This window comes from Pogoniulus pusillus, chromosome 31 (genome assembly GCF_015220805.1).
Source record: "Pogoniulus pusillus isolate bPogPus1 chromosome 31, bPogPus1.pri, whole genome shotgun sequence".
Classification (NCBI taxonomy): Eukaryota; Metazoa; Chordata; class Aves; order Piciformes; family Lybiidae; genus Pogoniulus; species Pogoniulus pusillus.
The window spans coordinates 10,609,913-10,752,786 of NC_087294.1; the positions used below are offsets into that span (position 1 = coordinate 10,609,913).

Genomic DNA, 142,874 nt, shown 5'->3' on the forward strand with positions numbered 1-142,874 from the left:
ATATTAGAATTAGAACCACGGTAAGTAATCTCTGTCAAATCCTATTAGCTCCCTTACTCTCCTCCAGAGTATCTGCTGAATGATACAAAGCTCGTGGAAATATTAATCCTTGTATACCTTATGAGTGCAGCCAAAGTATTTTGTTTGTCAAGTTAAAAGAGACCTCCAGGCTTCCACACCATAAGAAGAGCTCACCGTTCTCCCATGTCACCCTTGGCAGTCAGGGACAGCAAACTGGAGAGACTAACCTCTGCTGCCGTCATAATTTTCACAGTTGTTCATGAGTCAGCTTGAGAATCTAAACGCAAAAACCCACCAAAATGCAAAGCTACAGTTCCCACAGCAGCTATAACTCAGTCATCGGTATTTGGAGATACATTGTGGAGCGCAGACACAGTAATGTAAAACACTAAAGCTGCCCCTGGTTATGGTTCACTGGGGGAATCATAACTCTGAGTTTCCTGACTTTTGTGTTAAGATCTCAACCATAAATATTGCTTTAATGTAGCTTTGTGCAGTGGGTTTACATTGGCATTGGGAGGTGCTCATACAGAATCAGTAGAGAATTAGTGTGGTGTGCTTATTAAATGAGTAATGCTTTTAGAATAATTCCTGGGGTGAAACCGTGGCCCCACTGAAGTCAACTGAGCCAGGGGGGTCAGCTCAGAAAGCTCTTATTTATTTAGGGAGGAAAGCAGCAAATAGCCTGCTGGTTTTGATCTCTCTTACAAAGGAAAGAATTTCAGATCAGCTCTCTCCCTCCAAATCAGGGCTCTAAAGGCACAATCGTCATCCTCTGCAGAGCAGATCAACCATCTCCTGGTGAGAGGCAGAGGCTGCTTGCACAGAAAAGCTTAGAGGTTTGTCTTGTTTTGCTTGGTTGCATTCCCCATTAAATCACAGAATCACAGAATTAACCAGGTAAGAAAAGACCTTCGAGATCATCGAGTCCAACCTATCACCCAACACCTTCTAATTAACCAAACCATGGCACTAAGTGCCTCATCTCCAAGTGCGTACCTCAAAGTGTCTATTTTTTTCACAGGGAATTATTTACCAACAACAACAACAAAAAAAAGCAGATGAGCAGATGACAGTAGAGTTAATGACCTTGTAGATTATCAAGCAAATGAAAATGGGTCTCCAGAAAAAGGTGGTGGAGGCACCGTCCCTGGGGGTCTTCAAGAAAAGACTGGATGAGGCACTTAGTGCCATGGTCTAGTTGATTGGTTAGGGCTGGGTGATAGGTTGGACTGGATGATCTTGGAGGTCTCTTCCAACCTGGTTGATTCTATGATTCTATGATTCTATGATTTCAATTTACTTCTGCTGCTTACTTTGAAGGAGCAAGTGACATACCACTATTTTGCCTGGCAGGATGGTAGAGAGTATTTCTCCTAGACAATGGGTTTTTAGCTTATCATGACTTAGCTTGCACAAAGCAGCCTACTTCATCATGCAAATAAATAAACTAGAGGCAAGTTGTAAGAGGGAAAAAAGTCACGGATCCTGCAGCCTGTGACCAGTCAGAGGAATGCTCCATTTGTGTCAATCTCCTTTATGTTTTCAACTGGGAAAGATGCTGTGCAAACTGGTAGCAAATGGTAGGGCAAAAAATAGGTCCTTTACATGCTTGATTGAGAGCCAGCATCTTGTAATTTAGCTGTCCCATGTCATTGCATAGCATTATGTTGTTCAACTCAGAGAATCACAGAACATTAGAGGTTGGAAGGGACCTCCAGAGATCATTGAGTCCAACCTCCCTGCCAAGGAAGGATCACTTAGGGTAGTCTGCACAGGAATGGATCCAAGTGAGTTTTGAAAGTCTTTAGAGAAGACTTACTGAAGTCAGATATTAGAATACTAATGTCTCCAGAGAAGAAATATTGTGTATGACATGCAGAAATCAGCCTTACCAACACAGTATTTTCTCAAACAGAATTCTTGCCCTGATGCAGTGGGCAAGAAGTTGGTGTCTGTACTGTTTACTGTTCTTGGAAAGGCTTTCTCTGTTGGAAGCCACTCTCCAATTAACATTTCTGCCCAGCTTATCCAGATGGGAAGAGCCAGTCGTAGCACTTGGAGGAAGCTCTCTTCAAAAACTCTCAGGGGAAGAAATCTGGAGCCCTTGCCAAAGGCTTCCATGAAGAGAGAGTCTTCAGAGAGAGAGAGAGACACATCCCTACAGACTGATTGTGAGCTGCATAAATCCAGTGCTTGCCTTGCAAAATTAAAACGTTCCAGCTCCCTGCCAAAAGTGTCACTTGGCAGCACAGTGGCATCCCCTATTTTTAGCTGCAAAGGCACTTAGGAGTTCACTTCTTTGCTGAAGCATGGCTCTTAGCTTGCTCTGCAACGAGCATGAAGCAATGCATGTTAGTGAAGAGTCATAGAATCATAGAATCATCGAATCAACCAGGTTGGAAGAGACCTCCAAGCTCATCCAGTCCAACCTAGCACCCAGCCCTATCCAATCAACTAGACCATGGCACTGAGTGCCTCAGCCAGTCTTTTCTTGAACACCTCCAGGGATGGCAACTCCACCACCTACCCAGGCAGCCCATTCCAATGCCAATCACTCTCTCTGGGAAGAACTTCTTCCTAACATCCTGTTTCAGCTTGAGACTGTGTCCCCTTGTTCTATTGCTGGTTGCCTGGGAGAAGAGACCAACCCCCACCTGACTACAACCTCCTTTCAGGTAGTTGTAGACAGCAATGAGATCACCCTTGAGCCTTCTCTTCTCCATGCTGAACACCCTCATCTCCCTCAGCCTTTCCTCATAGGGCTGTGCTTCAGCCCTCTCACCAGCCTTGGTGCCCATCTCTGGACATGTTCAAGCACCTCAACATCTTTCTTAAATTGAGAGACCTAGAACTGCACACAGTACTCAAGGTGTGGTCTGTCCAGTGCTCAGTACAGGGGCAGAAGGACTTCTCTGGTACTGCTGGCCACACTATTCCTGTTATAGGCCAGGATGAACCTTCTTTGTCAATACATTGTCCAATAGTTGTCACTCCCATGGGACAAAGAGCTTCTTTATCAATGCACTGTCCAATAGTTTTCACTCCCATGGGACAAAGAACTTCTTTATCAATATGTTGTCCAAGAGTTGTAACTTCCATGGGACAAAGAACTGGTACAGGTCTGTGGAAAGTGCTGAAATCAACAGAGCTACTTCAATCCTGGACAGGTTTATAGGTAAAAGTAGTTCTTGCCCATACTCCATACAAGGGATCTTTGTTGCTGAAATCTGTGACATAATTGCAGGTTTGTTTGAGTTTTTTCAGCTTTCTTATTGGCAAGTGCACTACCCTGACCTCTCCTTTTCTTTCCTTTGGAGCCTTTTGCATAAGAGAGAGGTATTTGGCAGAGGTCTGCTTGCTCGCTCTGTTTTTTTTCTCTGGCAGAACAATGATCTTTCCCTGGGGTACCTTTGGATACTGAAGCAAATATTAATCCAAAAATTAACCTTTTTTTTTTTAAAAAAAAGATATTTACAAGCTTGATTAAAGATGGGTTTTTTAACCTTAGAAGAGAATCCTTTCAATGCTGAGCAGCAAAGGCCAATGCATGATCTCATGGGAGATACCTTATTCTGTGCAGAACAGTGAATTTGCTCTCTCTAAACCTGCACCACAGTAAACCATGTTGGTTAGAGCAAAAGAAAATCAGTATCATAGATCTGATGAAGGAAAAATTGCCAGAGCAGTAATTTTATCTCAGCACAGTGCTGCTGGTATTCAGAGACCTGTTTCTTCTCCTGTTTTCTTTAGCCTTAACAAATGGGATATTTCAAATAATATCTGAAAGATCATCCACAATTTCGAGGTCAAACTACTGCTGAAAACTGATTTGAACTATGCTATTGCCTTGGTGGTGTGGTGGTTGAGCTACAGTTGGCGCTTGCTGCTCAGCTACACTGTGCACTAAAAAAAACCTTCGACTCGTATTTCTCTGACACACATGCAGCATGCAAGCTTGCAAGACAGTGTCTGAGGAAAAGATGAAGAGTGAAATTCAGATCACTTCCTACAGTGCACAAATTGTGACCAATCTGTCCAAGCCATGAGCTGCCAGCTTGGCTAGGAGCTTCTCGTGGCAGACTGGAAGGCCACTCCAAGGTCTCCTCGAAGCCTTCTCTTCTCCAGGCTGCAGAGCCCTAACTCCTGTAGCCTGTCCTCATAGCAGAGCTGCTGCAGCCCTCTGAGCATCTTTGTGGCCCTACTCTGAATTCACTCTAACAGTTTAATGCCCTTCTTGTGTTGGGGACTCCAGAAGTGTACTCAGTACTCCAGGTGGGGTCTGGCAAGAACAGAGTAAAAGGGGAGAATCCTTTCTCTTGCCCTGCTGGCCACACTTCTCTTGATGCAGCCCAGCACACGGTTGCTCCAAGTACTGCATATGAAGGAGATGAGAATGCAAAGGCATCAATCAGATTAACATCTAATTTTTGACTCATGCAACAGGAGAAAATTGAACATCCCATTCTCCTGATGCTCCCTGTCATATCACATCATCATAACACAATGGCAAAGTCTGTCAATGGCATGTAGTCAAGCACTCGTCATGCACCAGTTTCTGTTCACAGTAAGATAAGAAACTGGCAAAGTAGCAAACCAGAGCTATAATGAGGTCTGGTTTGCAACACTCAAACTGGTGTTGGGTATTTTGGAAAAATGGCAAACTTAAATCAGCCCTGCTAGTTTTGTCTGAGAGTTGGCCTGGAGTTACTCAGATAATTTCATCCAAGGTCTGTTGGTTGGCCAAGGAGACCTTTGAGTTAAAAACCAGATAATCTAGTAAAATAAAAGAAAAGGCTTAATTAGTGATGGTAGCTCTGGCCTCATAAGAAAATAATGTGATGGATTTGCAACACAGATCAGAGCACTAGCTCCACAGAAGTGTTATTCCAGCCACAGAAGGTCTTAAATACACCTTTTAAAATGCATAATATAATGCCAGATGGTTGAGCCACATCTGAGTATTTCAGGGCATTCACTGTGGGATCAAAGTTAGGTAATGGCTGAAAGAGAGTAAAGTTGGTAAGGACCTGCCACTACAGCTAATGTGAGTGCTGATAAATTGATTCTTGATCTTGCTCAGAAAAACTCTTGGTGGGTGGCATTTCTGTGAGAGAGGTGTTAACTGGAATAGCCCAGTTTTAGGTCATGTTTTTCAGTTGAAAATGTAGTTCTTTCAAGTACTTTCATAAAATAAAATCAATATAAAGCCCAACTAAGAGCCAAACTTGTGAGTTCTCTTGTTATAGCCAGAGTGACATCCTTCTCTGAATCACAGCCTGGGCAGTTTCACTCTCAAACCAAATCAGTTGCTGGCTAGATAGTTTGGTTGCATCTACACCTTCACTTGAAATCCTTGTGTGGTTGCTTCTCTAGCACCTATCAACATTGCTGTCTTCAATCAACCTGCTGTTTACGGAGTGAAATTGAACTTTGCAATAAGACAGAACTTCAGATAGGTGCATGCAGGTGAATCCAGGCAACAGTTCCTGATGGAGATCTACTCAATGCTATCACCAATGTCTGAATGGTAATTCACCTCAACCCAAACTAGATGCTTAGGGCATGATTGTCTTTAAGTGTCCCATGCTATTTGAGATGCTCTAGGATACCTGAAACATACCCATAGGGAAGGTAAAGGTGATACATGACCCACAGTAGACCTGTGATTTCCTAGATTGGCAGCTAAGAGGTCAAGCAGGACACCCTGGAGAGGCAAATGGAGTCAGGGTCCAGTATAGTCCCCCTGTATTCTGGTATAAAATAAATGTAAAACCAGGAAACAATACCTGCACTTTGCAAGTAAGAGTGAAAGTTGCAAGGTAATACTAACTCACAGGGATGCAGGTATGGACATACCCTTCATAACAGTAGTAAAGTCACAGAATCACAGAAATAGCCAGGTTGGAAAAGACCTTTGAGAGATCATCAAGGCCAACCTATCACTTGACTCTTCCAATTAACTAAACCATGGCACTAAGTGCCTCATCCAGTCTCCTTTCAAACACCTCCCGGGATGGTGACTCCACCACCTCCCCGGGCAGCCCATTCCAATGCCAATTACTCTTTCTATGAAGAACTTCTTCCTAACATCCAACCTAAATCTGCCCTGGTGTATCCTCTTGTTCTGTCACTGGGTGCCTGGGAGAAGAGACCAACTGCTACCTGACTACAACCTCCCATCAGGTAGTTTGTAGAGAGCATTGAGGTCACCCCTGAGCCTACTTTTCTCCAGGCTGCACACCCCCAGCTCCCTCAGCCTCTCCTCACAGGGCTGTGCTCCAGCCTCCTCAAAGCCTTGCTGCCCTTCTCTCGACATAGTCAAACACTTCAACAGCCTTCTTAAATTGGGTGGCCCAGAACTGGAAACAATATTCCAAGTCACCAGTTTGAAACAGCAGAGCAACAGAACGAACTATTTCGTCTTCAGGCTTTTATCCTTCCTTGATCCTGGGTCAGGAAGGAACTAATGAGAAACCATTGGTGGGCAAGGAAATAACTTGATGGTCTGTTATTAATTTAGCCCTCTCCCCCCTGCTGTTTAGCTTGTAAACAACTGCAGTCACAGCCTGATCAGCAGAGCAGGCACTGAATGTCAGCTCCACAGCCCAGAGGCTGAGCATAAATCCGTTTAAAAGACATGGCTGAGTAGATCCTCAGCAGGTGTCCTTTGCAGCAGCTCCATTAAGGGCTTTGCTAGTGCCTAATGAAGCCTCTCTATAAGCCTAATCCCAATGTGGACTTGACTGATTGAGGATTTTTCTAGGTTTATCTTGTGAAGTCATGACTTGATGCAGTTCTTTTCTACAGCCCTAATGATTTGGTGCTTCATTACTACTAAACACAGTTGTTATAAAATTATAGAAGTAATAGCTTAGGCCATGAAAAGCAATTTGGGAAGATTATCTGTTTGGGTTGTTTTGCTCTGTTGTTTATGAGATGTTTATGCAAGCCTTTAATAATAATTTTCCCCATGACTTTCAAAGTTTTAAGGCATGCAAATGAGTCAAATAGGTGGCATGGGCTTGTTTATTTCCTTCTTTCCTTAAGAGAACACTTATTTTTTCAATAAATAGCAATGTAAAAGTGTTCCTAGATTCTGCTTCTTCCCCTAAAAGGCATTTCAACCTTTCACTGGAAAATGAACATCTCAAAACCAAACTATGCCTTTAACATTCACATCTTTAGTACATAGGGAGGGGAAATGGATTTCCTTCCACTTCAGCAAATAAAGATAAGTTGTTTTAATAAAGGCTTGAAGTAGGTATACCTCCCTGCCCCAGTAAGATTCCTTAAGTGTCTGGATGAGTTGCTCTGGACATGCCTAGAATGTGTTAGTCTCAGCAATTCTGAGCAGCTTGGTACCTGTGCCAGTGACATCAGGGCCAGAGTTGAGTCCTTCATGCTGATCCTTCATCCTGAAGGATCTGACCAACTGCATGATCTCAGAGCACACCTGGGACTGGTCCACACAAAGCACAAAGGACTTGGTACACCTCTTTTCACTTAAAACCCCACTTACCTGTGGTATGGAAAAGTCCTTCCAGCACTGTTTCTCTCAGGCTCTACAGTATCCAGAGTTATGGTACTTACTATCCTCCTCAAGCTGTTGGACTTTGCATTGACTAAGAAATCAACTGGCTATTGAAGCAGGGAGCAGCAATGCCTGAGCTTCAAGCTCTGAGTTAAGACAAACACTTGAGAGAAAGGAGAACTATAATAATTTATCGTGTTGAGGTACTGGAATGTGTACAGAGAAGGGTGACAAAGCTGGTGAGAGGCCCAGAATACAGCCCTGTGAGGAGAGGCTGAGGGAGCTGGGGGTGTGCAGCCTGGAGAAGAGGAGGCTCAGGGGGGACCTCATTGCTTCAACATCCAGTCCCTGAAACTGTAATAAACACAGATAAGGAATCTGAATCACAACTCCACAGTAAATTCTGGGAGTGATCTAGAGCTGATTCTATCTTATCAAACTGAATATTTCCACCAGTTCCAAGGAATCCAGCAATACTCTTCAAGTCATCTCCATCCCAGCCTTTCCAGGACTTCAAGCATCTGCTACTAAGCTGCTGTTATGCCTGATGGCTTTTCCCAATAGCATTTTAAGATCAAACAAAACAGTAGTCCGTGAGGGGAAAAAAAAAGAACCAATAACCACAATCAAAACCAAACCAAACCAAACCACCCAAAAAACCCCAGCAAAAGCAAACCAAATGAGCCAACATTTCTCAAACCTGTAAGAAATAAAACTAAAAGCATCTTGAGAGGATGAATCTCAGAACTTCATTTTACATCTGCCTTCACCCTTTTGCACCTTCACATCAATGATGAAATCAGCAGGTACTGCACGATGGCTTTTCCCACATTATACTGGGGGGTGAAGAAATAGAATCACAACCAAATTTAGATAGACAGATAGATAGACAGATAGATTAATGGAAAGATTGATAGGTAGGTAGATAGATAGATAGATTAACAGATAGATTGATAAGTAGGCAGGTAGATAGATAGACAGATTGATAGATAGATTGATACGTAAGTAGGTAGGTAGGTAGATAGATAAATAGACTGATAGATAGATTGATTGATAGATAGGTAGGCAGATAGATAGATAAATAGACAGAGAGATAGATAGATAGATAGATAGATAGATAGATAGATAGATAGATAGATAGATAGATAGATAGGTGGGCAGATAGACAGATTGATAGGTAGGTAGGTAGGTAGATAGATATATGAATAGATAGATTGATAAGTAGGTAGATAGATAGATAGACAGACAGACAGACTGATTGATAGATAGATAGATAGGTAGATAGGTAGTTAAATAGACTGATAGATAGATAGATAGATAGATAGATAGATAGATAGATAGATAGATAGATAGACAGACAGACTGACAGATAGATAGGTAGGCAGGTAGGCAGATAGGCAGATAGATAGATAGATAGATAGATAGATAGATAGATAGATAGATAGATAGGCAGATAGATAGATAGATAGATAGATAGATAGACTGGCAGATAGATAGATAGATAGATAGATAGATAGATAGATAGATAGATAGATAGATAGGCAGATAGATAGATAGGTAGGTAGATAGATAGATAGATGGATAGATAGATAGATAGATAGATAGATAGATAGATAGGCAGATAGATAGATAGGTAGATAAATAGACAGACAGAAACTGTAGAATATCTAACACTTGATAGTGAACCACCAGACAAAGCATTTGGTTATGCAACAATACTTATTTTTTCTCTTCTCTGCAGCACCTCCTGCAAAGGAAGGATTATAGCAACAGCAATTTGTTTCAGATTTACTCTGTCAGATCAGATGCTGATAGCTCCAGACCACCCTAATCTGAGAGAGAAAATGAAGCTATTTGTTGACAGAAGAGCCGCCGGTGATTTTCCTGAGGCACTTCATTGTTCATGTAAAGCCATTAAGGAAGCTGAGGGTGATAGGAGTTCAAATTCTTTTTTGTTTTTAAAGAGTTATGATTTTTGTCTCTATTCTCCTCATGAGATGTTGCAGTCTTCTTGGCTAGGGTGAAATGCAAGTCTAAATGGCAGTATTGACTACAGTGTCTGCTACTACAAAACATTGGGTTTCTTTTCACAGAGCACTAAACAGTGGATTAGCTTTGGGAGCTGTAAACAAATGAACTGCATTTTGAAACAAACTCCAGAGTTTAAATCATCTTAGCTAGAAACTGTGAGTTAGGTGCAGTGCCAGGGGAGGTATAGGCTGGATGTTAGGAGGAAGTTCTTCCCAGAGAGAGTGATTGGCATTGGAATGGGCTGCCCAGGGAGGTGGTGGAGTCACCATCCCTGGAGGTGTTCAAGAAAAGCCTGGATGAGGCACTTAGTGCCATGGTCTAGTTGACTGGATAGGGCTGGGTGCTAGGTTGCACTGGATGATCTTGGAGCTCTCTTCCAACCTGCTTGATTCTATGATTCTATGACTGTGAGCCCCACACAAGACCAAAAGGGTCTAAAGCTCAGGCTCAGCTTGGCAGGCTAAGTATTTTACAATAAGATTTTTTTTCTTTCACTTCTGCAACATTGATTGATTCTATGATTCTATGGTTCTTTTATCTTCCCAGTCCAGGGATCTCCACCTTGGACATCAGGATCTGCAGCACAGCAGCAGGGCCCCAGGTGCCTTTCTAAGTGCAATCCCTTAACTTGTCACTGCAACTTTCTCTAATTTCTCCAAGAAAAGAGGACTGCAGTGTACAACCTTACCTAGGAAGAGCACATATGGCTCTTGTACCCACCTAAAGAGTTTGTAACTTTGCACTGTCCTGATCCACATGGAAACAGTGATGGCCCATTAGAATGGGCTGCCCGGGAGGTGGAGGAGTCACCATCCCTGAAGGCGTTTAAGAGGAGGCTGGATGAGGCACTTAGTGCCATGGTTTTGTTGATTAGAAGGGTTAGGTGATAGGTTGGGCTCAATGATGGATGGCCTTTTCCAACCTGGTTAATTCTGTGATTCTGTGACTGAGAAAGCTGTCAGCTGCTGTATCTTCTTGAAGCCCCTGGAGAGAGCAAACCAGTTGTGCTTGTTTGAGCTAACACAGTACTAGTTGTGTTCAGTGATTTTACTTTTCAGCTCAGTCTCTTCTAAGTAGCTGCACTTTCTGCACTAACAACATGTTTTTGCAGACAGTGTCTACTTCTAGAAGGTTTGTAGCTACCACCAAGGAAAGATTCTTGCTTATTCTTGCTTCTAAATCTTTTGTACCATGTTTGGGGGTGCAGTAAAGCAAAAGGTCACACCTGCAGGGAGAAGAGGACAGGACAGCTGACCCTAAACTGACCAGCAAGGCATTCCATTCCACATACATCATAGTCAGCAAAAAGCTAAGGGATCACCGGTGTCAGTCACTCTTCATCAATGGCTGGCAGCCAGGGAAGATTCTGTCTTCTAGCTTCAGTCCCAATCTGTGTGTTCTTGAATCTAGCTTCTGAATTTAGTTCCTGTCTGCCACTGAGTCCAGTCTGGGAGTTCCTCTGTGCCTGCCTACAGCATCAGTGGCGCTGGTGCTGTGTGTCATGGAGGAAGCAGGGGTGTGTGGCGTTGGGTTTGATCCTGCCTTTGTGTGTATTTCTAGATATTTCATTATTTTCATTACTTACTAAAGCTGGTTTAATTCACTTTTTCAATCTATAAGTCTCACTCCATTTTTCACTTGCTCTTCCCCTTTGGGAAAGGGAGAAAGGTTAATAGAGTCCATTTGTCTAGGGGCCTTAATGTTAGGTGAGAGACCCAGGGGAGGGTAATATTTTTTACCAAGGTTGGTGAGGCTGTCAAATGGTTTATATGAACAACAAAACTCACTGCCTGCAGTGACACTGGATGCTCCCTGTCTGGAATGCTGTATGAACTGCAAACTCCCAGGCACCACAGGCTCCCTCATGGCTCAAGCTCCATCTCTGCATCTTCTTACCATAAACTGTGACGAGCACAGGAAAGGCACAACCTCAGGGCTGAGCAGTGCTGACAACACAGATATATCACCTCAGGGTCACAACCCTAGGACCAAGCCATGGATGAACAGTGTGTCCATTACCTGTGGCATCATTAGAAGGACCTAGTTCATCCTCCATCTTTGCAGGAGCAGTGTATTTTCCCAGGGGAAGGATAAGTTAAATTGAAGATTAGTTCAAATGTAGCATTTAAGTTTGTTTTTTTCATTCTAGGAATGATGCTGTTTGAGACTCCAGATGACATAATGCTGAATATCAAAAAAAAAAAAAAAAAAAAAAGAAAAGAGAAAATAACCACAGGTAATTTAAAACCAAATACAAAATTATATTAGTTGCACTTGAATTTAAAGCCAAATTTTGGATTAGGCCTTCATTTATTGGCAATTCTGGGAAAAGGTTTCAGTATAATCCCCAGTTAATGAAACCTTTGCTAGTGAATTTCCTTTGTCAACACTGCATTTAATGTGAGAAGTGCTTATACCTGCTAGATCATCAAAACCTGCAAAGCCAATGGACTCAGCTGGAATGTGAAAAACAGGGAGGATTTTCATAAAGCTTTAATAAAAGATTTTGGTCTAGAATGGTGTAGGGTGATTCCTTTAACAACAACTCTACTCTTTCCATTCTCCACTTTTTTTTTTTTCCCCATGAAAATTGACAGACAGCTATGTTAAAAATAAATAAATAAATGCATATATATATATATATATATATATATATATATATAGTGAAGTCTTTCTTGGAAATGTTGTAGAAATGAAAGAAAAAAGTCTTACTGTAAAATATTTAGCCAGCCAAGCTGAGACTGAGCTTTAGACCCTTTTAGTCTTGTGTGGGGCTCAGTCATAGAATCATGGAATCATAGAATCAAGCAGGTTGGAAGAGACCTCCAAGATCATCCAGTCCAACCTAGCACCCAGCCCTATCCCGTCAACTAGACCATGGCACTAAGTGCCTCATCCAGGCTTTGCTTGAACACCTCCAGGGATGGTGACTCCACCACCTACCCAGGCAGCTCATTCTGATGGCAAATCACTCTCTCTGGGAAGAACTTCTTCCTAACATCCTGTTTCAGCTTGGGACTGTGCCCCCTTGATCTATTGCTGGTTGTCTGGGAGAAGAGACCAACCCCCACCTGGCTACAACCTCCCTCAGGTAGTTGTAGACAGCAATGAGGTCTGCCCTGAGCCTCCTCTTCTGCAGGCTGCACACCCCCAGCTCCCTCAGCCTCTCCTCATAGGGTTTGTGCTCCAGGCCTCTCACCAGCTTTGTTGCCCTTCTCTGGACACATTCCAGTATCTCAATATCTCTTTGGAATTGAGGGGCCCAGAACTGGACACAGTGCTCAAGGTGTGGCCTGACCAGTGTTGAGTACAAGGGAAGAATAACCTCAAACTGGTTAGAGAGAAGCATACAACCATAGAATGATCTGGGTTGGAAAGGACCTCTGAAGGTCATCTAGTCCAACCCCCTCTGCAGTCAGCAGGGGCAAACTCAACTAAATCAGGTTGACCAGAACTTTATTGAGCCTCACTTTGAATATGCCCCGACCATTGCCCTGGGTAACCTGTTCCAGTGTTCCACCACCCTCATGGTAAAGAACCTGTTCCTAACATCCAGTCTAAATTTGCTCTTCTGTAGTCTGAAGCCAGTGCCTTCGTCCTGTCATTGCAGACCTTTGTAAACAGTCTCTCTCCACCCTTCTTGTAGGTCTCCTTCAGGTACTGGAAGGCTGCTGTTAGGTCTCACCAGATCCTTTTCTTCTCCAGGCTGAACAACTCCAGCTCCCTCCACCTCTCCTCATAGCAAAAGTGCTCCAACCCCCTGATCATTTTCACAGCCCTCCTCTGGACCCGCTCCACCAGGTCCATGTCCTTCCTTGCAATCTTGACCACTGTTCTCAAGCAGCAAGAGGAGAGGCTGTTTTAGTTCAGTGAAATGTTGAGCTCCCCTGCTGCCCTGCTGGGTTTCCCTCAGTGTCAGGGCACACAGTGACTGACAGCCACATGACAGAGGAGATCTAATGCAATCTCAGTCCAGCACATCCATCCCACCTTGCCGCAGGGGCAGTCTAGGTGTGGCTGGGTAGGAACATCTGCACTGGAGGCATTTATAAAAGCCACCTTTGATGAAAGAGCTGTAGGGTGGTGCTTCCTGCACATTTTTGTGAGAGCTCCGTGCCAAAGGTGAAGTTGCTGATCTAATGGGCACGTCACTCAGAAATATTCAGGGGCTACCTCTTGCTGGCAGCATTACTTATGGCATAGGAAAAGTGTTTCCTCTTTTAGGAATTCAAAGCAAAAAGCTCTGGAGCAAACTATATGACTCTTTCCCCCCTAACTGCCACTTTGTAGTCAGCATCAACATGACTTTTGTTTCCCTTTATCTGATGAAATACCTTTTGTGTTAGGGCTACCCCAAGCACAGATACAGGCAGGGCAGAGAATAGATGGAGAGCAACCCTGCAGAGATGGACTTGGGGGTACTCATGGGTGCAAAGCTGCGCATGAGCCAAAGCCATGCATTCCCAGCCCAGAGCCATCTGTGTCCTGAGCTGAGCCCCAGCAGCATGGGCAGCAGGTGGAGGGAGAGGATTCTGCCCCGCTGCTCCACTCTGCCGAGACCCCACCTGCAGTGCTGAAACCAGCTCTGAAGTCCTCAGCACAGGAGAGACATGGACCTGTTGGAGCAGGGCTAGAAGAGCCCACAGTAGTGATGGGAGAGTGGAAGCCCTCTGCTGTGAAGCCAGGCTGAGAGTTGGGGTTCAGCTTGGGGAAGCAAAGGCTTCAGGCAGAGATTAGAGCAGCCTTCCAGTATTATATAGAGGTGCTACAGGGGAAAGGGAGAGAGACTTCTTCTTAAGGCATGCTGGACCAGGAGTGATAGCTTCAAACTGGAACAAGCTCAATTTTGATTAGACATTAGGAGGAAAATCTTCCCCATGAGGGCGGTAAGACACTGGAACATGTTGCTCAGAGAAGCTGTGGAGGCTCTAAGCCTCCTGTTCAAGGGTAGGTTGCATGGGGCCTTGAGCCACCTGTTGTAGTAGATGTCTCTGCCCACACTTGGACCTAGATGACCTTTAAGGTCCCTTCCAATCCAGACCATTCAGTGATTCTGTGATAATGTCACTGCCATAACTGCTTATCCACCTTAACTTTGGCACTCCCTTTTCCCCTCTATGAAGCCATATGCCACAAGGAACCTGGGATCCAACAGCGAGGGAGACTTCTAAAGAATCCTTCCTGCTGCATGTAACATGTGCTGAGATAGGGCTTTGGAAATTCAATTAATGCTTCCATGAACACCAGTAACGTGTGAACGTGCCTGTGGCTGTGTACTTCCCCATGAAACCTTAGAACTAGGATTAAAGTGACTTTCAGGTCAAGCAGGATGACTGCACTAAAAAAGAAACACTTTATTTTTCCTTCTGAATTTTAAACTCTTCCTTTCAACCATGTTGACTTTGTGTTCACACACACACAAAAAAGCCAGGAATGCTCACAGAAACAGTATGAAAAATATTTTGCAATACTTGGGAAAAGCAAATTTTGAAGTCCTAGGGAAAAAGAAAAACCCAAACATTTTGCAGTGGAAATCTTATTCCACTCATCCAGTCAGGAAACAGAAATACACCATATACACGGGACAGCCATTACAGCTGTTTGAAGTGTGCCAAGGACTAGTCATAAATTAACTACAGAAGTAGAGTTTTGTAAATAAGTTTGATGAATAACTAACCAAATCTTCTCGATGGCAGCTAAAGTGAAAAAAAAAAGAGAGTGGAAAAATTTGCTGGGAAATAAAGTGTTACAGAGCTCATCTCTAGCCTGGCTGCTGAGTTAGCTGAACAACTGTGGTACAACTGCCAGGTGTAGCACAGAATCACAGAGTGTTAGGGGCTGGAAGGGATCTTGAAAGATCATCCTGTCCAACCCCCCTGCCAGAGCAGGAGCACCTCCACAGGATCACACAGGAATGCATCCAGGCAGGTTTTGGCTATCTCTAGAGAGGGAGACTCCACAACCCCCCTGGGAAGCCTCTTCCAGTGTTCTGTCAAACTCACAGGGAACAAAAACTTTTCCTCATGTTTCCATGGAACTTCCTATGCCTCAGCTTCCACCTGCCTTGTCCTCTCCATCTGCTCCTTGTCCTGTCATTGGGCATCACCCAGCAGAGCCTGGCTCCATTCTCTTGGCACTCACTCTGCACGTCTTTATAATCATTCATGAGGTCACCCCTCAGTCTCCTCCTCTCCAAGCTAAAGAGCCCCAGCTCCCTCAGGTTCTTCTCGTAAGGAAGATGTTCCACTCCTTTAACCTTTCTTGTGGCTCTGCACTGGACTCTTTCAAGCAGCTCCCTGAGGTTCTCCTTGAATTGAGGGATCCAGAACTGGACACAGTATTTCAGATGCAGTCTCACCAGGGCAGAGTAGAGGGACAGGAGAACCTATCTCATCCTACAACCCACAGCCCTTCTAATCCACCCCAGAATGGCATTGACCCCCTGGCCACCAGAGCACATTGCTGGCTCATGGTCAACCTTCCATCCATTAGGACCCCCAGGTCCTTTTCCCCTTCACTGCTCTCCAACAAGTCAGTCCCAACCTATACAGATCCCTGGAGTTGTTCTTTCCCAAGTGCAAGTCTCTACACTTCCTCATGCTGAATTTCATTGAATCTCTCCCTGTCCAACCCTCCAGCCTGTCTGATTCTCACTGAATGGCAGCACAACCCTCTGGTGTGTCAGCCACTCAAAGCAATGCCAGCTGACAGGTAAGAAAAACTTTTGCTTTACTTTTCTCTTTTTTGCTTGCCTTGTTGCTAGATGAGTATCTCATGACAGTGCTCCTAAGTGGGATCCATAGGACTGCAGTGAAAATCCTGGGAAAACAGGGGAACTGCCCTTCACCAAAGACATATCACTGGGTACAATCCTACACAGAATCACAAAATTGTCAGGGTTGGAAGGCACCTCAAAGATCATCCAATTCCAACCTCCCTGCAATGGGCAGGGACAGCTCACACTAGATCAGGCTGCTCAGAGACACATCCAGCTTTGCCTGAAAAACATCCAGGGTTGGAGCTTCCACCACCTTCCTGGGTAACCTGTTCCAGTGTCTTACCACCCTTACGGTGAAGAATTTCTTCCTTACATCCAACCTGAATCTACCCACTCCTAGCTTTACTCCATTCCCCCTAGTCCTATCACTACCTGACATCCTAAAAAGTCCCTCACCAGTTCTCCTCTAGGCCCTCTTCAGATACTGGAAGGCCACAATAAGGTCTCCCCAGAGCCTTCTCCTCTCCAGACTGAACAGCCCCAAGGCTCTCAGACTGTCTCCATAGGAGAGGTGCTCCAGCCCTCTGATCATCCTCGTGGTCCTTCTCTGGACAGAACGCCCATATCTTTCCTGTAACAGGGGCTCCAGAACAGGATGCAGTACTCCTAGCAAAAGGGGTGGATATGGGGGTGCAGTATGACAGGGTAAATGAAAAAGGCAAAGGAAAGTGTGAAGCCACCAAAGCAGGAGGTACAAAGGGGATAGGGAGTAGGAGGAGAAAATCCCAACCTCTCTCCAAAGGTAATCATGAGCCACCAGAATGATGAGTTAACATGGGGCCCTCCACCCCTCCATCTCCTGCTTGCTGAGGACAGAACTTCACAGCAGGACAGAGGACACTGGGGCTAGGGAGTACCCTACTAGGTTCAGTACCAGTTTGCAATAAAGACAGGTTGCCTCTTGCATGAAGGACATGATCCAAGTACTATCATAGAATCATAGAGTCATAGAATCAACCAGGTTGGAAGAGACCTCCAAGATGATGCAGTCCAACCTAGCACCCAGCCCTATCCAATCCTTTTATTCACTTCTATGTAGACTTGTAAATAAGACTGACATACAAAAGGTGAAGCTTTGAACTACAGCACTGGAGCAAACTATCTAGAGGAACTAAAACTAGGATCCTGATATTTCTTTTAAATACTTACCAGCTATCCACCATATCCACATCCATCTTATTGCCTTTCAGGAGCTTGTGAATCCACCTGTATGCTAGGAGGCATGCCTGGGCACCCAAGCCCTGCTCTGCTCACAGATTTCCTCTGCTTCTCCAAAACAGGCTCCTCAGCTTCAGTGCCTTTTTGGCTGAGGGGGCAGAACCCTTTGATTTCCTTTCTGAATGCTGGAATTCACTGTGAATTGAAATGATTTAGCCCACAGCACTTGAAATGTTTATGACATTTTAAAATATTAAGAAATATAATAGTAGCAACTATAACATAAATAAATTTCAATGTAATAAACTCCTCCTGCTTCCAGCCAATGCAAACCATGAAACAAGAAACTCGGGGACTATCTGCCTGAGGAAAAAGAGACTAAATACACTCAGACACACATGGAAGCCACAGGATTTCTCCAATCTGGGAAATGTCATGAGGCTTAACCCCATACACCAAGACAAGTGTTTTGCTGTTGGTTTAAAGCACTCTTCCTTAGGCTTGTTATCCAGAAGCTCATCATAGATGACCTGACTGAAGGAAAGCACACCTTATCATAGAATCATAGAATCAACCAGGTTGGAAGAGACCTCCAAGATCATCCAGGCCAACCTAGCATCCAGCCCTATCCAGTCAACTAGACCATGGCACTAAGTGCCTCATTCAATCTTTTCTTCAACACCTCCAGGGACAGCGACTCCACCACCTCCCTGGGCAGCCCATTCCAGTGCCAATCACTCTCTCTGTGAGGAACTTCATCCTAACATCCAGCCTATACTTCCCCTGGCACAACTTGAGACTGTGTCCCCTCATTCTGTTGCTGGTTGTCTGGGACAAGAGACCAACCCCCACCTGCCTACAACCTCCCTTCAGGTAGTTGTAGACAGCAATGAGGTCACTCCTCAGCCTCCTCTTTTTCAAACTAAAGATACTCCTTAACCCTCAACACAGCTGAATTATTAAGATCTGGTTAAAAATCCTAGTTTAGATGTTTGATGTGAACGATTAAACAGGGTTAAACTTATCTGTGGGCACAGGACTAGTGCATACCCTAAATCCTTTGCCAGCCTCTGAAATGCAGCCCTGAAAAGGGCTAGATTTCAGAATTACATTGTATTTGAGTGTTTTTAATTTTGGTGGCTTGAAAAAAAAACCACCACAAAGGACAACTTTGGAAAATGAAAGCTTTTATTAGTTCCAATACCTTCTTGCAGTGCTCACGCCCTTGAGTTTAAGTTCAACAACCTGAACGAAATGCTCAGTGCTGAGAATGTTCTCACAAACACCCAAAGAAATGGTTTGTGTCTCTGGTTGAAAAGAACCCATTTAGTAGAGTGAAAGCTGAGCCAAATGAATTTTCCTCTCTAGCAAGTAGTAGAGAAAAACTAATTCTTTTATCCCTTTCTGCCAGTGCATGGAAGTGTGTAAAAAAAAGTGCTCATAATTTTGTTTTTTGGAAGTACAAATAATTTTTCACAGGCAAATTCCCTACTTACATTCAGAAATGTATAGCAGCCCCATTCTGTTTCATGCAGCTGTTACAAGACTGAATCAAGGCATTGTCCACTATTTAGCATTTCAGAAAGAGCATGAAGTATTGTCCAGTTATTCTAAATCAGGCTATTTGGCAGAAGTCACTTAATAGAAGAAACAGAAACAAACCCTGGGAACCATCACTGTAAAACCTGTTGAATTTCAAGGAGTCTTCAGAGCAAAATTATTTTCTTCCTCCCATTGCAGAGATGTTGTTAGAATCAAAACCTGAGTTTCTAATCTAGAAACACTTGAGCTCACATTACAACAATCAATACACTGAAATATTGATTAAAATGGCAGAGTATTTTAAGAACTGCTACACACAATTTCATCTTTGTGAGGAGGAAGGGATTGTCAAAAGAAAACAGCTTGCTTAGGAAGTATTTTTACCCAGCTAAAAAAGAAGGTAAAAAATGAATGTATGTTGTATTACAGCTGCTATGTTTATTAGGGGTCAGCCTCTGCCCCTTTGTTCCCATCAGGTAGTACTCAAATTCCTTAAGTAATCCCACTGAATCCGATGGGAAAGCTCACAGAGTAAGGTACAACTGCTGTGATTAACAGTGGCAGAATCTGACCTTAGGGTCATTTTAATAAGCATTCTAGTGACTTGTTATTTCCTAAAGACCCCTTTTCATAATACATTCCATAAAAATAAGATCTAGAAAGATTTAGTTTCTCCAACTCCAATATTCCAGACATTTGGAAAACCTGGTGAGAACAAAATATTGCCTGCTTGTCACAATGATGGAAATGCCCAACAGAACATCTGTACACCAAGGGCCATGTAAATGACAGTATTAAACTGTCCCTTGTGAGTCTGTTCTGAAGCTGCTCTGGGTTTTTACTGCTGAAAAACCAAGACCACAGGTCTGACATACAGGCTTGATATTAGGAGGAAGTTCTTCACAGAGAGTTATTTGCCATTGGAAAGGGCTCCATCCCTGGAGCTGTTCAAGAAAAGAGTGGATGAGGCACTTAGTGCCATGGTCTAGTTGATTGGACATGGCTCGTTAATAGGCTGGACTGGATGATCTTGGAGGTCTCTTCCAACCTGGTTGGTGCTATGATTCTGTGACACTGTCTTCCAGGTCTGCATGTCACTACATTCCCTACCTGGTCAGAAGGTACTTGCTTTAGTGAAAAGGGAATGATAAAAAGTATAGGTGAGGAGGCTTTATTAAATCATTTTATTCACCATCATCCCATGCCAAGATTATTTCCTCTAGGATACTCTTTGCTTTTTTTTCTAGTCTGGTTTAAAGCCTCAGTGGCAGAAGGAATATAGGTCAAGACTGAGCGAGATTGGCAAAACTGTAGAGAAACTTACATGGTCTCAGCTGCAAAGCCAAAGAACACCAGTCCATTGCTTTTAAGAGCACAAATCCTACTGATATTTTAAGCACTAGATTCACTTCAGCTAACATCAGCCCTCAGCAGGGCCACAAATACCACACATACCTTCAGGACCAGAGCTGTGCTGGGGAGCGGCCACACAGACTGCAGAGTGAGATTTGCCTTTTTGTGTGCACTGGCATGAAAGAGTTAGGTAAAGCCTTTAGAAAAACACAAAAGAGTGTTTAATATCAGGAAGTAAAGAGAACATTAAAATACACAGTAGCTGCAGAACAAGCTGCATGGTTGCATTACCAACGTACTACCTACGCTGGCAGCCAGAGAAGTGATGCAGCTGACGTGCTGCGAGGCTCTTCTAAAGCAAGCAAAGGCTTGTAATGCAGATGCCTATTTCCAGCTCACTGTTACCTTAATGGTGGAAAGACATGGCTAATGATATTGTTGGCTTTGCATGGCAAAAAATTCTCAAGTCACAGGCCTAGGGACTGCTGCAGGGGAAAGAATCTCAGAATCACTCATTAGGGGTTTGAAAAGGACCTTGAAAGATCATCTAGTACAGCCCCATTGCCAGCACAGGATTGCTTAGAGTGGCTCATATGAGAACACACCCAGGCAGGTTTTGAATGTCTCCAGAGAAGGAGACTCCACGACCTCTCTGGGCAGCCCACTCCAGTGTTCTGTCACCTTCACCATGAAAAAGTTTTTCCTTATGTGTATGTGGAACCTCCTAACAGCACAATATCAGAGTGATTTATGCTCTTGCAGCTTCCCATCATCAATGGATGGCTCCTGCAGCTACCAGGCTCTGCTCAGTCAAGTACCAACAGTGGAAGAGGCCCACAAGGAATTAAATATCCCTGGCTCATCTGCCAGGCAACCAGCAATAGAACAAGGGGACACAGTCTTAAATTGTGCTGGGGGAAGTATAGGCTGGATGTTAGGATGAAATTGTTGGCAGAGAGAGTGACTGGCATTGGAATGGGCTGCCCAGGGAGGTGGTGGAGTCACCATCCCTGGAGGTGTTCAAGAAAAGCCTGGCTGAGGCACTTAGTGCCATGGTCTAGTTGATTGGATAGGGCTGGGTGCTAGGTTGTAGTGGATGATCTTGGAGGTCTCTTCCAACGTGGTTGGCTCTATGATTCTATGATTCTAAATATTAGTCCTAAACAGAATGATTCCCTTGAGTAAGTTTATACTTGGAGGCAAAAGTAACACACAAAAATGTCAAACTACCCTGTAGGTCTCAAATTAAAGCTCTGGCATAGCAACAAAAAGGTGCAGAAAAATCTTATCTAAAGAGAACCTTTTGATAGTATTTCAAGAGTAGAACATATAATTGTCATCTGTTCTCTCTTTGCATAATTTTCTAGCTGGTGTTTGTGTACAATAAGAAAACAGCACATGGTTTATGCACTGACCTGTCTAGCACAGACAAAATGGAAAGGGTACAAATCAGGGGTGCTGTTGCTGAAAAAATACTTCATGTCTCGAATGCAAGCTGTAATATCCTACAAAGATTAATATAAGCACATCAGGTTTATGGTTATGAATTTTTAAGCTTCTGGGGAAATAAAACAATATATCCTGATAGGTTTGAATACGTATTAGATCCTCTGAGTCACTGCTAATTGTGTAGCCCATATTTCTGTCACTATATTTCAAAATTATCTGAGAGAGAGAACTCTGAATTTGTAAAGCTACAAGAGAAGTTGGCAAAGAAGAACTTCTTTACCCTTAGAAAGGGCACTTAAATGCTGACTGCACCAAATTCTCATCAAGAGACTGGCCAGAAACTGGAAGGCAAGAGCAGGAGACAGCTAACAATAACTTTGAGCTGACCCTTAAACATCAGCTACCAAACAACACTCTCAGGATCACATAGATTGTATTTCCCATAATGGGAAATAAAAGCCCATCGTGTTCTGCTCAAGTGAACAATTTGCTTTGGCCACAGGAATAAGAAGCTAAATATTTCCAGCAAACATAGGTACTTACTAAGGCCTGTTTTAAAGTCTGCTCTTAGCTTGGCCTTGGGAGGGCAAGAGTAACCTGCCCTGCCCCATTTAAAATGTAAATAGATCTCTGTGTAGGTAGAGAGGAAAGGCTAAATTAATTAGCTAGCTTTTATTTTGTCTTACAAAGCTATTTGTTGAGACGGGGAAGAGAAGGGGGGTGGGAAAACAAAACAGCATCTAACACGGGAGGCTGAAAGGAGTGGACCTCACTGGACAGAATTTCCCCAGGAGCATGCCTGGAATCCTTGGTAGCTCCCAGGGAGAGCTCTGTGCTCATAACCTCCAACAACAAACATTCAGATCTTCTGAATAAATAGTTTGTGGGACTTTTTTGATAACTCTTGATGTGCCAGTTTCCAAAGAGAACATGAGGAAGACAACAAAGATAAAGCCACAGCAGTAACAGCAGCAGAAACAGCAGTAACAGCAGCAGAAACAGCAGCAAAAAAGGGGGAAGGTGAAGGAGAAAGAGAAATGTTAGGGAGAAAGAGAAGGAGAAGATGCAAGAAGGGAAAAGGAGGAGAAAGGAGAAAGAGAAGGAAAAGGGAGAAAGGGAAGGAGAAACAAAAAGAGAAGGAAAAGGGAGAAAGAAGTAAGGAGAAAGGAGAAAAGAGAAAAGGGAAAGGAGAAACAAAAAGGAGAAGGAAAAGAGAGAAAGAAGAAAGGAGAAAAGAGAAAAGGGAAAGGAGAAACAAAATGAGAAAGATAAGGGAGAAAGGAGAAAGGAGAAAAGATAAAGAGAAAGGAGAAACAGAAAGGAGAAACAAAAACGAGAAGGAAAAGAGAGAAGGAAAAAGGAGAAGAATGAGGGTAGGAAGAAGAAGGGGGTTTAAAGTATCTGAAATTTCAGGCTGGAAATTGCACAGAGGCTGAGTCAGCCTGGGCCCCCCTTCATTCTCAGCCAGATCTGCATCCAGCATTCCTCCCTATGTTTACAGTCGGGAAGAAATTGAATTACCTACATAGTATTATTTTAGCATGAATGAACAAGAAGACTGCACCAAAATTGATGACCCAAAGGGTGTTGCCCCTCCCTGACTGCTCTGTATATGCAGAGGTTTCTAGACTCCAATTTATTGGTTTGTCAGAAACTTCAGTTATTTTCATCAAGTTGAGCTTTACATTAAACATTCCTCCACTTAATTGGAACCATGCGGATACATTTGGGCAGCGTCCACATCCCTGCTCAAATAAAAGGGTTACTTTGTTACAAATTCAGCATACTTTGCTGTTAAGTTATATTTTGCTAGCAATTACAATTAAATATGAAGTTCGCACTTAATAGCAGACCTTGTAATCACGTGGGAGTAGTTCTCCTCCCGTGAACATCTCGAGGGGGTGGGAGAAGGGAGAGCCCTGCAGCCTCATTTTAATAATGAAATAAACAGTTCTGCTGCTGAGTAATTCAAGGCTTTTAAAAGAGGGCAGTGGTAGGATGGAAATAGCTTAAGAAGCTTATTTAACTCCCTCACCTGCTACTTCTAGCTCATTCAAGAGTTAGCAACCACCCAACAGCAGGCAGACAGGAGCAGGACCGAGAGATTTGGGAAGGGAGCAGGGAGTGAGGCAGGGGCTGTGTCATGCCTGGTTTTATGCTTGCTCTTAATCCCCTTGTGAAAATTGTTGAGGATAGCAAAGTCCTATTTGCAGAAAGCTTTTGAAGTTCTCCTTTCCCCTCCCCCACTAATTGAATGCTGAATTATAACAAAAACATTTCCCTAAAAATGCTCTGGGTTTCTGGCATTTGTCTTGGCAAAATGTATTATTGTTCTGCAAACTGAAATTTCATTTCAAATGTCATTTAGAGTTTTATTTTTTTATACTAATTCCCGTTAGCCATACGTGTGCCTGCCATGGAAAGGTATCAAATGGTTTCATTAGAAGATGAAGCCTGTTTTGTAGGGAAAATCAGATTTGATATCTTAGTCAGTACAAAGCTGGCTCTTTCCAGTTTAAAAAACCGAATGTGAAATACTACAACTAGTTTAAGAGGGACAGGGATCTGCTGGAGAGGGTCCAGCGGAGGGCTATGAGGATGATCAGGGGACTGGAGGGCATGGCTTAAGAGGAGAGGCTGAAGGACCTGGGGCTGTTTAATCTGGAGAAGACTTAGAGGGGATCTGATAAATGTTTATAATTTGCTAAATGTTTATAAGTTTCTAAAGGCTGGCCAGGAGAGGGGGGGCAGGCTCTGCTCACTTGCTCCTGTGATAGGAAAAGGAGCAATGGGTGTAAATTGCAGTAAAAGAGGTTCCACCTCAACACAAGGGGGAAATTCTTTACTCTAAGGGTCACAGAGCACTGGAATAGGCTCTCCAGGGAGGTTGTGGGGTCTCCTTCTCTGGAGGCTTTCAAGGCCTGTCTGGATGTGTTCCTCTGTGATCTGTGTTAGACAGTATTACATTGTCCTGCTCTGGCAGGGGGGTTGGACTTGATGATCTCCTTGGGTCCCTTCCAACCCCTAACATCCTGTGATCCCGTGATCCTGTGAACTGTTAAATGTTATGGTGCTATTTCTACTATCCTAAAACACATTTCTAATGACATGTCATGGGATTTCAGAATACAAACTCCAATGGAAAACACAAAATGCAAACCTTAGAGGAAACCTTTTTCATTCTAAATTCCATTTTACTTTTGTTTTATGAAAACAAAGCTTCGAATTTGGATTTGTACAATAGGAAGCTTGTGAAAGAACCTAGGAGGCAAGCTCTGAAGAGATGCAGGGATGAAATAAGCTTTACTAAAACAAATAAAACCCAAGATTAATGTGGTGAAAAGATTTCTGCTCAACTCAGCTAATTTCCTGGTCTTTGCCATTATAATCTCTTGCTGTTTTTCAGAAGAACCTGATTTCCATGCTGTCCACTTAGAAGCAACTGGAGATTGTTCTCCTTGTTGATACTGCATCAAGAGAAGCATGGGGCAAGGGAGGGGATTTTCCCCCTTTGCTCTCATCAGACCCCACCTGGAGTACTGTGTACAGTTCTGGAGCCCCCAACACAAGAAGAGCATTGAACTGTTAGAGTGAGTCCAGAGGAGGCCACAAAGATGCTGCTATGAGGACAGGCTACAGGAGCTGGGGTTCTGCAGCCTGGAGAAGAGCTTTGAGCCCTTCTGGACAGTTTTTCTTTGTCTGGGAGGGAGTTTGGATTTCTGTGTTGTTTCAAGTTGGTATATAATTGCAAATCTTTGTAAATATATTGTGTACACATGCTTATAAATTTAGCTGTGCTGTAAATATAGCTCCATCTTACTTCCAAGCCCTCTCAGTTGGTCTGGTAAATTTCAATAGTTGGGGGGGGGGGGGGGAGGAAGTTGCTAACCCACCACAATTTGTTTGAATGACTACTCCATGGGTGCCCACTCTGAAGAAAGGCAAAGGAAGAAACTGATGATGTGTCAGCAATTCAAAGAAACAGCAGCTGAGAGCAGCTGCTCACACCTGTGGTCACGTTAGTGGCCTGTTGGAGAGGCATAGGCATCATGAAGGTGTGTGAGGACAGGTATGATGGTTTGGGTGTTCCCCACCCCCCACACACTTTAGAAATCACCCAGACTAGACTCAGCCAGCTCTGGAAATATGAATGAAGCTTATATTTACAGCTAGCACAACATACAAGCAGTTATTTACAGTATATACAGTTATAGATAGAAATATACAAGGTAAAAGGTAATACAGAAACACAACTCCCCTCCCAGAAACCTGAGTCCCCAGGAGGGGCTCTCAACCACCCCTGCACCTTCCCCCTACCCCTCTCAACCTTACCCCAGTCCCAAGGAAGAATGGAGGTTTGGCCAGAGGTTAGGAAGCAAAGTGGATTAGCCCAAAACGGAGGGTGAGGTTAGAGAGATGCAGCTCAGCCAGCAGCCCCAGCGAGAGCAGTGCTGAGTGAGAGTGGTTATCTAATGTTTTTATTTCTTGTTCCTATACTTCTCAGCAAGACTGTGAGCGAAGTAGGCATCACCACTGTTTTCTTTGCACAGCCTGTAATCTAGTTCTTCTCACCAAAACATTCTAGCCTGCTTCAAACTAGCACAAAGGCTTTAGGTCCTCAGATGCATGACTTCCACACAGAGACTTGCAATGCAAACTACAGAAATCTGCACTGAGTGTCTCCTCGCTCTTGCATGGAATTCAAAGACATGTTTTCCTTCTTTAGCCTGCATGTATATCATGTTTGCTTCCACCGTTGCTTTTGCTACATAAAGCACACCTGAGAGAAGCCAGATCCATGCAGGTGTAAGCCTTGCAGCTCTCTAGGACAGAGGAATTAACTAACTGTGAGAGCTAGTATCCTATAGTACTATCACCTTATTTCTGATACCACACCTGGGAAGGAAACTCACGACAGCACACTGTTCTCACTGTAAAGCAGTCCTATGGGTTCCCTGGAGTCAACTGCTAAACTCTTCCCATCATTCCAAGAGTTAAAGTTTCTCTTGGAAGTTGATCATCTGTGGAGCTACGACCTCCCCTGAGGGGTCCTGAGGGATAGGAAACAGCTTTCCCAGGTTCACCCTTTTTCTGCTTTTAGCTCTTCTCCCAGCCCTACAGGCATTTTACCTGCCAATACTGGACACTCCAGCTATTTCAATAACAGCTGGGTGAACCTGTGCTAGTTTGAAGCAGGGTAGAATGTTTTGGTGAGAAAAAGTAGATCATAGGCTGTGAAAGGAAAACAATGGTGTATCCTTTGAAATACTTCGGCAGTTCCCAAAACAGTTCCAACTCAAAACGTGCTTTTGCTAGTATCAGTTTAGCTCCATGTTGCTCTCAACACATTGCTTTCCACAATTTCATTTTAAGCTGGGAAAAAGACTTTTGTTTTTTTAACACCAGGGTTTTGCCAAAAAGGTGACAAACACAATTGCACAGAACTTTGGAATCTGTGCTGTCTGACTTGTTTTAAATGTTCCAAAATAATAATTTTTTTAAAAGATCCTGCTCTGTTACAAATTCCTGATCAGTTCTGAAGGACTTCCCTAGTCAGCACCTTGTGGTTTATGTCCCAAAGGTTCTTAGTGCTGTTCTCCAGCTCATGCTTTCTCTAGAGGAGGCCTTATTTCCCCAAAGGCAGACTACACAAGAAAATAGGAGATCAAGAGAAAAAATTACCTATATACATACATATACACATGGGACTTGGAATCAAGCTCTGAAACTAATATGGTGCTTCAGACCCAGTAGAATGTTTATATATGTACAGAATCATAGAATGATTTAGATTGAAGAGAACCTCAAAGATTGTCTGGTTCCAACCCCCCTGTCATAGGCAGGGACACCTCCTATTAGAACAGGTGACTCAAGGCCTATGTTCATCTAACCTGGTTCCAAGCAACAAGAGATGTGAGCTGCATTAACATTATAGCCTGCTTCATTTTTATCACATCTCAATATAAGACATTTATCAAGTCAATTATATGAAGCTTACCTGAGCAGGTGGATGCTAAAATCTCATCATACCCATCTTTTCCGACACAGCCAGCCTGGATTGATGCAATGCTCTCTGATAAGGCTTTCAAATAAATACATTCAATAATCTATGATTCTATGATTTTATATATATCATAGAATTATAGAATCAACCAGGGTGGAAGAGACCTCTAAGATCATCCAGTCCAACCTATCACCCAGCCCTATCCAGTCAACTAGACCATAACCCTATGATTCTATGATTTTATATATATATATGTAAACCCCTATGATTCTGTGATTATATATATATAATCTATGATTCTATGATTTTATATATATATATATATATATATATAAACTCTACTGAGCCTGAAGCACCATATTAGTTTGAGAGCTTGATTCCAAATCCTCATTATCCTGCAAATATGCCTGAAAAGGTCCTGCACTCAACATAACTCTGCTTTGCAGGGATAGATGCCTTCTGCTCTTTAAACAAGTCCCCTTCAACAACACATATTCTCATCTGTGCATTTTTAATAGAAGCACAATTTTTGTCCAATGTTATAATGAATAGCATACAAGTAAATCATGTGTGTAAGACTGTAATTCCATCTGGGAGCTTGCTGACATCGATAAACCACTTGGGTTTTGCTTTTGTGGTTCGTGCTGTTACAGCAGCTCAACAAGATTACAGTCCTGTTAGGTGCAGCTGGTTATAGGCATTATACCACAGGATAATGACTGTATGTTTTATTAAAGAACAGATTTACATTTAAATAGGTTACCTGAAAAGTCTCATGAATGGTCTGCTCTGTGGTAAAGGGTTTGACTTGATGATCTATGAGGTCTCTTCCAACCTTGATGATACTGTGATACTGTGATAATATGGTGCTAAAAGTTACTTTGATGTTATTACCCAAGCATTTACTTTATTTAGGATTCCTCATCTCAGGCAATGAAATACTTTAGTTGATTTGATTGTATCTATACAGGGCGACTGAAGTATTTCCCTGGCAATTTTGTGGTATCACCACTTTTATAGGATATGAAAACCATAACATTGCACTGCCTGTAAAGGAAAATGAACCAGACAAGTCCAGTAATTTCATAGTCTAAACTGAGTTAACCAGACACACACAAAAGCAGATAAAGAGTGAAAACTGTGGGTTTACTTTCCCCTTCCTCCTCCTTTAAATTCCAAGACTTTAGAGTGAAGAGCAGTGGCACTGCTAAGGATTGTTTAAAATATATAATAACATTCTCCTTTAATTTGATTATCCTGAATAATCAGTCAATCCATGTGTGCATTTCCCTGAAAATGAAGCTTATGTTAAGATACATTTGCCTCTTGTCTGCAAGTAAGCTATGAAACCTGTGTGAACAGGAGCTTTCATTCCTCTGCACTTCACTCTTGGTTTGCCTGCATCACCATGGGCTTAAAAAATCTCAGTCATGCATCCTGTTTCTAGTGTGGCCTCGCTCTGCTAATTGCCATTTAGTTCACAGTGAAATAACTGCACTAATGACTCCAGCAAAGTCCAGATGGAGTCATGCAGAAGGGAAACATTTCTGAGTGGATTTTTTCTACTTAGACAAGCCACTGGAAAAGGCCACCACTGCCTGACAGAAGACTGGGGGCACTAAGTCTAGTGTCCTTCTATCTCCTTCTGCACAGTGTGCTCTGTGGAAAAGTTATTATCTGTAACACTTCCTGTACTGGATTCACAGATTTCACTTTTAGCACCAAGCAGCACTGTCAGGAACATCACTGAGATGAGTCATGGTAGCCCTCGGACACAGGGTACACAGGACAGACTGCAGTGACACTTCTTCCTCTGCCCACTGGTGCCTTTACTGAACTGTTCCTCTCCCAACACCCACACACCAGCCATGCATGCCTGCCAAGGTGTTTGCTTTGTTCAGCCACAGGAACTCTCATATACTAGTGAAGAGCAGAGGTGTTCACATCATCTCCAATTAGCAAAATTGAGGAAGAAACAAGAGGGTAAGACTGGATGTGTTTTAGAGTCATTTGGATGTGGTGTATGGGGATATGATTTAGGGTGCACCTTGTAGAGTAAGGATTCTGGTTGGACTTAGTGATACTGAGGGTCTTTTCCAACCTGAATGTTTCTGCGATTCTGTGACTACCCAAGGAGTTGGTCTGCAGCCTGAATGCTCTGCATCATCATCTGGAGACTTTGCAGGTGATGAGCAGCTTCCAGGCAAAGGCAACATTCCCAACGCATTCATTCTAAAGGTCAAGCTACTGCCTAAAGCGTTAGGAGAAACTGGAGTACCTTTGCCAATTCATCCCCATTTCATGCAGCTTCAGACTCCACTCTAAACTAAATATGAAACTTCACTTTCAGTATAATGGCACTACCACCCAGTGGAAAGCCTTTGGGTCCTCTCTGTAGTACAAGATCTTCTCAGAGGCAGCTTTCACAACAAACTCTCCAAGTGGAGATGTGATGTACACTGGCAAGAGATTTTTGCTAGCAGTGTTTATACCAGCTACCCAAATGACATAAATTATACTTCTCAATAGAGCTTTTTGCTGATGTAAGAACATTTACCAGAACTGACTAATTAGTGATGTGTTTCTTTTCTTCCCTTCCCATGCTCTTAGCTGACAAAGCTGTATATGCAAAATTTTTGAATGCAGACAGACCTATTCCTTCTGGGGAAGCTTCACAAAGGCCAGCAAGTGATTCCAGCATGAGGGAGTAGAGGGGCCTGAAGCAACACAGCCATGACATGCAGGGAAACAGCCTTCTCCTGGACACTGGGAAATGTCCAAGAGTAACACACAAAAATCTAGGAGTGGGATACAGGGCTGCACAATGCTCACACAGAAGCTCTCCAGAGGCAAGGTGGAAGGAAACAGAAGACAACTGCCAACGAAGCTAGTTTCTCAGTGATTGAAGATGCTTAAATCTTTTCACTCAACATATATACTTAAATCCTCATTAGCCTTAAAATATCACAATGAGCAGAAAATCTTCAGTGTGGTACCTTCCCACTGAATGCAGTCTTGATCATCCAGATATATCTCCTCACTCAACTAAGCAATGCAAATTGTTCCTCTGTTCATTCTCCACAATTAGAGTGACTACTGGGAGGGCGAGATGGAAAGGGAGAAAGGCTTGGTGTGCCTTTCCTATTCTCCCTTGTTCATCATTAATAATGCTGGCAGCTAAATAATTGCATCATCCTCATTACAAATGCAACACAGGAAGAACACATTTGATTCCAGGTGGGATCCACAACACTGTCAATCTTTAAAACCACTGTTTAAAGTAGGCAAATTTGATCTGGAGCCATTGAAAGAGCAGATTTGGAAGCTCACCAGGTCATTTTTAGAGAATTCTTTTTGTAAATAGCACTTTAATGGAAGTTACATTATATACACATATAAACAAGAGAAAGTTAGTGTGCATCAGTTATGATAATGTTTTCTGCTGAGAACTGAAAAATTACTGGAAAGCCACTTAATAACTATGTAATGGTTTTAATACTATTGATTGAGTGATTTCCTGCTCTAAGGGCAGACATGGCCCTGCAGTTGATTTCGCTGGGTTGCGCTGAGGAACTGGTCCTATGCACACAAGGGCTCTTAGTAGTTACCTTGCATGTGATAAAATCATAGAATCATAGAACCAACCACGTTCGAAAAGACCTCCAAAATCATCCAGGCCAACTATCCCCCAGCCCTATCCAGTCAACTAGACCATGGCACTAAGTGACTCATCCAGTCTTTTCTTGAAGACCTCCAGGGATGGTGACTCCACCACCTTCCTGGGCAGCCCATTCCAATGCCAATCACTCTCTCTGTGAAGAGCTTCCTCCTGACATCCAGCCTATACTTTCCCTGGCACACAATGACATAAATGTGGGTACAGAACCTACCTTCTGTTCTGTTAAAACCTAGAGACATTAGATATTTTTTTATATAATAAGAAGTGATAGAAAAGGATATAAGAAGATTACTGGTTCTGAATTATCCAGTCTTAATTTTCTGTTTCTTCATTAATTAATTTAATCAGTAAATCAGTTCTCCTCCCACTCTGATCTGCCCTGGTGAGGCTGCATCTCAAATACTGTGTACAGTTCTGGGCTCCTGAGTTCAAGAAGAACCTCAGGGAACTCTTTGAAAGATCCAGCACAGAGCCACAAAAATGATGAAGGGAATGGAGTACCTTCCTTATGAGGAGAGACTGAGAGATCTGGGGCTCTGTAGCTTGGAGAGGGGTGACCTTGTTCATGTTTATAAAGATGTAAAGGGTGAGTGCCAAGTGGCAGGAGCCAGGCTCTACTGGGTGATGCCCAGTGACAGGACAAGGAGCAATGGGTAGAAGCTGAGGCATACAAAGTTCCATGGAAACATGAAGAAAAATGGTTTCCCTGCAGGGGTGACAGAACATTGGAACAGGCTGCCCAGGGTTGATTGTGGAGTTTCCCTCCTTGGATATATTCAAGACCTGCCTGGATGCATTCCTCTGTGATCTTGTAGAGGTTGTCCTGCTCTGGCAGGGGGGTTGGACTGGATGATCTTGCAAGGTCCCTTCCAGCCCCTAACATTCTGTGGTTAAAAATAAGCAAACAAACAATAACAACAAAACTCTCAACAAACAAATGAAAAAATCTAGAAGAAATTAATGAAGAAACAGAAGATGAAGACTGGGTAATTCAGACACTAAAGCAGGCATGGTACACCCTACCAGAATTGTTTCACGATTTGCAGTTGCCAAAACTAGAAGACGGTATCACCTGAAAGAGATACACTTATTCAGCAAATCCCCTTTAACTTTTTCCTCCTGCTTCCCTCTATGGAGAGTGTCCAGCAGATCAAGGGAGGTTCTCCTCCCCCCTCTACTCTGCCCTGGGGAGACCTCATCTTTAATACTGTGTTTTGTATGTTCTATTATGGTGAATATTATCAGAATTATTATTATTTCTTGCTTTTCTGTCCTACTAAGCTGCCTTTGTCTCAACTCGTGAATTTTATTTCCCTCCCCCTCAAAAATTCTCTCTCTGATCCCACCATAGGGTGGCAGAAGGGAGCAAGCACCTCTGTAGTATTTAATTGCCAGCTGGGGTTAAACATGCATACAATAAATTTGCTCACATTTAAAGCTGTAAGGATTTGTTTGGACTTCTCATAGACTTTCTGTTTGCCTTAATATTATCCTACCATACTATCTTCTAAGTACAGGAAGTTTACTTGGAAAGGTTTATTTATGTTTTTTCATTTGACCACAACTCCTTGAGATAATTGTTTTAACATTGCTTTTATGGCTGGGCTGCTGCAAGTCTGTGTAATGTTATCTTGCGAGAACCTGTTGAATGTCTTCTGTGAGATTTCTGCTCTTTTCTTCCCTGAGATAGTTTTCTGGCAGCTAAGACCTAGTGGATTTCTAAGGCTCTTTGCTCAAAGCATCTTCAAGGCATTTCCTTCCTCGTTTCATGAGTTTTCTCAGGGGTACTCAAGTAATTTTCACCAAAGTTCAGCAAAAAGTTTCACAAATGACTGCTCAACAACTACCAGTGAGCAGACTCTCAAGTTTTCCAGTTCATTCCCCTTCCAGGCTGCAAACTGCCTGCAGCCAGAAATAGCCAGTCCCTCAGAGACCAAGAACATGAGAGATCACCAAGACTCCCTAAGCAGCTGACCACCTACTTAAATCTGTTTCAGGAAAAACAGGGTTGGTACACTATTGACACTCTCCCAGGTGCAGACATGACAGTTACAGAATCACAAAATTACCCAAGCTGGAAAAGACTTAATCAATATTCTGTAGATTAAACTTCTGTTCTGTTATTACCAGTAGATTGTGACTTTGTGTACAAAGTCTGGGATCCATGATACCTGCACCTAACACAGTGCAGTCTATGTCCTAAAGAGTATCCAGTGTAAGTAGATAAAATACAGAGCAGAACCAAAAAGCTACACTACCCTCACCCTTTGTAATTGGTAAGCAGAGGGACAGATTTGCTCTAGGTTCACAGCAATCACTAGCAAAGCTGGGAAAGAATTCAAGGTCTGCATCCTAAACATAAAACCCATGCTTGATCTCCTGGCATAGAAAGAAATAGGAACATGCCAGAGATGCAAAGCAAACACCAAGCTGTAGAATGGGCCCCTAAAGTATTTTGTTCCCTGGAGAGAGATTAAAGTCTTGCAGTATATATAAACACCTGCCTAATGATGACAGAGTTGAATTTACTGCCTCATGAAGCAAAAATGCCTCAGAAATAGGATACTAGGCATGCTCTTGAGATCATCCAAAATGTAACAGGTGTTGTAGTTATCACAAACTTCAGGTGATCAGCCTAAAACATCTGCAGCACATGTACTACTATCCGGTAAACACCAAAGCACAGCTTGTAGCAACTCTTCTGGGACCCTCCAGAGATTGTGAAGTAGCTGAGATGTGATAGACTTGAAAGAACACCTCACTTCATGAACCTCTGCTACTATCCCGGTACAGCAGCTCTCATGGAAGCACTGCCAAATGCCTAAGCTGTGCACCCTTTCCTTCAGCTTATCACACTCATAAGTTAGTAAAAACACATTTCTGAAGCTGGGATAATAGGTTTGTACAGAGCCTTTAACATAGAACTGTTGCACCTTTCCCCTTTGGGAATCAACTATCATCTACCAGCACTTAAGCCACAAAGTATTTCTAAAAGATGAAAATATGGCTTTAAAAATGTTAATTAGATGCAATATTTTAATCAAAAAATTTCTAATCCCTCTTGATAGATCCAAATAGTCAAAAAACAAAGCTGTATCATAACTAATATCTATTGGAACAAATAATATTATGCCCACATTGAAAAAGCTTCCCAGCTCTATTGGTTTAGTTAGTATAAGCAAAGGCATTTTCCATTGAACTAAATCTGATAGGATGTTAAAGGTGAGGTACTGTAATTTATATATTGGCTATAATAGGTTCAAAATCTGACACAAGAGGCAAATCATTCTGCACTGCAGTCATCGGATATTTGGTTTCTCTTCTTTCATGAAGAGAATAAAAAGTGTTCATGGCTTTTTATTGATAGAAGATGTAATCAAAATGGTCACTTAATGGAAAAGAGTTAATCATGCAGGTTGAGGAGGAACTGTTACTTGCAGGTCATAAATTAGGTGGAAAAGATCTATGTTTATTTATTTTCATGTCTTCTCCTCTGGATAAAATCCCCATTTTATTATCTGGACTAACTGGCAAATATTTTCAGATAGAGTCCATACAAATTACAAATTTAGCTCCATTCCTCGGATCTCAGGCCAACAACAGCTAAGAGTAAGAAAAAAACCAACAACCAAACCACAAATAAATCCTTACCCCACTCACCCTTTCACCACCTTCATGATTCTGTTCCTCTCAGAAAAAACTTAAGAGAAGTGGTAAACTACACAGCTTGCCAGAGAATTGGTGAATATGGCCTATTTTAGATCAAAGGGGAAAATGCCTTCTGAAGTGCCAAGGGCTCCCTCACCTAAAAAAGTGCCAGTTCACCTTTTCTGTTGGATGAAATATCACGGAGAGAGAAGCACCAGTGTCTAACATGGGTAGGGATGGGTCACTAAAGACTCTTTGTAATGGAAAAAAACAACATTCAACTCCTTTTGGAAACAGCCTGTCCTTGTGCACAAAGACAATAAACACAGAGGGCAACAGTGTGTGCCAGATTCAGTCCTGGACTGACTTCAGTTTCTGAGCTGGCTAGGTAAGTTGTTCCAAGTGAAGTGCTTCACAGGCATGCAATTCCCAAGATGACAAAGGCGTAGGCTGTTGTAAAAAGGAACAATGGCAGAAAGAAAAGAACTCAAGAGTCTTTTAAAGATTTCCTACAAGTATCTAGAAAGCTAATTGGATTCTGCATGTTTATAGTTCTGGTATTCTCAGTTGAAATGAAAATAAAAAAGTTTATTTTATATTCACTTCTATCATCTACCACCCTGAGCCATCTCAGGCTATAGGCTGGATGTCAGGAGGAAGTTCTTCCCAGAGAGAGTGATTGGCATTGGAATGGGCTGCCCAGAGAGGTGCTGGAGTCACCGTCCCTGGAGGTGTTCAAGAAAAGATTGGATGAGTCACTTAGTGTCATAGTCTAGTTGACTGGATAGGGCTGGGTGCTAGGTTGGACTGGATGATCTTGGAGGTCTCTTCCAACCTCGTTGATTCTATAATCTTCAGCCTCTGCTAGTCTTCTATTTTGAGATGCCTGCTAACCAAACAGATTCCTAAAAAGTCATTTCTTGACTTTTAATGGATTGAAGAAGCAGCTACCTCCTCTCGTCTTGCTTTCTCTGCAAATGCTAACAACTCCTTCTGTATATCTTTAAGTCTGTATTGAGGAAGCAAGAGGCTTTAGGCAGCTATTCGGGCTTTTTCAGCACTCCTGGGAGCATCCTCATCTTATCTTTTACCTATTAGAAATGGTCCACAGGGTGACATCAATGTCCATTGTCCAGTTTTCTGTCTCCCACCATGCCTGTTGCTGAAGTCATTTAGAGAGAGCCACTATTTGAGGTCCAATCCTCATGCTCCTTTTGCATCCTATTATTAGATTTCAGAGGTCAGAGAGAATTTTGCCATCTTTTCCTAACAGTATCTGGTTTGCACCTTTTATCCATTAATTTGTCTAATGGATTTTGAACCTCTGGATGCATTTTGACTTCACAATTTCTTACAACAGTAAGTTGTAGAAGTTTATCCTAGGCTTTAAGAAACTGATTTCAAAGTTCATCTGATCAGTTTCAGTTCATTTTCTCTGATCTAGTGTTGTAGAATTTGGGAAACAAATTTAGGACTCATCTTTTTGTGCTGCCTTCTTGATGTTGTAAACCAGCCTCACTCCTTAGCCTTCTCTCCAAACTGAAGCAAGACTATGAACTTGCTGTTACTTTCCTTGTGATGATTTTAAATGACCTTTTCCATAACTTTTCTTTTTTAAAGACAAGAAAAAAGAGCGAATAACAATTCTATTCAGTACTACAAACGTTAGAAGTATAAAGATTTTCTACAGTGGCATCTTTGGTCATGTTCTCAGTACCCTTCCTGACATGGGCAATTCTGCCTGCAGCTGAACAGTGATGACAAAGAACTGCTAACTCAGCATGGCTCGGATTATTCTAATGCACCACAGAGCTGTTTTGGAGACGCCCAAATTAACTCCAGACAAGAGACCAGAACACACAACAACACAAGATAATGCCATGCAGAGATACTTGCTTAAGCCCTGGAAGATTTATAACTACATTAAGGCAGTGGAGACTCCTCCTAGGTTTGGCAGCACCTTGCCTAGCTAGGGTGCCTACAACCACAATGCGTTGTGAAAACCGGGCAGGCCACCAGTCCCTCCTGTGCATCTGAAAGCTCTTCAGAACCTTGGCTCTTTTGAGGAGCCTTCTCCTCTTCCCGCAAAGCATTTGGAGCTCTGTTACCAAATGCGAACAACATCTAAAGCCCAGGTACCATAAAGTTAGCAATTATCAGTAAAAATCAGTGAGTAACAAGTTAAAACTTGCTTTCAGTGACTGAAGAAACTTACCAGCACCGCATCTGAGGGGCAAAGCATAGCTGTTACGTGACAGAGGATGAGGAGTACGGACTACATCCGTTTTACCCAGCGCCACACATCTTCTCCCTCCCTATGTAAACCGCTGATGCGCCTCAAAAACATATTTATGAGTTCTCCTTCAAATACTTCAGCTGATAAATTTAATATCACATTCCCTGGGGTAGGCAAAAAAATAAAACAAAATAAAATATTGCACTGGCCTTCGCACATGTGGAGATTATATTACTCTACAATGAAACCCAGCAAGCTGCACATTACAGTTTTTACCACAATCTCCTCGGTAGGAATGTTTCAAATCCATTGCATATGTGTGAATACAATGTAAGCATACTGAAACGCTTTGACTGCTGCCATACATCAGGCACTGGAGGCAGCAGGGGGAAAAAACTGCCTTCACCTATCATAGAATCAACCGGGTTGGAAGAGACCTCCAAGATCATCCAGTCCAACCTAGCACCCAGCCCTGTCCAATCAACCAGACCATGGCACAAAGTATCACAGTATCATCAGGGTTGGAAGAGACCTCACAGATCATCAAGTCCAACCCTTTACCACAGCGCTCAAGGCTAGACCATGGCACCAAGTGCCACGTCCAATCTTGCCTTGAACAGCTCCAGGGACGGCGACTCCACCACCTCCCCGGGCAGCCCATTCCAGTGTCCAATGACTCTCTCAGTGAAGAACTTTCTCCTCACCTCCAGCCTAAATTTCTCCTGGCGCAGCCTGAGGCTGTGTCCTCTTGTTCTGGTGCTGGCCACCTGAGAGAAGAGAGCAACCTCCTCCTGGCTACAATCTTCCCCTCAGGTAGTTGTAGACAGCAATAAGGTCACCCCTGAGCCTCCTCTTCTCCAGGCTAACCAATCCCAGCTCCCTCAGCCTCTCCTCGTAGGGCTGTGCTCAAGGCCTCTCCCCAGCCTCGTCGCCCTTCTCTGGACACGCTCAAGCATCTCAATGTCTCTTCTAAACTGGGGGGCCCAGAACCGAACACAGTACTCAAGGTGTGGTCTAACCAGTGCAGAGTACAGGGGCAGAATGACCTCCCTGCTCCTGCTGACCACACCATTCCTGATGCAGGCCAGGATGCCACTGGCTCTCTTGGCCACCTGGGCACACTGCTGGCTCATGTTCAGGTGGGTATCAATCAGCACCCCCAGATCCCTCTCTGTTTGGCTGCTCTCCAGCCACTCCGACCCCAGCCTGTATCTCTGCATGGGGTGCCTCATCCAGTCTTTTCTTGAACACCTCCAGGGACGGTGCCTCCACCACCTCCCCGGGCAGGAGGCTCTTGAATGCTGTATGTGATATCGGTGATCTCTAAGTCTCAGAGATGGTGCTACCTGTAACATACAAAGTGAAGTTCCCAACCACTAACTACTTAAACCGGTCCCTCGAATCTCTGTCAAGTTTGTACCCTCTTGTTTGTACCTTGCTCATTAAACATCTCTGTGAAAGGAAGCAGACTAAAGCGCCTGCTCCGTGTGGCAAAGCCTCTCAAGAAGAACAGATTAAAGGAGCCGCAGCTGTGCAACAAAGTCCTTTGGTTTATGCAAACGCATTTCTACACGCCGTAAAACTCCGAACATCTGACTGACTCGGGTTTTACAAGGCTACGATGCTGGAAAGTACGCATAGAAATCGACAGCATTCAAAGGCATTAAGGAGTTTCATTTCACATTCGTTTCCTATGTCGCCAGCTTGCTGGGATCGCCGCAACACCTGCTCCTATAACTCCGGGCCAGGCCGGGCCGGCACTCGGGGGCCTGCTCCCTTTTCCTGGCCGCGGCACTCTAGGTGCAGCGCGGGCGCCATCTGCTGCTGCCACAGGGAAACGCTGTCGGCCGACCGCGGCTGGCAGAGACCTGCGCCCCGTAGGCGCGGACCCAGACCCGTCCGTTGGGGTGGTGCAGAGCATGCGGCGCGGTAAGGCCGTGAGACCGCTTGTGTATGAGAGCCGCACAACCCCGAACCGCCCAACACGCCAGGCAAACGCCAGCATGGCTCTCCAGCAGAACGCGCAGAAACACAGAATCATTTAGGTCAGAAAACATGTATCACAGAGAGCAGTTATCACAGAACGTTAGGGGCTAGAAGGGACCTGGAAAGATCATCAGGTCCCACAGCCCTCACTTGCCTGAACTCCCTTTGTAGCCAGTGAAGCGAATCTCAGACCACACTCTTCTCCATTCCCCTCAGTCATGTTAATACCAAAATGAAAAGCTTTCAGCCAAAAAGCCTGCAAAACTTGCCTGCTGGCACAGGCTTAGAATCATAGAATCATAGAATCAACCAGGTTGGAAGAGACCTCCAAGATCATCCAGCCCAACCTAGCACCCAGCCCTGTCCAATCAACCAGACCATGGCACTAAGTGCCTCATCCAGGCTTTGCTTGAACACCTCCAGGGACGGTGACTCCACCACCTCCCTGGGCAGCCCATTCCAATGCCAATCACTCTCTCTGCCAACAACTTCCTCCTAACATCCAGCCTGTACTTCCCCTGGCACAACTTGAGACTGTGTCCCCTTGTTCTGTTGCTGGTTGCCTTTCAATTGTTTAGAAATCTACAGTAACTCAAAGAAGTAAGATCCCCAACTAGGGTTCCCATGTGGAATCAACTTCTGTAGTTTCAACTATATTCAGAAACATTCAAACTAAAAACATCAATGTATACATTTGTGTAAGCTTCCTTCTATTAAAAGGCCACCCAAGGTCTTCAGGCCCACCTGTTAACCCAGCATCCACCACTAAACCATGCTTGACAAGAACAGATTTGTCTTTTCCCCTTCTACACTTGGGGAAATGGTAGTTCAAACTACATGCACCCATGCACATAGACTAGCCAGTCTGAGATTCCTGTAAACTGTTTTTCCAGTGAAAAAACCCCACCCAACCAACCAAACAAAAAGCCTTTGATAGCTTTTGATGCTTAAACCAGAATGTCAATAGCCATGAATGTTTGTTGTACTTGCAGGAAAAGGTCACAGGCAAGTTGGTGCACCCAGAAAATGAAAGCAAATCATCAACCCCACTTTGTGAAAACTTCTAAGTTACTTAAACTCTGCATAGGAGCTCCGTGGCAAAGGCAAGTCAACAACACCAATTGTAACCACAAAACCGTAGTTGTGTCACGCTGGTTCTTTTTTATATATGCAACAGCCTTTGGCAGAGTCCTGAATGGTTTCTAGGGTCTGCAAGTCTGCTTTGCCTTCACATTACATAGACAGCTGTAGGAACAGCAGCATATGACTGCATGTTTACATGCCAAGAGGCTTGAGCAGTGTAACATGTGCAGCATCTTTCCCCTAGTATTATCCTGAACTTTGTAATCTGCCTTTAATATAGCACATGCATATGTATGTGTGCACGCAACTTCTCTCTTATATTAACTTCTGTCCCTGGACAGACATCCTCCCATATGACCAGTGCTAGAGGATTAGGGATGGGCCAGCTGCTGAATGAGGGACAGACATTCCCTCTAGACCCTGACCCCTTCCCAAAGTGAAAAAGGGAGAGACTTATGGATTGGAAAATTAAATATTATATTTCATTTTATTATTACATTCATTAAATAAGTAGACTAAAAATCCCCAGGTCCCTCAGCTGCTCCTCGTAAGGCAGTGCTCCAGTCCCCTGATCATCCTTGTGGCCCTCCCCTGGACCTTCTCCAGCAGATCCCTGTCCCTCTTAAACTAGGGAGCCCAAACACTACACAGTAATGATGGATTTTATCACAGGACAAGAGGCAGTTCAACAAAAGGCACTGCAATTGCATCAATGTTTCTTGATTGGGGCACTTGTCTAAAACTTTTTTTCCCCCCTCTTCTGAATATATGCAAAAATAACTCATGGCTCATGTCCAAACAGCTTTTTCAGTTTTCACACAACTGCAAGAAGAAACACAGGCATTCCAATTAACTTTCATTTGAAGAAGGCATGTAAATAAGATTAAAGATCAGACAGAATGATGCTGTTCACAACAATCAGCAAAAGATCAAGACATTCAGGTCTTAAAGGGAAACGTTAAAAGCTGCTATGCTCAGTTTAAAACAGATGGTTAGACAGCCATGAGGGAAAAGTCAGAACCAGATAAGAGTTTGATCTGGATGTAAAACATATGCACCGAAGGAATGGAAAGGTGAAAGTTTCTGCAGAAACAGGATTTGGATTTATAGCTTTTTAAAAGTACAGTAGCTTGCTAAACTACACGCACATAAAGCCATTTCTTGTAGATGTGCTGACAAATATTTGTGTTTGGCTCCCCTGAATAAAGCAAAGCTGAAGGGTGTTACTTGAATATTGTCCATTCAAATAAACAGACAGAAAAGCAAATATATACCATAGCTTGTATTGACATTCAAACACTTTTTTATGCATGGATATTTGTGGGTGTTTCATTTGTTTTGGTGGTTTCTACAAACCATGACCTCCATTCCCTTAAACATATACTCTAACAACTAGAAACATTTCTGGGGTTGGGGTTTCTTTTCCTTTAGTTTTTTTTTTTTTTTTCTTCCCTATTTGCCTTTCTAAACCTGTCTGCATTATATTATCCAGCACACTGTTTGCTAACAATACAATCAATACAAAAGGTTACTTGAGGGGCATGGCTATTTCATGTCCTCAAAATACAAAGCTTATTTAAACAGAGATTTGAAATCTTTCACTGGAAAAAGTCTCAGAACCATTTGGAGAGGGGAAAAAAAAATTTAAAAAAGGAGAAAACCTAAGCATACTGAAATTACCAATGTTTGGAGTATGGAAACAGGAAATTTGCTTTAATAAACATTTTTCTCCACATCAGCATAAAATATAGTTTAGCTTCATAACTTTATTATAAAATTTTACAGGGCTGGAACTTGGCATGCCAGCCAGTGACCTAAATGCCTGTTATTTCATTGCTTTGCTAAAAGAAAATCTGATTCCCTATGCAATGCTGAGTACTGACATAGAGTTACTACTGCTGTGCTTCAAAGGCCAAAATACCCTACAGACACTACCTTCAGTCATGAAGAGATTCCAGGCACTGACTGAGCTACAGGTGTACCTAAAGGTAACAAAATTGGTAATCTAAATAAAAGTGATTTTCAAATCAGTTTCCACTAGTCCATGTGACTCAGACTTCTGGAACTGAAAAGTGGAAGCACAGTTGTCAGTGGCTAGAAATTCAGGTCACTACAGTGGTTTACTTCCATTGAAGAACAGGTCTTCCATTTACTTCCACTTAGAACAGGTCAGCTACATGAAGCAGTTAATGAGGATTCATGGCTTCTTTTGTAGATGGACTTTAACTGAAAAAGACCAGTAAGAAAACTAATGATTGTACACACATTCTTATATGCAAGAGCATATCAACCATTCAACCTGTTAAAAAGCCTCAAAAATAAATGTTTGCTTGCTTACCAATGGCTGAAAAAATATGTTTTAACTATCTAAAACGACTGAGAAAACCTGCCATTACTTTCAATTCCTTCAGCCTATATAGATCAAATCACAACTGTGTTCAGCTGACATCCAGTACCTGGTTCAAAGGCTAAAAAAATTCATACTGAGGCTTCACATTCCAAATGTATTATCTTCAAACAGAAGGCTGATAGAGACCAAGAGGTGACCTCATGAATGTCTATAAATATGTAAAGGGTGAGTGTGAGGAGGATGGAGCTAGGCTCTTCTGGGTGATGCCCAATGACAGGACTAGGGGCAATGGGTGGAAGCTCTCCAAATGTAACAGCTAGAGCCTTCAGGAGTGCCTGTGCAGCATGATTTGCTGCTACCAAACCCTGATCCCCTGACAACTGTGCTACACTAAAAAATGAAAACAGCATTGGGATCAGTGGGAGATCCCAAAGTGAAGGAGCTGTCCCAATAAGACATGAGCTTAAGTAAGCAGTGAGACTTCCACTAGACATTACCAGCATTTATAGTTCCTTCTTGACCAGAATTAAGAGTGGAGTTGAGCATGGAGTAGCATTGCCATTATCTCAGACTCCAAGGAATTTAAACAGTAAAAGAGACCACGTCATGGGAGAGTGTGGAGGGCAAGAAGAGGTGGTGCTGTCCAGATGCTCAAGCTTTTATTACCCAAGGCAAAACACAGAAGACAGAAAAAAGCAGTACTAGCAAAGACTACCACACAGATGAGTCCAAAACAAAATGAGTTTAACTGTTCTCAGGATATTAATTTGAAATGTCACATATGATATTCTTCCAGTAGTGTCTGAAAAGCCTTCATACTGGCTTTTCAGCGTTTCTTTAAAGCACTTTGTTAAACAAAGTTTTTCACTTCACAAAGAAATTCAGGCCTGGAAAGAACTACCAATCCACACAAACCCACCAAAACCTGGTATTTTAGTCCACAGAAATAAATTTGTTCTGCTGCTTCTGCCAACCAAAAGCCACAAAACGTATCACTGAGCAAAGCATTCTGCATTATCCCTGTTTCACACAAAGGAAACACTGTAAGGGACATTAAGTATGATCAGTAAGAGGAAAAGCCAGGGCCAGTCCTGAAACTCCCAAGTCTCCAATTCCCAGTTCCATGTTTAATGCTGTCTAACCACATCCTTTCAAGGGACAGGTAATGGCTACCTTTAGGGTGATGTCTACAGATGGCTTTCATTTAAAGTAATCCCAAGTCTGCTCCTCTGAAACCTTATCTGAAATCCTGCAAGGAACAATCTGTCTTCTACAGCAAAACAAAAAGACTGCCTATGAAGAAAGTGTGAGGAAACTGGGGCTCTTTTGTATAGAGGTCTGAGAAGCATACACCACAATTTCCTCATCTCATTTGAATAAAGTAACTTTTGCAAAAGATGAAACAAAGATGTAATTTAGCTCAGGAAGTTTTTAAAAATAAATCAAGTATTAGGGCTAATCTATTAAACTGAGTCCTAATCACTTCTCCAGCACTGAGCCTGCATAGGTTCTAAGGACACTTCCAGGAAATAAAGTGTTACAGGAAGCTTAACAGTAATTAAGTGGAAATGTATAACCCAGCTACTGCTGAAGTAGCAATTCCAATATCCCACTATATAAATGAAACACAGAAACCATTGTTATTTTTCTCACACTGAAAATAAAGCTGAAATGTGTTGAAAGATATCCTGTGAAGTTGAATAGTCAGGAGTAAGCTTGACTCTTTAAATTGCTTACAGGCTTTAAGAACATAGAACTCCTTAGACCTATTTACACTACAACCAAGATGAATATCTTGACTAAACATAGAAATTGGCAAGAATAACTCAAGTCTTACACAATTATGAATTTAGTGTGCATGTTCCCCATATACAGCTTAAACCCCCACAAAACTAAAAGAATTGCTATGAGGAATTTCACTGCTTGTCAGAAGTGAAACAGTATACAAACTCAAAATTCATTGTACCAGGCTCCTCCACTAGATTGTGTGACTGAAATTGCTGTACTCCAGCCTAACCAAACGGATGTAATCTTACCATAACAATACTGTAGGCTGCAACCATTCACAGAACATCTTTCTTTACCCAGCAGTGTCTACTCCTCTAGTGTTGTATTTGAATAGAAAATTCAGTGTTATTACAGTACAGCATACTATTTTCAAACTGCTTTAAGTACTGATGGAAGTACAACGGGGAACAAACTCAAATACACACCAGGTGAAAAGCTTTCCACATCCTCTAGAAGGATGAAGTAGTAAAAGGCAGGTAAGCAATTATATTAAAGCATCAAGTTAACTTTATTTTTGCTCATCCTTTTCTGCAGTAGTTCCTTTTCCTTTCACTTTAGGACCATAGTCTCAGAATTACAATTCACCTGGGCACAAACATTTCTTCCTTTGACTGTTTCCTTCATGTCCCCCAAATAGCTAACAATAAAAAGTCTCCCCAAACTTCAGTATGTTTCACATCACAAGAAACCCACCATTAGGCTTATAAGAAAAGCTGTACCGTACCAGCAGTTTAAGCTAAGTTCTAAATTTAGGACAAATCCAGTTAAAAAATTCAAAGGTCTGTTTAGTTTTCCCATGCTAAAACAAGAGAGATTTTACCAAGTAGCCCTAAAACCTTAAGCAGGTTAACTTCCCATGACTACATACATCCAGAAAGCAAGCATTTATCACAGAATGTTAAGGGCTGGAAGGGACCTTGAAAGATCATCTAGTCCAAGAGCCATCACTTGCCTGAACTCCCTTTGTAGTCAGTGAAGTTTATCTCAGACCACACTCTTCTCCATTCCCCTCAGCCATGTTAATACCAAAATGAAAAGCTTTCAGCCAAAAAGCCTGCAAAACTTGCCTGCTGGCACAGGCTTAGCAGATTGAACTCAACATTTGAGAATGGAATTCTATGGATTCCATCTTTTTTAAAAAATCCTCACTCACTACTACTCTGGAGGTTTTTTCATCACATACTCGTTATGAGGCATAAGGAATTAAGAGAACTTTACTGCTCCTAGAGGGTAAAAAAAGTTGTGGTTCAGAATGATGTTCAATTAAATGTAACTTTTGATCCTAGCAACACAGAATCACACAGGTACCGAGCTTGTTTTGGATCCAAATTACCTTTGTGACCTTAACTATGCAGAACAAAAAAACATAGTGTTCTCTGGTTTGCTTCTGTAGGAGTGCATACCAAAAATCATTAGCCAAACTCAAAGGACAAAATTAAGTGTCCTTCACCTCAATTTAAAAAGGAGTGTACTACCAAATTATTCCAATTGTTTAGAAAAATCCACTAACTCAAAGAATTAAGATCTCCAACTAAGGTTCCCATGTGCAGGAGTGAACTTCTGTAATGTCAACTATATTCAGAAACTGAATTGAGACTAAAAGCATTAACCTGAGTACATTTGTGTATGTTTCCCTGTTTACAACAGCTCCACATTAACTGTTCAGTTTTGTATGTTAATTTATGTGCTGAACATATGCTCACCACAAGGGTACAATTGTTTGTAACCAGGCCTGGAACAGGTAACTCTGTTAAGTACACCTGAAAATATTGCAGGAACCTCCTAATAAACCATAACTCCATCCAGTTCTAGCTACTAAAAAGCTGTGGTGGGACCAAAACCAAGAGCCAATAATAACTTATTAAAAAATGCATGAGTCTAGCATCTGGAGTAGGATGCTGCTCTATACTACAGGAATGATTTGGCTTTAAGAGGTTACAGTGAAAATTCCAAGTACACAGGATACACATTCCAGTCTTCAGTCTACAGGTGTGCAGTTCCATATATTCACATTAATGTCCCATTATCATCAAACTGGAACAATTCTTTATGACTCCACTTTGAACAATTCTTTATGACTCCACTTCGAGCTGCTCAGATCTAAAAAAAACTTGGGAGAGAAAAAAGGTATTCCAGTCTGAATCCTACCTCATTTCCAAAAGGCAAAAATGTGATAAAAACACAAGTTATGTAAATCATCCAAATACCAGAGAAACAAAGCCAACAGGGCAAGCCAGAGTTCAACACTGCCTTCTTTGAGCAGCAAACTACTTGGCTAACTTTACTATTAAGACCCCCTACAGAATCACAGTATTGTCACGTACTTATAAGAAGCTAATTCCACCCACAATTGCTTCAGAACTGGGGGCAGGACAAACAAAACATCCATCTTGTGTCAAGTAAAGACCCTGGATAAAGAGCATTAAAAAAAATCCTGCAACATCTCAGAAGAGTTGGGTAACGGTTAAGGCTTTTCTCCTCACTTGGTTCAGTAGAGGGAGCCAAATTTTCATCACAGATGCAGCAGTACTTCAGACTTCCCTAACAGTTTACTCAGAATCCCTGCAGCAGTACAAGCATAAGCACTGCCAAAAAGGTAGTGATCAACTGTCAGCATTCTTGCAACTGAGAAACAGTGAAAAGTTCCCTATGCCATTAACTTCTGGAATAAGAATCAGAAAGAGAGGCACACTAGAAAAGGAGTATCAGGGACTCATTTATCTTTTTATCAAACTGTCAACATTAAAAACACTAATAAACTATACCAAGATCTGCAAAGTCCTTCAGTCTTCTGGTGTTAAATACTGCAACTCAAGAGAGTATGTCCACAGACACCCACCCATTAATCACACACACACACACCAGGTTCAAATTTTATTTTCCATTCATTTCTTGCACTTGAAGTACTCTTCGATGACATCTTTGGCCTGAGATTCCTTGCCATAGTCCTGTAACACAAGGAAACTCATTAATAACATACAGGTCCTTTCAAAATTTTACAACCTTCTTTTTAAAAGGAAAACAGATTGTAACACTTTTACCCCTGGAGCTACTTTCCCTTCGTTGACTAACAAAAGGCTATTCTAAGGACGGACTATTCTATTTCTTTCAAGTTTAACACCTACTGGTACAGATCCAAGCAAATGTTTCATTTCTGCTTAAAGCAAGACAAGTAATGTATGTGGAAAAATGAGCAAAGGTTTGAATAAATGCATGCAGAAGGCATTAGTCTTTTTCTGTCAAGATGTAGCCATCTCTTGGGACCTCAAAGACAACAGTGACTTCAAGGCTCGTACTGTGGCTTTACTTTACCAGCATCATTTTAAAATATGCTCTGCAAAACATTTTCAAGTTCAGCAGATACATTGAACTGGCATTTTTCTGTCACAAAGCAAGACTTCACCTTTCTAGTTAAAAGGTCCTTCCTTGCTAGCAAGCAGGCACAGATACTTAACAGACAACTGCTAACTCACAAAATTAATCTAAGTATTTTAAATAAACATGAAAGAGAATATAGAAGCTGTTTAATTTCACTGTCAATGGAAAGAAACTGTTTAAAGAGAGTAATCTAAGAGTTCTATTTAACAGTTCCTTATCTAAAGCAACCTTATCTTTGCTGCTTGTTTTCAGAAGTCAAGAAAAATCTGTAATTGCATCTTACTTTGACAACCACACAACTGCAGCCCACAACTTTGCGAGGTTTTCCTTCTCTGTCGATCTTGCAGAGACCCACCCATTCACCCAGCTTCTTGTTGTCATCAACCTGTGTAAAACATTAGATCTTGTTAGAACCAGCCACCCACAACACAACTAGGTTCAGCAAAAATTGCCGTACTCAGAAGATTTGGGTAACGGATGGCTGCTTTCCTCACAAGTATCAGAAGAGGGAGCCAAAGTTATCATCATTGTACAGCTTGAAGTATTTTCATTTCAAGTTACAGTGAGACACTCTCTGTGCTCCATCACTTGCAGCACTGATTCTAGTTCTTATTATACAAGATGTAAACGTTCATTTTAAGGTTAGGTTGATACATATAATAAGCCGTATACAGAATTACAATATTTCAATGGTTCACCTTTCTATATGCTAAAACAAGCAGCTTACATTGCAAGTAGGGCAACTGTTCCAAACTTATGTCTAAAGTTCCAACGCTTACCTTTATTAAGTTGATCTGATGTTCTGCACAAAGTGCTTCAACTAATTTTACATATGTGGGTTCGTCACAATTTGAAGCCAGAACACAAAGATGGGCTTGGCGTCTAAAGAAACATGAAAGTCAACAAGTATAACTTCAGGTCTTGCTGCTTAAACTGTTAATAACAAAATTCAGCACATGCATTTCTAGACAAATACTTTTCAAGCTCCATTTTTGGTTCTGAGATACCATATACTTTTTGCAATACTAAATATACTTTTCATATGACCTACTACTATGTTTTTCAATATACATAACAGACCATTCATATATTGTTAGCTTTATTGCCAGATTTAGAAGCTTCTAGAAATCACACTAAATTCTCAGCCATTTGGAAAAAAGTGCAATGACTGGATAAACACCAGATCCTATAAAGAACTGGTATTACTATTAGAAAGCAACCAAGTTACATGTTGCTTTTTACAACAATTTAACATTAGAATTGTAATTATTAGAAGCTTGAATTTCCATGTCAAGCCATTACAAGCTCTTCAGAACAGTGTTTTCTACTTACGTTCAAAGAAGCTGTTATGACAGGGTCCCAATTCTAATTAGGATCTTTGTATACTGTGGTACAATGTTAATACCAAAGGGATACCTGACAACAGAGAGAGCTGTATAGGTTTTCTATACTCAACCTAATGTAATTTGACCACTGCAAAGTCAGTTTTCCCTATGGCTTTCTTCATCACTAGTTTCACCCAAATGATCCAGAAATATTTCCAAGTAAGAAGCACCACATAAATGTATGTAAACCTTACACATACACCATCCTCTGTAACACACAACATGTGAAATTGCTTTAGTAAAAAAGAACCCTCACAAACTAGCCAGCAGTCACTCATGTTGTGTCTCTCCCATTCTTTGGTACCTCAAGCGTTTTTTTTTGCATACAGGTTTGTCAGACTGTTGTTTTCACTCATACGACGAGTGAAGGGGTATCCGACTAATTACTAGAAGTCATCACTCAAACACTGCAGCACTGCATTGAAGTACTGGCTGTCCTTAGATGCACATGCTTTTATCACACAACTTTTAGGTTGTAAAAGACCTTTATGATTAAGTCCATCACTGCCCTAGCACATGTGTATATGTACAGAAATACATGCACTGTATGTTAACATATACACACATAAATACAGTACTTCACTCTATCCAGAAACTCGTATTAGTTTGCACATGTATGACAAGCGTGATACTGATCTAGTACCAATGCAGCTCTTTAGCGCTGTGACATAAAAATTGACCCTTTCAATGAAAAGGGTTTTTAACTTCTTAAAATATAAAGGTTCACGAGTCTCAGATTTCCTAGCTAGATACCATAAGCACAGCTCCATTTTCTTCACAAAACCAGTGCCTGTGAAAATTGAGGGCAATAGGAGTCACAAAAGGACAGAACCTAATACACGAGGTATTGTCATTCTTAAATCAATGAGTTTAGCATCTGCATTTTAAGATCACAGCTTAGGGCCCCAAAATACAGATAGCAAATGACAAAAAAATCACTGGCAGAAAACTATGGTCTTGCAAACTTTCAAACAAACATGTGGGCAAAGTGACTACTGTATGTGTTCAGCTTACCTCATCACAACCTACCTCAACCAGTTTTTTGCTATTCACTATAGATAAAACAGGAAAGTAACACTTACTTGTCCAAGGCTTTGGCTGCTTCACGAATACCACGAGCAAGGCCATCATGGATAAGTGCGGTCTTCAGCACTTCTTGCAGGGCGGTGTTAACATCCATTACACCTCCAGCAGTAATGCTAAAGAAAGACAAATATTGCTACATATGCCAACACCTTGCAATAAGAATTGAAACTTCCCATGACCTGCAAATATCCAATTGTTTAGGAAATAACCCCCAAAAAAGCAAATAGGTGAAGAACGCAAGAAAGACGGATTTGAAGGACACTACGAAGTTAAATGCTGCAGGACGAACCAGCCAGCTATGCCTTTTCCGCGCTTTTTTACAGAGTGCACACAGCAGCCAGGCCCAACCACGCGGCAGCACCACGGCGGGGCCTGGCCCTGCGCAGGCAGAGCGCGGCCACAGCGGTAAAGCCCGACACAAAACGGCGCCGCTGAGACAGAGGCCCTCAGCCTGCCACCCCCAACGGCCCCAGACCCGCTCACCCTTCCTCGGCCATGGCGCTCTCGGTGGGTGCTGTCCCCGCCCGGCTTCCTGCTGCAAATACAGACACAAGCCGCCCCGGTGAGTGGTGCCGGCCGCCCCGGGGCCCCCGCCCGGCCCGCTCCTGCCGCGATGCCCCGCCAGCGACGGGGATTGAGCTCGGCAGGCCGCGGAGCCATGTCTGCTACTCACCCCGCACCACCGCGAGCCGCACAGGAAAGAGAAGGCGGAAGTTCCGTCTCACGTTCTTATAGCAGGCGAGGACCCCGTCCCGCGAGGGCTCGGAGGCTGTCCGCCGCGCTGCCTGAGCCGCCAGATACCGGCTTCCACGCGGGGAAACTGCCAGCGGTTGGGTCCTGTCGTGTTCCCTAGGGCTTGTTAATGCTAAAACGCCCTGGCTTCAAATGGCTCTGTTCCTGAGAGCCTGGAGCAAGGTGGGGAACAGACCTCAAGTCTCTGTCGGCTTTCAGCGGGAGTTGCAGCACTTGGCTGTAGCTCGGAAACTGAAGAAGTGAACTGCACGTTCCCGTTCCTGTCAGAAGCTCACGCATGCACAAGTGCTTGTGCTGACTGTGTGCCCCACAGCCACCACACTGCAAACGCGCTGCTTGCTCAGGAGCTGTCGATCCATCCTGTCTGAGATGCGATTATTCGATTACTGGACGGCCTGGGTATTGCCAGCTTTGTAAACAAGTGCATGGCGGCAATGTAAGAAAAGCAGGGCAGTACTGGGAGCCATTGCTTATGGCTCATCCTGACACCGACGCTGCCAGCCACCTTTTCCACAGTATGTCTTTTGAGCGCTCTGATACTGTACAGTGGCAGGCTGTAAGCTGAACGCAGGAGACACCCATACAGTGACATCTCAGGGCTAAGGAAGGCAGGGGAGGACAGAGGGGAACATAGACACCGCTCAGCTAGCTCAAAGACAGCCACAGACCACAAGCTCAAGCAGGATGACCTTTCTGAGTCTGCAGGGGGGAAGGTCTGGCTGGGGGGGGGCCTGTAGCTGCAGCACTCCCAGGCTCCATCTGTGTCTCCTGGCTAATGCCCACTGAGGCAGTCAGGAGAATTGTGGCCAGCAACTACTGCAAACCCAAGACAGGTATTCTTATTTAGCAGCTCCCATGCAACTCTTGTCTACGACTTCTCCCCTCCTTCCTCTACATGGAAGTGGGAATGTACAATTTCCTTCATATTGCTCAGACCCCAGAAAGCACACAAGCACACACAGATTCATAATGCTCATCTTCATTTCTTCTCTTCAGGGAGAATGATCTTCCCTATAGCTTCCTACCACTTAATCTTATGCCCTTTAAAGAAATCTCAAAGACACCTGATCTATAGTGATGGTTTTGTACTGAGTGGAACAACGCACCATTAGCTCCCTTAAGGTCACCACAGGATAAAATGAAGTTTGCATCTGGCCAGAATCCCAGGCAACACACAGTATAAAGGGGGGAGTTTGCTAAGGAGAGGGGAATTGCCTGGTAGAGTTTCCTGCTTGGGCTTCTATTCATCCCGTTTGTCTTCCAGCTCTTGAGGCCTGTCTTCTTGATTGTTGTGACTGCTGCACTTTTTTTTTGTGCTGAGTGTAACTTTATCTATCTTATATTTACATTTGTGTTAGTTTGGCTGTTTCATTAAATCAATTTTTCATTTTAACCTCCGTGTCTTTCTTTCTTTTCCTGATTTTCTCTGATGGAGAGAGGTCATGGGGCGATAGAGCAATTGCTGTAGTATATAGCCTCAGATACAGGCTAAACACAGGCACCACCACCACAGGGTGCATCAGTGTTGCTGAGTAAGTGCAGTATCTATTCTGTCCAGGAGATGGAAGTATGCACATCTGAATGATTTATATTGCAGCAAAAGTGTTCATGACATTCAGATTATAATTATCATTCTAGAGGTAGGTTATTGCAAGAAAACAAAGCTGCACTAAGATAAAAGTTATGTATGGGAGGTTTGTTTTGGCACTGTACTCTGTTGCAGTCTCAGGAGTTGGAGTACCTGTTTGTGTGTAATGGGAGCATGAGCTTCTGTTTCAAAGTCCACTCCAATGAAAAGTGTGAGCACGCTGCTGGCACTACTCCACCTACTCCACCTTTCTGCCTGGATTCCTAAAAGGAGTTGCTACTTTCTTAGCCTCTGTATTTTCTCATGGAGTTAAGCTGTCCATTCAGCACCTTGGAGTTTAAATGCTGGCATGCAGCCATGGGCCGTGACACATTTAAGCCAAGGATTACACTGCTGTGCTGAGAATACTGGTAGTATACTTGAGGGGGTGTGAGCGGGATAACAGACACAGTGGGAGGAAACTGGGAACCTGCCTGGGTTCTAGAGGGCTGAAGCAGAGACAGTCTAAACACTGGCCTGGTATTGAACTGAGTAGCCAGCCCCTGTAGAGGAACTTGGTCCTCTCAAGACTTCTTTATATTATAAACAGTATCACATGCTGTTCATAAACTTGTATTTGGGGAGAAGAGTAAGCACAAGATGATGTCCCATGACATTCTCACCAGCCTGCTGTTCTGGGTAATTCATCCAGACTCACCATCTTCTTGCATAAGTCTTTGGGTGGTTATAGCTTCTACCCTCTGTGCTTTCCATCAGTTTCTTAACTGCTGCTGTCTCACCTTTTTGTGCTGGCATTTTTTCTTTTCTTCCTTCTATGACTAAAATGTCAACTGAACATAGGTACTTCTTTAAAGGAGCAATACTGCAGTCAGAGGATTGTGCTTCGCTCTCTCTTAGCTATCAAACCTTTTCTTTCAGCCTATGCTCACCCTGGCAACCTATTCCTGTCTTGTCTTCAAACTGCTAGACTCCAGTTGTATCTTAAGTGCCATGTAAGCTATGGAGATTCAGGAATGACTAATTCAGATAGTGGCATGCTATGGTGAAATAGGAATTAGACAGACAGAAGTGTCAGATATTGCAAACTCCCAAGAGAGGTCTATGACAGTGCTAAATGATGAACAACTGGTTCTGAATTTCAGTTCTTTAAGGACTGTTCAGGACTGATTTCCCTCTGAAATTTGTCTCTAGAAATAGAAAAGCACAGACACGTGCTACACTTGGATTTCTAATGTCACAAGACAGAATCATCTCATTTTCATTCCAAACCAGACACAGTTTCTCAGCCCTGTGCAATGTTGAGTTGGAAGCCTTCTTGCAAGCAGCACTGCTTCGCATTTTGTCCTAAACAATTATCTGAGTAGTTTCCTGGTCACACAGTTCAGAAAAAGGTTCTGCAATGTAAAGATTTTTGTAGAGGGCAAACTTTTGCTTATTTTATTTTGCCCTTCCATATAAGTTTTGTTTGCCAGCTCAGAGGGGAGAGATGTGTATTTCCAAGTCCCTCCACGTAATGGTTTGGAACAGCCAAACCATGTGCTGCTGCCTAGGAGTGCAAGAGTTGTCTGTTTCAAGTGCCTAGAAAAAGTATGGTGAGACCATCCTGGTGGCTTAGAAGGAGGACAAATTATGGCACTGCAATACCAATATGAAAAGAAGAAAGCTTGTCACAGTAACTGAACAAAACATTTTTTGGGGGTTTTGTTGCCTTCAACAGATTCTACACTAGACTGAAAGGATGTGGTTATTGTGTGGTTTCATTAGAGCCGCTTTAACTCCACACCTCTGAGCATGCATAAGGGCAACTAGCAACCAGAGTGACGAAGAAGGTTGGTGCACCAGAGGGGGAGGAAGTTGGGGGATGTTTCTTGAAGACCCTTCCCTAAAATGCACATGTGGGAGATACATTTGCATATATTAGCATGAGCTCTTTAAAGTTGATGAATATGTTAATTCCTGGAAACGTAGTGAATATGAGTAGAATGCTGATAGATATTCTCTGTCAGATGCTCGATCAGGTGCTCAGGTGGGCAGAGTGATCTCCTGTGTGACTGGCCATAACGAAAATCAGTTTTGGGGAGTTTATGTGCTGGTTTTGGTAACACTGTGAGGAGCATCTGCAGGAGCTGGGGCTGTTCGGTCTGGAGGAGGCTGAGAGGAGACCTTATTGCTCTCAGCAGCTACCTGAAGGGAAGTTGGAGCAAGCTGTGGGACAGCCTGACAGCCTCTTCTCCATAGTGGCAAGCAGCAGGACTGGAGGAAATGGTTACAAGCTGCGCCAGGGGAGGTTTAGGCTGGATATTAGGAAATATTCTTCATTGAAAGGGTTATCAAACATTGGAATGTTCTGCCCAGGGCAGTACTGGAGCCACCATCCCTGGAACTGTGGCCCCAGCACTTGGGGACGTGGTTTAGTGTTGACTTTGAAGTGCTGGGTTGAAGACTGAACTAGATGATCTTCAAGATCTCTTCCAACAAAATGTATTCTGTGACTCTGTGGTTTTTGTTAGACTTAAAGCTGTAGTGACAGACTGGTAACAAGTCCTGGTTCACAAGTTAACAAATTTATAGCTCTTGAAGAACATATGAATAATTAACAAACATGCTCCGTCAATCAATTTCTTCTGATAATGAGGAGATGTGCATAAGTAATCTGTATGCTTGCAGAGGGAGTTCACACCTGTTTTGCTGTTGGGAGTTACAGTTAATGCTGATAGCAGTGCATTACTGCTACTTCTCACACTTCAACCTACTGCATGTGTGGACTGGAGGAGATCTGACTCATTATTCTGGCTCACTCATTACTGTCATGCAATTATTTATGAGGATGACTAGGTTTTTAAAGTAGTTGGAATCTCCTGAGTGAGAGTCTAGACTCAAAAGAGCAAATAGTTGGAGTGAAAACTGTTTCACCTCCTGAATATAACTATCTGTTGCCACAAAATGAAAGCGTTATTTTCTTTTCCTGATTTTAATCTTAAGTTTCTCTTAAGAAACACACTCTATTTGTGTGTTGTGAGTTGCATATATCACCTTTTTTCTTACTCTCCTGCAAACTCAGGACGACTTGCAAGTTTCCTAGTCTTGTGATAAAAGTACTTGTGCCTTTTCAAGTCATATGGAGTGTGGGGTTCTAAAATTAGGTACATGGTACCATTTGCTCTGAAATGTCCTAATTACGCATCTTGCTACAATAGCTGGTGACTAGATGGAACACTTGAGGACCTAAAGTTGTGCTTTGAAGAAAGATTTTACTGCCTTTCCCTTCAAACAATATGCAGTCTGTTGTGGTTTTTTGCAATTTTGAAGAGGTCCTCAGCTCACACCTCATCTTCTTTCTCACTATCCTCCTTTCCAGACAGGAATTTGTGCCAAGTGCATTCAATATATGACCTCTTCTTCATCTCCAGCCTAAACCTACTCCTGGTCAGTTTATAGCTATTGATTCTTGTGTACAATTCTGTTCAGTTCTGTTACTCCTTTATGATTTCTTGCTAGAGCTGTATATATGATCACTGATCACAACTGGTGTGCTAGTCCTGTGAAGCTATCCTGAATCTCCTTTATGCGTGGAAGACAGATGTTGCAGCACTTTTGCGAACGGATGACTGCATGGCACATCAGCAGTCCTGCAGTTCAGTGCTGGCCACCCCAGGGCAATTTGCGGAGTGAAGCTGGGCTAAGGGGGGGTGTTCCAGGAAGTGCAGTCGGGGTGGCCAGCTGTAGCATGGCAGTGTGTCTGGAGCAAATGCCTCCTTTACCATCCAAACTCCCTTTTAGCTGCTTGGAGTAGGATGTAGAGTTCCTGACCCCAGCCTCCCTAGTCACTAACAGCCACAGTAACATGCTCAGGCACACCGAGGAGCCGACTGAGCTCCTGTTTTAATACACTTCAGAGTTGCATTTTCATTGGGAAGCTCTTCTAGAATATGTGTTTTTCTGCTTGTCAGAAGTATTTCTAGTGCCCAGTCAGCTTCTCGGTGATCCTTGGCTGTACTTCTGCCGTACAGCGCAGGCTACACGCCATGTTCCAGCAGCCCCTGTGCGCGGCTCCCCTGAGCCAAGTGCGCAGCCTACCCCGGTAGGTGACTATCAGACTGTCCAAGCTCGGCGCCTGCCGCCGCCCGCACCGCCTTCCTCTCGGACTGGCAGCCCTGCAGGCCTCAGCATGCCAACCACACGCACCGCAGTTCTGCTGCCGGCAGTGGCGACAGAGCCACGGGGCGCGGCAGGCCACTCCTGCGGCCTGAGCATGCTCAGTGGCGGCGGCTGGTGTGGCGGCGGGCGCCGTACGGTGACAGCCGACAGCCAGCGGCAGGCGGGGCGGCGAGAAGCGTGGCGATTCTGAACTCTCCGCTTCTTCACCATGGGCAGCCGGACGACGGACAGCGCAGGGAGCGAGCAGTCCCTCGGTAGATGCCTGGGAGGGGCGTTCCACTTTTCTCCGCCGGCGACAAGGCGGCACAACCGGGGCTGGGGCCAGCTGCCGCGCCACAGTCTGCCAGCTGCGGCCGGGCCGGCGTCGAAGGGTCGCTCCGCAGCCTGCAAGCACGAAAGGGAGCGGGCGCGCCGGAAAGGAGAGCGGTTTCTCGCTGGGACCGCGTTCCGCATCACGGCGTACCGGGGCTGTCCCGGCTCCGAGCGCGGCGGGGAAGCCCCTGCGCTTTCAGGGGGGCTGCGTGCGGACACTCGCGGGGAAGGTGCTGCCTTCGAATCAAGTGTGTGCCCCTGCGTGAGGGAGTGGGGTAGCGTAGCAGGGCTTAGATCCTGAGAGCCGGGAGGATATAAGTTCCGTGCGGATTTGAATTTTTCGAACCTGATTTCAGCATTATTATTGCCCTCTCTCCGCTTATACTGCTACTTTTTCTCTCCTTATTTCTCTTTGAAGAAGATGGCGTGCCAGAAGCACCCAGCGAGGTGCAGTCAAGAGGGTTTACCAGAGAACAGCTATGTACAATGGCTTCAGCAGCTTCTATAAACTTCAGTTCAATGATATGCTATTCGATCCTGGGACCCTTTTTCCCTGCAGAGGTAAACAGTCTAGCCCAGCTGCTCTTTAAATTGCTTATTGCACCTTGAAACTTTGAAAAGGATCTTCAACACTGGGACCTTTATGGCTGGCTAAAAGCTCTGAGATACAGTGCTTAGTTGTGGACATGCATAGTCCTAGCCTGATGCTGACTGAAATAAAGTACATATAATGGTGACTTGGATCCCATCCATGGACTGATAATTTAATATTCCCCGTGTCTTCAGAGGAGGTGGTAAACTAGTGATATGACATAAAACAGATGCTTAATGAAGTGAAGTTTTTTTTTTTGCCCAGTGTTGCATAGCAGTTTGATATTAGAGCTAAGGTTAAAGTTCTGCTCATATCCTGACTTTGATTACAGTGCCCTAGCCACTCAATGATTTTTCATTTATAGCTACCTCTCTGTTAAATCATGTTGGGCTTTCTATTTACCCTTCACCTTCCTGACTTAGCAATTGGAGGGACAAAACCCCAAACAATCTGTTTACATTGAGTAAATACAATGTTATTAAATACACGATGAAGAAAGAAATTGGTCATGATGTCTATGCAGCAAAAGTCCATTTCTCTCATGATCAAATTGTTTTCAAGCATTAACAAAAGTTAAGATTTTTATTTTCTAAATATTCCTGTATACTGCTCATAGTAAGTGTATTTTGCCAGTTGGGTAAGTAAAAAAAATTGCCTGGTGCTTGTTACAGGGAGGTGTGATTTAGTAAAGGTAACATATCTGTTCACTGCCCTCTCATCGTATGAAAAATCAAAGCTTTGTAGCTGGCTCTTTTTGCACACCAGCTGAAGCCTCCTGTATAGTCTGATCATCTCTTCAGCAAGCACACCTGTTCAGCAAATATATTTCCATTTATTGAGGAATGAATGTTGCATTTCCCTCAATTCCATGTAGCTTAAGTAGAAGTGCTATATGTCATTGAATTGCCGTGCGGTTGCCTTATGAGGCCTTAACTGCCTTTGAGAAAGGATATTGCTTTGTAAGCGCACTAACAGAAAAAATATATGTACAACCCAAATGTTAATTGTCTCAAGAATTTCCCTTCATCTTTGTACTGATGTGATCTTTTTTGCAGGCAGAAAAAAAAGGTGCAAGTAACACCATTGTTGGCATGATTTTTGGATGTTTTGCCTTGGTCAATTTCTTGTCATCTTTAATCTTGGGAAATTATGTAAGTATAATTGAAGCTGTAACTTCTGTGATGACACAGGCTGGTACATGAAGATGGTTCTCTAAGGCTAAGAAAAGTCTATGCAACAGCAGTCTGTCAGCTTGTGTCTGCAGTAACTGGAGTTTGGCCAGTCAGTCTGAATATGATCTAAGTCTTGCCGGTACAAGAAGAGCAAGTCTGCTCTTCTACGAGTCTTGAGGGTAGCATAGGATAGTGGACACATAGCTGTTTTATTCCTCTGGTTAAGTGTTCTGTTTGCTTCAGTCTAATCTGCTTATCAGTTCTCCTTTCTTCTATTTCCTTCCCCCCTACCCGCCATTTCATTTGTTGCACTCACTTGTATAATGTTTGCCTTTGGTGCCATTCTTAAGATTTCTTTTTTTCCCCTGTAGTTAGCTGCACTCCTTATTTTCTGGTGAATTACCTTTTTCTTAAGATTTCCTTCTGTTATGACTTCCACTTAACATTTTCTCCTTCCACTTCATTATGTAGCAGTGGGAGACGTGTCTCCAGTTCTTGCAAATTCAGTTTGCCCACAGATTCAGAATTTTTTTCATGCTGGAGAAATTACTAATAAATTTGTTTGTATGTTGAAGCATCATTGCCTGTGCAGTTTTAGTAAGGGCTGCTTAGGATCATACCTGAAGATGGAGCTGCTGTAATTTCACCATGTTTTCTTTCTTTGGCCAAGCAGTTCCTTTGACTTCATGCTGAATGATTTTTTTTCTCTGGTAGTGTAGTAGCTTACCAAAGTGTTGTACAGCTGTTATTGGTAAATCCACTCTCAGTGCCTGTGATGACAACTGTGGCAAAGCCTTCAGCAAGTACTTTGCAGTGGAGAAGGAGAGGGTGAGCATGCTGTTGTTGCTGCAGGCAGGTTAAGTAAGCATCAACAGGACTGGACAGTCCAGGAATCAGAAATCTTGAGGGTTTCAGTGAAACTTGCTGAAATATGGCTTTAGTAGTAATAGCCAAAATGCGGGGGTGTTGTCCGGGCCTGAAAAAGGAAAGAGTCTGAAGTACCTTAGGGGAAGTTACAGTGTGGAATTAGAAGCTCAGAAGCTGTGTTATGGGATTGAGTTAGCTTTATGGCATGCCCTTCATTGTCCTTCACTCTGGTGCTGGGAGTCTGAAATGAAGTAAGATGGGGATCTTTCCCTGCTAATGAATAGGGAAACCTGGGGCTACAGTGCTTGTTAGAACAAAGTTTTGTGCTGTTAAAGGTTTAGATAAAGTTGCTTTAAAATCAGCTTCCATTGATCCATATGTGTGGCTGGTGTTGCTGACTTAGCATTGCCAATGGCGCTGGAGGCAGAATGTATTAGATTCTGTTTGTTTGTAATGAGTAATGCTGCTGTAAACTGCTTTGCAGAAGCTGCAACTGTGAAATGGTTAACTGAATTGCTGTCTTACTCTTCTGAAAACTGGGTTAAGTCACTTAACTGTTTGGAGTATTTTTAGGTTCAGTATTGCATGAAGGCACACTTGACATGAGCAATGTCTCCAGATCTTTTAGTTACGTACTTTATGAAGTGCCCATAATGTTTGATTTTTGAACAGTAACTTACTTTGAAAGATTTTTTGATCTGTGCATGAAATAATGACATATAAAAATGGTATCTAATTTACAGATCACGCAAATTGGAGCAAAATTCATGCTCGTGTCAGGGATGTTTGTTTCGGGGTGTGTGACCATCCTGTTTGGGTGAGTAATTTTTCTTGTTGCATTTGTCTTCTAACTGTTTGCATCCACATGTAAAGATAACTGCAAAACAGAACTGGGCATCATTTGACTGTTGGCTTATGTCACCTAACTTAGTGCATCACTAACACTTATCTATCCCCTGTAAAGCAAAATGAATGCCTTTCTCTTTCAGTAGATTTCAAGGCCTGGTTAGTACTTGGAAAGCAAAAAAGGGAGGTTCCACGTATTTAAATAGCTATCATAATTGCTGAGCAGCAAAGAGTCTGTCAAAGTGCAGCAATAATAAAGGATTTGTGCACAATATTTCTATCTTAAAAATATTGAGAGCAAATGAGAACCTTTGCTTGGCAGGTGGAGAGGCTAAGTCACTCATTTTAGGAAAATGCAAGTTTTATTAGCAGTGAAGGATCTCCTATTAGGTAGTTGTAACACGTGTCAGACTGCTTTCATGGTTGCCTGGAGAAGTTATAAAGTACAACAGAAGATGGCATTGCAGTTTCTCACAGGTTAGGCTTTTCATGCTCTGTTCACCACCAAAGAAAGGGGAAAAGGAGAAAGCTGCCAGAAATAGTTTGGTCGATTTTGAATGACTTCACCCGTATGATTCAAAAAGATGTGGTATAATAGAATACATTGAGTGGCTTGTAGCTGTGTCTTTTAAGGAATATGAAATGATGCTCTAGAACCTTTAGTAGCTTACTTATTGCATTCTGAGAGATCTCCATTTACTGTTTTTTTTTGGTTGTTGTTGGTTGATTTTTTGTTTGTTTGTTCGTTTGGTTTTTATTTAGAGTGCTGGACAAGGTGCCAAGTGGACCAGTGTTCATTAGTTTGTGCTTTTTAGTAAGAGCAATGGATGCAGTGGGTTTTGCTGCATCAGTTACAGCATCGTTTTCAATCCTTGCAAAGGCATTTCCCAATAATATAGCTACTGTCCTGGTAAGTACAAAAAAACAGTGTTACAGCTGAGTACCTACCAGTAGGCAGCTTAAAATCAGGAGGAGAAAATCTACTGTCTTGTGTACAGGCATATTTGAAATCACCACATAACGTTTGTTTATAATCTAGAATTGCAATCTTAGAACACATTTAGACCTTAGCATATCTTCAGTTAAATATAAATTAGGCAATATGTATTACTTATGTTTTAAAGACAGCACAGTGTTAATGGCAGTAGTTAACCAGTCCCATTGAAATGAGACTGTTAAAAGACTAACAAGGTTTTTAGCAACTACTTCTACATGTGTGGTAAGAATCCATGTGGACTGATTTTAAAATGACAGAAAATGAGGTTAATTAATTCATTAGTGTTGATAAGATTTATCCAGTCAATAAGCTTAAGATTTCCTGTTTGTAGGTTTTAAAAATGCAGTTTAAACAAGTAACTAAAGTAACTGCAACTTAACTAAGTCTGTTTATCTATCTTAGACTTAAATTTTGGGTTGCAGCACAGCAAACATGATACATAGCTGAAGCCTGTGTGTGGTCATGAGGACCACAATTGGAAATGCCATGCAGCAGTGGCTTGATAGCTACCTTGCCATTGTTTAAAATCTAGAAAGAGTGCTGTCAGAAGCCACATCAGTTTTAAATACTGGTCTTGCCATCAGCAGACCGTTTGTTTTGCCTCAGAACTGGCATGTGGTAGGTGATACAAGAGTATCTAACATTGCAGTGCAGGTGCTTCCCCCATAATGAAGCAAAGGATGTCACTTGAGTCATGAAGACAACTGCAAAATTCCTTTTGCTGTCCCACTTGGTGAAAGTTTGTATTTAGTATCATACCCCTTAGTGATGCAGTTGCACTTTTCTTTTCACTGGTTTGATTATGATCACAAGATCACAGGATATTAGGGGTTGGAAGAGACCCAAGGAGATCATTGAGTCCAAACCCCTTGCCAGAGCAGGACCACACAATCTAGCACAGATCACAGAAAACACATCCAGACAGGCCTTGAAAGTCTCCAGAGAAGGAGACTCCACAACCTCCCTGGAGAGCCTGTTCCAGTGCTCTGTGACCCTTACAGTAAAGAAGTTGAGGTGAAACCTCTTATGCTGCAACCCATTGCTCCTTGTCCTATCACAGGGAGCAAGTGAAAAGAGCCTATCCCCCCCTCTCCTGACCAGCCCTCGGGTGTTTATAACATTTATTAAATCCCCTCTCAGTCTTCTCTTCTCCAGACTAAAAAGTCCCAGGTCCCTCAGTCTCTCCTCATAAGGCATTCCTTCCAGTCCCCTAAAAGTGCACATACCAAATGCATACAAATTGTCAGATTAAGTATTCTAAATGTTGTGCTGCTTCTCAGAAAAAAAAAATCTCTTGCTTTTACTGTTATACTAGAGTTTCTCAGCATTTTCTTAATTTCAGGGTTTTTTTTTTCTTCCTTTTTCATTCTTTAGGGCAGCCTTGAAATTTTTTCAGGACTTGGACTAGTGCTGGGCCCACCATTAGGTGGCTTTTTGTATCAATCGTTTGGTTATGAGATCCCTTTTATTACACTGGGATGTGTAGTGCTGGTTCTGGTGCCTGTCAATATGTGCATATTACCAAAATATGGTAAGCACCTTTCTTTGTCTTTTTAATTCACCTTTCTCTGTGTTGTAAAAAAATGCCAGTTTCTGAAATCTGCTAAAACTAAGAGGGCAAAGCTCCAGCTGAATGAACTTGGTCAGGCCCATGTTTTAATGCAAAATAGAGCATGCAGACGGCCTGGAATGAGTCCAAGTCTGTGGACTGAGATAAATTCGTGGTGGTTTGGGTGGTTTATTAATCTCCTTAGCTTCAGGACATGAAGTTAATGTTAAGATAAGTCTTCACTCAAGATCGTAATTTCTAGCTTGCAGTTGTTAGTATTCTGTAGAATAAACCTTAGCCACTTAAAAAAATCTTTTAAAGTATTTTTTCCTCTTGTATATGAAAACCTTGGGGAATAACTTTATGTATAGCAGCTTTTAGAAGAAACTTGGTGCTTAACCATGTTCTGCTACTGCTAGACCCCCCCTCCCTGAGTTCTGAATTTGTAAGGAGACTAGCCAGTTTGAAACTACAATAAATATTAGCTCTTCAGCCATTTGCCACCGAGCCTGGATTTGTGCTTGGGATTGTGCTAATTCAGATGCAGGACCTTACACTTGGCTGTGTTGGATTTCATGAGGTTGGCCTGGGCCCACCTCTGCAGCCTGTCCAGGTCCTTCTGGATGGCATCCCTTGCCCTCTAGCAGCTGTGCCACACAGCTTGGTTTCATCTGCACACTTACTGAGGGTACACTCAATTTCTCTGTCCATGTTGCTGGCAAAGATGTTAAACAGCACTGGTCCCAGCACTGACCCCTAAGGGACACCACTTGTCCTTAGTCTCCAGGTGAACATTGTGTCATTGATCACCACTCTCTGCGTGTGACCGTCCAGCCAGTTCCTTACCCAGCAAATGCTCCACCCATCAGGTCCATGTTTTTCCAGTCTGGTGACCAGGATGTCATGTGGGACAGAGTCAAACACCTTACTCAGGTCCATGTAGATGACATCAATCTGGCAGTAATGGGGCTAGATAAAAGTGAGCTACTGATTTATTTCTGAAGCCAGAAGGTCAATGCTGCTGAAAATAATGCAGCTTCCCTCCTTTCCTCTTTTCTCTCAAAACAGATTCGATCCCTCGCAAGGAGTCCTTTTGGAAGCTCATTCTTCTGCCCAAAGTTGTACTACTCTGTTTTAATATATTTTCTTTAAGTTCATGCTTAGGCTTTTTGGATCCCACAATGTCTCTGTTCATCCTAAAGACAGTAAGTAAATCCTCTTAACATTCAGGGAACTACTGACTCATTGAGTAGTAACTAACTGGTATAAATGTGGTTTAAGTATCCTAAACAAAAGTACACCTTGCCCAGCTACGCTGCTTCACCTGTTAATAACAAGATTTCCACATAACTTGATCTCTGCGGTACTGATAGATCAGTTTCCATTGACACCTGTTACTGCTGGGTATTGGTACTTTTGAAGAAATAAAAGGCCATTAAAAACGTGCTTTTCCCACGTGATTGGCTTATGACTGCATAGTGCCTCCTCTGACAAGGATGCAGTAGCTGGTTTTGTAAATCAGGGAGCATTTCCTCAAACTAAAACCTGCAATAGTCACTGACTGTTATTTATATCCCTTGGTGTGAACATTTTTCAGGGACGTGATGTTGCAGGTCTTGACTTCTCTTACAATGCCAGTATTAAACCAGTTGCCACTTTATTGCCTTCTAGCTGACATCTTCACTCATTAAAATGCAAATACTGGTTTATTTAGCTGTTTAGTTTACTATTTGCTTATTTATTTCTTACTTCAACATTGTGGGGAAACTAAATAAAGGTAATGAAGTTGAAGTAACCTGGTTTAGATTCTGTACCTGTGTGAAATTAAGAAATGCTTTTTATGTGGTTTATTAACTTTTCTTGAGAATAGCATTTCACAAGTGGTTGTGCTCATACTTTTTGTCTGACTAGTCCAGTATTTAGAGTACTCATCCAGTGTGGAGGAGACTTGGTGCTAGCCTCTTCCATCAATGGCCATTTGGATGTAGTTCACCACCCAGGAGGGATCTGTAATTATTCCACTGTAGAGCATTGCACACTGATGTGGCTCTTCTGCTTTCTTTTTGCTCTGTGCTAACAGATACTTACTGTGAAAGAGCTGTAGCCTTCTCGGCAGGTATTCTAGCCACTAAATTGGATTTATTATCATGTGCTTTCACGTGGCAAGTAAATAGTGAATATTTCTGTAGCCCATGCCACAAAAACCATCTCTTGGAATACCTTCTAACTGGTAGTTGAAGCACTCATTTGAGAGACTGTTACGCTTTTTCATTACATACTTTCAGTACAAAAATATGACTCTGCATTAGGAAAATGTAGACCTTGGGTTGTTTGCAATAAACTTCTTACTCTTTCCAAAAAATCATCTAAAGCCAGAATTATGTTTTATAGCACTACTTACTTTTAAGGTGCACTGATTAGCTACAATATTTATGCTTTTTAAAAGCAGAAATAAAACTGAAGACAGGAGAAATAAAGGTACTAAACCCACATCAGTGTGTCTGTTTCAAATGTGCCAGAGTTTGTGTGTAGACTCATAGCATAGTGTTTCCACTGCGATTATTTAGGTGTTACCTGAGTGCCCTTGCCACATGTTTTCACTCTCTACTTAGAAATGAAAATGGGAGGAAACTACAGCTCTTACTAGTGACTTCAAGTACTTGAAACCCCCCTATGATATCATGCATTTCAGTATTTTGACCTAAACTAATTCTTGGATTGTCTTTAAATGAGTGTAGTATCTAAGGTTTGATGTTCTGGGTTTTTCTTGTTTTGTCTTCCCTCCTGTAGTTCAAACTCCCATCTGGTTATGTGGGCTTGGTATTCCTCGGTTTAGCACTTTCATACTCCCTGTCTTCTCCCCTCCTTGGACTCCTAAGTGACAAACGGCCAGTAAGTACTATGCTGCTGTTTGTACAGGGTTAGTAAGTCACTCTCTACACTTAATAAAACTGGAGAACTTCTCACATCGAAGTGATGACTGTAGGCATTGTCCTGTAAAGGGTTCTGTCTTTCAGGACAGATTTCTCTGTCTTTCATGTGCACTGAATATTGCCAACTTGAAGGTTTCTTTAGTGAGATCCAGGTAATACAAGAATGTCCAAAATAAGAAAGGATATTGAACAGGTATCCTGTAGTTGAAATGTGTCAGTTTTTTCAGGAGGACTAATCACAATCTGTTTCCAGCCAATATGGAATGGAGAATGGGAAAATATATATCCCACTTAACCTGTGCTTTTGATCATATATAATTTTATCAGCTTTTGAGATAAGGTGTAGTGATGTTCTGGTCAGTGGTATTGACTTTATCTACTTTGGATAGTATGCTGTAAGAGAGCAGCACACTTAGGTTATCTGACTCTTAAACTGGCACTGTCAAAGTCTCTTTCTAAACCTGCCCAGATGACAGCCATTGCTAATTGATGAAGGAAACCTCTGAATGCTGTGTGTGAAGGACAGTGACAGTTTTCTAACAATTCTTTCCTGGCAGAAACATTAAACATATTTTTTGCACAAAAGAAGAGCAAGACTGAAAATACTTTGTATTACTCAGTATCCCACAGAAATGTTTGTAGTGAGCAGCTGCTGTTTACTACAAAATTGATTCCACTGGTGGCAAGGAAATTCAAATTCATTGTTTCTTGATGATGTTCACAATTTCTCTGCCACTTCTCTATTCCCAGTTTGTAATAATGGTCTTTACAGGAGCTGTACTTTTTAGTAGATGAATATTTAGAAGAGGGATATAAGGAAAGTCAAAATAGTTGTATTGCAAATTAACATCTCTAAGTTACGTACTTCTTGCTTGTCTTTTGCAGTACTTAAGAAAGTGGCTGCTGGTGTCTGGAGGCCTAATAACAGCACTGTGCTTTTTCATGTTAGGACCCGCTCCTGTACTGCACATTAAAAGGTACAGAACTGTTTGTTCTTGAACCTGTCTTCTTAATGTGATGCTCTTGTGATAGCCATTGTCACTGTGGCCATGTGTGTCCATGAGTCTATAATTACCACCTCTGACCATGAAACAGGTTTATTTTATTAACTTTTACATGAGACTGTGAATGTAAAGCAATAGAAGCATCTGAAAATTGAGATCTTGCAACTTTGCAAAACAGATCCTTTTGCTTTTGCTTTTTGCTGCTACCAATTGCTCATGTTAATGCATATAGTGGGGAGAACGCTGCTGCTGCTTTTCCTTCCACACAGTATCACAGTATCATCAGGGTTGGAAGAGACCTCACAGATTATCAAGTCCAGCCCTTTACCACAGAGCTCAAGGCTAGACCATGGCACCAAGTTTAAAAAGGAAAATGCCAGAATATAGCTTTGCTTTCAGTTAAGTAAATAAAAATAGTGTGTATTGCACCCAAACCCTGCAGTCCTGTATCTCTCAAGTTAATTCACAACATAACACTGCTGCACTTACAAAGATGTACAGCCCTTTTGTCCTAGGTTATATGCTCTGTTAAAGATGGTAGTAGGCTTGCAGAATGAGTCAATTCCTTTCTCCTAGACTTCCAACTTTTAAAGAATGCCATGGATTTGAAACTGGTGAGAGCTTACATTTGAGCTAGTCTCACAAATCAGTAAAATCTTCAGCATTCTTCTCTTTAGCTAAATCTATTTGGTTATAATGTATTAGGCTACCAAACAGTAGCTGTGTATCCTTCACTTGTGTCTTAAGCCAAGCCTGAAATGTGGGCATTTGTTTTACTGAGTCATGCTAGTCTTTCTACCTTTTCTCCATGTGCTCCTCTTAAAATGAACTGCATTTGGTAAGGAAATACTTAATTTGAGCACATGATTTAAAGATTACTTTACAAAGTCTTGTTCTTTGTTTTTTTTGTTTTAAGCACAGAACTGGGTTCTTTTCAAGTCTGAGTGTTCAATTAATGTAGTGTTCTGGCTTCAAGAAACGTAGTTTTCTAGTTAGTCATGGAGAGCTGGTATGTAACTCTTGTCTTCAGTCAAACAAGGTCCTTACTTAAAAAGAGTCTTTAGCAGCTAACTTCTTTTAAATGCCTTTTCTCTTCCCCCCCCTCTTTTTTTTTCCTTTCCAGTCAGCTGTGGATGTTTGTGCTAGTGCTGGTTTTGATTGGCTTGTCCCTTATCATGTGTGCTATCCCAGCGTTTCCAGAGATACTGCAATGTGCATAGTAAGTAACTCAATCCAACACATCTTTCATGTTACTGACAGGAAGTGGCAGCTTATTTTCAGGGCTCAGTATGAAGTGGGTTTTTTTGCTGTGTTTTTTTTTCCCCATTTCTTTTGAAACAAAGCCAGCAAGTAACACTTTAATGATTCCACTACTCTCTTGTATCATATTTTTGAGACTGAGCACCCTTTCCAAGTATAATTTGTAAATCTATACCTGAGTACTGTGAACACACCAAAGTCCATCAGACTTTGGGTCTTGTAGCATGGGGTGACCTGGGTGTGGATTTATTTCATCTTCTAAGAACAATTAATAACAAGCAGTTCTTCCTGGATTTTAAGGCTGCATTAGCTTTAACAGCTGTACCTACAAATTTCATACTTGCTCAGAGTATGAGGTCTGTGATGTGGCTTGGCAGTAATGACCTAGATGGGTCTTTGTTCATTAGTATGTGCCTCTTGGAACAAAGGCCTTCCATTCTTAAAAGCCACCTGCCACTCTTTTGCACTTGCTGTATGAAATGTGGAGAATGGGCAATGGTATGATGTTAGGAATACTACTCAGAAGGCATCGGAGATGAGCAGTAGCACTGCACTTGGCCAGAGGGTCAGCAAAGAAGAAATTCTTGGGTAAATCAGCATGATTCCACTCTATGCTTAAGCTTAACTATTTACGTTCTATGTAAATTAAAAGGAAGGGAAAAAAAACCCTCTCTGTTGGTGAAGGCTACAGAAGGAGACACAACAATATGTTGCATTACTCTCACTGGTCTGTCTTTCTGCAGTGAGAATGGGTTTGAAGAAGGTCTGAGTCTGCTGGGACTGACATCTGGACTTTTCAGTGCCATGTGGTCGCTCGGGTAGGTGTACAGTCACCTTTTTGTAAGCTCTAAACTTTTGGTTGGTATGCTATTGCCACACAAAAGCCTCCTGCACTACAACCTTGCATTGCAGTCATTGTGCTGAACTCAGTTCAGAATTCTTGCTGAACAGGTGTTCATGTTAAAGCTTTTTACCTGACAAAGGGAATGGACTCTGAACTCTTTGCTAGTAAGGTACTGCCTTGCGTTATCAAAAAGCTGCAGTGATTAAGTGTGCATGTTGTGTGGGCATTTGTGTTGTCACTGAAATAATGCTTAATATAGAGTTGAACCTTTTTTTTTTATAAAACCCATTGTCTTTTTCATTTAGGATGCCAATTCCTCTTTCTGATTTGTTGTAGGGCATTTGTAGGTCCCACTCTTGGAGGATTTCTAAGTGAAAAGCTGGGCTTTGAGTGGGCCTCAGCCATCCAAGGAGCATGGCCACTGTTAAGTGTGAGTAATTGCACATGTTTTGCTTTTTATATCTATTGCAATTATGAGCTATTGCATAAGGTGTTTATTATACCAATTGTAACTAACTGTTTCCTCAAAGGGCCTTGCAACTGGAATATTCTATATCATTGAGGCAAGATGGAGAAGGTATGCTGAAATATGTGCTCTGTGTTTTACTTGCAGCCTTATAGAGCAAATCTTTGGACACTCTACATCTATGCTTTCCTTACTACCAACCTGGTAATGAATGACAGCATGAGCAGTAAAAGTGTCACTTAAGTATTTTGTATGTTTTCCTAACCAGACCTGAAACAGGCAATACTTCAAAGAGAGTATCTGAGCTGACATTGGCTGGGTGGTCACATACAGAGATTAGCGATCAATGACTTTGGATGGAGATCAGGGACAAGTGGTGTCTGTAATAGGGCCAGTACTGTTTGACATATTGACAGCACCACAAACAGTAGGATTGCATTCACTCTGCAAATTTTCAGATGACACTAAGCTGAGTGGTGCAGTTGACACACCAGAGGGATGGGATGCCATCCAGAGGGACCTGGATAACCTTGAGAAGTGGGCCTGCGTAAACCTCATGATGTTGAACAAGGCCAGTGTATTTAGAGCAGCCCTGAGAAGCAGAACTTGGGTGTACTGGTGGATGAAAAGCTGGACTTGAGCTGGCAATGTGTGCTTGCAGCCCAGAAGGCTATTTGCATCCTGGTGTGCACCAAACTAAGTGTGTCCAGCAGGTCAAAGAAGTTGATCCTCCTCCTCTACTCTGGTGAGACCTCACCTGAAATACTGTGTCCAGCTCTAGAGTGCTCACCACAGGGAAGACATGGACCTGTTGGAGTGGATCCAGTGTTGGGGGCAAGAGGGCACAAGAATATCAAGAGGTCTGGAACACCTTCCCTATGAAGAGAGCTGGGGTTTGTCAGCCTGGAGAAGAGAAGGCTCCAGGGAGACCCTTACTGTGGCCTTTCAATACTTAAAAGGGGTCTGTAAGAAAGGTGACTTTTTTTTAAGTAAGACCTGTTGCAACAGGACAAGGGGCAGTGTTTTTTAACTAAAAGAGGGTAGATTCAGACTAGAGATGAGGAAGAAATTTTTATAGTTGTTCTAGGTTAGACCTTCCCAAAGACCCGAAGCTCACAGAATAAAATTAAATATAGGATGCCTTTCCTCTCCCCTCTTTGGAAAAAGAAAAGGAAACTAGGTAGAAAGAGTGAATAGGGTCAAAACACCCAGAGAAAAACAGTCTAGCACCAATTTTGGACGTTAAAAAAACCCTTTAACAATAAATAAAAGGAATTTATGGTAAGGGAGTTTACAGAGGTGTAAGGGAAGGAAAACAGATACAAAACTATATACAGAACCAGATTGTTGAGAGTTGATTGCCTGAATGGAGGTGCATGCAGGAGGTAGGTGGTCAGCCATGTGACTAGCTGGCCTGGAGCAGTTATAGCAGGAAGGGTGTTGCTCCTCAGGCAAGGCAGGATACAGAAAACAGGGAGTTCATTTGCCTCTTGTAGGGCAGCAGACAGAAGTTGGAGTGGCCTAACCTTTTACCTGGAGGGACCTCCCACCAGGATGGGCCAGGAGCACCTGGGGTCAGGTTCCAGTCCGCCTCCCAGCCCCCTAGAGGCTTAACCTGTAACAGCAGTGAGGATGGAGAAGCACTGGCATAAGTTGCCCAATGGTAGTGGATGCCCCATCCTTGGAAACATTCAAGGTCAGGCTGGACAGGGGCTTTCATGAAATTGCTTTGGTTGCTGTAAGCATCCATCCATTGACCTAATGCTGCTATGGATGTCAAACCATGGCCTAAAGTACCATGCCTACATGCTTTTTGAACACCTGCAAGGACAGTGAGTCCACCACCTCCCTGGGCAGGCCATTCCAATGCCTGACCACCCTTTCTGTAAAGAAATTTTTCCTAATGTCCAGTCTAAACCTCCATTGGTGCAATTTTGGGCCATTTCCTCTTGCTCTGTAAGCTGATACTAGAGAGAAAAGATCAGCACTCACCTCACTACATCCTTCTTTCAGTTAGTTGTAGAGAGCAATGAGGTCTGCCTTCAGCGTTCTTTTCTCCAAACTAAGCAATCCCAGTTCCTTCAACCTTGTTCAGCTTTGTTGCCCTTCTCTGGACACACTCCAGCAACTCAACATCCTTCTTCTAGTGAGGGGCCCTAAACTGAACACAGTATTCAAACTATAGCCTAACCAGTACTGGGTGCAGGGGCATTATCACATCCCTTGTCCTGCTGCCATAATATTCATGATAACAGGACAGGATGCTGTTGACCTTCTTGGCCACGTGAGCGCACTGCTGGCTTACATTCAGTCAGATGTTAACTACCACCCTCAGGTCCTTTTCTGCTGGGCAATTTTCAAGCTACTTTCTCCCAAGCCTGTAGTACTACTTGGGGTTGTTGTATTCCAAGCACTGGACCACTTCGAGCAACTTGATCGAGTTGAAGATGTCTGCTTATTGCAGGGAGCTTGGAGTAGTTGACCTTTAAAGATCCTTTCCAACCTGAACCTGTGAAATGATAGGTGTGAAAGCAGCAGTGTGTGATTCTGTGAGGTAATGGGGAACCAAATCATAGAATCACAGAATTGTCAGGGTTGGAAGGTGTCTCAAGGATCATCTAGTTCCAGCTCCACTGCCATGAGCAAGAATACCTCACTAGACCAAGTTGCCCAGAGCCCCATCCAGCCTGGCCATAAAGACCTCCAGGAATGGGGCTTGGACCACCTCCCTTGGGCAGCTTGTTCCAGTGTCTCACCACCTTCATGCTGAAGAACTTCTTCCTAACATCCAACCTAAATCTACCCACTTCTAGTTTTGCTCCATTTCCCCTAGTCCTATGACTACCTGACATCCTAAAAAGTCCCTCACCAACTTTATTTTAGACCCTCTTCAAATGCTGGAAAGCCACAATAAGGTTCCTCAGAACCTTCTTCAGACTGAACAGTCCCAACTCTCTCAGTCTGTCCTCAGAGGTGTTCCAGCCCTCTGATCATCCTCATGACCCTTCTCTGGACATACTTCAGCATGTCTAGATCTTTCTTGTAATAGTGGCTCCAGAACTGGACCCTAAAGTGAAGTAGAGGGGGAGAATCACCTTCCTCAACCTGCTGGCCACACTTCTCTTGAATCCAGTCATCCACATGGCTCTTTCTATGTGATGTGTGCCTTTTTTTTCCCCTGTGATGTTGGTACTGTCTAGAAATGCCAAGGGAATATTAATCTTACTTCTTCTCTCCTCTTCTTTTACCTTGTGCTAGCAGTTCCAGTTCCATCCTGCCAAATCCTCCTGATAACAACGAAGAAAGAACTCAGCTGATGGGCAGTGACACATAGTCATACTTTCAATACTGTTTATTGTTGTGGTGTAACCTAGTATGGAGATGAGTGAACTTAACAGTGTTTCATTGTTTTGGAGCTGGGATATATGATCCCTTTGTGAACCATCAGTTGTGATTTAGTTGTAACTGCATTACTCTTTTGAAACACTAAACACTGACTGCCTTTCTTTGGAAAGTCCTAATGTGGATTGGCTGAAGGGATGAGTAACCCTCAGATGTCAGCCTGGTGTGTTCTATATACAGTGCACAACTGTATAAGAAGAGATATATTTTTGAATGTCAGATTTCTATACTTGAGCCTGCTGTGCATTATTCTTGGATAAAGCCTACTGTTTTGCTGCAGTTATTTTTCTGTCCTTTTTAAAAAGAGCGTTCATGATCATGTAATACTTTAACTGGTAACAAAATGTTGAAACAGAATTTGAAATGACAAAGCATTAAGCACAATCTTGTTTTCAATAAAGGATTTTTTGCTAAGTTTTGCAAGTTTTCATAGACAAGAGTCTAGAAGGCTTTGTTATGTCTACCAGCACTTGTACAGTCTTGAAATTGCCTGAAAAGGGGAGGGAAAGGCAAGGAAGAGTTGGCATTTCTACACAGAACTAATTGATCATGAGTTGTGGAGGAGATTTGGCGGGGGGTGTGTGTGTGTATACATACACAGACTTTTTTTGTAGTTATATGAAGACTCATTTTGGGGTGTATGAGATCTGTTTTAGAATCATAGCATCAGTCAGGGTTGGAAGGGACCACAAGGGATCATGTAATTCCAACCCCCCTGTCATGAGCAGGGACACCCTACCCTAGATCCGGCTCGCCAAAGCCCCATCCAGCCTGGCCTTAAACACTTCCAGGAACGGGGTCTCAACCACCTCCCTGGGCAACCCATTCCAGCCTCTCACCACTCTCATGCCGAAGAGCTTCCTCCTCACATCCAGTCTGAACCTCCTCACCTCCGGCTTCACTCCATTCCCCCTAGTCCTGTCACTCCCTGATATCCTGAAAAGCCCCTCCCCAGCTTTTTTTGTAGGCCCCCTTCAGATACTGAAAGCCATAATAAGGTCACCTCGAAGCCTTCTCTTCTCCAGACTGAACAGTCCCAACTCTTTCAGTCTGTCCTCACAGCAGAGCTGCTCCAGCCCTCTGAGCATCCCAGTGGCCCTTCTCTGGACATGCTCCAGCATCTCCACATCCTTCTGTAATGGGGGCTCCAGAACAGGAGGCAGAACTCCAGGTGGGGTCTCACCAGTGCGGAGTAGAGGGGGAGAATCACTTCCCTCGACCTGCTGGCCACACTTCTGATGCAGCCCAGGAGTGCCAGCTGGAAGGTTTGTACTAACTGCCTCTGCAACAGTAGAAGTCTTCTATCAGAAGTCTAGGACTGCTATTTTTCAGCAATGGGGTTTGAAAAATAAATCTCACTTATTCCAGATGCTCAACAAAAACCCCCTGAAGGATAACTGAGACAAGCTCATACTTGGTGAAATTACACTAGATTTCTTGACCTCAGTTGTGACAAAAGTGTTTTAATTTGTCCTTGAGCCTGGAAATGAGTCGTAAAACAGGTTCTCTGTGGTACTGATTTTTCCATAACAAGAAAAATGTTCTAGTCCTAGCGATTTAGAAGCAGTTTCTCTTGTGAGTAGCTACTGGAATTTGCATGTGAAATACTTGTTCTTCTGCCAGAGGCCCTTTTGGGGCACTTGCAAGAAGACTCACTCTGGTAGCCAGCTAAGTTGTGATGCGCCAGGGTACCACAGAGCAGATTTCCCCAGGAACATCTTAGCAATAGCTCTCTTTCCTTTTTTAGCAGGTGCTAGACTCTGCTGAAACCAAGAATGTACACCTCAAGCTATTATGCTAGATTGGAGCAGCCCTAAGCTGGTGTGTCACAGGCAGTGCCCATGTGGCAGCAGCAAGCTCAGAGCCAGCCACCTGTTGCTGCAGCCCTGCCTGCACCCTTTGCCCTCATATTTGGCCAGGAATGTGTCTGTGCTTGTGTTTGAGATTTCCCAGACTCAAGCTTGACCTGCTGTGACCTGGGCTTGCCTTGAGCTGCACTGCTTCAACAATATCACACCTGAATCGTTTGCAGATCTGGCAGGTGGTGTGTGCCTTTGCAGCATAGTGGTGACTTCTCTGTGACTGCTTTGCTGCTGGTGGTTAATGGCAGAATTGCTCAATGCTGGTGGCTCTCTTGCCTTTGTTGTGGGTGTTTTTCTGGGCAGGGTGATTGCATCTCCTTGTGGTAGCTTTTTGCCACCATGGGGAGTTCACAGGTTTGTGCAAGACTTTGACTTCCAGACATGGGTCTTCCTGGAGCTCATAACTCTGTGGTGCTGTTGGTGCTGTCCACTCTGGGGAGGAGTGTCCTGGACAGCTATGTTGCAGCCATCTGAGCACAGCGTGGTCTTGTTAGAGGACATTGAGTGCCAGTTTCATTTTTGGAAGAGGCCATCAAAAGAAGCAGCCAGGCAGGTATTGCAACAGATTAGAGACATTCACTCTGGTAAGTGCTGACCATTTATTCATTTTATTAATGGTATTTTGGGGGTTTCTGTGTTGGCATTAGGGTGCTTATATCACTGTGTCTCCTGAGGATGATGTTTATGGCTGGGTTGTCAAGAGAAAAAATACACCCTTGTCCTGAGGATCTCGGAGATCCATTGCTGGTCCTAAGAGATACTTTCTCTGGTGTACACAGGGGAACTGTTGGGGGTATTTTGTTTAACAAGGCCAAGTGCAGGGTCCTACACTTTGGCCACGGTAACCCCATGCAGACTGCGGGATTAGTGGCTGGAGAGTCGCCTGGCAGAGGGGGACCTGGGAGTGCTGGCTCACAGCTGGCTAGACATAAGTCAGCAGTGTGCCCAGGTGGCATAGAAAGCCAATGGCATCTTGGTTTGTATCAGGGATGGTGTGGCCAGCATGACTAGGGATGTAATTCTGCCCATGTACTTGGCACTGGTGAGGCTTCATCTTGAGTACTGTGTGCAGCTCTGGGCCCCTCACTGCAGGAAAGATAATTGAGGGGCTGGAGCGGGTCCAGAGGAGAGCAATGAGACTGAGGAAGGGACTGGAGGGAAAGTCTGATGAGGGAGCTGGGGTTGTTCAGCCTGGAAGAGACTCTAAAACTACCTGAAGGGAAGTTGTAATCAGGTAGGGGTCAGACTCTTCTCCCACAGTCTCCCAGACTCTTCTCCTAACTTGTGAAAATATGAGAGGGCACAGCTTGAAGCTGCACCAGGGAAGGCATAAGTTGTATGTTAGGAACCACTTCCTCATGGAAAGGGTAGTTAGATGCTGGAATGGACTGCCCAGGGAGGTGGTGGAGTTGCTGTCCCTGGGGGTGTTTAAGAAAGCTTGGATGTGGCACTTAGTGATCTAGTTGATGTGGTGGTGCTAGGTCATAGGCTCATGGATAGGTCACAGGTGCATAGGATGATCTCAGAAGTCTATTCCAGCCTCAATAATTCTGTGATGGGAAATACAGCTACATCCAGGAATGGTTGCTGATAGTTTTAAATGTCTTGGATCAACTTCTGTGAAATGGAGACACCATGCAGTTGCCATAAATAGCTTCAGACTACTTCTTTCATCATGCTTTCTATTTTTTTTCTCACTGCAGCTTTTGTTTTGTTTATTTTCTTAATTAGCATGCTAATAAAGGCTAAGACTTATTTAAATGAAAACCAGAAATCTTACAGAATTTACCTTTCAGTAATGTATTCCATGCCTGTTGTAGAAAAAAGATGCAGGTTTGCTAGGAATAAAAGAAGAGCTGCTAGTGAAAGCAGGGACTGCACAATTTCAAGTTTATGGGTTTGAACCATGATCATAGAATCATAGAATCAACCAGGTTGGAAGAGACCTCCAAGATCATCCAGTCCAACCTAGCACCCAGCCCTATCCAGTCAACTAGACCGTGGCACTAAGTGCCTCATCCAGGCTTTTCCTGAACACCTCCAGGGACAGGTGGTAGCCTTTTTATTCTGTTATTTTCCCAAATAAATGGAAACAGGAATAAGCATATCCTGCTGGCCAGAAAAGAGAAAAAGGGTTACTAAATAAGAGTTAAAGTTGTATTTTCTTGTAGTCAGAATTTCCTGTTTCTTCCTGTTTTTTTAGGACATTCTCCCCTTCATGAAACCCTCCCAGAGCTTTGAGGATCAGAAGGGAGATTGTACAGTTTGGGCTGGTCTGATCTCAGATGTTTGACTACAGCAATTCCTCCTTACCCTGCCAATGAATCTCATCTCCTGTCCCCTGGGACAAAGCTTTGTGCCAGAGCCTTGCTGCCAGGGCAGCTCCAGCACCACTGGGCTGGGTGAACATCAGAGTTCCCTTAGCAAGTGGACTCCTGGAGGTGAGTGGCTTCAGGCCATGGGTTAGTGCATATAGTAGCCGGGTTAGGGCTGGGCTCAGTGCTCTCAAAGGGCTTTGCCAGCCTCAGTGATGCTGTGATTCCTAAAAGGTAAGATAGGGGCCAGGAAAAGTCACACAATCCTCAACATAAACTAGCTCAGCACAGCAGCCAGTTGAAGAGCTGCAGCTGAACAGCTGTCAGCCTGTGTGCCGGTGTAATGTCAAGGCCGTGCCACAAGGCGGCAGCAGAGGGCGACTTGGAGGTGCAGCGCTTGGCTTCCCCTGCGAGGGAACCCCCTGCGTGCGGCAGGTAGTGTTAGGCGATGCTGGAGTTCCAGCACGCAAAGCTCGGAGGAGCAATCCCGCTGCCTTCTGTTGAGTCACAGAACACAACAGTCTCATACTAGACATGTACTGAGTACACTTCTGGAATCCCCAGCACAAGAAGGACATGGAACTGTTGGGGCGAGTCCAGAGGAGGGCCATGAGGATGCTCAGAGGGCTGGAGCAGCTCTGCTATGAGGACAGGCTATGAGAGTTGGGGTTCTTCAGCTTGGAGAAGCAAAGGCTTCAAGGAAACCTTATAGTAGCCTTCCAGTATCTGAAGGGGGTCTACAGGAGGGCTGGGCAAAAATCAAGTCAACAGCACCTTGATTTGTTGACTTGATCAGAGTATCACAGGATATTAGGGGTTGGATGGGACCTCTGGAGATCATTGAGTTCAAGCCCCATAGAATCTAGCACAGGTGGCACAGGAATGCATCTAGACAGGTCTGGAAGATTCCCAGAGGAGACTCCACAACCTCTCTGGGAAGCCTGTTACAGTGCTCTGTGACCCTTACAGTAAAGAAGTTCTTCCTCATGTTGAGGTACTTCCTGTGCTGTGGTTTACATGCATTGCCCCTTGTCCTATCATAGGGCACAACTGAGAAGAAGCTGCCCCCTCCCTCTTGACACCCAGCCCTCAGACATTTATATACATTTATTAGATCTCCTCCCAGTCTTCTCCAGACTAAAAAGCCCCAGGTCATAAACTACTCTGCTGGGCAGTTCAGAATGTGGTTTTATACAATAGTGTTGGTCGCCTTAGGATTGACCTTGCCACTGAGGACAATAGAAAGTAAACTCCCTTGACTGGTGTAGGATTCAGTCACATAGCAGTGGCTTGTTGCCCAATAACAACTGATTTTTACTCCTTTGACATTTTTGGTGTGCATTCCCACAGCATTACTCCACTCAATCTTTAAACACACACTTTTCTAAGTCAGAGATTAGCAGAACTTTTGAAGGCTGATGTTTGAACTTTAATCATTTACTTGGAAAAGAGAACCAGCCTTAGAACAATGTTGCTTCAAAAGTGGTTATAGAGCTTGGCACACTCTGTAATGTATTGTCATGTCATGCTCAGACTTTGCTGAAGGATGTGGTGGCATAGACCTCCTGGGCCACACTATGATGTCAAATCCATCCAACACTGTGTTCTTGATTCGGTTACAAGTGCGGTGAGTTGTGGTGTTCTGGCACTCCCTAATCATACCTGAAACACCTGTTCCTTGGGAAACTCCTGCTGCCTGAATCATAGCCCATTCTGGAAGGAGTCAGAGTTACAGGAATAGAATTGTGGCCAAATGAAAAAACAATACTGCCCAAAGTCTTGCAAGCCTATACAAAGCCATCCTAAGTGAGACCCTTACAACTCTCCAGCACTGCAGGAGGCTGTGACCCTGTATCTTCTGGTATTCTGGAGTGCTTTAAGAAGAGAGTGACCAGCAGCTTGAGGGAGGTATCTTTTGCCTCCACTTTGCTCTGGTGAGGTGACACCTGGAGTATTGTGTCCAGCTCTAGGCTTCTCAGTTCAAGAGAGACAGGGAACTACTGGAGAGTCCAACAGACTGTCATAAAGATGATTAGGGGACCGGAGAATCTCTTTCCTGAGGAGAGGCTGAGAGCCCTGATGAAGAGAAGACTGAGAGGAGATCTTATCATTGCATATAGGTACCTAAAGGGTGGAGGTCATGAAGATAGGTCTGGGCTCTTTTTACTGCTGCCTAGCAATAGGCTGAGGGACAGTGGGCACAAACCAAAAAACTGAAGGCTTCACTTAAATGTAAGGAAAAACTCCTTCACTTTGGGAGTGACTGAGCACTGTAATAGAAGAGGGTGCTGGAATGTCCACTGGAGAATTGCAAAACGACCCTGGACACATGCCTGTGCAACCTGATCTAGGCAAACCTGCTTTTAGCAGGGGGGTTGGACTAGATAGCTGAAGGTCCCTTCTAACCCTTGGCATTCTGTGATTTACCCTGAGTTGGGGTGCCTCAAGATAGACTGCACAAGAACTGCAGAGAGCAGATTTTGTGAGGGTTGAGAAGGGGAAATTTTGTAAAGATTTTCCAGGTCATCTGCTGACAGATACTGACGAAGGAGAACAGTGAGTAATTCACAACAGCTGGATTTTGTGAGCTTTCAAAGATCTTTTGGTACTGATGATTTATTACACTTTGTAAAAACAGAGTAGGTTAACCTCTGTGTGTGTGTGTTTGTCTTAGCCTCTTTGTGCATGTGTAAGGCTACGAGGATGATGAGGGGACTGGAGGGCATGTCTTATGAGGAGAGGCTGGGAGACTTGGGACTTGTTAGTTAGCAGCTTGTTTCACAAAGTAAATCCTCAGGTAACTGGCATCCCCAGGCAGCGGCAGAGACAGGGGAAAGTGCGGTACAGGCGTGGGGAGAATGGATGAGGAAGAGGATGAAGGTGTGGAAAGGAGAGGGAGCTCTAGGGTAAGCTTTCTTTACATTGCCCACAGCCATGCAGAGCCTGCACTGCTAGAGTTTCCAAGCTTTATTCAGTGGGTTCAGTAGGTTGGTTTGTTTAACTGGCATTGATTCCTTGCTCCTGGGTGAGCTCGCAGCTCTGCAGGCACTATGTGATGGTGCCTGATGGGAGGGAGGCCTCTAGCCCACTGTACTACAGAAACCTCTGTGTCGTGGTGGTGTGACATGAACTTTGTAAGGCAGAAGCCTGACCCTTGTGCTTGCAACTGTTTCTGCTCAACCCTGCCGGTGCAGTGGCTTTTCTGGACCGCTGTGCTGGCAGTTTTTCAGCAAGGGACCATTTGCTGCTTCCCCCTTCAGGCTTATGTCTGCTTATGCTTAATGTGACTCAGTACTTATTTCATTTGGTAAGAACAACAGGGTGAGGAAAAAGGACTCCAATGATACATTACTTCAGTTATCACTAAAATCTCTATTGCAGCCTTTTAAAGGCTCATGTTGAAGGCTCTTAAATGAGCATGCTGTATCTAGTAATGGAAGTCCTGTAAAGTGGTGAACATTGCCAGATGCAAATCAATGTTTCTAATGGCTGAAACCCTCAATCAGTGGATGTCAACCTCCTCCTCTGTTTTAAGGAACTCTCTGCTCTCTGGTGCTTGCATTCACCCTAATTTCTGTCTTTTGTGAGATGGCTCTGCTATGACAGTCTGCTGTAGGTGAAAGCAGACAGCCTGTTCTGCTTCCCACTATTGAGAAAGCCTTTTTCAAATGAGAATACTGCAACTAGAAAGTAAAACAAAACAAACAAACAAACAGCACCCTCCCAACAAGCAAACAAACAAACAACCCCAGAAAATATACAAAAATGCATTTGAACTGAACTGGAGATTAAAATTTAAGACCTCTCAACACACAGCATGTTTGTGGCAACAGGAAAGGTGAGCACTTGGTGAATTAGCCTGTTCTTGCTGCTTCAGACTAGTGGCAACCAGGCAATGAGGTACTTAAGTGCCTGATTTCAGGGGAAGACATTCCTTCTAGATGCATATTTTTCTGAGAGATGGCTGTTGGAAAGTGATGCACAGCTAAACAGAAGTGACAAGGAAAGCCACTGGGATAAGTGCAAGGGACGGTTGTGTTGCTGGCACATTAAGTATGTTGCAGCTAATAACAGTGAGATTCTAGTGCAAAGTCTTTGATATGAGGCAATTAGTGCCATGGTCTGGTTGACTGGATAGGGCTGGGTGCTAGGTTGGCCTGGATGATCTTGGAGGTCTCTTCCAAGCTGGTTGATTCTATGATTCTATGATTCTATGATATCAAGAAACAGAGGGAAGCAAGTTGCATATACTGACACGTAGCCCAGGAACTGGGGGATATGAAGACACTAGAATAAACCAGTTTTTAAGACCCTCAGTTTTGCTACTCAAACTTCCCAGAACATTAGCTCCAGGAGTGACATATCCCCCTTGTGCCAGGGTGAGGTATCCACCTTTCACCTCAACTTAGGTTGAGCCAACATAGAGAGCAAAAGTCAGTTGCAATCGATGACAGAGAAAAGTATAACAACAAAGCTTGGACTGCTCTTTCTAGCCATGTGTTCACTGGCTGAGTTTTATATTGACCCAAGTAGTCTTGGCATTGCTCAGCTTCTTAATCTTTGAGTTGTGGTAGTGGTACTGTGTACTTTTATTCTTTCCAGTGTGTCCCTAGCAAAAGTGGGTTCCTGGTTGTTGGCAGGACTCCACTGTACCTTTCAGATTACTCAACAGAAGTTTACTGCCAAAGCAAACTCTTCAGTCTACTCCTCCACTTCCTGCCCGGTTTATAATCTCCGTGCCCAATCCAGGAGCTGCAAGACCCCAGCCATGTTCGCCTCCCAGCTTCTCCTGCAAGCTGCAGCGTTGGGACTCACAGTCCTTCAGGCCCTTGCCTCCAATACCTTCACTGCAGCTGTCTATGAGCACGCAGTCATCCTGCCAGATGCCACTGACAAGCCTGTTTCTCCTGAAGAGGCTTTGGTCCTGATGAACAAAAACATGGATGTCTTGGAAGAGGCCATCAAGGCAGCTGCCCAGCAGGTAGAAGGTGTATTGTGAGCATTGCTAATTCGTGTTGTTTTCTGCTGCTGACCTTCCTGGTTATCTGCGGCTGGATGAATTCTTGTAACGGCCTCTGTTGTGCCAGGGTGCCCACATCATTGTGACTCCTGAGGATGGCATCTATGGCTGGCTTTTCAGCAGAGAAACCATCTACCCCTACCTGGAGGATATCCCTGACCCAGCAGTGAACTGGATTCCCTGCACTGACCCTACAAGGTGATTTTTTGCTTGCAGTGAGTTCTGTGGTTTCAGTCTTGTCTGTCATGCAGTCATGAGCTGCTTGCAGTAAGTGCCTAAGAAATGCTGATTATTCTTTTTGTTATTCTCTTAAAAACCAAAGTGCTGTGGGAATGGGATGTGTTATAAAACCTGTTAGTTAAATAGCAATGGGAATATGCAAGGTAAAAAGCATTGAGCCAGCCTGCATGTAAGAACTGGACAGGAGGAAAATGAGGCCATTTCACTAGGCAAAAGAAATTTTTGGAAACCCTGTGAAACTGTCACTGCAGGTTAGCTGTGAACATTGTCTGTAGGAGTAAGCAAGTTCCTTATCAGATTAGATTAGGCACTGTGATTCACTCCTCAGCTTATGTGGCTGGGTGATTCCTAGAATCACACTTCACAAACTGTTTTTCTATCTGGATCTGAAGGAAGTGATGTTTAGAAATCCAATCACTTCAATCACATCCCTGACCCAGCAGTGAACTGGATCCCCTGCACTGACCCTACAAGGTGATTTTTTGTCTGCAGTGAGGGCTGCCTGGGGAGGTGGTGGAGTTGCCATCCCTGGAGGTGTTCAAGAAAAGCCCGGATGAGGCACTTAGTGCCATGGTCTAGTTGACTGGATAGGGCTGGGTGCTAGGTTGTACTGGATGATCTTGGAGGTCTCTTCCAAGCTGGTTGATTCTATGATTCTATGATTCTATGGTGTGTCAAAGGCCCAGAACTTCAGTTCTTAGGTGCCACTGTGCCAGACGCTAGATATGCCCAGCAATTCCTCTCTTGCCCTTTCCCAGACCTAGAATTGTTTGCCTGCTACAGAGCACATTCCAGGTGCCAAGGGGTGCTGACAGGCAGTCCAAGGGTGACATATACTTCTGGACACCAATGGGAGGCCTTGAGACCTACCTCAAGGTGCAGGAAGCAACCTGAGAGAATGCTGCAGCAGCCCTGTGTATCTGCCTGCCTGCCATGCCAGCAGAGCAGAGGGTGCTGCCAGCATGCCCTCAGCATTCCAGCAATGGACACTGCAGACAGACTTCTTTATTCTTTTTTTTTTTTCTTTTCCATAAAATACATTAGATTTGCTCCTGCTCCAGTGCAGGAACGACTCAGCTGCATGGCCAGGAGGAACTCCATCTATGTGGCTGCAAACATTGGGGACAAGAAGCTCTGTAACTCCACTGATCCCAGCTGCCCCAGCGATGGTCGCTATCAGTACAACACTGATGTGGTCTTTGATCCAGAGGGGAAACTGGTGGCTCGTTACCACAAGGTAAAGTGGCCTTGAAAAGTCAGGAGAATTAAATGCCAGCCATTGTCTCATGGTAGATTTTTGCTTCTGTTTTATAACTTCAAAGAATCTCTCTCTTGCTGTGAATGGCTGTGTTCCTCTGTGATCTGTGCTAGATTGTGTGGTCCTGCTCTGGCAGGGGGGTTGGACTCGATGATCTCCTTGGGTCCCTTCCAACCCCTAATATCCTGTGATCCTGTGAAGGAGACTTGGTGGTACCAGGCCTTTGTCTTCCTGCCCTGCTCCCCACTCACAGAGGGGAGGAGGAGTGAGCAGGGGACATGGCTGGCCAAGCCAGAACGTGCACTGGGCTTATATTGGCCTTCCACCACACTAAGGTCCCACATCATCACTGCCTTCTTTTCTTCTTTGCAGCCTCTCAGTATGGTCACACTTCCTGCTGTTGCTGTGTGCTTCCAGTCTCTGTCCTTCCATGCATCTCTACACCAGGGTCATCAGTTCTGTCTCTGGGCACTAGGTCCTTAATGCTTCTCTGACATTGTTATTTCTTTCATGTGCATCTTTCAGGTCACCAGAGTTACAAACTAGGTAGGGAGAATGGAAAGATTATTTTTACAGGAGTTGAAGGTGGCTGACACTGTCAGGCCTGCAGAGAGCTGCCTGCTTTCCTAGCTAGATGCCATGGCAATGTATTTCCCCATATTCACCTTTTGTGCCCTGTGGTGATCATACACTTTTAGCTTGGCTTCCTATATGTGAGGGCCATACATAGGTCAAAACTCCTAACTAGTCATTCAGAACAGCTTTAGGGAATGAATGCAGGCTATTGCAGTAAGTGCTTTTAACCAGTGTCTCTGTTTTCCTTCCCTGCAGTATAATCTCTTCATGGCAGAAAAAATTCAGTTTAATAACCCAAAAGAGCCAGAAGCTGTCACCTTTGAGACTCCCTTTGGGAAGTTTGGCATTTTCACTTGCTTTGACATCCTTTTCCATGAGCCTGCTGTGGTCCTGGTGAGCAAGTTGCAGGTGGACACTGTGCTCTTCCCAACAGCTTGGATGAATGTCCTGCCATTTCTGTCTGCAGTTGAGTTTCACTCTGCTTGGGCTATGGGCATGGGTGTCAACCTCCTGGCTGCCAATACACACAACACCAACATGTCTATGACAGGTAATCAATTCTCACTCTAAAAAATATTTATAACCATGAATCCTGTTCTCCCTCTTCTACAAGGTAATTGTGGCTGGAATGTGAAGAACCTGCTCAGCATATTTTAAACCTGACAAATTCTGTTTCTGCTTGTGCCATGTAATGCACAGCAAAAAGTGAGATGTTTTCTTCACCTCAGCTTTCTAGGGTTTTCCTTTCTTTCTTTCAGTACCTCTAAACAGTCAGTAAGTTACTGTCTCTTCTATCTGAGTAGAAACTTCTGAAACTCTCTTCTCTCCACCTCTAAGTCTGGCCATACTGTCCATACACTTGTAAACCACATACTGTCATGGAGGCAGGGAATTAATGTGGCTGAGTCAGGAAACACAAAAAAATAGAATGATTTTATTTCCCTGAACCCTGCCCCCAAAACTATATACAAAATTAGTTTAGTTTATTAGCAGACTCAATTCAATTGGGAATATCATAGATAAATTTAGATACTTAAGAAGTCAGGAAATGGAAAAGGCTAAGCTATAAATGCAGCTTTACCCCACTACCAATCAAGCTGAGCAGAAGGTTAAGGGAAAAGCTCACTCATGGATGTGAGGTAGGCACTGGGCAATGATCTCTTGCTGAATTCCTCTGCAGGAACAGCCTTCTGGTGTTGCAGGCAACATCCAGTAATAGAGATCCACACCACAGGAGTCTGAGACAAGTCACAGAGCTGCCAAACTCGAAAATGTCTTGAGCACTTCTTCCCAAGTGGGACAATGCTGCCCTCACAATGGCAGGGGAGAGCCAAAACCTGCTAGGGTCCCAGTCTGGGAGGCAGCCAGGAAGGTGGCTGCTGATAGGGCCTGAGAGAGGGCAGCCCAGATGCTGCTGGCTCTCTCTCTCAGGACCCCAGGCGTGCTAAGTCTGCCAGTTCGCACAAAGGGTGCAAAAAAGTGAGGGGAGCCATCCAAAAGCAGGGATGGAGTAAAAATCAAGAGCTGTACAAACGGGAGGAGCCGTCCAAAAGCGGGGAGGGTCCAGTCAGGAGCCTATCCAGGGCTCTCTGTTAAGCCAGAAGCTCTTTCAAGATGGGAACTCTCAAGATGGGAACCCCAAGGCAGAAACCCTTGCTCTATTTATCCCAATCACCAGCCCCATTTCAGTGTGGGCTTTTACACAGCCAGCCCACCTGCTCTAAGGCACCTTTTGCTGCCCCACTTCAAACCTGCGGGGTGGGAAACAGGTCTTTGTGCCTTTCTTTTCCCACAGAGTGAGAGGGGAAAGAGAGGAATTTGGGGATCCAGGACACACACACAGCTCTGTTTATTCTGGCCAAATGGAAGGCTTATTTGTAGTTGCATTTAACATAGCTGTGGGAAAGCATTAAATACAGATTGTCAGCCCTGCTGCAGTAGCACTGCTAGCAGCCTGCATTCTCTCCTGAAAATGTAGCATTGCTTTTCTGGAGTTTATTTTATGGGATTACTTGAGCTGGACTAGTATCTTCACTGAGCTGTGCAACCACAGTAATGGCTTGGGGCTGCTCGTTTGAAATGCCTGACAGGCTACTACTGCTTGTCTGTTTTATGTGGCTCTTCAGCGATGATGGGTATGACAGATGTTCTTTGGTCTCTCTTGTCACTTGGCACTGCTCAGGTGTGAATTCCCCACGTGGAGAGGAGTTCTCTGATAGTGTAAGTGGGGATAGATGGCTGCTATTTCCTTCTGTGATCACCAGGACAGGCCTATGATATTCACCTGTGCTGCCTTTTGTATTGTCTCAATCATATATGGTCCTTTTACATCAGTTGGCTGAGAATGAAGAAATTCTCAAGCAACAGTGTTGCATACAACTGAAAAAAGAGGACTGTGGAGGCCATAAACACAACCATAAACATAACATCCTCAGTCTTTGACTACACTGAGCAGACTTCATTCAGAGAAATGCTATTCTTTGGCAAAGTATGAGCTCACTGTGCTGAACTGCTAATGGTCACCTTAGGTGAGACCAACATTTTTGTTATATAGTAGTGGCTAAGCCATCAGGAGGGACAATTAAAAGACCAGTATGAACATTTTTCTGCCTTTTAGACTGACCATTTTGCTTTCCTCAGGGAGTGGTATTTATGCACCAGATGGAGCCAGAGCATACTCCTACAATATGAAAACTGAGGATGGTCACCTCCTCTTTGCTGAACTAGATTCACATCCTTACCTTTCTGCTGCCTCCTCACCTGATGTCAAGTGGAGCTCGCATGCTTCGAGTGTTGAAAGACTGCCACTCAATGACCACAGTTTTAGAGGACACATCTTTCATGATGAGTTCACTTTGACTGAGATCACTAAGCCCGAGGGACACCTCACTATTTGCCAGAAAGACCTTTGCTGTCATTTGAGCTACAAGATGGCAGGGAAAAGAGAAGATGAAGTTTATGTGCTGGGTGCTTTCGATGGTCTTCATGTTGTTGAAGGACAATACTATTTGCAGGTAATGACTGTTGGGAGGGGAAGCACTTATTTTGGAAGCTTCTTTACAGGAGAAACCTTCAGCTCTGTAGGGGAAAAAGGCAGAGACTTTCTTCTATGATGGAGTCCTGGCATCATGTTTGGTAGCAATGGCAAGTAGTGGCTAAAACATGCAAGACTGCTTACTTTTAAGTCTAACAAAAGCAGTGGAGGTCACTAAGCCTCATAAATTCCTCACTGATTTTTTTTAGGCATGCCATACTGGCTAAATTTAGGTCCTCTCTTTGTGACTGTCTGAATTAAGTGTTCTGCATCTAATCTTCATCAAATGGTGTTAAAAAGTCATATCTATCTTTATTAAATACACTGGTAATTTAAAGTCAGAGATGTTAATTTTTTGTCATTTGCTCAAATGGCATGTGACATCCCATGGAAATGGCCACTACTCCTCTCTTTTGGTCAATCAGGAAGGGAATGAGTTACATCTTAAGTTCTTCAGAGAGAGTGATTTCCCATTGGAATGGGCTGCCCAGAGAGGTGGTGGTCACTGTCCCTGGAGGTGTTCAAGAAAAGCCTGGATGAGGCACTTAGTGCCATGGTCTAGTTGACTGGATAGGGCTGGATGATCTTGGAGGTGTCTTCCAACCTGGTTGATTCTATGATTCTATGATCTTGACTGAATTTACTTAAAATCTTCTTTACCTTCATAATTAGGTTATTGTGCCTGTAGATTATTTTTTAGTTACTTCTGACAGTCAATATGGCACTTCCATAACAGCTGCTAGAGAGTATGGGGGAGAGGTCTTAATTCAGCTAATGCATTTAAAGAAGATAGCCTGAATAAATTCAGTGATTGTGGAAGCTGCCAGATAATCTCTACCAGAGCTGAATTTCCTAGCCAAGACAGAAATTTTCACTTTCCCCCCTTCACTTTTTTTTAATTCTCTCAGAGCTTTATTCTTTATTTCTCTTCTGTTTTCATTTCATCACAAAACCATATTTGCTGATGAAGAATACTGATGATGTTTGCAGAGACACTGCTTCCATCCTCCAATATCAGACACCAACAGAAGCACCCAGCAGCCAGCTGTCAGCAAAACCAGCCAGCATCCTTTGAATCTTCACAGAACTGTTTAGCCCTACTTTGTATTCCTTTGTGATGTCCACATTTATCATTGCTATTCCTACTTTCCTCTGTGTGCTGCAACTAGTAACAAAACTGCAACAGAGGGTACCAACTTCATCACCTTGATGCACCAAATTCACATTTCCCCTGCACTACTAGGCCATCCAATGGATTGTCATTAGCAATGTACTGACACAAGTAAGAAGACCTGTGTGTACAGCTGCACAATGTACCCATGAGGAGGGCTTTTAAAATTCACCTAAAATTTCTGTTCACAAACTTGTTTTACTAAGATGTGGGGAAGGAACCTTCAAACAAGAGAACTGGCAATTGGAAGAATCAGTGGAAGTGACAGGATTTGGTTTCAGGAGTGAAGTAAGGTGCTGTGACAGCATTTAACATCAAACAAGTTGTTTCTAACTGCTAAAGCAATGAAGATCTGACATATCCCCAGCTAGATGAAGGGATGAAAAAGTAAACTACAACTGAAAAGAAGTTGCTTAAAGATTATGAAACAGCCCCTGAGATGGTCACCTAGCTTTGATGATACCAAGCTTTCCTAACAAGTGTTTCCACCTTGCTAAATACGTTGTTGTTTCCCCCTCCCCACAGATCTGCACACTCCTCAAGTGCAAGAGCACCGACCTGAACACGTGTGGGCAGCCAGTGGAGACAGCTCAGACCGAGTTTGAGATGTTCTCCCTCAGTGGCACATTTGGCACCAACTATGTCTTTCCAGAAGTCCTGTACAGTGGGGTGCAGCTGGCACCTGGGGAGTTTGAGGTAATGGGGCACGCTGGAGCTGTGTCATCCTGGGTTCTCTGTGGAGTAGTATTGAAATGGTATCCTGATGAGGAGAGCCTGAGGGAGCTGGGGCTCGCTAGTTTGGAGGAGACTGAGGGGTGACCTCCTGAATGTTTATGAATATGTAAAGCTGAGTACCAAGAGGATGGAGCCAGGCTCTGCTGGGTGATGCCCAATGACAGCACAAGGGGCAATGGGTGGAAGTTGAGGTGCAGGAAGTTCCATGGAAACTTGAAGAAAAAAATTTTTCCCTGTGAGGGTGACAGAACTGCTGCTCAGGGGAGTTGTGGAGTCTCCCTCTCTGGAGGTATTCAAGACCTGCCTGAATGCATTCCTCTGTGATCTGGTCTAGGTGATCCTACTCTGGCAGGGGGATTGGATTGGATGATCTTTTGAGGTCCCTTCCAACCCTTAACATTCTGTGATTCTGTATGAGATAAACTGTCTCAAAACAGCCAGAGCGAACTTGCTCATAGTGAATAATGAGATGGATGAAATGCCTTTTAATGAAGTGATTAGTAAGAGATGTGGTCTGACATGCCTTCTTCCTGTTTTGTCACATCTTTCTGAGCTGTTAGCATGTCCACATGGGTGCTCTAATCATGTCCTCTCACCCTTTTCAATCAGGTGTTGAGTGATGGGCGCTTGGTAAGCAAGACAAGACCAACAAAACCAGTCATCACCGTGACACTGTTTGGACGATGGTATGAGAAGGATCATCTCAAAACCAACCCCACAGCCACCGTAACAGTACCATGACTGAAGCTGTACACTGTTAATCTCATGTCTAAATGAGATGCAGCATCCTCTACTGTACCAGTCCCAATTATCTTTCTTATTTAGAATTGCTCAAACTTGTCAGTGTTCTTTGTTTAGTAATTATGCAGCCATAATATTTTATTGCTACCACTTACTGGGAAATATCTGCTCTGTGTCATGGCATCACTAATCTTTTATTAGTGCAAAATGGTAGTTGTGTTTCTCTCTGTTTTCTGGAGTTTTATTTTTCTAGCACTCAGAGAAGCTGTGTTGTGAGCCAGAGGGTACATTCTTACTAAAACATCATTCCATATTTTGTAATTGCAGATAATTATGAGACTAGCAAATAAAGCCAGTGAGAGCTGTTTTATGGCACCATTATGTAAAGAAACCTCAACAATGCTTTGCCTCAGATAAGCTACTTACTCATTTTTTCCTCCTGTTTGCATTGCTTTGGCTTTATTGCCCTTATGCCATTGGTGCATGCTGAGTGGCACATAGCAGCACAGAATAGTCCATCATGGGAGCTAAGGGCTCCAATGAAGAAGCCAAACCTGAAACAATTTCTGTTTCTTGGTCAGAACTCACAATGAATCATGGTTTCTTTGAAATCGCTGTTGAAAGTGACTTTGAATTGAAACCTCAAAGTATTCTGCTTGCCAGTTCTGAACAACAGCTTGTTGACACCTGCTGGCTGATGCTATTCAGTGCTCCAGCTGTTTCAACCCACTAAGTGGTCACCAAATGACCTGATACAATATTGCAGCTCCTCCCTCCCACCTTCTTTCTTTCTTTCTGGTTCAATAAAGCAACATTTGTGAAAGAATCCTTGTCATTTGCTCCTTGTGACAGCACTGGATGGTATTGCCCTGCAGGTGAATTTGCTGTATGGATCAGGGTGTTTAGATGTCTACTTAAGGTCAGCTACTCCTGCTGAGAAGGCACTGTTCACATCTTTGCTTCCTCTTCTCACTCCACGACCTGTGCTTTGTTGCTACTGCTGGACCCTAGGGGCATTCCTTCAGCATATCTGTATAAAGATATGCATATTCTGTGACTGTCTCTTGCAAAAGTTCACTAGACAACTTTACTAGTCTAATTTACCCTTCCTTTTCGTAGAATCAAGCAGGTTGGAAGAGACCTCCAAGATCATCCAGTTCAACCTATTACCCAGCCCTAGCCAATCAACCAGACCATGGCACTAAGTGCTCCATCCAGGCTTTTCTTGAACACCTCCAGGGATGGCGACTCCACCACCTCCCTGGGCAGCCCATTCTAATGCAAATCACTCTCTCTGTGAAGAACTTCCTCCTAACATCCAGCCTGTACTACCCCTGGCACAACTTGAGACTGTGTCCCCTTGTTCTGTTGCTGTTTGCCTAGGAGAAGAGACCAACCCTCACCTGGCTACAACCTCCCTTCAAGTAGTTGTAGACAGCAATGAGGTACCCACCCTGGTACCATTCGTGGTCTCAGTATGGTTCTGTCAAGGTCTGCGGTCTGATGTTCTGTTAGCTGGTGAGATACTGCTCCAGACTCCAGCACTTATTGTCACTACTGTGCACCACATGACCTTCTCTGTTTTCAGGTGTAAATAGCCACTCACATGTTGCATAACTTAGAGTCATGTCTAACACAGGGACAAGTTCATCAAAAGCCTGACTCATGGAAGATCAGCATCATTGCTGCTACCTTCTTCACTGTTGGAGTCAGTTACTGTCTGACCACAGACTGATCTCAATGTGTTATGCCATTACCCAGTGTGATCCTCTTCCCATGGGCAGAAACTCAGTGCAGACACTGTACTTGTCCCCTAGGAATGTAGCAGGTGATACTGCAACTCTCTCCCTGGGTAGGGATCTAGATTGAAGGGAGGCTATGACGTGAGAAGTCTCATTGTGGAATGTGAAAGGGAGGATGTGGCCAGTTTCAGAGCTGAGAGGCAGCTCCTTCAGATTCACTGCTGATACCAGTCCTCTAACTGAGGGAATATATCTGTAAGTAGTAAAAGATTCCACCATTACACCTGGTGAGTATCCTGAACTCAGGATTTGGTCCAAGGCCGTTGTGGTTTCATTTAGGTGTATTTGCACGTTGAGTATTTTCTTACAGAGGACTGGCGTCAGCCATCATGGCACTAAATTCTCTTGGCTAGAAGATTGCATAACATTTATTGTTGTGAAACATGCCATTGTGTGGAGTGAGTCAAGCATACAGAAGGTAGCAAATCTACCATTACCCACATACCATCTCAGGCTGTATAAAGACAAGGCTCCCTGTAACCACCGATACCAACAAACACCTCTTTGAGGGAAGCGCAGCAGGGAACTGTTTCATTACCTGGCAGCTAACTCGGAACCAAAGAAGGTAAGAGGCTTGGGCAACAGATAGAAGTGGCTTTTGTTCACGTGCAGCTTTGGCTTCAAGATTTGTGATGGAGTGATCTGTAGATGAAAGGAAGCAGGTTATGATAGGCAACACTGAGAAATTGTGGCTCCCACAGTTGTGACTCTCTTGGGGTTTCTTGGGTTTTCCTCTCTTGAAGACCAGTGACCTTCAAGAGCTCGAGTCAGTGAGCAGTGTGTTGATGAGATTGCTCAGAGAAATGGCCTGTCAGGCTTCTCCCCTGATATGGAGCAGCCACTAAAGGTCCTGCAGCTCTGAGTTGGTGCTCTGCTGAGCTGGGATGTCACAAGCAGTGCCAGTGTGGCAGCAGCAAGCTCGGGGACAGCCACCTGCTCCTGCAGCTCTGCCTGTGCCCTCTCGTTTGTCCTGGAACGTGACTGCTGATCTTTGCTGAGATTACCCAAATTCAGGTTTGTTTTCTTGCTGTGACCTGGACTTGCCTTAAGCTGCACTACTATGGTAATGCCATGCCCAAATAGTTAGTAAATCTAGCAAGTGAGAGTTTCTTCAGCTGCAGCACAGTGGTGACTTCTCTGCGACTTCTCTGGCAGTGGTGTAAGACAGTATTGCTCAGTGCTGGTGGCTCTGGTGCTTTTGATGTGAGTCCTTCTGATTGCATTTCCTGGTGTCAGATTTCTGCCACCCTGGGGAATTCCCAGGATTTGTGCAAGATTTTGCTTTTTGAAGCTCTTCATCTTTGCTTGTCCCTTGCTTCCTCTTGAGTGAGTTCCAGACAACAGACATTGGGCTTCCTAAAGCTCATGCCTCTGCTGTGCTTTTGATACTGTCTGCTCTGAAGGCCTGTGCCCTGGGCAGCTGTGTCACAGCCTTCTATGAGCACTGTGTGATCATGTCAGAGGATGCTGAAGTGCTGGTAATACTTGGAAAGACCCTGGTGCTGATGGACAAAAGCAAGCCTTCTGGGTGAAACTCCATAGCAAAGAGGAGGATGTTGGCAGGATGAATTCCTGCCTTGGTTTCCTGCTGAATGGTTAATGATTACCCAAGTTATGGTCCTTTACCCACACAGATGTATCACAGGATCCAACAAAAAGGTTTGTTTTCTGAAGCACATGAAACTACAGTAGTAATATGCTGTATGCAAAATGTTCTTTCAATGAGTACAAAAAAACAACACCTGCTTTGTATGAGTGTTTTCTCATACAAAAAAAATGCCTTTTGCAACATAGAGCATGAATAAAATTGGGTTGCTTAATTATTCCTCACAAAGCTAGCAAGTGTGCCAGCTGAGGCAGAGAAAGACAACAGCACAATTAAAGATTTAGTTCATGCTGCAGTATGAACGTGGGAGGGAGGACACTGTCAGAGTGCTAAGCCATTGCCCCAGGACAAGAGGCATGACAGGACCTCATAATCGTGCTGCAATCTGAGCATAAGGGGACCTGCCTTCAGCACTGCCAGAAATCTTCACTGATGACAGCCACATGCAGTAATGTTTATATGGAATAGTGTGCCCTAAGCAGGGGGGTTTAGGCTTGCCTGAGATGGGGTTTGGAAGCCTGGAGGGTGGTGTACAAATGCAATGTGCAAATGCTCACTTCATGGAGCCACATGTAAGGTCAGCCTGGCTTCTGAAATTCTCTCTTAACTTTTTGTTCACCTTTTATTTAAAGCATTTCAATTTGGAAAATGAGTGCCTCATATAAATAAATGTCCTGGTTGTTGGCAGGACTCCACTGTACCTTTCAGATTACTCAACAGAAGTTTACTGCCAAAGCAAACTCTTCAGTCTACTCCTCCACTTCCTGCCCGGTTTATAATCTCCGTGCCCAATCCAGGAGCTGCAAGACCCCAGCCATGTTCGCCTCCCAGCTTCTCCTGCAAGCTGCAGTGTTGGGACTCACAGTCCTTCAGGCCCTTGCCTCCAATACCTTCACTGCAGCTGTCTATGAGCATGCAGTCATCCTGCCAGATGCCACTGACAAGCCTGTTTCTCCTGAAGAGGCTTTGGTCCTGATGAACAAAAACATGGATGTCTTGGAAGAGGCCGTCAAGGCAGCTGCCCAGCAGGTAGAAGGTGTATTGTGAGCATTGCTAATTCGTGTTGTTTTCTGCTGCTGACCTTCCTGGTTATCTGTGGCTGGATGAATTCTTGTAACAGCCTCTGTTGTGCCAGGGTGCCCACATCATTGTGACTCCTGAAGATGGCATCTATGGCTGGCTTTTCAGCAGAGAAACCATCTACCCCTACCTGGAGGATATCCCTGACCCAGCAGTGAACTGGATTCCTTGCACTGACCCTACAAGGTGATTTTTTGCTTGCAGTGAGTTCTGTGGTTTCAGTCTTGTCTGTCATGCAGTCATGAGCTGCTTGCAGTAAGTGCCTAAGAAATGCTGATTGTTCTTTTTGTTATTTTCTTATTCTGCCAAAAAAAAAGATGACAAAGAGGTTAGAGGAAAAAGAGGTTAGGTGGATTAGTGAGTTAAAGGCAGAGTCAGCAACAGAGAGCAGACTGCCAGAAAGAAGGCACAGCCTGAAGCGAGAGCTGAGCAGTGCGTGTTTGAAGTGCCTGTCTTATCTGTATTTTGCCTAGTTGTATTTCTCAGCAGAGGAATGAATGATAGAGGTTACTGTTGGGTCTTTTCTTTCTTCTCACAGCTAAGGATTTAATTTCTCTCAGTAAAATATTTCAGTTAGTCTCAAAGCAGCACAGTGACTCAACCACCTCCCTGGGCAGCCCATTCTGATGCCTGACCACACTTGCTGGGAAATTTATTTCCTAAGATCCACTCTAAACCTACCCAGTGGCAGCTTGAGGCCATTCCCTCTTGTTCTATCACTAATTACCCGTGAGAAGAGACCAGCACCAATCTCTCCACAACCTCCTTTCAGGTAGCTGTAGACAGTGATGAAGTTCATGTAAATGCTGTGGCTACTAAAGACTTAAAGGCAGCTGCCTTAAACAGAGTGGAGCTAAAGTAATCTTTTGGAATCAGGGCTTAGGTATGCCTGAAAAGTTATTTCAGAATTATTCTGAGTTGTGCTAGTTTGAAGCTAGCTAGAATGTTTTGGTGAGCAGGACTTTATCACAGGCTGCAAAAGGGAAACAATGATGATGTCTACTTCACTCATAGGCATGATGAGATGTATAAGAACAGAAATCAAAACATAGATAAGGCACTTCTCCTGCTGGGGAGCTCTGAGCTGCATCTCCCTCTCTAACCTCACCCTCTGTTTCTCTGACTAATCCACTTTGCTTCCTAACCCCCTGGCTGAACCTTCATTCTTCCTTGGGACTGGGGTAAGGTTGAGAGGGGTAGGGGGGAGGTGAAGGGGCAGTTGGGAGCCCCTTTTGAGGACTGAGGTTTCTGGGAGGGATGTTGTGTTTCTGTATTACCTTTTAGCTTGTCTATTTCTGTCTATAACTGTATATACTGTAACTATCTGCTTGTCTATTGTGCTAAGCTGTAAATCAATTTCCAGAGCTGGCTGAGTCTAGTCTGGGTGATTTCCAACGTGTGTGGGGGGGCAGGGAACGCCCAAACTATCACATAAGTTTGCCTATATACTGATTTATTGTCCTCTTTGTTCTCTAAAGCTGCCCATGTATTTCTCTGTGTCTTAGCTGGGAATTATGTCCACACACTAAATAATGCTAAGTGTACAGCAAAGGAGAACACAGGAAGAGATTTTGTTAAAGCTAAAAGAGGCCTGGAATTTAAAATGATGCTATGACTAGAGAATGACATTTACAGAAACTATGATCTGCTCTGTAAGTTTTTCAGCTCCTGGCACCGTTCAGTCGGTGGAATGTTAATGCTGAATGCATTTCTTCCGTGCCCAAATGAAAACTTGTGAATTCTTTTGTTGGTTTTGCTTTGCCCCAAAATACATTAGATTTGCTCCTGCTCCAGTGCAGGAACGACTCAGCTGCATGGCCAGGAGGAACTCCATCTATGTGGCTGCAAACATTGGGGACAAGAAGCTCTGTAACTCCACTGATCCCAGCTGCCCCAGCGATGGTCGCTATCAATACAACACCGATGTGGTCTTTGATCCAGAGGGGAAACTGGTGGCTCGTTACCACAAGGTAAGCAGGCACTTCAGCATCACCCTGTAGTTGATCATCATTGTAGTTTTGGACCTTCTGGCACTAATTTCACCTGAGTTTTACAATAGTTTTAAATGATTGCCAAGTGGCAACCAAACCAGAATAGTTTGATGCAAAGATGTTATAGGTCAGAGGGAAAAGCAGGCAAATGCTTGATGGATCAGGCATTATGCCCAAGAGCACCTAAGCTGCAGAGTGTGTGCCAGATAGCAAACACTCAAGGGCTGCATCTATGATACTGAAAGGGAAAGTAAGCAGTGTCAGAGTTTTCCATGCTCAGTACCTGTTAGCTGGCCCTCAGTACAGTGTTAATCAAGCCAGACAGCACTTTTGCAGGTAATGGCCTAGCAGGATGCAGCAGTTAATATTGGCTGGGTATTGCTTCCAGCAAGCAGCTGGGGCACAGTCCCCCCTTGAGTGAGAGGGTCAGCTGGATGATTGCAAACATGCTGCTCTGGACAGCTCAAGTACCTCAGCTCCCATTGCTGCCTTAAGGCTTGTCTCAGATGCAGGTGTGGCTGTTCAGAACCTTGCTTCGTTTTCAGTTTTTGATACATCTTTTTTTTTCACCCATAGTACAACCTCTTTAGAGGAGAAACTCAGTTTGATTACCCAAAAGAGCCAGAAGTTGTCACCTTTGAGACTCCCTTTGGCAAGTTCGGCATTTTCACTTGCTTTGACATCCTTTTCCATGAGCCTGCTGTGGTCCTGGTGAGCAAGTCACAGGTGGACACTGTGCTCTTCCCAACGGCTTGGATGAATGTCCTGCCATTTCTGACTGCAGTTGAGTTTCACTCTGCCTGGGCTATGGGCATGGGTGTCAATTTGCTTTCAGCAAATACTCACAACATTGGCATGGCAATGACAGGTGAGTTGCATGTGGGAAAAGGGAAACTGCCTTCAAAGCACCGAGTTCAGAAGCAGGCAGAAATGGTTTACACATCGTGAGATCTCTGGAAAACAGAGTTTCACTCAGACAAAAGAAAAATGAATGTAGTAAACAGCTTCAGGCAAGAAAATCTTCTGGGAAAGGTAAAATTGGAAAGCCCACAACATTACATTTTTATAATTTAAATGTGACATTTCATTTCTTAAAAAATATCATGAAGGTTCCCTTGCATTTGCAGCCTCTCACCTAGAAGTAGATTTTTTGGGAGTCTAAATTCAGCAGTAAAGTAGAGAAAAGAATGTTTTAAACAGAATTTAATAACCTAAATCCAAACATTCAGCAAAACATTCGTGGGGTTTTTGTGGCTGCTGAAGAATTAGAGATATTTATCTTTTGATTTGCTCTGAATACTTATTTATTGCTCCCCCCACCCACTTTTTAAACTGAGAAAATACTGCAGTAGCTACGTCTGTAACTCTTCCCTGAAGCCAAAGTGAAAGCCACAAAGGAACCTTTTTGTCTATCTGAGATAGACTGAGCTGAGTTCAGGTCACAGCTCTGAGTTCCTTCTGTGAAATGTAATTGCCCCATAGCTTTCTTCCTTGGCAAATCTACCACTCTTTGAGCTCTGAGTTCCATCTAAAAGAACCTAAGCTCTTTAAGGGATGGCCAAACGTCAAATTGCCAATTAAGGCTCAGATTTGAGATCCATTGAAGCACAAAAATTGTGAAGTTTAAGTCATGTTTTTACAGTGAAGGGTTAGTTTAGCAGTTCTGTGCTTTAAAAGTCTTCCAAAACTCTCCATAACTGAAACCAGCATCAGCAGAAAATCCCACCAGTGTGGCTCAGGGGGCAGCAGGCCCCCTCTGTCAGGGTGTGTGCCAGGGTGCAAGCTGACAGGGGGCTGGTGGCTGTCCTTGGCAGGCAGTGGGCTGTTCACACCAGAGGGACCTGCCACCTACCACTACAACAGCGACACTGAGAAGGGACAACTCCTGATAGCAGAGCTGAGTGCACAGCCCCGTCTTTCCCCCACCTACCCTCCTGCTGTCAACTGGAGCTTGTATGCCACAAGCATTGAGAAGTTTCCCGGAGGAAATGACACTTTTCCTGGAGCTGTCCGACGGGATGAGTTCACATTCAGTCACCTCAGACACAAAGGTGGAAATTACACTGTTTGCCAAGGAGACCTCTGCTGTCATTTGGTTTATCGGATGTCAAACCAGAGCAAAGATGAAGTTTATGTCCTGGGTGCATTTGATGGACTTCATGGTTCTGTCATTAAATACCACTGGCAGGTAACTGGATTTATAGGGGTGAATGCGGGTTGTATGTGCATACATCTCAGTGACCCCAAAGAACTTGTCCAGTGCTAAATCATAGAATCATAGAATGGTTCAGCTTTGAAGGGACTTCAAAGATCATCCAGTTCCAACCCCCTGCCATAGGCAAGGACACCTCCCACTAGAACAGGTCACTTAAGACCTCATCCAACTTATCCTTGAACACCTCCAGGAAGGGAGCATCCACAACCTCCTTGGGCAACCTGTCCCAGTGTTCCACCACCCTCACTGGGAAGAACTTCTTCCTAACATATAGTTTGAATCTCCCCTCTGCCAGTTTAACCCATTACTCTTTGTCCTGTCATTACAAGACCTTGTCAATAGTCCCTCCCCAGCCCTTCTGCAGGCCCCCTTCACATACTGGAAGGCCACTGCAAGGTCTCATGACAACATTTTTTGCTAACAAATCCATCTCTTGATTATGAAAATCTTAGCAGTATTTTGTTGTTGTGTATCCCCCTCCCCACAGATCTGCACACTCCTCAAGTGCAAGAGCACCGACCTGAACACGTGTGGGCAGCCAGTGGAGACAGCTCAGACCAAGTTTGAGATGTTCTCCCTCAGTGGCACATTTGGCACCAACTATGTCTTTCCAGAAGTCCTGTACAGTGGGGTGCAGCTGGCACCTGGGGAGTTTGAGGTAATGGGGCACGCTGGAGCTGTTTGAGAGAAGGTTTTCCAGGCTGGAGTGCTGGAAACTGATATGGCAACAAAATCTCATCCAAGAAAATCTTCATCACCATGTATGACTAATGAGAACCTAAGAAATCCGTTATTTTCATAGTCATCTTGTTATGAGAAAGACCAAATGTTTGTTTTGGGTTTGGGTTTTTTTTTGTCTGTTTGTTTTTGTTGCTTCCCCCTTTTTCTCGAAGATGGAGTCAGAGGAGGTTTTAAAGACTTTCATGTCCAAGGAAAAGTGGGAAGGCAGTGGCAGAGTCAGAAAAAATTCTGTTTCCTTTCACTCTGGTGATTGCCTTGTAGAAGTGCTCCATCAAAATAGTCAGTATTGAGGCCTGTCCTTCCTGTGCCATGCAGTGTTGCTGCTCCATCAGTGGACTATTAGTGTCATTCTGTCTCTTTCCCATTAGGTACTCCATGATGGACGTCTGAGAAGTAAGCACCGCACATCAAAACCACTCCTCACAGCAACACTTTTTGGAAGGCTTTATGAAAAGGACCTGCCACATCCTCTGCGAAGGTCCAGGACACATTAACTCCTTAGGTGTTACACAGTCATCCTTGATGGAGGGGAATTCCCTGCAGTGATTCACCTCCTCGTGAGCTGTGGCAGCTATCCTGTAACATCCCTCTTCTGCAGTCTTCCACTTCTGTTCAGCAGCCACAGCAGCTGGGTTTATTTAGGAGAAAGTGGTGTGGTCACTCTGTTAGGAATGCCTTTTTTTTTTTAAGAGCACTTGAGCCAGTGCAATCATTTTTCAGTATGAGAGCTGTCACATGGAATCTGTAATTAGAAGTTAGTTGGTTTTTATTGAGATGTATCATGTGGACTGCCAGGAGCACGCTAGAAAGAAGGCTGGTACTGAAAAGTGTGAAATGTGTGCCAGTTTGCTGCAGAAAACTGAGAATGTGGAGAAGTCTTTCTGTGCCTTTGGCCCTTTCCTGTTTTTCAGATTAAATAAGCAATTTTCAGATTGTGTTGTCCATGTTTCTCAGCCTTACAAACTGATCAATAGGGCCTCTCTAATCACAGAATCACAGAATCATAGTGTCAACCAGGCTGGAAGAGACCTCCAAGATCATCCACTCCAACCCAGCCATGTCCAGTCAACCAGAACATGGCACTAAGTGCTCCATCCAGGCTTTTCTTCAACACCTCCAGGCACAGCAACTCCACCACCTCCCTGGGCAGCCCATTCCAATGCCAATCACTCTCTAACAAGAACTTCCTCCTAACATCCAGCCTAGACCTCCCCTGGCACAACTTGAGACTGTGTCCCCTTGTTCTGTTGCTGGTTGCCTGGGAGAAAAGAGCAACTCTCACCTGGCTGCAGCCTCCCTTCAGGTAGTTGTAGACAGCAATGAGGTCTGCCCTGAGCGTCCTCTTCTGCAGGCTGCACACCCCCAGCTCCCTCAGCCTCTCCTCAGGAGGTGAGGAGATTCAGACTGAAGGTGAGGAGGAAGTTCTTCAGCATGAGAGTGGTGAGAGCCTGGAATGGGTTGCCCAGGCAGGTGGTTGAGGACCCATCCCAGAAGGTGTTTAAGGCCAGGCTGGATGAGGCTCTGGGCAGCCTGGTCTAGGGTAGGGTGTCCCTGCCCATGGCAGGGGGGTTGGAACTAGATGATCCTTGTGGTCCCTTCCAACCCTGACTGATTCTCTGTTTCTATATGCAGAAACTCACCTGGACACTGCCCTGTGCAACCTGCTATGGCTGAACCTGTTCTGGCAGAGGGCTTGGGCTAGATGATCTCCAGAGACCCCTTCCAATCCCTATGGCTCTGTGACTCTGAAGTGAAGCTGTCACTCCTGTGTCTCTAGTTATCCACCCCCCTCACTTTTGTAAATTTGTAGGTCTAAGTTCAAGTTTCTGTTATTTACAGATACCCCAACAAAGCTTTTTTATTCTGAGAACACCTAAATGTCTGCCAAAAGCAGCTGTTTGTAGAAACAAGAAGCCACAGCATAGATTTGACCTCATGAGAAATGTTATTTAACAATCTCCTCTCAGAGGCAGAGGTTAAGGGACAATGATAGTATTGCCAGGTGGGGGTTGGTCTCTCCTACCAGGCAAGCAGCAACAGAACAAGGGGACACAGTCTCAAGTTGTGCTGGGAGAAATATAGGCTGGATGTTAGGAGGAAGTTGTTGCCAAAGAGAGTGATTGGCATTGGAATGGGCTGCCCAGGGGGGTGGTGGAGTCACTGTCCCTGTAGGTGTTCAAGAAAAGCCTGGATGAGACACTTAGTGCCATGGTCTGGTTGATTGGACAGAGCTGGGTGCTAGGTTGGCCTGGATGATCTTGGAGGTCTCTTCCAACCTGGTTGATTTTATGATTCTATGATTATAAACTGATATTTTGATTACAAGCTTCTGTCACCCAAAAAATACCCAACTAAACAACCACAACAAAACAACAACCACAAAACAACAATCAACTAACAAAAAAACCCAAACAATAAAAAGCCAAAACCCAAACCCAAAACTGTTTTGGGGTGATTATTCCTCTCTATTGCTTTTTGCCTTCACATAAAGCTGGGTGGCTCACGTTTTTAGCAATGGACATTTTGCCCTCTAGTGGTTTCTCTCTGTTACCAAATGTTCGGGAAAAAAAACTATTTCTTTACCCAGGAATATTTGAATTTTATTATATATATATATATATATATATATATATGTATATTTTATTTTGCATTCTGCACTGGAATACTTTAGGCTCTGCTTAGCTTCTCATGGGGAGTTGCAGGACAATCAGTTTTAAGATTAATCTGAATGCAGTGGGATCTTTTGTCTCTACATCCACTGATGCATCCTTCAAGACTTAGCTTTTGTTTTTGGTGTCCTCAAGTCCTTTGCTGTGAGGATGGGGAGGCACTGAAGCAGGTTGCCCATGGAAGTGGTAGAAGCCCCATCCCTGGAAGTTTTTGAGGCCAGTCTGGATGTGGCTCTGAGCAACCTGATCTAGTGTGAGGTATCCCTGTCCATGACAGGTGGTTTGAAGTTAGATGACCCCTTCCAGCCCTGACAATTCCATACTTCTATGATTCTACATATGCTACTTGCAGGGATTGTTGGTAGGAAACTAAATGTCACTGTAGTTTAATTTGAAAGTAGTAGCAAAGATGTTAGTTGGCAAAGATTTAGCTTTTAAGTGCAGCTTTACTTTAAAACAGGGACACTATGCCAGGGGAAATTTAGGCTGGAGGTGAGGAGAAAGTTCTTCACTGAGAGAGTCATTGGACACTGGAATGGGCTGCCCGGGGAGGTGGTGGAGTCGCCGTCCCTGGAGCTGTTCAAGGCAGGATTGGACGTGGCACTTGGTGCCATGGTCTAGCCTTGAGCTATGTGGTAAAGGGTTGGACTTGATGATCTGTGAGGTCTCTTCCAACCTTGGTGATACTGTGATACTGTGACACTTTCTGGCCATTGTTGCCTGATCTAGGGTAGGATGTCCCTGCCCACAGCAGGGGGGGTTGGAGCTAGATGATCCTTGTGGTCCCTCCAAACCCTGACTGATTCTGTGACTCTATGCATAATGGTTCTTGTTGCTTTAACAAAACAAAGCTGTGCTGTAATATACTTGATAGAGTGGCATATATCTGCTGCAGGAATTCTCTTTGATTCCCTAAGGCAGTTATGCTTGTTTAGGTCATGAATTGTTGATAGACAATATGGTTTTAGGTTTGTTCTAAAAGCTGCAGTCATTGCCTTGATGCTCTGGGAGTATGAGAAAGTGCTCATTTGAGCCTAGCTAGAATAAATAACAGAGTCACTGTCTGGGTTTTGTGCTGCACTTCTCTCTCTAACCTAACCTGCCATCTGTGTGACTAATCCACCTGCTTCCTAACCCCCCTGGCAGACCCTCAAAACTACCTTAAACATAAGGCAAGATCTTGAGTAAGGTTGAGGGGTGGGAGGAAGGTGGAAGGGTGGTTGAGAGCCCCTCCTGGGGACTCAGGTTTCTGGGAGGGTTGTTGTGTTTCTGTATTACCTTTTAACTTGTATGTTTCTGTCTATAGCTGTACCTATGGTAACTATCTGCTTGCCTATATGTGTGTGTAAATGCAAAGCTTCATTCAATTTCCAGAGCTGCTGAGTCTAGTCTGGGTGATTTTCCAAAGTGTGTGGGGGAGGGTAGCACCCAAACCATCACAAGGAGTGTATTTGGATTCTTGAGACTGTATCACACTGGTTTTCTGTTGCCATATTTATATGCTTTTATTGTATGAAGTTTTGCTGAAATGGCATTTTGCCCCTTCCCCCCTATCCCCATTTATTTGGAGCTGTGCAGAGAACAAATTGTTCTATGTAATATATGTCATATTCTTCTGAAAGGAAGAGTCCTAATTAAGATGATGCAGAACCAAGTGGAATTAAAGATACATGTGGCTCAGGATTGTTTCTGTTCAATATAAGCTAAAAATAACCATTTAGGAGGTATGTAAGCTCAGTACCAAGTTTCATTGCATCTGTGAATTCAAGTATTTCCTGACTGGAACAAGAGAGGTTACCAGATTCATGCTTTTCTGGTTATCTGCCACATGCTTGCCAAACTGTTTAACTCATTCCCAAAACAAACAATTGTCTGACAGTTTGGGTGCTACCTGCCCCCCCACTCTTATGAAGTCACCCAGACTAGACTCAGCTGAGCTGGAAATTAAGAAATGAAGCTTTATATTTACAGCTCAGCACAATATACAAGCAGATACTTACAATATATACAGCTATAGACAGCTATGTAGCTGTCTAAGCTAATCCTTCTGCTTTCTAAACCTCCCTGGCTGATCCTCCAAAGTCACCTTGTACATAAGGCAAAGTCTAGGATAAGGTAGAGAGGTGGAAAGGAGGTGGAAGGGTGGTTGGGAGCCCCCCCTGGGGAGTCTGGTTTCTGGGAGGGTCGCTGTGTTTCTGTATTGCTTTTTAACTTGTATGTTTCTGTCTATAGCTGTATGTATTGTAAATATCTGCTTGTCTGTTGTGCTAAGCTGTGAATATACAGCTTCCAGCTCAGCTGGATCTAGTCTGGGTGATTTCATAAGAGTGGGGAGGCAGGTAACACCAAACCATCACACTGGAGCAGCCCTGGGAACCCAGGCAGGATATGCTGGGACATGGCAAATCCTGCTGTTCTCTTTAGGCAACTGAATCTCACCTCCACCATCTCAGTTCCAAGTCATACCTGTCGTATAACTGCCTATATGAAGTTTCATGTTGCTGACTAGGTAGTGGAATGGGCATTTTGGTAATGCCTAGTTAAATCAGAGTGGCCTAGCCAGTGGACAAGCCTGATCTTGGCTTGGGCAGGGTTCTGTGACTCTATTTCATTGCATCCATGCATGCTGAAGGACTTATCAGCATGAGATATCACTAACAGTACTACTGCATATTGAGACAGCTCCATCATTCTGCCAATACACAACACAGAACAGAAAAGAAGTTCAGAAGTTAGTTCAGTGTAGAACAGAGGCTTGGAAATGTGGCTTTGTCTGGCACACAAAATACAGTCCCCCCCTCCCCCCTTTTCTCTATTTTTCTCCTTGGTCACTGCCCTCACACTGCTTTAATCAGCTATCCCCTGCAACGCTGTCGGATAGCATACCAATGAGAACACTCAAGAGTTAAGTCTTCTGAAGGCTACAACTTGTTTCTATAGCTACATTATGCTTCATTTGCATAAATCCAGTTGCTTCAGGATTTATGGCAGAATGAGTAAGACTTTTTTATTGCTTTGCATTTCTGACTTTTTCCACATTGCCACTGGTGACGCAATGTCTAATATATATTTTGCTAAGCACTGCAGTTGCATTGCCTAAAACAGTGACTCCAGCTGGTGTCCCAGGGTGAAAAATACTGTTTCCTTTATATTTTTTTTTGTCTTTGTCTGAATAAGTTTGCTTGAAAAAATGTATTCTTGAAGCAGATTTTGTAACATCTGCTTCCAGCTCTAATTCTCTCTTTTACCATCTGTCTTATCTTAATTCTGCTTTTAGAATGGCAAACAGAACCCCAAGGATGCTGTGAGTCACTGAGAACAGTGGGCAAACTCTAGCAGCCTTTGACTGTTGAAAGCACAAATTTCACAGAATCACAGAATGTCAGGAGCTGGAAGGGACCCTCAAAGATCATCCAGTCCAAGCCCCCTCCCAGAGCAGGATCACCTAGACCAGATCACACAGGGATGCATCCAGGCAGGTCTTGAATATCTCCAGAGAGGGAGACTCCACAACTCGCCTGGGCAGTCTGTTCCAGGGTTTTGTCACCCTCACAGGGAAAAAACTCCTCCTCATGTTTCCATGGAACTTCCTATGCTTCAACTTCCTCCCATTGCCCCTTGTGCTGTCATTGGGCATCACTCAGCAGAGCCTGGCCCCAGCCTCCTGGCACTCACCTATACATATTTATAATCGTAGATGAGGTCACCTCTCAGTCTCCTCTCCAAGCAGCAGAACCCCAGCTCCCTCAGTCTCTCCTCATAAGAGAGATGGTCCATTCCCTTCATCATCTTTGTGGCTCTGCACTGGACTCTCTCATATATTTCTATGTCCCTCTTGAACTGAGGAGTGGGGGGGTGGGATAGAACTGGACACAGTACTCCAGATGTGGCCTCACCAGAGCAGAAGTTGCATTTGAACTTAGCCCTTGTCCTGGCTTTGCTGGGACAGAATCCCAGGCTAGCCATAGGCTGCAGATCATCACAACTGATTTTAGCTGGCTCACAAGGGTACCCTGTTCCATAAGCATCACGCTCAGTGTAAAGGAGGAAATTTGTCGAGGGAAGCCTCCTTCTTGGGCTCCTCCTTGCTTTGCTTCTCTTCCTTCTTCTGCTCTTAAGGCCTGAGGCAATATACAGCCTGCCTTTGGGGATATTGTGACAGTGGCACTTTTGCTAGCCTGAGTTTAACTTGATATAGTTTGTACTGACATTGGCATTCATTTACTATTTCATTAAATGCATTTTTAAAATGCATTTTTATTTCAACTTTTGAGTCTTTTTTTCCAGATTGCTATTCCCAGGTGATAGTATAACTGCTATAGTTTATCCCCAGACAAAAGCCAAATGTGGGTAGCCCTGCCTTCCTGCTCCAAATGAATACCCTGGCGAAAGTGTGGATTCTTAGTGTTTAATAACACAGACTTATAAGAAGTCTGAAGATAGGTTAAAAGGCAAAAAAAAAAATGTTTACTTATCTATTTTAAATCAAAATTACACCACCAGGCTTGTGCATCTGACCAGCTTCAGAAAAAGAGAAAACAAATTAGTTCTCCTAGCAAATTCTTTCTTCAACAGTTCAGTTTTAACCTAATTAAAAAAGAGTTAAAAGTACATATCTAAACTCAGGTCATTATCACAGAATCATAGAATCAACCAGGTTGGAAGAGACCTCCAAGATCATCCTCTCCAATCTATCCCCCAGCCCCATCCAGTCAACTAGACCATGACACTAAATGCCTCACCCAGGCTTTTCTCTACTCTACCACTTCTTAGTGCTATAGTGAAAGAAAAAACCAAACTATTATTTGCCCAACATACCCTACAGACATTTTAAAGATAGAGGTCCTTGTAAATTAACCTTTCATGTAATGTGCTATCTAACCTACAGACTAGTATTTTCCCCATTGCTTATTACCTATTTTCAGTTTGTAATAGAGTAATATTTCTTGCTGGCTTCATGGTGATCAATGTTTTGCACTCAGGCTGTCAACCTGTCACAAGTGTGTCCAATTCTGGTCCTCACAACACAAGAAAGATGCAGACTGGACACAGTCTGAAGGAGAGATGTGAACACGATCAAGGGGCTGGAGAACCATTCTATGAGGAGATGCTGAAAGTTTGGGGCCTTAGAGAAAGACAGGCTTAGTGGGTGCCTCATTGCTGTCTACAACTACCTGAAGGGATGCTGTAGCCAGGTGGGGGTTGGTCTCTTCTGCCAGGCAACCAGCAAGAGGACAAGTCTCAAGTTGTGCCAGGGGAGGTCTAGTCTGGATTTTAGGAGGAAGTTGTTGCCAGAGAGAGTGATTGGCATCGGAATGGGCTGCCCAGGGAGGTGCTGGAGTCACTGTCACTGGAGGTGTTCAAGATAAGGATGGATGAGGCACTTAGTCCCATGTCCCATGGTGTAGTTAATTGGACAGGGCTGGGTGCTAGGTTGGACTGGATGATCTTGGAGGTCTCTTCCCACCTGATTGATTCAATGATTCTATGATTCTATCACAGTATTCCTGTATTTAAAGAGCAATTGCAAAGAGGATGGAGGCTTTCTTTTCACAAGGATCCACATGGAGATGCCACAGGGCAATAGATACAAGTTGTACACCAGGAAGGGTTTCATCATGATATAAGATTTTTTTATAGTGAAAACAGTTGTTCAGTGTCTCCAGGGTCATGGCAGAGTCCCCACTGCTGGAGGTTTTTCAGCTGTAGTTGGACAGGGACCTAGATAGTCTCATCTAGGTTCCCTTCCCACAAAATGATATTCTGAGCTTCTTTTCAGCTTGGACTGTTCTGTGGTTCTGCTACATCTACTAAGTGTGTTCTTTGAAGGACAAGGTAAATACTTTTTTAGGAGACAGCCCCAGTGCATATTTAAATAGTGCTACTTGTTTAATACCTTCAGTATTTCTACTGAATTGTCTACCTACCTACCTAATATCATCCTCCCTCAGGGTGAGTAGCAAGATAGTGACAGGAGGCAAACATACACCTTGATGCATACAAAGCACTACTACTGACCTGCTCTTTGAGTTAATCTTACCACTAGAAGCCACTTTATTTTTTTTTTCCTTCATTGATACCTGAAAGGGAACAAAGATCTGTCAAAGGGAACCTCATACATGTATGTCTGGTTTGCTGTCTTTCTGCCTCCTGGCTGGTTGTTACTATTTTTTGCTGATGAAGAGATGTCAAGAAAGTAGCAGCTCGAAAAGTTCACAGTCTGAAGTTAATGTAAAATTGGCAGCTTTGCAGCCATGTAAAATGTGAGATTGACAGAGTGATCTGCTCAGTTCATGCATCAAGTTACCTGTTTACAGTGCATGTACCACATCCCTTTGCTGCAAAGGCACTGACATGTGAGAGTGGTGATCTCTCAACATCTTTGATTACTTTGTGCTGAGCCTGTCTCCTTTCTGTGTCCATGTTGCCCAGGGTTCATTCATCACACCCTTGGCTATCGATCAAAAGAGTCCATTGAACTAATTTTTAAAGGTTAAAATATCAACAAGTTTTGGGGTTTTCTGGTTGGTTGCTTGCTTTTGGTTTTTGTTTTGTGTTTGTTTTTTATTGTTGCCTTTTTCTTGGTTTTGTTTGGTTTTAATTCGAATGTAACCAATAAATATATACTCACTTTACTGCAGATAGGACAGAACAAGGGGACACAGTCTCAAGCTGTGCCAGGGGTGGTATAGGCTGGATGTTAGGAGGAAGTTCTTCACAGGGAGAGTGATTTGCCATTGGAATGGGCTGCCCAGTGAGGTGGTGGAGTCACCATCCCTGGGGGTGTTCAAGAAAAGCCTGGCTGAGGCACTTAGTGCCATGGTCTGGTTGATTGGCTAGGGCTGGGTGCTAGGTTGGCCTGGCTGATCTTGGAGGTCTCTTCCAACCTGGATGATTCTATGACTCTATCATTCTATTTATTACATTAATGAAATATTATTTCATTGTATGTTACTAATATTGGGAGAGAAAGGGGTGTGATTATGCAAAACTAATGATCTGTACTAATTTTGATATCCAGGTGATGATTGTTAATAAGTATGCAAACTTTATTAACGTTAAAACTCACCAGAAAACTTACTCACAAGGTTCAAAAATGTACAGGTTGGAAATTTGTACATGCAGGGAACAGGCAAAACTAGAGCACTTATTGCTTAAAAGTGGCAGATGGAAGAGGCTTTTAAGAATTTACTCACAAAGTATAAATCAGTACCCAAAACACATAGAACTCTGTCTTGTTGGCTGCTGAGATTTGATTCTTCCCAGACTTCTGGGGAAAGGAGGCAGACAATCTCTGACCTTGTCCTTGATCTGTGTATTTCCAGGACTTCTCATCTTGGCAGGAGACTTTCAGGTGCAAGCAAGATGTCTTCTGATGTGCAATCTCAGCATGATGTCATGCTGGCTATGCAGGCCAATCAAGTGCAGGCATTTAGAGCCTGTTCCTGGTAAGCTCTCCAGGCAAACTCAGGATGCAAAATAAGGTGGCAGCAGCACCATGCTGCCTGCTTATCCCTTCTATCAATACCCGGCCTGAGACTAATGAACATTGGACATAGATTAGCCAATTGGAATGGCACTTTGCCAAGATTCACCATATTAGGTGAAGCCATAGGCTTGCTTTACCCAAATTTGGCAAAAGCATAGGCCTTGCACAAGGCAGACACAAGCTAAGTGTGTGTACCTTGCTTACCACAGGACCAAGCCAAGTCTGGGCAGGCCAAGTCCTTAGACTTAGAGGGTCCAGGTTCTTTTGTTTTCTTTCCCGCAGCTGCTTCTCCCATGGAGCAGAAAAACATGCCTGGGCAAGCCAGGACATGTATGGGCCTATTTTGGGCCCATCAGGCCTACCAAAACAGGGTGTGAAGATTCTTCCCCCCCAATATTATTGACATACAATGAAATGTTAAATGCCCATTCTGTTGTGCAAAAGACTATGGTTTTTTTGTTTGTTTGCTTTTTTTCCCTATAGGTTCAACAATATAATAATGAGGATTATTTTGGCTCAAAAACTGGGAGAGGAAACTTGATGTTAGTTACAAGGATTAGAAATCACCTTGTGGTAGTGAGAATTAAGGTCAGTCATGCTACCTCAGGCAGAAGGGGAAAAGCATCTTCAATACTTCATAGGACTGAAATTCAGCACATCATTTCAATCCTCTCCTGATAGTCTTAGACAAGGCCTGATATTAGATACCAGCCAAATTTTCCATGATGAAAAATTCATTCTAATATATAAAGCTTTGACATAAAGAGCAATTTGGGACTTTTATGGAGTCATCATTATGTTTGTTTTCTGTAAACCGGTCTCAGAGTTAATTTGTCAGGGTGACATTCATCTTGCTTAGCTTTATTACTCTAAAAACTAGATATATCACCTAAAGGAACTGTCTGGGACTCTGGATAGAGACACAGTCTTAAAAGCAGATTTATACTGTGTATTTTAAGCTTGGTTAAACTGAGCTTGGAAAATGAATCAAGTTTTCTCTTAATGGAGGTCTTTATAGCACTGGAAAAGCCCAGAGTATAAGCTCCAGAACTAACCAACATTTCTGATGGCTAAAGTTGCATGCAATTTCAAATTCTTCTTTACACAAGCAGTATGCTGACTGAAAGAAGCAGCAACTGCTTGTATCTACATGGGCCCATGCCAACATCATGAGGTTCAACAAGACCAAGAGCAGGATCCTGCATCTGATATAGGCTGGGCAGTGACTGGCTTGAGGGCAGCCTTAAATAAAAGGACTTGGAGGTGCTGGTAGATGAGAAGCTCAACATGAGCCAGCAGTGCACACTTGCAGCCCAGAAAAGCCAACCAGATCCTGGGCTGCATCGAGAGAAGTGTGGGCAGCAGGTCAAGAGAAGTGATTCTCCCCTCTACTCTGCTCTGGTGAGACCTCACCTGGGGTGCTATGTCCAGTTCTGGAGTCACAGTTACAAGAAAGATATGGACGCTCTGGAACATGTGCAGAGAAGAGCCACGAGGATGATCAGAGGGCTGGAGCACCTCTCCTATGGAGACAGACTGAGAGAGTTGGGGCTGTTCAGTCTGGAGAAGGGAAGGCTCTGAGAAGACCTTATTGTGGCCTTCCAGTATCTAAGGAGGGCTACAGGAAAGCTGGTGAGGGACTTTTTAGGATGTCAGGTAGAGATAAGAGTAGGGGGAGTGGAACAAAACTAGAAGTGAATAGATTGAGATTGGATGTTAGGAAGAAGTTCTTCAGCATAAGGGTGGTGAGACACTGAAACAGGTTGCCCATGGAGGTGGTGGAAGCCCCATCCCTGGAGGTCTTTGAGGCCAAGATGGATGTGGCTCTGAGCAGCTTGATCTAGTGTGAAGTGTCCCTGCCCATGGCAAGGAAGTTAGAACTGGATGCTCCCTGAGGTCCCTTCCAGCCCTGCCGATTCTGTGATGCTAGATGGACGCATGAGGATGTGATTGTCACAGGAATGTCTGTAAGTTGGACCCATGGGGGTGGGGTGTTTTACAAGGACTACTGCTATGTCTTTTTGAAAGAATAAAAACGTTTAAGGGTCATTGTGGTGGTTTGGGTGTCATCTGCCTCCCCCCCCACTTTGGAAATCACCCAAACTAGGCTCAGCCAGCTCTGGAAATTTGAATGAAGCTTATATTTACAGCTTAGCACAATAGACAAGCAGATAGTTACAGTAGATACAGTTATAGAAAATACAAGGTAAAAGGTAATACAGAAATACAGAAACCTGAGTCCCCAGAGGGGCTCTCAACCACCCTTCCACCTTCTCCCATCCCTCTACCTTACTCTAGACGTTGTCTTGTGCTCCAAGGAAGAATGGAGGGTAGGCCAGGAGAGGTTAGGAAGCAAAGTGGATTAATCAGAGAGATGGAGGAGCACTGGTCAGACCACACCTTGAGTACTGTGTCCAGTTCTGGGTCCCTCAATTCAAGAAGGATGTTGAGGTGCTGGAACATGTCCAGAGAAGGGCAACAAAGCTGGTGAGGGGCCTGGAGCACAAATCCTATGAGGAGAGGTTGAGGGAGCTGGGGGTGTTTAGCCTGGAGAAGAGGAGGCTCAGGGGTGATCTTATTACTGTCTACAACTACCTGAAGGAACATTGTAGCCAGGTGGGGGGTAGCCTCTTCTCCCAGGTAACCAGCAATAGAACAAGGGGACACAGTCTCAAGTTGTGCCAGGGTAGGTATAGGCTGGATATTAGGAAGAAGTTCTTCACAGAGAGAGTGATTTCCCATTGGAATGGGCTGCCCGGGGAGGTGGTGGAGTCACCGTCCCTGGGGATCTTCAAGCAAAGACTGGCTGAGGCACTTAGTGCCATGGTCTAGTTGATTGGATAGGGCTGGGTGCTAGGTTGGACTGGATGATCTTGGAGGTCTCTTCCAACCTGGTTGATTCTATGATTCTAGAGAGAAAAATGCAGCCCAGAGCTCAGACAGAGAGCAACTCCCTTATGTATGTTTGGATTCTTGTTCTAATACATCTCAGCAAGCCTACGAGCAAAGCAGACATCACCCTTGTTTTCCTTTCACAGCCTGTAATCTAGTTCTTCTCACCCAAACATTCTAGCGAGCTTCAAACTAGCGCAGCGGTTTACTTCGCAGGCGGCCGATAACTGCTGTTCTAAGACGGCACCAGCAGAGGGCACTCTGGCTCCACAAGTCAGAACCTAGCGCTGCTAACTGCTGCTGCCCGGAGGAGAGCAAGCAGCGGTTCTCAGGTAGTGTTTACTCTTCCGAATTCCAATCAAACGCTAACTAAATCCCTATTGATAATAGCAAATACCATTTTATTTGAATCTAGCGGGAATAAGATTGCTTTTTAAGCTAGATGAGAAGTTTAGGAAATGTTGTATAGAGGGGGTTATTAGTATAAACATTTTCATTTGGGAGGTACTGAGACCTTATTATTAGAATGTACCTTTCAGGTTCGTTGGGGGTTTTTTGGGGGTCTTTTTTTGTGGTTGTTTTCGGTTTTTGTTGTTGATTTTTTTTTTGTTTGTTTGTTTTTAGAAAAATAATTTTTATACCTCCCTGGTTTGAATTCTGGAGAATACAGATGGCAGTCACTACAAAGGCAGAGAAGCTGGCAGTATTGCTTTTGCCTGTACTTTTGGCATTTCACAGAATCACAAAATGTTAGGAGCTGGAAGGGATCTCAAAAGCTTATCCAGTCTGAGCCCCCTGCCAGAGCAGGATCATCTAGACCACATCACGCAGGAATGCATCCAGGCAGGTCATGAATAGCTCCAGAGAGGGAGACTCCACAACTCCCCTAGGCAGTCTGTTCCCTGTTCTGTCACCCTCACAGGGAAAAAATTCCTCCTTATGTTTCCATGGAACTTCCTACACCTCAGCTTCCACCCATTGCCTCTTGTCCTGTCATTGGGCATCACTCAGCAGAGCCTGGCTCCATCCTCTTAGCACTCACACTTCATGTCTAGTTGATTGGATAGGACTGGGTGCTAGGTTGGACTGGATGATCTTGGAGGTCTCTTCCAACCTGGTTGATTCTATGATTCTATGTACTTATAAACATGAATGAGGTCACCCCTCAGTCTCCTCCTCTCCAAGCAGCAGAGCCTCAGTTCCCTCACTCTCTCCCTTCATCATTTTTGTGTCTGCACTGGACCCTTTCAACCAGTCCCTGAAGTCCTTCTTGAACTGGGAGGCCCAGAACTGGACACAATATTCCAAACACAGCCTCACCAGGGCAGAGCAGAGTGGGAGGAGAACCTCTCTCTCCCTGCTGACTACAGCTCTTCTACTTCACCCCAGAATAGCATTGGCCTTCTTGGCCACAAGAGCACATTGCTGGCTCATGGTCAACTTTCTATCCACAAGGACCTCCAGGTCCTTTTTCCTTTTGCTGCTCTCCACCAGTTTATTCCAGTTAATACTGTCTCAGATCCCATTAGTGGGCATGAGAGAGTGGAATGAGTGTTTTGTTTTGTTTTATTTTATTTAATATTCTGCTAGTATTAGGTCTTGCAAAGGAGCAAAGCATCATTACTAAAGATTAAGTCACTAAATGCATAGGTGGCTACAAGGTGAAGATGACACCGAGATGTTATTTAGGCTTCAGTTTTGATGCCTCCATGGAAATTGAAATATTAGCTACCATTTATTCTAAGCACTCAACACTGTTAAAACTAAGGAAGTCTCAGGGATTTTTCTAGGCTTGTAAAACACACAGTTTGCTTATTTTCTGTTGCTTGCAGTCGTTTGCTAGTACAACTCCCAGTTTCCAAGCACAGCTAGGGGGAACAATTACAAGAGTGGAAATTTGTTCAGTCTGTGGCAGACTGCCCAGTAATTAAATACACTTTTTTTCTAAGTGCATCATCCTCATTTGAATAGCTTTTTCCCTTGGAATTTGGCTGGAAACTGGACGTGTTAGACTAGACTTAAAATACAGAATGGTGTTTGCCCACTCAACATGTGGGCAAGGCTTACATTTGTGCAGGGCTCCAGTAAAGGCAGCTATGGACTTCCAGTATCTGAAGGGGGCCTACAAAAAAGCTGGGAAGGGAAGTTTTAGGCTATCAGGGAGTGACAGGACTAGGGGGAATGGAGAGAAGCTGGAGGTGGGGAGATTCCGACTGGACGTGAGGAGGAAGTTGTTGAGCATGAGAGTGGTGAGAGCCTGGAATGGGTTGCCCAGGGAGGTGGTTGAGGACCTGTCCCTGGAGGTGTTTAAGGCCAGGCTGAGTGAGGCTGTGGGCAGCCTGTTCTAGGGTAGGGTGTCCCTGCCCATGGCAGGGGAGTTGGAACTGGATGATCCTTGTGGTCCCTTCCAACCCTGACTGATTCTATGATTTTATGATTCTAAATGCAAACAGCTGAATTGTTATAGCTTTGGTGCCTGTCAGTCTCCCTAGGCAAAAGGCCACTTGCTGGAGGAACTTTCTAAGGGGACAGAAGATTTAACAGTGAATAGCTGCCACCAGTAAAAATGCCATTCACTGATTTGGGGAAGATGCATGTTTTTGTTTGGGTATTGTCCAACACTGAATTAAAGCAATTTTACACAGTGCACTGAACAGTCATCAGATGACTGCTGGCTGCTTGCAGCTCGAGCTGGGTTTAGCTGTCAGTTTAGAGGTGGAAGATTTAAATCCTTGCAAATGAATTCTGATATCATTTCTGTGTGGTAGGTAGCGAGTACCTTTAAATTTGGAATAGCTTCAGTGAAACTGCATTCAGCTCACTCTGTTATTTTGCTGAAGTGAAATAGCAGAATTGAGAAAGAAAGTGAGAGCTTATTTTGCTTTCCTTCATTGTAAAGTTAGGTGTGTGGATAATATCAGAGATAACCAAGGAGAGGAGAAAGTTCTTCACTGAGAGAGTCATTGGACACTGGAATGGGCTGCCCGGGGAGGTGGTGGAGTCGCCGTCCCTGGAGCTGTTCAAGGCAAGGTTGGATGTGGCACTTGGTGCCATGGTCTGGCCTTGAGCTGTGTGGTAAAGGGTTGGACTTGATGATCTGTGAGATCTCTTCCAACCTTGGTGATACTGTGATACTGTGATAATAGTTAAACATAGGACAACTCTTAGAGTAACTGGAAGGTCCCTCTTAGTCTGTTAGGTTTCATTTCCAGTGTATAGTTAATGCTGGTTTGTTTGTCTGGTTTGTTTTTCTGTTACAGAATCATTGTCTGGTTTATTTTTCTGTTACAGAATCACTGAGGCTGGAAAAGGCCTCTGAGATGATCAAGTCCAAATTATAACCCAACACCAGGACAGCAGCTAAACCATGCCACCAAGTGCCATATCCAAACTTTTCCTAAAGGCCTCCACTGATGGTGACTGAACCACCTCCCTGGGCAGTTCATTCTGGTGCCTAATTACCCTTTCTGTGCGCTTCCTAATATCCAACCTAACCTTTCATACCCTCTTGTGCTGTCACTAGTTGCCCATGTATGTATGCCCTCAGTGTGGCTGTCAGTAAGCTGTATAACCTACTCCTGTCTAGATCTCAGCTTTGCTCACTATATAGCCTGTTTACACATGTTGACAGAGCACTCCAGCTGTGATAACTTTACACGTGGCGAAGGCAGAGCTTTGCTCATAAAGCCCCATACCTTTGTCAGGTTGTTGGCTAAGCTGAGAAATCTTTTGTTTGCTGGCATAGCTGTATCCATTCCAGAGATTTTGCCAATTTGTATCAGCCAGGCAGTGTGATTTTTGTATTCATAGACACTTTTTTTCCCAGTGTAGCTCTGTTGGCAGAACACTGTAATCTCACCTAAGCAGTACATCTGTTCTGTCGTGATGCAGTTGATTCAGATAGCTTGTGATCTATAGCTGACACCTCATATAGTTTATTCATAGTTCAAGATATATGGGTCTTGCATTCCTTCCACGTGTGCAGTTCTTACTCTCTTGGAGAGCCTCTGGAACAAAGAGTTATCTAATCCTTACTCAGCAATCACAATGTCATTGAAAGGAAAAACAACCAAACTCACATCACAACAGAATCTGAAACCTTTAACCTTGGTTGTGCAGGTGACATAGAATTGGGAGCTTCTTTTAGGGACAAGGATTATCTTTTTGTAGATTAATATGTCTGTCATTTCCTTTCCCTTTGGATGTCTCAGTCTAATCCTGATGTTTTCATCCTGGCATGCTGTCAGAAGTGGACTCTCTACCAGTGTGGGTTATTGTGGTTTGGCTGCAAACCTGCCATGCTCTGCTGCAAAAGCACTGTCTCAAGACAGAGCAGTTTTAATTTGAAGATGCTAACTTTAGGAGAATTAATCTGCCAGCTGCATGGGCTGATACTTCACCTGCTCAGGCTCGAGCTGTCATCTGCAGGGCCAGGTTTGACCAACATCACCACATCAGTCAGTCAGCACTCTTTTAATGGCCATCAACAATGGGAAAAATGACAGACAAAAGGCAATTACAGTAAAAAAGCGTTGTTTGAAAAATGACCTTTCTACCCTCTGATTCTGGGAATGTGAAAGGATCAGTCTTTAGTCTGTTAGGTTTGAGAAATGGAAAGATGTTCTCCTCAAGTCAGCACAAACTTAAAAGGAGACAGAACTGAACAGCCTGTGCTTTCTGTAAGAGACACGTTGGTCAGCAATCTCTTAGAAGTGAGCAAGACAGAGGAAAAGGCACCGAGCAGAATTTGGTATAGTCACAGGTGATTAAAAGTTATCTACCTGCGGTATTTTTTTAGTCCTATCATGTCAGTCAGTAATGCTGAAAGTAAGGCTTATGAGTATTGAGACTAGAGGGGGATGGCTGTGCTGTGTGACACCATGATATAACAACACATGAGAGAGTTTCTCTGTCATCAGGGTTGCAGCTCTTCAGTAGCTCAAATTAATGAAGCAAACATCAAAATTCCTGCAAAGCCAAGGAGAGAGGCTGTGCTGGTAGCACTGCAGCAGGAAAACGTCTTGCCTTCTACTAGTGATTGGAAATACTTCTTTAGAGTAGCATTCTGCCTTGAGTGCTTCTCTTAGCTCATATCACAGCAGGGAGACCAATATTTACTTGCGGTAGAACAACTACTGGCTTGTAAATCTGAGAGTTTTACCTGCAAGGCTCTTTCATCCCTGCATATCAACAAAACTGAATCAGAATCATAGAATCATAGAATCAGAATCATAGAATCAACCAGGTTGGAAGAGACCTCCAAGATTATCCAGTCCAACCTAGCACCCAGCCCCATCCAGTCAACCAGACCATGGCACTAAGTGCCTCATGCAGGCTTTGCTTGAACACCTCCAGGGATGGTGACTCCACCACCTCCCTGGGCAGCCCATTCCAATGCCAATCACTCTCTCTGCCAACAACTTCCTCCTAACATCCAGCCTAGACCTCCCCTGGCACAACTCGAGACTGTGTCCCCTTGTTCTGTTGCTGGTTGCCTGGCAGAAGAGACCAACCCCACCTGGCTACAACCTCCCTTCAGGTAGTTGTAGACAGCAATGAGGTCACCTCTGAGCCTCCTCTTCTGCAGGCTGCACACCCCCAGCTCCCTCAGCCTCTCCTCACTGCGTTTGTGCTCCAGGCCCCTCACCAGCTTTGTTGCCCTTCTCTGGACACATTCCAGCACCTCAACATCTGTCTTGAATTGAGGGGCCCAGAACTGGACACAGTACTCAGGGTGTGGCCTGACCAGTGTTGAGTACAGGAGAAGAATAACCTCCCTTGTCCTACTGGCCACACTATTCCTGATCCAGGCCAGGATGCCATTGGCTCTCTTGGCCACCTGGGCACACTGCTGGCACCACTTCATGTAAAAGTGCTAAAGCCTCTGTCCCTTGTCACTGAAAGCAAGGTTTGCAGGAGGCAAGGGAGCTCTGAGAGCAAGGAATAAGGAACTGAGAACGAGTTAAAAATTGTCCCATCCAAAGAAAAGGTTACATGTGTCAGATCTATTGCTGTTAGGCAAGTTTGGCTGTGTTTGCAGTTCTGCTGCAGTCTTCAGAGTGCTCTGAATATAGTAGCAGAGCTAAACCTTGTCACCTTTGAATGGCACAGTTCAGCTGAATGCTTGTAAGGTGAATAGTTCATTGCAGCTCTAATACAACAGTCTGATGCTTTTGAGGGAAAGATCAATAATTAATGTTCCACTGGAGACCTTAATGGCACAATTGCCATGACACATTATTTTGTCTTATAATGCCACCTCTCATAACACTAATAACTTACAAAAACATAGTAATGGTAATGCTTGAAGAAAGCAAACAAAAAGTTGTCTCATCCCTCTCATCCTCTGTTGTCTTCCTCTCCCCAGTGGTGGGTTTAATATCTGTGATAGGGATGGTAATGCAAAATAAGCTTTTATCCTGGGTTTAGCTGGGCAGGGATTAATTTTCTTTGGATATTGGGAGGGACCACATCTGCAATAGCCAGCTGAACCAGCCAGAAAAGCACTCAGTACCACAGAACATCATGTTTGCTGTGTAAAGGGAGGGCTAACTTGGACATGCTGGTGGGTTTCTAGCATGGTGGTTGGTTTTGGTGCAGGCTTGAGGTGAGATATTCACGTTTTACATCACTCTTTTTATGTTTTGCTTCATTATTAGGATAACTCCTGTTGTTCCTGCATTTTTTGTATGGTTCTGTTAAACTCTCAAAGTTGAGATAATTTTGCTTCTCATTTCTCCTTCCCATCCTCACGAGGGGAGGGGGGGTGGTGGTGGTGAGCAGTTGTGAAGCCATGTGGGTCTTGGCTGCAGCTGGGCCTAAAACCTGCACATTTTTGGCAGCCAGTGTGGGGCCCAGAGGATTGAGATAAGGCAACAATTTGATCAAAGGTTGTTAAAATGATGTTGTGTACACTTTTTGCATTAGTTCAATAGTCCATGTTCACAATGTGGGCCCATTTGTTTGCATGATGGCATTATCTAAATCCTTTTGTACTCTGTTTACTCCCTCTGGTGCTGTTTGCCATCTCAGGGAAATGGACAAGGTGCTGTCATATTGCTGTGGTGGATATTGTTGACTTAGGATATGATTATAACACAGGGCATGAGGTTGAGCTGATATTTGTATGCTGCGTGGTTGTTTGTTGGCAATATCTATGTTATGGATGAGACAGGGAAGGAGACTTCTCAGCTTTTGAAAGCACTGAATATCCTTGAGATATCCAAGCCAGCATGCTTTTCTTGCTGTGCCTCCTGAATGTGTCCTATGTTTTGTTCAGGGTTACACAATTTTTTCCCTTCCAAGCATAGCAGCCAAAGATCTGCCCTGAAGCTGGGTAGTGATGAGTGGCAGGATGTGTGGAAGAGTCTGGGCAAGTGTCTAGGATAGCAGTGACCTCTAGCATTTAGAGATTTCACTCTTGAACAACTGGTAACCCCTGATAAACTAGTAAAATATTTGGAAGAAGCATGTTGTCAGCCCTGCAGTTGCAGTGATCTGTGTCTCAGAAATGTGCTGGGGCCTTGCACATGCCTGATGAGTCCTTTTCAACACTATCCAGTGCCCTCAAGGGAAAGAGAAGGTCTCTGGTCCCAAAGACAAACTGACAGGTGCTGTGGCTGCTAAAACCCCTGCAGCAGGTGCTGCAGCTACACCAGAGAATCAACCTGTTCAGAGATCAGTTGCCCCTCTACAGAAAAGATACATGAGAAGATCAGTTTGCATCATGAGGGATGCTGATGAACCAGGGTTGTCAAGAGACCAGGAAGAAAAGCCAGAGGTAATCAGCTGATCTCAGTTTCTGAGTGAGCTGAAAGATGTGCAAAGGGATTTTGGCTGCCAGCCAGGTAAGCACATTATCACCTGGCTGCTCTGAAGCTGGGATAATAGACCAAAACCTGGGGATTGGAGGGTAGAGAAGGCAAGCATCTGGGATTCCTGTCTGGGCAGATGAGCATTGACAAAACAGTTGGGAAACAGACATGGATCTTCAGCTGTGGGGATGGCTTCTGTCAGGTGTGAAGGAAAGGTTCCTTTTCAAGGGAGGTGTTACATGTCGTGTAGGGAAGTGCATCACCATAGAAACAGGTACCCAGTATTCGAGGAAATTAACTATGCTGGAGGTGGTTTACAATGGTTAGAATGATGAGCAGTCACCTATAGATCCAGGTGAAGTCCAGTCAGCACCGCTCATGCCAGAGGCTGTTATGAAGTGCACCTCCATTTGCCACTTCATTGGCAGTAGGGCCCTAGGAAGTCAGCCCTGAGCAGCAGCAAGCCTTTGAATAAATTAAACAGGAGATTGTGCATGCAGTAGCCCTCCGGCTAGTCCAGACAGGACAAGGTGTTAAAATTGGTCTCTACACTACACCCAGGAAGAATAGTCCTACCTGGAGCCTCTGGCACAAGGCATCTGGAGAGACCCAAGGCAGACCCCTAGGATTTTGGAGCTGGGGATGCAAAGTATCCAAGACCAAATATACTCCAACTGGAAAAGAGATACTGGCAGCATATGGAAGAGCTTGAGCTGCCTTACAGAGGTCAATACTGAAGCACAGCTCCTTCTGGCACTGATTTCTAGTGCTGGGCTGAATGTTCAGCGCAGCCCCGGTGCGGTTAATGCCACATGAGGGCTGCACTAATAGCACAGTGGGCTTGCACAGGGAGCCCTATCTGCCTGAATCTCAGCAGTAGTCACAAACTGGCCAGAGGGCAAAGCTTTTGGGATGTGACCAGAAGAGGAGGAGGTAAGATTTGCTGAAGAAGCCCCACCATGTAACAAACTGACAGATAATGAGAAATAATAAGCCCATTTCACTGATGGAATATTAGGACAATTTCAGAGGTGAAATGCTGCTGTGTGGAATCCTATAGGAGTTGCTGAAACTGCTGGAAGGAAGGCAAATTGAGTCAGTTTTCAGAGGTGAGAGCCATCCAACTGGTTTTAGATATCACTGAGTGGGAAAAGTGGTTACTGCTCTGTCTCTATGTTGACACATGGATGGTGGCAAATGCTGTGTGGAAATGGCTACAACAATGGAAGCAAAGTAGCTGGCAGAACAGAGGTAAACCAGTCTGGGTTACTGAGTTATGGCAGGCAATGCTGCTCGGGTACAGAACCTGCTGTACCCAAGTGTGGGGCCACTAAAGAAAGTTCAACAGTCCATAGATGGATCAGGCTGCTGAGCCTGAAGGGACTCAAGTGCCTCTGCACTGGCAACACAGGAGTGAGTTAGTTCTAACTCTATGAATCCATGACACCTGAGGTCACCAAGGAGGAGATGCAATACATAGATGGGCCTGAGGGGCCCATCAACCATGGGCACTAGGCTTCCTCTGTGGTTGGTGAGGGAGACCCTGCTTCAGGGAGCAGATTTGATTACCTGGGTATAGGACACTGCTCAGAATAATTTCAAAACAAGCCCTCTAGCAGGTGATTCAGACTAGGATCTAATTTTCACTTTTTCATCCATGCAGCACTAGAACCTATTTTTTTCTGTAAGTATGAAAACCAATTTATTTAATCCTCATCCTATCAGCATGAGCTGAGGAGAAAATTTCACTGGAATGCTGGAGCTGGGTGATCAGAAAGCAAATTCCAGCTCTCTGTTTTGATATGCTCGATCTTTGATTAGGAACCCCATTTCTTCTGAAGGGAAGTCTGTGTGTGTGTATAGGAATGAATCTACAGTGCCTTCTGTGAAAGATTCTGCCTGGCATGAGGGTGTAAGGACTGTGAAAAATGAACATACCCATTTCTTAGTTTGGACACAGCTAATACATCAAACTAAGGTTTCCAGACAGGCTTCCTGTGTCCTCTGCTTCCCCCCATTCTCTCTTGTGCATCCAGCCACCAACAGGAATGACTTTGCTTTTGTTGAAAAATGAAAACCATGCTTCTTATGCCAATGTGCTTCTGCAAGGAATGATTTCACTTGTGTACAATTAAACCAAAGTAACTAATGAAACTGTTATTCATTGACTAATCCTGTCAGACCTAATGTATTACACGAACCACTTCTTATGATAGGTTAACACCGCTTTATCAAGCAATAAATGATCTAGTGAAAAACATCCCAAACCACACTCACTGTGTTTCTCTAAAGAGGAAAATGAATAAGGTAAATTAATTCAGCTGTCAATGATGAAGTAACACATGAAAGGGGTCACCCTGGTTAATATTGCACACCACAAATCAAAAGAAATGCACGGCTAATAACTTCTAGTGCATGTCACTGCTATCCTTCTTCATGAGTTTGTTTCATTTCAAGAAAGATTGCCATTCTTTTCATGTGAAATTATTTTGATAGGATTTTAAAGTCCTGTAAGTCTTCCACACTTCTGCAGTATTTGGATGGTGAAACAAGAAATTGCCAGGACGTTCAGCACTGAGACTTGAATTGTGTTTCTTGTAGCATATTGACCAGAGTGAGAATATTGCAATGCTGAGATTTCATGCACTAAAAATAAAACTTTATTGCTGGAGAATAATGTAGCCAATGTACCTTATGGTACAGCATTTGTGTTGGCCCAAAGATAGGAAGATGATCTGTATTTTAGTTCTATTTTAACACAACTGCATAGTGGTATGAACAATGCAAGTTTTGGCCTGAGACGTTCAGTGTACAGTTATTATTACATGTATGTATATTAAATGTTACAGCATTTGTGTTGGCCCAAAGACAGGAAGGTGATCTGTATTTTAGTTCTATCTTTATACAGCTTCATAGTGGTATGAACAATGCAAGTTTTGGCCTGAGACATTCAGTGTACACTTATTATTAAATGTATGTAAATTAAATGTATGTACATTAAATGTTACAGCGTTTGTGTTGGCCCAAAGACAGGAAGGTGATCTGTATTTTAGTTCTATCTTTACACAGCTGCATAGTGGCAGAAACAACGCAAGTTTTGGCCTGAGACATTAGAATCATAGAATCAGTCAGAGTTGGAAGGGACCACAAGGATCATCCAATTCCAACCCCCCTGCCATGGGCAGGGACACCCATGCCAAGATTCAGTGTACAGTTCTTATTAAATGTATGTGAATTAAATGTATGTAAATGAAATATATGCATTATTAAATGTATTAAATATTGTCTGAGCAGAGCAGCACACACTGGGGCAGAGCAGTGAGGCAAAGGCAGCACAACTGCCTGTGACATAGCTCAATTGATATTATTTGCCCGAGTATGATGGCTCCTTTGGCAATAGATTCACCAAGCAAAATGGCATTTGCAAAACCAACCATATTAGGTGAAACCAGGCCTTGCTCATCCTTATTTGGGCAAGCACCTAAACACCTGTGGGTACCCACTTTGGGAGGGGACATAATGGCCCAAGCCTTTGTTTTACTTCTGCCCTTGCTTCCCCCATCAGGAGAAGGGTGGGGCAAGCCAGGCCATGTTTTAGGCTTATTAGCCTAAAACAGTTTGGGACACAGTCTCAAACTGCACCAGGGAAGGTTTAGGCTAGACATTAGGAAATGTTCTTCTTGTCCTTTGTCTGGACCCTTGAGCCTTTTGTTACATTTTCTTTCCCCTGTCCTACCAGAGTGGGGCATCTGCTTGATGCTTCGTTGGCCGCTGAGTAGGCTTAAACAAACATGACAATGTTGAAATGTAAACTAAATGTAAGTTGCCAGTGTGCTGCTGTTGAGAAACATGAGTCAGAACATGCAAATAATGAAAAGAAAGGAAAAGATATAGAAGACAATTTCTGTTTGTTCAGCTTTCCTCAGTGTTGCTGGGACTGGATCGAAGCACTCCACAAAGTTTTCCTACCACATATAAAGGAACTTATAGATAAAATAGAGATTTCTGAAGGAAGCAACAAGATCATGTCTGTCCAGTCTCTACTAGCTCCAGATATTTCTCCTTTTCCTTAGGCCTAGTAAATAAATAGTGCCTCAAACTTTATTGTTTTCTCTAACTGCACTAGTCTGAAAAGAGATTACCTCTCCCTGCTAACTTTGCTTCTCATCTCCTTAGCTTCCTAGTGAAAAGAGGATTATAACGAAGACTCTGACAATGCTTCTTATGGAAAACAAAGGTTAATTGACTAAATCTGCAGAATGGAGATAGGTTACACACTAGGATTAACCTTCTAATTGTGAGGGTAGAGAAGACTACATATCTATATATGTCAGTATCTAAAGTATCACAGTATCACAGTATCATCAGGGTTCTTTAAAGTCTCTCTTTATGTATATAGGAGATATAGGTAGGCTTACATTTTACTGAAAGGAAATGCATAAAATAGCTCTAAAATGTCTTTTCAGCCACATCTTCATATGATGAATTTTCTGCCTTTTGCTAGAACTGTCCTCTGCAGTAAAGACATATTGAAGTAACACTTTAGGTCAGTGTCTCTAAGGTAATAAATCACAGAATCACAGAAACATTCCAGTTGGAAAAGACCCTCAGGATCACCAAGTCTAAACAATATCCCTACTCTACAAGGTGCACCCTAAACCATATCCTCAAGCACCACATCCAAATGACTTTTAAACACATCCAGGGTCGGTGACTCAACCACCTCCCTGGGCAATCAATTCCAATGCCTGACCACTCCTGCTGTGCAAAAATTATTCCTAATGTCCAGTCTAAACCTGCCCAGTGGCAGCTTGATGCCATTCCCTCTTGTTCTACCACTACAGTGTGATAAGAGACCAGCAGCAACCTCTCCACCCTGTCCTTTCAGGCAGCTGTAGACAGCAGTGAGGTCTCCTCTCAGCCTCCTCTTTTTCAAACTAAACAGCCTCAGCTCCTTTAGTCTCTCCACATAAGATTTATTCTCCAGGCCTTCTCCAGCTTCATTGCCCTCCTCTACACTCAACATGTCTCTTGCACACAATGCTCAATGTTCAATTTAATTCTTTGGATGGCCAACAATTTGATTTCCTGTGCCCTGCCCAGTTTACTTTTGACCCAGCCTAATAAACCATTTCTTTCAAACCTAGCAGACAGGCTGAGCTTTCTTTTACATAAGAAAATAATGCCTCCATGCACTGCTGTCAGATTTATGTGCAACTCTGGCTGACACAGAGTGAATTTGTACATAGAAGAATCTGAATAGGAAACCAAATAACAGAATGTGCTTTTCTTAATTACTGAATTGCTATAAATTATAATCAGCATAATGGTTGTAATGTAATTACACCACCATATAATAATTTATTTTGTGGTTATGTACCATGTCCAATTTGCTTGTGTTAACCCCTAACCTGTGTATTATGACTTGGCATTATGCATTTGTAATAACAGCTGTTCATTGGAGTTTTGTAATTACCTGACTATGAGAATTAGGGTAATTATTTGTGCAACAATCCTAATAACACAGAGTTTCAAAACATTGCTAAATATATATATATATATATATATATATATATATAAATATTAATTTACAAACATTTCCTATACTAAATGTATCTGCTTTCAGATTTATTTTAATTAACTGCAACCTGCTGTTTGGGAAAAAAAAATACAACAGTGGAAACAAACTGAAATTAGAAGTAAACAGGAATTCCAGCAGAGCCATTTCATGCAAAGAATACCAGAAATATGGAATAAATTGCCAAGAGCACTGATGCAATCAGGAGAAATGAATTCATGGAGGAGAAGGGAGAAATTAAAGCTGCAGTGGCAATACAGAAGAGTGAGGAGGAAATAAATTTAGAGAGCTTTCATGCTTTAGGTCAAGCAACCTGATTTACTTAAGTAATTTCTTATTGGTGTGCTTTTTACTTGAGTAAGTTCTTATTGGTGTGCTTTCCTCTCTGGTTTTATATGCAGATTCACAGCTTTACCATCAAAATAACCTGTTAATAGTAACAAAAGCTCAGATAGGGTCAAATTCAAGGTCCCAAAGGTCAAGCTGAGGAAGAGGTCTTTCGTTCTGGAGGAAGATGGTGCAGCAGTTGTTGGGTGATTGGTGATTTGTTTCCTATATATGCTGACCTAGCATTCTGGGTGGCATGCTTGGAGATTTGGAAAGGGAAATAATTCAGTTACAGAGTACAACAAGGCTGCCACAGGTCATGGCCATTAGTGGCCTACTAAGCTTTTTCTTTGCCAGAATCTCACAGAGGAAAATCTTCTTTTGCTGACAGTGGCAAAAAATAACATTCCATCCACCATATTTCCTTAAACAAAAGCCCTTGTTTTTCAGAGAGAGGGCTAATAATTAAGGGAAAAAATGTTGTCTAGGTAAATTAAAAAGTATTCATGGCTTGGCTGGGATCTTATGATAGCATCTAAATAGCTTCATTAATTAAATATTGCTCTCATAGGGTGCTTTGTAACATTAATTAGCAAGTGTATCAACTGAGCACCACTGAAATGGATTATAGCAACTCCCTTGTCTCTTCTGTACAGAGGAGAAAACAGATGCAGGTTGGAGAAGTAATAGAAAAAGCTGCAAAGCTGCCTGCATTCACAGCGTTCTGGTGATGGGATGCTGGAGGACTGAAAGGTTAGCAGAAGGTTGTGTGAAAGTGGGTAGTTGGGAAGGTTATTTGCATTATAATGGGTGCACATGAGAAATCAGTGTGCATCCAAGTAACTCTTTCCCCTAATATATTCAGGTTTTCACAATGAAACAACTTAGAAGGTGTGTGTGTGTCTGTGTCTGTGTGTGTGTGAGTATGTATCTCACAGAATCACAGCATGTTAGAGGTTGGAAAGAGCCTCTGTAGATTGAATCCACCCTCCCCACCAAACCAGGGTCACCCAGGGTAGTCCACACAGGAATGCACCAAACTAGGTTTGGAAAGCCAGCAGAGAAGGAGACTCCACAAGCTCTCTGGGCAGCCTGTTCCAGTGCTCTGTCACTCTCACTGTAAAGAAGTTTCTCCTCATGTTGAGGTGAGACCTTCTATGTTCTGGTTTCACAGATTCACAGAATCACATTGCCTCAGAGGTTGGAATGGACCTCTAGATTTTGAGTCCAACACCCCCAGCAAGGCAGCATCCCCTATGGTAGTTTGAACATGAACACATCCAACTGGGTTTTGAAAGTCTCCAGAGAAGAAGACTCCACAACCTCTCTGGGCAGCTGGTTCCAGAGCTGTGTTGCCCTCATTTAAAGGAAGCTTCTCCTCCTGTTAAGGTGAAACCTTCTATGTTCCAGTTTGTAGCCATTGCCCCTTGCCTTATTGCTGCTGACCAGCAAAAAGAGACTGGCCCCATCCACTTGACACCCACCCCTCAGATATTTGTTCACATTGATCAGATCTCCTCTCAATCTTCTCCAGACTAAACAGCCCCAGGGCTCTCAGCCTCTCTTCACAGGGGAGATGCTCAATTATATGCATGTAAATATATATCATTATTGGATACTTCAGGAGCTGGACTGATTGAAACATTTCTTTAGCCAAAAAAAGTCCTCACTGGCTGAATGACAACTGACTTTTTTTTTTTTTTTCTCTATTGTTTTATTCATGGAAACTAATTTGGATTTTTTTTTTTTTTGGTTGTTATTTGGAGCTATGAAAATTTTATGAAAGCAGATGTCTAAATTTTTAGTGAAAAGCAACCTATTAGCATTTTTCTGGGTTCCAGCTACACATCAAAGTGAGGCACATCTCTGTTCTCTTGACATTGGCTAAAAATCAATCATTTTTTTTTTGTGTGAGAAATTGATACCAAGACTAGAACCTTATAGGGTGTGATGGTTTGGGTGTTTCCAGCCCCCCCCCACTTTGTAAAATCACCCAGACTAGACTCAGCAGCTCTGGAAATTGAATGAAGCTTTGTATTTACAGCTGAGCACAATAGACAATCAGATATTTACAAGATAGAGAGTTATAGATAGAGATAAACAAGTTAAAAAGTAATACAGAAACACAGCAGCCCTCCCAGAAACCTGAGTCTCCAGGAGGGGCTCTCAACCACCCTTCCACCTTCCTCCCACTCCTCTACCTTACCCAAGATCTTGCCTTATGTTTAAGGTAGTTTTGAGAGTCGGCCAGGGCGGGTAGGAAGCAGATGGATTAGTCACACAGATGGCAGATTAGGTTAGAGAGAAAGAGTTCAGCCCAAATCCCAGACAGCAACTCCCTTATCTATATTTTTGTTCTTGTTCTTATGCACCTCAGCAAGCCTATGAGTAAAGCAGACATCACCACTGTTTCCTTTTCACAGCCTGTAATCTAGTTCTTCTCACCAAAACATTCTAGCTAGGGCTAAGTGCCTCATCCAGGCTTCTCTTGAACACCTCTAGGGATGGTGACTCCACCACCTCCCTGGGCAGCCCATTCCAATGCCAATCACTCTCTCTGCCAACAACTTCCTCCTATGATCCAGTCTGTACTTTCCCTGGCACAACTTGAGACTGTGTCCCCTTGTTCTGTTGCTGGTTGTCTGGGAGAAGAGACCAACCCCCACCTGGCTACAGCCTCTCTTCAGGTAGTTGTAGACAGCAATGAGGTCTGCCCTGAGCCTCCTCTTCTCTGGGCTAAACAACCCCAGCTCCCTCAGCCTATAAATTATATATATATAGATATAATCATACATATATACACTATGTTTTGAGTGGATTTTTGTTGGGTTTTTTAATTTTTTTAAAAAATAATAATAAAAAAAATATAAATCAAACTCATGATAGAAGCAGAATTTTGTGTACAGAATTTATTGGTTTATAAACTTGGCCTTACCCCTCTAGGCTACATGCTAACTGTTAACGTGACTTAATGGGTACTGTTGCACGAAGTTGATGGTTTAGTCTGATTAGATTAAGCCTTTACTATATTAGATGCTTTGTCTCATAGGAGAATTTGAGTCCTTTATAACTCACAGTAGATGATTGCAGTACAAGCTGAGTGACATATATGCCTGTGTGACTTCTAAATTGCTTGAAAAGATGAGCTATTGATAGATAGCTATTAAAAGTCACTGTAAACAGCTTATATTGTCAAACTAGGGAACTGTTTATTGAAAAGAGTAGAGGAAAAATTCCCTAATGATTCTCCTGCATCAAGAAAAATGATTTGGAACCAGGACGAGACGGCAGCAATGCTTTCTGTCTTGGGATTTTATTGCAAGTCTCACATTTTTCAGTTCATTGTCACAAACCCTTAACTCCTGGAATCAAGAGCTTGTATGTGAATCTACCTGTCATACTGGCAGAATGCTTGGAGATGCAAATTAACTGTGCTATCAAAACTGGAGAGCTACAAGACAAGGGGAAACCCTGTAAAAGTTTCTGTAAACTTCATGATTACGATTTCTTTTTAAATGAGCTGTGCTTTTTGGAGTGCCTGAGGCTGCCAACATGCAGAATTGTGTTTCAGGCCACACTTTCACATTCCAGGTTTGTCAGTGAACCCAAAATCTAACCTGTTTCTGACAAAAGGCTTCCCCTTAGCTGTTACTTATTTTCTCAGTTAGGTTTTATATCAGAGGCTCTTCCATATCTCCAGAATTGTTTATTTGTCCCTGACACACTATTGCCTGCCAATTTGCTTCCTCTTCTTTCATCATTTCTCAAGTTTCAGTTTGTATAATCCACAAGCAGACAAAAAGGTGTGTTGAAGGAACAGCATTGCTTGCAAACTTGGCTGCTCAGGAAATTCACGAGTATTTGTGCTTCTGCATTTCTGATTTCTGTCTTTCTCATCTACAGTTCAGCTTTTAACTATCTGATTATATTATGAGTTGTTTGTTGTTTGGTTTTTTTTTTTCCATTAATGTTTGCTTGCTTTGTCACATTAGGGAGACCTCCTCAGACTGAGCCTTTATAGTTAAAGAGGACATTGACATTTAGAAACACAGAATGATAGAAGCAACCAGTTTGGAAGAGACCTCCAAGATCATCTAGTCCAACCTACCCAACCTATCCATCCAGGTCAACTTATCCAACCAAGATCATCCAGTCCATAAGAGCTCATAAAAGAGGAGGGAATGTCTTATGAGGAGAGGCTGAGGGACTGGAGCTGTTTATTCTGAAGAACAGAAGACTGAGAGGGGATTTGATAAATGTTCATAAGTATCTGAAGGCTGCCAGGAGGGGGGGGGGGGACACAGGCTCTGCTCACTGGGATAAGACAAGGAGCAATGGGTGTAAATTGCAGCAAAAGAGGTTCTGCCTCAACATAAGGGGGGCAATTCTTTACTGTGAGGGTCACAGAGCACTGGAACAGGCTCCCCAGAGACATTGTGGAGTTTCCTTCTCTGGAGACTTTCAGGGCCTCTCTGGATGTGTTCCTGTGTGATCTATGTTAGATAGCATTGTCCTGCTCTGGCAGGGGGATTGGACTCAATGATCTCCTTGGGTCCCTTCCAACCCATAACATCCTGTGAGCCTGTGAAAGACAAAAGTCAAACCCAAACCAAACCAAACCAATTTTTTCAATGAAGCCTAATTCTAAATTCAAAACATCTAAAGTGATTCTAAAGTTAATCTTATGAAAGGTATTGTAGATATGTACTGTAGAAATAATGAGCAGAGTTGGAAAATGGAAATAAACAGAAAAAAAAAAGGATAATTTAAAAAATATTTAAAAAAATCATAGGGAATTATTTCAATTGAGGAAAAAAATAGCCACAGCCAGGTCTAGAGTTTCCAAATGTTCAAAATAGATAGATAGATAGTATTGCCTGCTCTGGCAGAGGAGTTGGACTCAATGATCTCCTTGGGTCCCTTCCAACCCCTAGCATCCTGTGAGCCTGTGAAAAATAACATTTCTTTGCAGCTAGTCAGAGTTTTAAGCCACTTTCAAAACCCCCACTGTTTGAATCATACAACAGGAGAGTCTTCTAATAGGCAGTCCTGTTGACATTGTTTCCTTATGAAAAAAAAAAACCCTCAACAACTCCTAATTTAATTAATCAAGAATGTGACATCAGATGTGAAGGCTAGGGTCAAAATCATTTGGAGGAAGATAGTGGCCTGTGAGCTTCTGCTTATATATTTTAATATGGAATGGAGTAGAGTTTGCAGGAGGGATTTCAAATGCCTTTCCCACCATCTGTTCCTAAATAATCCATGGTCTTTTAAGGATTTTGTACATTTGTTTGTAGCTTTGCCAAATTGCCCATACTACAAAAAAAACCCCACAACCCAACACTTATTTTTCCAAATTTGTGGGTGACTTGCTTCCAGGATAACAGAAGGCTCATCCACACCCATTCATGTCTCCTCAAGTATGTAACTGAATATTGTCTGCAGCTCCAGATTTACTCTGAAGTGTAAGTTCTACAGCATTTCAAAGTATGGATGTGTGTCTTTGCAAGGGAGACTAGGCTTTTTTTCCCCCTCCTGTTCTACATCAGCATGCCCATGACTGATATAAGCAAATATTGGCTTAAGACAGTGAAAAAGAACTTTGACTTTTATGTTTCATATTAAATGTCAAGCGTGCTTTGAGACAGAAACAACATCAAACAGGTGGCAGCGAAGGGAGAATCTAAATGGGTACACAGATCACAAGGGAAGTGCTACATTTTCCATCTAATCTATCTGGTTTTGCATATATCCCCTAGTGCTAGGGTAGCTGAGCACAGCATGATCTGTAGGATTGCACATTGCTCCAAATGTATGATCAGATCCCAGAAAACAGCAAGTGCTATCAATAAAACATGAAGCAAAGTTAATTACAGGCTTTCATTCAGTCACCCTGCCACTCATGGCCCATAATAATGAATCATTCCTAACATGTAGGAGAGATTGACAGAGATTTTATAAACTTTTTATCCTCCAAGTTTTTTCCCTGTGTAATAAGTGCCTGATATACACTAGGAAAGTGATTAAGTATCAATTTCATGCAGAATAAGGAATAAAAGTTTAAAAGACTAATGAGACACTATTTTTACTGCCTAGAGTACTGTGACTAACCAATGAGTCAGATGAATGTCTCTGTCATTTTAATTAGTCATTGGATGGAGCTCTTTTTTTTGGGGGGGGGGGGGAGGGGGGTTGCTTTTTTTTTTCTTTCCCATAAATTCTCTTATTTTGTATTTTTTTTTTAAAGCAACTTTTATGAATTGCACTTTCTGAGTGATGAGACAAAGATGATACTGGAATGCATTACATGTTTGTCTAAACTTGTGGGACTCAGAAAACAAAGCAGTTTTACCTTGCCAATTCCTTTTGGGTCTGTGGCTGTATGTCACTGTCACGTTGAGAAAGGACACATTTACAAATCTAAGTTCAGAGAATCACAGAATGTTAGAGGTTGGAAGGGGTCCCCAGAGATCATCGAGTCCAACCCCTCCTGCCAAGGCAGGATCCCCAAGGGTAGTTCACACAGAAATGCATCCAGGTAAGTTTTGAAAGTCTCCAGAAAGGGAGACTCTACAACCTCTCTGGGCAGCCTGTTCCAGTGCTCTGTCACCCTCACTGTAAAGAAGTCTCTCCTCATGTTGAGGTGAAATCTTCTATGCTCCAGTTTGTATCTCTTGCTCCTTGCCTTATTGCTGCGGATCACTGAAAAGAGCTTGGCCCCATCCAGTTGTCAACCAACCCTCAGATATTTGTACACATGGATCAGATCTCCTCTCAGTCTTCTCCAGACTAAACAGCCACAAGTCTCTCAGACTCTCATCATAGGGGAGATGCTCAAGTCCCCCAGTCATCTTTGTGGCTGGACTCTTTCTGTCATGCCCCTGCCCCTCTTGAACTGGTCACCTGTCTCTGGTGTTTTGTGTCTTACAGATTTCAATATTTAGAAAAGAGTGTAGTCTCTTGCACCTGCCAGCTGAAAAACCTGTTATTCTAGCTAAAATTATGCCTGTCATTTTGGTATTTCTACATAAATCTTCATTTTAGGAGGCTATTAGTCATCATTATAGAAGGTAAGTTCCCCTCACATGCTGTGGAGCTCTTGTCTCCGTGTGGAATTACCATTGCCTGTTGTTGTGAGCTACACCTCAGCAGCCTGTGTTCTTTCCTCTGAAAATTAAGACAGAGGTGAAGATTTATGAATTACATGACCCCACTGATACTTCTCTCAGAAGTGCATCTACCCCACTAACTGACTTAAGCCAATACATACTTGATAATAATTACAAATAAATAAATACAATGTATTGTCTTAAACTTCTGATGTGACATTAACACAATCATAGAATCATAGAATCAACCAGCTTGGAAGAGACCTCCAAGATCATCCAGCCCAACCTATCACCCAGCCCTATCCAATCAACCAGACCATGGCACTAAGTGCCTCAGCCAGTCTCTTCTTGAGCACCTCCAGGAATGGCGACTCCACCACCCCCCTTGGCAGCCCATTCCAATGCCAATCACTCTCTCTGGGAACAGCTTCCTCCTAACATCCAGCCTAGACCTCCCTTGGCACAACTTGAGACTGTGTCCCTTGTTCTATTGCTGGTTGCCTGGGAGAAGAGACCACCTGTCTACAGCCTCCCTTCAGGTAGTTGTAGACAGCAATGAGGTCACCCCTGAGCCTCCTCTTCTCCAGGCTAAACAATATCTCTAAAGAGAAAATAGAGAGTCATATTCTCTTCTGGTACAAGTGTATATGTATAGATATGTATTTGTATTTGCATTTCTATTTATATCCATATGGATTTCCAGCTACCATCTCCCAGACCCAGTGTATCAAATATCTACCTTGAACAAGTTCTGGAGCCCTGTATAAAATTTTGTCTAAATAAATGTTTTCATTACTTTTAATGTCACAGTTCTTAAGAGATAATAAGAGAAAATTTGACATTTGTAGTTTGCTGGTAGAAAGGCAGCTGTGGTGTTTGACAAACTTGAGGCTAACAGAAATGCTTATTTCAGAGCCATATCAAAAATCAACCACCCTATGTTTTTTTTTTTCCCTTGCTGCATTGCATTTCAGAAGCTGGTTTGATTTAGAAGGGTAGTTTTCTGCTGCCTTTAGGAATGGCTGTTAGGTAGAAAAACAAGGTACATTAGACTGCATAAATTAGATTTGTTTTAGAAAGCTGGAAACTAGTTCTACCTCAAAGAGTGTTGCTTTTGTCACAGATTTTTAGGAGTCTGGATGTGAGACAATGTGGCATGCTTAAAGATGTTAATACTTACTGGCCTAGAGGCCTTTATTTCTTTATTACCAAGGAGTGCACATAAACCTGCTTGTTAGGGCAGAAATTTAAAGGTCAGTCCTCAGATGTCATAAATCATAGATCTAGGAAGAAATAGATTAAGGAAGCCCAAAATACTGGGTCAGCATAAGCAACACAGCAGCGGTGCTGTAATTTTGGAACAAAGAACTGGTTCTAGTTATTATTCTGTTCCTTAGGAAGTCATTTAATTCTAGTTCAGCTTTTAAGAAAAATATCATGTAAGTTGTAAATCTAGAATTTTGTTCAGTTTTGGTATTCAAATGAATTCATATTAAATGTACTCCTTCTGGTTAAATGCTGTGTTCAGGAGTGGATCTGTTGGAAGGTAGGAGAGCCCTGCAGAGGGACCTGGACAGGCTGGATGGGTGGGCAGAGGCCAATGGAAGGAGATTGAACAAGGCCAAGTGCAGGGTTCTGCACTTTGGCCACAACAACCCCAAGCAGCACTACAGGCTGGGGACAGAGTGGCTGGAAAGCAGACAGGAAGAAAGGGACCTGGGGGTGCTGGTAGAGAGGAGCTGAAGATGAGCCATCAGTGTGCCCAGGTGGCCAAGAGAGCCATTGTCATCCTGGGCTGGCTCAGGAACAGTGTGGCCAGTAGGACAAGGGAGGTTATTCTTCCTCTGTACTCAGCACTGGTCAGGCCACACCTTGAGTGCTGTGTCCAGTTCTGGGCTCCTCAGTTCAAGAGAGATGTTGAGATAGAGGAATGTGTCCAGAGAAGGGCAATGAAGCTGGTGAGAGGCCTGGAACACAAACCCTATGAGGAGAGGCTGAGGAAGCTGGGGGTGTTTAGCCTGCAGAAGAGGAGGCTCAGAGGTGACCTCATTACTGTCTACAACTACCTGAAGGGAGGCTGTAGCCAGGTGGGGTTGGTCTCTTCTGCCAGACAACCAGCAACAGAACAAGGGGACACAGTCTCAAGTTGTGCTGGCAGAAGTACAGGCTGGATGTTAGGAGGAAGTTGTTGGCAGAGAGAGTGATTGGCACTGGAATGAGCTGCCCAGGGAGGTGATGGAGTCGATGATTGATTCTATGATTTTTGTCAAGAGATAAGTTGATGTTTCTTAATTAATTTTTTAATCAGGCCAGATTAACTTTATTTAAATGCATGCATAATTAATAAATGTCTGTTTATGTAATTTTAATATCGTGGGCTCATAAGACTGCATGGATTTTGAGAGGTTGCTTAGCTTACGATCAACAAGTATCCATATTTTTTTTTTGTCACTCTTAATATATATTTTCCTATGTTTTCAGTTTTGGAGATTGACACTTTCCAGAGCAGTCTAATTCAGTGCTTCACTACCTTTGGAAAAAAAAAAAAAAAAAAAGAAATATTTGGGTTTTTTTTTACTACCTGATCAGAATCTTCTTTACTTCAACGTAGAAGTGGATATCATCCTGTCTGCCATGGGCATGAAGAGTGACTCTCTTTAGCTAAAATGATTTTTATCTATGTATTGTGTATATCATCTTGCAGTTCTTTTTAACTGTACTTTCTTCCCATTGAGCCTAAGTAGCCTACCTCACTTGACTGTTCCTGCCAGGACTTGCTAATAGACCTCTCATCATGGGGTACATTAAGAGTAGTGTGGCCAGCAGATTGAAGGATGTTCCACTCCCCCTCCACTCTGCCCTGGTGAGATTTTTCCTGGAATATTGTGTTCAGTTTTGGGATCCCCAGTTCAGGAGAGACAGGGATCTATCTGAGAGAGCCCAATGAAGGGTTACAAAGGTGATTAAGGGGCCGGAGCACTGCCCTATGAGGAGAGACAGAGGGACCTGGGGCTGTTTGGTCTTGTGAGAAGAGAAGACTTAGAGGGGATCTAATCAATGTTTATAAATATCTGAGGGCTGGGAGTCAAGAGAGGGGAGAAAAGGGAGGAGAGAGGGGAGAAAAGGGAGGAGAGAGGGGGGAAAAGGGAGGAGACAAACTCTTCTCAGAGTGCTAGGACAAAGGGTAATGGACATAAAGTACAGCACAGGAAGTTCCACCTTAACATGAGTGCTGAGTTGGCCTCACTTAGGCTGTGCAGGAGTGGGAAAGACAGGGACTCTTACCACTATGGTACATAGGTGGTCAATCCCTTTATTGAAGCTAAGTGTGGTGCTTCCATCATGGAGTTCAGTACAGGGATGTGCCTAATTCTGATAGGCTCACACAGCACAGTATGGGCTGTCCACACGCATAGAGGCAGACCTGACCAACTGCCCCCCTTAATCCCTCTCTGCACAGCTAGCCACAACCTTTTCTTGTTCCCAGGGCTGCCCAGCCTGCCCTCCCCACACAGCTCAGCTGCAGATAGCAGCTTCTCTGCTAGCCTCCCAAGGCCACTTTTCTGCAGCTGTGGCTCCTTATCAGAATGACCTAAGTCTGTTCATTTAGCCTGCTCAAGCCCCAGCACGTGAGGAAGAATACTGTAAGGGTCACAGAGCACTGGAATAGGCTGCTCAGAGAGGTTGTGGAGCCTCCTTCTCTGGAGACTCGAGACTTGTCTGGATGCATTCCTGTGTGACCTGAGCTAGACTGTATGGTCCTGCTTTGACAGGAGGGTTGGACTCGATCTATGGAGGTCAGGTCCCTTCCAGCTCCTGACATCTTGTGATCATTCTTTTTGCCTCTTGCTTTGCTGCAACTCTGAGGGACATTCTAGAATTCCCTCTCAGAACTGGAGACAAGGTTACAACTGTAGTCATACAGGGCTAAACAAAGCAGAGTCTCTTTAATAGACTGTCAGACCATCTAGTTACGCTCAGCTCTCTTCTTGGGCTGATTCCATTTATCAGTGTTGTTTTATTGTCATTCTCTGCAAAGGTTGCTTTTTCCTTCCAGCTCTGTTTGAGAAATTTACTTTCTATCTCCTTGTTCCCACTGAGAAAATTCTTAGTTGTTATTCTCATTGATAAGCTCTGCCCAGTGGTGTCTAGTCACAGAACATGGAAAGGGCACAAGGCGAAACAAAGGAAGTTCTGTTTGAATATGAACCCCACATCTGTTATTTTTTCCTGTGAGGGTGATTGAATACAGGTTTCCCAGAGTGACTGTGGAGTCTCCATCCCTGGAAACCATTAAACCCAACTGGATACAGCCCCAGGCAACTTGCTGTAGCTGACCCTGCTTCGGGCAACCTCCAGAAGTCCCTTACAACTGTTCTCCCAAGTAACAAGTGATACAACAAGAGGGAATGGCTCAAGTTATGACAGGAGAGGTTTAGACTGAATATTAGGGAAAAAAAAGTTTTCACAAAAGGGTTGTTAAGCCCTGGGACAGACTGTGCAGGGAAGTGGTGGACTGGCCATCCCTGGAGGTATTTAAAAGATGCAGGGATGTGGTGCTTAGGGACATAGTGAAGTGGTGGGCTTGACGTTAGTAGGTTTAGAGTTGGACTCAGTGATCTTAAAGGTCTTCTCCAAACTACACAATTCTATGGTTCTGTCATTGTGCTCCCTTGGCAGGTCATTCTGTGTGTTCAGATCACAGAACCACACAACTGTCAGGGCTGGAAGGGACCTCAACAATCATCTAGTTCCAGCTTGTCTGCCATAGGTAGGAACACCACACACTAGGTCAAGTTGCTCAGCACCATCCAGCCTGACCTTAAAAACTTTCAGATCATTTCTTGTGTCCTCCTGCTTTTGTTTGTGTGCTAGTTTGAGGCTGCCTAAAATATTTTAGTGAGAGAAATTAGATTATAGACTTTGAAGAGGAAACAGTGGTGATGTCTACTTCACTCATAGGCTTGCTGAGATGTATAAAACCAAGAAGACAAAACATAGATAACACCGTTGCAGTGGCTCTCTGCTGCAGCTGGTGCCTGTCCTTTTCACCTTAACCTGCTTTCTGTGTAACTAATCCTTCTGCTTTCTAATCCTCCTGACTGATTCTCCAAACTCACCTTGCTTGTAAGGCAAAGTGTGGGGTAAGGTAGAGGGGTGGAAAGGAGGTGGAAGGGTGGTTGGGACCCCCTCCTGGGGACTCAGGTTTCTGAGAGGTCTGTTGTGTTTCTGTATTACTTTTTACCTTGTCTACTTCTTTCTACAGCTGTATAGATTGTGAATACCTGCTTGTCTATTGTGCTAAACTGCAAATATAAAGCTTCACTCCTTAACTTCCAGCTCAGCTGAGTGTAATCTGGGTGATTTCATAAGAGTGTGTGTGTGTGGGGGGGGGCAGGTGACACCCAAACCATCACAGTCTGTTCTGATGCCTACAAATTTGATAGCCATTCTTGCAGTTGCAGTTATTTTTCCTAATAAGAAATTCTTTCTTCCAAACCCAATCACAGGTTTATCATTTTCTCCTCATCTATTTTTCCCATGATAAAGACATATAGCAGGACATACCTGCATGGAAAGGAACTACATTGCATTACCCATGCTGTACTACAGAACAAAAAGGTCTGTCAAGGCATATGGCTTGCCTCATAAACTGTAAGATCATGTGATCCATTTTTTATGTGCTGGATGAATACAGATTTGTTTACAGCCATTAGTAATGGTTTGATTAAAGCAAACAACAGTGTCTTTTGGAATTTATTGTAGCTACCTGTGGGGTGTTAGTGTTGCATTTTTATTTCACAGATTTATAGTTATGTAGAATCGTAGAATCAGTCAGGGTTGGAAGGGACCACAAGGATCAGCCAGTTCCAACCTCACTGCCATGGGCAGGGACACCCTACCCTAGAGCAGCCTGGCCACAGCCTCATCCAGCCTGGCCTTAAACACCTCCAGGGACGAGGCCTCAACCACCTCCCTGGGCAACCCATTCCAGCCTCTCATCACTCTCATGCTCAACAACTTTCTTCTCACGTCCAGCTTGTACCTACCCATCTCCAGTTTTCTCCATTCGCCCAGTCCTGTCGCTCCCTGCTATCCTAAAAAGTCCCTCCCCAGCTGTTTTGTAGCCCCATTTCAGACACTGGAAGGCCACAAGAAGGTCACCTGGGAGCCTCCTCTTCTCCAGACTGCACAGCCCCAACTCTTTCAGTCTGCCCTCATAGCAGAGGTGCTCCAGACCTCTGTTCATCCTCATGGCCCTTCCCTGGACACACTCCAGCATGTCCACATCCCTCTTGTAATAGAGACCTGCTTGGATGCATTCCTGTGTGATCTTAGCAACGTGATCCTGCTCTGGCAGGGAGGTTGGACTGGCTGAGCTTTGGAGGTCCCTTGCAACCCTAACGTTCTGTGATTCTGTGAAAACAGGACTGAATTACTCATTGAGATAATTCAGATCAAATGCTAAAAAGGGAAAAGCTCAGTTGAAGTGCCCTACATGCTGATATGATGAAAAACCTTATATTTAAAAATACTAACTTTATATTTGATATGGTTCTGCCTTTGGCATTGGTTCAGTGTAATAGAGTAATAGACTCCTTTTGTCTTCCTTTAGATGAAGTATGCCACAGAATACTAAACTGAATTACATTTTCTTTTTTTTTTTCAGAGCAATCTACAGCAGCAACAAATGAAAACACAATGATAAAAATGGGAAGGAATCTTCCCGCTTTTAGGGATAACTTTTAAAAGGAATAACTTTCAAGAAACTTAGTTTCCTGTTGATGAGTTGCTACTGAGCTGCTTAAAAATTGAATTTCCTAATTTTATCTTTAAAGGGCATACAGAATTCAAGGCTTATGCTGAGATACGGAGTTATTAAACAGATCAGTGTACTGGAATTGTACTGCTAAGGACACTGAACCAAAACTTGGTATGTGAAGCTCATCTAAATTAGTTATCAGGAACAAATCAGCTATATCTAGTGTTTGTTTAGCTTCCCATGTATCTTTACAGCAAGAGGTTTTGGGTTTGTATTCAAGAGGCATAGAGCCTGGATAATTTACTCTTAGATTAAATAATCTCTCTTTCAAATCAGCTTTTGAACTGGAGGCTGGAACCATTTTTTATTATTACAGCTTGACTACCAAACTACCACAACAGAATTTGCCCTTTTTTTGTTTTGGGGGATGGGAGGGTTAGGGTGGGAATGAGGACAGAGACAGTGTTTCCAATAAAGGTGGAAGCTGAAGCTGGCAGTGGATATGATGACAGCCTATGACATCAGTCTTTATTACACTGACATCTGTATAAGGTTTCCAGAGCCCATTGATGATGTTATTGTTTTCCTCCAGTCCAGTTCTTGTCTCCTGGAAAGCTGGAACTCACTTGTAACCTTTGGATGATTTTCTCATAACTGATGTCTATCTTTCTTCATTTACTGCAAGGCAGAAAGTGTATTAGTGCCTCTTTTTGGCTGTATGCAAGGTAGATTTTGACCAAAAAAAAAAAAGGGTCTCCATAAGAAGTCATTCTTGCTTCCTTTAGACTTCTGCTCTTCACCATTTTCTGCAGTAATAAAACCTTGTTTTAATTACTTTTCATTTTAAGGGATGACAAAACAGTTATCAATTACTCTGATTCAATGTTCTTAAATCTTGCTGTGTATTAAATAGAAACTTCTAGTATACATACAATTTTAGGTCACTAGATTTCCTCTTGATTAATTAATTTCCTTTCTTCCTCCTATTTTTATCCTATTAAGTATCTCCTCTATGAAGAGAGACTGGGAAACCTGGAGAAGAGAAGACTGAGAGATCAGATCAATGCCCATAAGCATCTGAGGGGTGGGAGGCAAGTGGATGCAGCCAATCTCTTTTTGGTGGTGTACGGTAATAAGATGAGGATCAGTGGATACAAACTGAAACATAGAAGGTTTCACCTCAACATGAGGAGCAACTTCTTTACTGTAAGGGTCACAGATCACTGGAACAGGCTCCCCAGAGAGGTTGTAGAGTCTTCTTCTCTGGAGACTTTCAAGGTCTGTCTGGATGCATTCTTGTGTGACCTGAGCTAGACTGTATGGTCCTGCTGTGGCAGGGGGATTAGACTTGATGATCTCTTTAGATCCCTCCCAACCCCTAACATCCTGTGAGCCTGTGAGAGGTGTGGAGTCTCCTTCTCTGGAGACTTTCAAGCCCTGCCTGGATGCATTCCTGTGCAGACTACCCTAGGAGATCCTGCTTTGGCAGGGGGTTGGACTCGATGACCTCTGGAGGTGCCTTCCAACCTCTAATGTTCTGTGATTCTGTGTGATTTTCTGATTTTGTTTTACTACAAGACAAATGTTGTAAAAAATTAAGTAGCTGCAATACTTCACTGTTGTTTGCACTTGACTGTGCAGTTTTCTTCCACGTGTGTACATTTTCTCTGGCTCTCTTTGGAGAAGTCTATTTTTCATAATGCTGTTTTTCAAGCTAAACAAATAATTGATGATGTCTTCTTATTGGCTGGCACAATTAATTTGAGTGAACTCCTCATAAATCAATACATACCTCTTTTGTATTGCAAACATGCAGGTTGCTCCTCTCTGGCAATTGATATTCTCCTGCTCTCGCTGGTTTTGGTGCTCAGTATTTTCAAGCTCTTTGCCAATAATACAGATTTCAAAGTACAATACACTGCAGCACTTCAGCTGGTGTAGGAACCTACCCAGGCACAGAGGAGATGTAATAAGGAAAAACATCAGAGAGTGTGAGCCACTGTTAAGCTGCCCCACAGTACTAACTGGTTTTATGTATCTGTTTTAATGCTAGATGGAGTCATTTAGGAAAGCAGCTGAGATACACAGAAATTATGTACTCTTGAGGTTTATCTACATGAAATATGTGAAATTACCTTCTTTCATTTATCACAACACAACTGGGTTTTCTCTAGCACAAGCCAGGTAATTCAGTTGCTTCACTGAGCTTATTGAGAAGGTATGATTAAAAATAAAGATTTCCTTCTTAAAACATGAAAGAAACAATGTAGATGAAGAATTATTTTAGACTGAAGTAAACAGGTAGAGGTGAGACACTAACAGCTGTGGAAAATGAGGTGCTGTATATGTAAAGAAGCAAAGACCACTGGAACAGGCTGCCCAGGGAGGTGGTGGAGTCACCATCCCTGGAGAGGTTTAAGAGGAGAGTGGTTGTGGCACTTGAGGCTATGGTCTAGTGATTAAAGATGCTAGGATGAAGGTTGGACTGGATGATCCTGCTGGTCCTTTCTAACCATAGGGATTCATAGTGATTAGATGTTGTGCTGAGGGATTTGGTTTAGTCAAGGACTTGTCAGTGTGAAACTAATGATTGGACTCAAGGATCTTGAAG

At 43.4% G+C, this 142,874-nt stretch overlaps 4 protein-coding genes and 4 non-coding genes across 12 annotated transcripts; 3 read left to right on the forward strand and 5 right to left on the reverse strand.

Moving 5' to 3' along the window:
- Window positions 1–47,078: 47,078 nt before the first annotated feature.
- LOC135189305 (small nucleolar RNA SNORD100) lies at window positions 47,079–47,163 on the reverse strand. The gene has a single exon (XR_010308032.1). It is a non-coding gene; the product is annotated as a small nucleolar RNA SNORD100 (small nucleolar RNA).
- Window positions 47,164–47,501: 338 nt separating this feature from the next.
- RPS12 (ribosomal protein S12) lies at window positions 47,502–51,209 on the reverse strand. Its single transcript, XM_064169131.1, has 6 exons — window positions 51,163–51,209; window positions 50,973–51,024; window positions 50,486–50,602; window positions 48,798–48,900; window positions 48,302–48,403; window positions 47,502–47,588 (listed from the first exon to the last, which is right to left on the reverse strand). Exons 2-6 carry the CDS (start codon window positions 50,984–50,986, stop codon window positions 47,526–47,528), a joined length of 399 nt encoding a protein of 132 aa, XP_064025201.1. The 5' UTR covers window positions 50,987–51,024; window positions 51,163–51,209; the 3' UTR covers window positions 47,502–47,525.
- Window positions 47,883–48,017, reverse strand: LOC135189303 (small nucleolar RNA SNORA33). The gene has a single exon (XR_010308030.1). It is a non-coding gene; the product is annotated as a small nucleolar RNA SNORA33 (small nucleolar RNA).
- On the reverse strand, window positions 48,469–48,554 carry LOC135189304 (small nucleolar RNA SNORD100). Its single transcript, XR_010308031.1, has one exon. It is a non-coding gene; the product is annotated as a small nucleolar RNA SNORD100 (small nucleolar RNA).
- LOC135189301 (small nucleolar RNA SNORD101) lies at window positions 49,733–49,809 on the reverse strand. Its single transcript, XR_010308027.1, has one exon. It is a non-coding gene; the product is annotated as a small nucleolar RNA SNORD101 (small nucleolar RNA).
- Window positions 51,210–57,098: 5,889 nt separating the features above from the next.
- SLC18B1 (solute carrier family 18 member B1) lies at window positions 57,099–73,646 on the forward strand. 5 transcript variants are annotated; one of them, XM_064169340.1, is made up of 14 exons: window positions 57,099–57,242; window positions 57,719–57,861; window positions 58,948–59,043; window positions 60,675–60,748; window positions 61,540–61,687; window positions 63,149–63,305; window positions 64,392–64,528; window positions 66,114–66,215; window positions 67,142–67,233; window positions 68,384–68,479; window positions 69,264–69,338; window positions 69,701–69,794; window positions 69,895–69,941; window positions 73,089–73,646. In XM_064169340.1, exons 1-14 carry the CDS (start codon window positions 57,197–57,199, stop codon window positions 73,162–73,164), a joined length of 1,383 nt encoding a protein of 460 aa, XP_064025410.1. In that variant the 5' UTR covers window positions 57,099–57,196; the 3' UTR covers window positions 73,165–73,646. The 5 variants fall into 5 exon arrangements, with proteins under 5 accessions (XP_064025410.1, XP_064025413.1, XP_064025412.1 ...); XM_064169343.1 differs by having other exon boundaries at window positions 73,092–73,646; XM_064169342.1 differs by having other exon boundaries at window positions 57,722–57,861.
- An 8,531-nt stretch (window positions 73,647–82,177) lies between these two features.
- LOC135189151 (pantetheinase-like) lies at window positions 82,178–90,978 on the forward strand. The gene is made up of 7 exons (XM_064169181.1): window positions 82,178–82,390; window positions 82,497–82,627; window positions 83,714–83,906; window positions 84,759–85,053; window positions 87,144–87,517; window positions 89,234–89,404; window positions 90,053–90,978. Exons 1-7 carry the CDS (start codon window positions 82,178–82,180, stop codon window positions 90,182–90,184), a joined length of 1,509 nt encoding a protein of 502 aa, XP_064025251.1. The 3' UTR covers window positions 90,185–90,978.
- Window positions 90,979–94,408: 3,430 nt separating this feature from the next.
- Window positions 94,409–100,113, forward strand: LOC135189134 (pantetheinase-like). The gene is made up of 7 exons (XM_064169159.1): window positions 94,409–94,621; window positions 94,728–94,858; window positions 96,450–96,642; window positions 97,240–97,531; window positions 98,478–98,851; window positions 99,366–99,536; window positions 99,988–100,113. Exons 1-7 carry the CDS (start codon window positions 94,409–94,411, stop codon window positions 100,111–100,113), a joined length of 1,500 nt encoding a protein of 499 aa, XP_064025229.1.
- The last annotated feature ends 42,761 nt before the right edge of the window (window positions 100,114–142,874 follow it).

What these genes read in the sequence shown, in the direction of transcription:
- RPS12 (XM_064169131.1), bottom strand. An exon ending in ATCAGATCAACTTAATAAAG is followed by an intron (nt 48,404 to 48,797) that starts GTAAGCGTTGGA and finishes TGTTTTACACAG; the next exon opens with GTTGATGACAACAAGAAGCT. An exon ending in GCAGTTGTGTGGTTGTCAAA is followed by an intron (nt 47,589 to 48,301) that starts GTAAGATGCAAT and finishes CTTGTGTTACAG; the next exon opens with GACTATGGCAAGGAATCTCA.
- SLC18B1 (XM_064169340.1), top strand. Translation starts at nt 57,197, where the DNA reads ATGGGCAGCCGGACGACGGACAGCGCAGGGAGCGAGCAGTCCCTCG. An exon ending in AGGGAGCGAGCAGTCCCTCG is followed by an intron (nt 57,243 to 57,718) that starts GTAGATGCCTGG and finishes TTCTCTTTGAAG; the next exon opens with AAGATGGCGTGCCAGAAGCA. An exon ending in CCTGTACTGCACATTAAAAG is followed by an intron (nt 67,234 to 68,383) that starts GTACAGAACTGT and finishes TTTCCTTTCCAG; the next exon opens with TCAGCTGTGGATGTTTGTGC.
- LOC135189151 (XM_064169181.1), top strand. Translation starts at nt 82,178, where the DNA reads ATGTTCGCCTCCCAGCTTCTCCTGCAAGCTGCAGCGTTGGGACTCACA. An exon ending in AAGGACAATACTATTTGCAG is followed by an intron (nt 87,518 to 89,233) that starts GTAATGACTGTT and finishes CCCTCCCCACAG; the next exon opens with ATCTGCACACTCCTCAAGTG. An exon ending in TGGCACCTGGGGAGTTTGAG is followed by an intron (nt 89,405 to 90,052) that starts GTAATGGGGCAC and finishes CTTTTCAATCAG; the next exon opens with GTGTTGAGTGATGGGCGCTT.
- LOC135189134 (XM_064169159.1), top strand. Translation starts at nt 94,409, where the DNA reads ATGTTCGCCTCCCAGCTTCTCCTGCAAGCTGCAGTGTTGGGACTCACA. An exon ending in TGGTGGCTCGTTACCACAAG is followed by an intron (nt 96,643 to 97,239) that starts GTAAGCAGGCAC and finishes TTTCACCCATAG; the next exon opens with TACAACCTCTTTAGAGGAGA. An exon ending in TGGCACCTGGGGAGTTTGAG is followed by an intron (nt 99,537 to 99,987) that starts GTAATGGGGCAC and finishes CTTTCCCATTAG; the next exon opens with GTACTCCATGATGGACGTCT.